The 133157-nt window shown below is 49.1% G+C and overlaps 10 protein-coding genes and 1 long non-coding RNA gene across 27 annotated transcripts in view; 5 read left to right on the forward strand and 6 right to left on the reverse strand.

Moving 5' to 3' along the window:
* CTSW (cathepsin W) overlaps nt 1–1903 on the reverse strand; it is a 3495-nt gene extending 1592 nt beyond the window's left edge. Inside the window, exons 1-3 of the mRNA XM_079104179.1 lie at nt 1777–1903; nt 1219–1303; nt 327–440 (exon numbers count right to left, since the gene is read on the reverse strand). Coding sequence (XP_078960305.1) covers nt 327–440; nt 1219–1303; nt 1777–1863 — 286 coding nt within the window. The 5' untranslated portion in view covers nt 1864–1903. The remainder of the gene's footprint in view (nt 1–326; nt 441–1218; nt 1304–1776) is intronic.
* A 2026-nt stretch (nt 1904–3929) lies between these two features.
* EFEMP2 (EGF containing fibulin extracellular matrix protein 2) lies at nt 3930–10551 on the forward strand. Of its 4 annotated transcripts, none has more exons than XM_079104174.1 (12): nt 3930–4071; nt 4508–4550; nt 4860–4977; nt 5206–5254; nt 5868–6074; nt 6586–6708; nt 6960–7076; nt 7214–7333; nt 8691–8810; nt 8899–9025; nt 9250–9445; nt 10239–10551. In XM_079104174.1, exons 3-12 carry the CDS (start codon nt 4867–4869, stop codon nt 10398–10400), a joined length of 1332 nt encoding a protein of 443 aa, XP_078960300.1. In that variant the 5' UTR covers nt 3930–4071; nt 4508–4550; nt 4860–4866; the 3' UTR covers nt 10401–10551. The 4 variants fall into 4 exon arrangements, with proteins under 4 accessions (XP_078960300.1, XP_078960301.1, XP_078960303.1 ...); XM_079104175.1 differs by lacking the exon at nt 3930–4071 and adding an exon at nt 4173–4190; XM_079104177.1 differs by lacking the exon at nt 3930–4071 and having other exon boundaries at nt 4380–4550.
* Nucleotides 10552–10912: 361 nt separating this feature from the next.
* On the reverse strand, nt 10913–17417 carry MUS81 (MUS81 structure-specific endonuclease subunit). Of its 4 annotated transcripts, none has more exons than XM_079104171.1 (16): nt 16876–17417; nt 16661–16787; nt 16379–16464; nt 15751–15849; nt 15527–15595; nt 15321–15406; nt 14020–14160; nt 13767–13862; nt 13549–13670; nt 13364–13461; nt 12695–12811; nt 12508–12603; nt 12226–12354; nt 12048–12151; nt 11523–11606; nt 10913–11440 (listed from the first exon to the last, which is right to left on the reverse strand). In XM_079104171.1, the coding sequence occupies exons 1-16, from the start codon at nt 17008–17010 to the stop codon at nt 11374–11376; spliced, it is 1656 nt and encodes a 551-aa protein (XP_078960297.1). In that variant the 5' UTR covers nt 17011–17417; the 3' UTR covers nt 10913–11373. The 4 variants fall into 4 exon arrangements, with proteins under 4 accessions (XP_078960297.1, XP_078960296.1, XP_078960298.1 ...); XM_079104170.1 differs by having other exon boundaries at nt 12226–12369; XM_079104172.1 differs by lacking the exon at nt 13767–13862 and having other exon boundaries at nt 12226–12369.
* A 147-nt stretch (nt 17418–17564) lies between these two features.
* Nucleotides 17565–22892, forward strand: CFL1 (cofilin 1). Its single transcript, XM_079104180.1, has 5 exons — nt 17565–17593; nt 19228–19510; nt 21399–21706; nt 21952–22028; nt 22230–22892. Exons 1-5 carry the CDS (start codon nt 17580–17582, stop codon nt 22340–22342), a joined length of 795 nt encoding a protein of 264 aa, XP_078960306.1. The 5' UTR covers nt 17565–17579; the 3' UTR covers nt 22343–22892.
* LOC306640174 lies at nt 22624–23962 on the reverse strand. The gene is made up of 2 exons (XR_013757766.1): nt 23906–23962; nt 22624–23817 (listed from the first exon to the last, which is right to left on the reverse strand). It is a non-coding gene; the product is annotated as an uncharacterized lncRNA (long non-coding RNA).
* Nucleotides 23963–23966: 4 nt separating this feature from the next.
* Nucleotides 23967–30599, reverse strand: SNX32 (sorting nexin 32). The gene is given in 8 exon segments (XM_079103436.1): nt 23967–26011; nt 26013–26034; nt 26533–26745; nt 26748–26771; nt 26774–26814; nt 26816–27094; nt 27096–27508; nt 27618–30599. Coding segments are annotated over 8 exon segments (1377 nt in total). The 5' UTR covers nt 27696–30599; the 3' UTR covers nt 23967–25704.
* A 7793-nt stretch (nt 30600–38392) lies between these two features.
* Nucleotides 38393–77000, forward strand: LOC306639422 (uncharacterized protein). Of its 3 annotated transcripts, XM_079102934.1 has the most exons (4): nt 38393–40098; nt 44031–44307; nt 71863–71988; nt 76477–77000. In XM_079102934.1, the coding sequence occupies exon 1, from the start codon at nt 38458–38460 to the stop codon at nt 39568–39570; it is 1113 nt and encodes a 370-aa protein (XP_078959060.1). In that variant the 5' UTR covers nt 38393–38457; the 3' UTR covers nt 39571–40098; nt 44031–44307; nt 71863–71988; nt 76477–77000. The 3 variants fall into 3 exon arrangements, with proteins under 3 accessions (XP_078959060.1, XP_078959059.1, XP_078959058.1); XM_079102933.1 differs by lacking the exons at nt 71863–71988; nt 76477–77000 and adding an exon at nt 69106–69951; XM_079102932.1 differs by lacking the exons at nt 71863–71988; nt 76477–77000 and adding an exon at nt 53540–54330.
* Nucleotides 65435–77143, reverse strand: OVOL1 (ovo like transcriptional repressor 1). Its single transcript, XM_079102935.1, has 4 exons — nt 77013–77143; nt 69965–70182; nt 68282–68471; nt 65435–68022 (listed from the first exon to the last, which is right to left on the reverse strand). Exons 1-4 carry the CDS (start codon nt 77110–77112, stop codon nt 67727–67729), a joined length of 804 nt encoding a protein of 267 aa, XP_078959061.1. The 5' UTR covers nt 77113–77143; the 3' UTR covers nt 65435–67726.
* An 86-nt stretch (nt 77144–77229) lies between these two features.
* AP5B1 (adaptor related protein complex 5 subunit beta 1) lies at nt 77230–105091 on the forward strand. 6 transcript variants are annotated; one of them, XR_013757646.1, is made up of 4 exons: nt 84901–85070; nt 85172–88379; nt 88962–89062; nt 104018–105091. XR_013757646.1 is itself a non-coding variant. In XM_079102926.1 (3 exons), exons 2-3 carry the CDS (start codon nt 84921–84923, stop codon nt 87653–87655), a joined length of 2634 nt encoding a protein of 877 aa, XP_078959052.1. In that variant the 5' UTR covers nt 77230–77360; nt 84901–84920; the 3' UTR covers nt 87656–87830. The 6 variants fall into 6 exon arrangements, 3 of the variants coding, with proteins under 3 accessions (XP_078959052.1, XP_078959051.1, XP_078959053.1); XM_079102926.1 differs by lacking the exons at nt 88962–89062; nt 104018–105091 and adding an exon at nt 77230–77360 and having other exon boundaries at nt 85172–87830; XM_079102925.1 differs by lacking the exons at nt 88962–89062; nt 104018–105091 and adding an exon at nt 77884–77995 and having other exon boundaries at nt 85172–87830.
* Nucleotides 105092–105792: 701 nt separating this feature from the next.
* On the forward strand, nt 105793–107339 carry RNASEH2C (ribonuclease H2 subunit C). Its single transcript, XM_079102936.1, has 4 exons — nt 105793–106423; nt 106544–106746; nt 106823–106942; nt 107205–107339. The coding sequence occupies exons 1-4, from the start codon at nt 106159–106161 to the stop codon at nt 107229–107231; spliced, it is 615 nt and encodes a 204-aa protein (XP_078959062.1). The 5' UTR covers nt 105793–106158; the 3' UTR covers nt 107232–107339.
* A 78-nt stretch (nt 107340–107417) lies between these two features.
* KAT5 (lysine acetyltransferase 5) lies at nt 107418–116587 on the reverse strand. 4 transcript variants are annotated; one of them, XM_079102930.1, is made up of 14 exons: nt 114212–115921; nt 114046–114112; nt 113660–113728; nt 113432–113568; nt 112990–113172; nt 112826–112900; nt 112650–112724; nt 111929–112177; nt 111761–111850; nt 110385–110525; nt 110213–110306; nt 108216–108375; nt 108037–108118; nt 107418–107941 (listed from the first exon to the last, which is right to left on the reverse strand). In XM_079102930.1, the coding sequence occupies exons 1-14, from the start codon at nt 114221–114223 to the stop codon at nt 107807–107809; spliced, it is 1569 nt and encodes a 522-aa protein (XP_078959056.1). In that variant the 5' UTR covers nt 114224–115921; the 3' UTR covers nt 107418–107806. The 4 variants fall into 4 exon arrangements, with proteins under 4 accessions (XP_078959056.1, XP_078959054.1, XP_078959055.1 ...); XM_079102928.1 differs by having other exon boundaries at nt 114046–116587; XM_079102929.1 differs by having other exon boundaries at nt 112990–113145; nt 114046–116583.
* Nucleotides 116588–133157: the final 16570 nt, after the last annotated feature.

Raw genomic sequence — 133157 nt, forward strand, 5'->3', positions numbered from 1 at the left:
CACATTCTGCCCCTCCCACCCTAGCCATCCACATCCTTGGCCATTTGGATCCCTCAGAGGTGGCAAGATAGGGATACCAAGGCCTAGAGAGCCAAACTCTTCTCTGGTACATTCCCCTGCACCTGCTGCCTCTAGCCCCTGAGCTGGGTTGGACAGGTGGCAGAGTTACTGCCCTTGCACTCTGAGATTTGGGGCAGGCACCTTTTCAGGACCAGGTCTCTGGTCCTGAAAGTGGAAAGTCTGCTGTCTCTCTGCTCTACCAGTATACCCTATAAGAGATTCAGCTTTCCTATCCTCCATGTGTGTGCCCAGGAGGGTCCAGGTACCTGTGAGATCACTGAATGGAGTCACCCCAAACTCAGCTGTGCCCAAGTCCTCCTCCTGCAGTTGCTGAGCTATGGCCAGGTTGTGGGCAAAGATGTCCAGGCGGTGAGCATACTCTAGACAAAAGGGAGTTATCACAGCTGACTCCCAAGCCCCCTCGGAGGCAGGAAGTGGCCACTGGCTGGGCATGCTCTCACCCAGGTGGTCACTGACTCCTTTCCTGTAGCCCCACAGGCCCTACTGCAGACAATGGGCAAGGAAGTGGTTACCCAACCCACCTAGGGTTAGGACTTTCCCAAAGACAGTGAGGCGCATCTTCCTACCCTAGGGGACGCCTGGTGAGGGGCAGAGTGACTCAGAAGGGAAAGTAAGTGGCTGGAGACCGGCTTCCTGCCAGGCCACATCCGCCACCTCCTCTTCTCACCTCCAACCACAGGTCAAGAGCTGGAATAGGGTAGGGTGGGAGGATGGGGTCCAGGTACTCACCCCCTATGGTATCAGCCCCCTATGGAAGAGGAGACCCAGGAGAGAGAGTGCCAGAGCTTGGCTGTCAGCTTATGGGGGGAGAGAGGGAGCCCCTACCTTGGGGGCAAAATGGGTGTCCTTGGGTGTTTAATGAACACATGCCTAGATGGTGGTCCCTCCCCACTGCCTGGAATCACAGCAGAGCAGCTGCAAGGACTGGGGCAGATGCCCAACAGCTGCCATCTCCCCTCCAGGTTCATGGCAAAGGACGATCCTTCCTGTACGCGTACATGCATTTGGGAAACCAGGCAGTATAACCCCAGCCCTGCTGAAGTGAGTAGCCTGGGCCAAGCTTATCGGCCACAGTGAGCCTAAAGTTCTTCATCTATCTGGGGAGGCTGAACTGGAGATTTATCTGACCCAAAATACCTGCTGGGTTCGAGTAACTCCGGTTGAACTGAATCTGGAACAACTTGAAGACCTGTTTCAGCTCCAGAGGCCAGGGACCTAGGTCCTGGCAAGGAACCAAGCACAGGTGGAGAAGTCATTGCTGGGACCTCTCCAGGATTGGGTAGGGTGTCAGTGAATTAGACTTCTTTGTCTTCCTTTGTGAGCTCAGACACAAAAACCACCTTTCCAGTCTCTGTCACTCCCTCTGAGAAATGGGAATGACAAGCCTGGTCCATGTACCATTCCTTCCTTCTTCCCTTCCCTTCCCATTCTTTTGATTAAAGCAGGTGAGCTTTACCACTGAGCCACATCCCCAGTTCTTTTTATTTTATTTTGAGACAGGGTCTCCCTAAGTTGTTGAGGGTCTCACTAAGTTGCTGAGATTGGCCTCAAACTTTTGATCCTCCTGCTTCAACTTTCCAAATTGCTGGAATTACACCATCTTGCCTGGCAACATGTCAGTTGTTTCTGAAGGGGTGACCCTGGACATGGTACTGGTAGCGAGGAGGGAATGGGAAACAAGTTGGAAGCACTTACCTGGGCTCCATGGGAGCCTGTGGTGCTTTGGGTTAGGCCTGCCATCAACAGGGCCAGGATGCCGGAGAGCCAGGCAGTCAAAGCCATGGTGGTGCAGCCCCAAGTGTGAGCACCGGCAGGAAGCTGTGCAGACCAAGCTGAGGGGGCGGAGCTGGAGAAACCACCCGGACAGCCTGGCGCGGGGTGGGGTAGAGGTAGACCCCTAGAGCACACAGCTGCCTCAGGCCTTCATGCTTTTGTCCCTCTATCTGCCTGGCTGTTCCCCACACCAACCCTTTTTCTTTATTCAACAGTGCTCTCGGCCACTGTTCTGGGCAAATCTAGGGATGCAGAGATGGATCTGAAGGAGACAGGGATAGATACTGAGTGGACAGTGACAACATACAGACACCAGTGTCAGGATGGGAGACCCAGGGGACTACAGGCCTTAGACGCCTGGCAACCAGGTGAGCATAGAGGATGGTCAGTGCTCCCTGCGGAATCACTCTTGCTTCTGGGCAGCTCAGTCAGCAAAATGGCCACCTCCTTCGAGAAGGCTTTCCTGCTCCCTCCTCCTGTGGTATAACCTTCTGCAGCCCCATGAGTCCCTGCTGCTCCTGTGCCCACTTGGCATCTGCCTCCCAGTCATATCAGAGATGGTCAATTTACCTGTGTCTTCAGTGTTCAGAACAGGCCTACATACAGTAGGCTCAATGGTTTTTGTTTGTTTGTTTTTGGTACCAGGGATTGAACCCAGGGATGCTTAACCACTGAGCCACATCCCCAGTCCATATATATATATATATGTGCTGTATACACACACACACACACACACACACACACACACACACATTTTAAATCTAGAGACAGTCTCGCTGAGTTGCTTAATATATTAACATAGCTGGGCAACCAATCACTACTAGTTTCAGAACAGTTTCATCACTTCAAAAGAAATTCTATACCCATTAGCAGTCACTCCATGTCCCCCACTTCTCTGGAAAACCATTAGTTTCTCTTTTTCTATTCTGAATATTTCATACAAATGGAATATGTGGATTTTTGTGTCTGGCTCCTTTCACTTAGTGTATTATTTTCAAGATTCATCCATACTGTAACATGTTTCAGTATTCCATTCTTTTTTATGACTGAATAATATTCCATGATATGGATGTTACATTTTGTTTATTCATCAGTTGATGGACATTGGATTGTTTCTACACTTTGGCTTTCATATACAGTGCTGCTATGAACGGTGTGTTCAGATTGTTTCTTTTTTTTTCTTTCCGTGTGTGTGTGTACATGTTTTCAGTTCTCCTGGACATATACCTAGCACCAATTCTCCATACCTTTGTCAACAATTGTTGCTGTCTTTTTGGTTTTAAGGAGCTATGTCGCTTTTGTTGTTGTTGTTCTTTTTTTTTTTTTTGGTGGTACTGGGGATTGAACCGAGGGGCACTCTACCACTGAGCCACATCCTCAGCCCTTTTTATTTTTAATTTGAAGACAGGGGCTCTCAGTTGCTGAGGCTGTCCTCGAACTTGCCATCTCCTGCCTCAGCCTCTGAATCACTGGAATTCCAGGCATGCTCCACTGATGTGATTTTTAAAGTTCTCATCCCAATGGCTGGGAAGAGAGGTGGCGGGAGCGCTAAGTAAACTCTCAGCATTTCCGCCTGAACCTCACAGGGCTCACCTCAGGACCCACCTGGTGGTTCCCTTCTCGGTACATCCCCTCTTCGGGGCCACTTTGGGTGCGACTGTGGAGATAAACAGGGATGGAAAAGGAAGGGAGGGGCTACTATTCCCGCTCGCAGCCTGGCCCCAGGCGGGGGATCTCTGGACACGCGGCCCTTTCCCGTCTGGTCCCGCCTTGAGACGTGGGCGAGCGAGACCCCGCCCCTTCCTGGGAGCCCGACCGCCCAGACTCCGCCCCCAAGGCATGCTCTCTGTTGGGGGCTTGGTCTGGAAGGGTGGGGAAGGGGCTGGCTCTGGACCCGGTCACCTTGTGTTCCCGAGTTCAGGCTTGCCCGCCTTCTTGGGGGGTTCCCTTCATTTTGGGCCAAAAGGAAACTGCCGCCCCAGCCCCCAAACTGTTGTAGATTTGCGGAAGGAGGGCGCGGGAGAGGCTGTGTGGAGTGCAGGGACCACCTGGCTGAAGGCGGCCCTGGGGTGGAGGGCAGATGAAGACATGGACGGTTTTGCGCCTGGGAGCGTCTCGCGCCTGGATGAAGTTTTGGGACCGCATAGAGTGATGATCTGGGGGCACAGAATAAAATTCGGGGGCGGGTAGAGTGAGGATGTGGCGGACCAGGATCAGGTGGGGGACCAGGTGCCCAGGGTCCTCTGAGAGGCACAGAACCAGCCTGGGTGCTTCGCAGGACTAAAGTTTGGGAGCACAGGATGGAATTCCGGGGACCCGGATTAGGTAGAGTCTAGGTGCGCAGAATAACATTTTTGGTGGGGGCCTGGCATCAAAGCCAATGGCCCCAGGGCCGAGCGCTGGGGGGCCCTGGCCGGGCGCCGGTAGGCGGCCGCGAGTGGCGCCGCGGGGGATCGGGTGGGGGCCTGTGGCCGGCCGGGGGCGGAGAAGCTGGGGGTCGGGGTCCCTCCCCCTGGCGCGGGCTCAGGAATCCGCCGAAGGGCGGGCGGAGGCGCCGGGGTGGGCCGCGCCGCGGCGGGCGGGCGGGCGGGGGGCGCTTCCTGGGGCCGCGCGTCCAGGGAGCTGCGCCGTCCGCCCGTCCGTCTGCCCGCAGGCATTGCCGGAGTCAGCCGAGTCGCGGGTCGCCGCGGGCCCAAGTAAGTGGCAGTCCGTGGAAGGAGGGAGCAGGCCGGAGTGTCCGCGGAGTCGCGCAGTGCAGAGCCCAGAGGCCTGTGCTCCTCGGCCCACGCCACCAGGCACCCGGCGGGGGCGGGGCGGCCCGGGGCGGTGGGCCTGGGACCCTGGCCTGTGAGAGGAGTCGGCCCCCTTCCCCAGGAGGCTCCCAAGGCCCCAAGCACGGCCCTGAGCTGGAGAAGGCTGGGACCCGGGTTCCGAGTCCTAAGACAGAATATGGGGGGGGGGGGTGCCATGGCCGAAGCCCCTGACCCCTGCCCACCACCTCCCAGCCCCAGGATGCTCCCCTTCGCCTCCTGCCTCCCCGGTTCACTACTGCTCTGTTCGCTGCTGCTGTTGCTCTTGGGGGCAGCCTCTCCCCAGGATTCCGAGGAGCCGGACAGCTACACGGTGGGGACCGTGGGGCCACTGGCCTGGGACGGGATGGGTAGGGATAGAGAGACTAAGATCCTGGGGTGGCTGCTGCTGGGGAAGATTCTTCCCTCCCCTGGTTGGTGGAACAGCTGGGGACCATTGTTTGGAGCAGGCCAGAGGGTAGTGGAGATCCGGCCCAGGTCTTGGCCTGGCCAGTTGGAGGAAACCTTGGGTGCTCAGTGGCTACCTCTGGTTCCTTCCCAGGAATGCACAGATGGCTACGAGTGGGACCCAGACAGTCAGCACTGCCGGGGTGAGTGTGCCTGGGGGACAGACCATCCCCAGCACGGGAAGGTAATTTCTGCTCTCCAAGGACACCCGCACCTCTAGAAGCTGCAGCGCGGGAGCCCAGTTCTGTTGGACCCAGGCAGACTCTGGTTCCCTGGGAGGCAGCTCACCTAGGGTTGGCCCTTCCCTCTCCAAGGAACTCAGGAAATGCTTCCTCTACCCCCCAGTAAGGCAAATGAGCAGTAGGGCCCTGCCAGAGGGGCCAGGGTGTGTACATCCTTTCCAAACAACTCTCCTGTCCCAACTCTTTGTCCCATCAAAATCTGGGAGGGCAGTGTCCATATGGGTGGGTCAGAAGGCCTGCAAATCACTTGGGCCAAGCTAGGGCCAGAGCTTTGAGGAAGGATGAGAGTCACTTGGAGGTGGGAGCAGGTGGGCAACAGTAGGAACAGCTGCCCTATCTCCAGCCCTGGCAGACCCGGGGGAGGGGGTGTCCTGAGCTGGCAGCTTGGCTGGTCAAGTAGAGGAAGGCCTTACCCAGTCACAGTGCCAAGGTGGCCAGGCTGGACTGTGTGCCTCCCACTCCCTCCAGAGCCGGCTCAGGAGACTGGCTGTGTCTAACAGGTCCCTCTCTGCAGATGTCAATGAGTGCCTGACCATCCCTGAGGCCTGCAAGGGAGAAATGAAATGCATCAACCACTATGGAGGCTACTTGTGCCTGCCTCGCTCAGCTGCTGTCATCAATGACCTGCATGGTGAGGGACCCCCACCGCCTGTGCCCCCCGCTCAACACCCCAACTCCTGCCCACCAGGCTATGAGCCCGACGAACAGGAGAGCTGCGTGGGTGAGTAGGGGCCGCTCTGCATCCAGGCTGTCATGATTCTTGCCAAGCGACTTCAAAACTCAGGCCTCATGTTCCTCCCTTGCTCAGAGGCTCCTCAGGAGCCATCCACATCCTCACCTATGCGCATGTCCCACTGCCCTGCCAGCCCCTGAATCCTGCCTTGCTTTCTACAAGACACATGCAAACACTCTGCCTCCCAGTCTCTGCCCCTGCCTCCTTTCTGCTCTGGATGCCCCCCTGGGAGCTACAGGCTTGGAGGAGGGAAGAGTTGCTGGGAGGAGGGGAGGGTGTGGCCAAGGTCTTGTTTCCTGTGCTTCCCTGATGGATGTCACAGGTTGGGGGTACCCCCAGGTGAACTCTTATTTTTGCTGCCTGGATAGTCTAATTCATATATTCCTCTTTTTGGGGGTGCCCATCATCCACGTGCCCATACGCGTGGTATCTGGCCTGTGTCAGCCTTCCATGTTGATGTTGAGGTGTCATGTTTGATGGCATGTGGGATCTCCTGCAGATGTGGATGAGTGTGCCCAGGCTCTGCATGACTGTCGGCCCAGCCAGGATTGCCATAACCTGCCTGGCACCTACCAGTGCACCTGCCCTGACGGCTACCGCAAGATTGGGCCTGAGTGTGTGGGTGAGTCCGGGAAGCAAGCAGCCTTTCCCTGCGCCCTGCCTAGCTCTCGTCCTAGCACCTGACCCCTATTCCAGTCCATCCCCAGGCTGTACCCCAGTCCCCTGCCACCTGTGTCCTCCTATCATCAGACACAGAAGATTGTATGTGGTTGTGTCCTGGCTGCCACAATCCCCCTAGACACAAACAGGACTAATGGGTGCTGAGACTGAGCCCCAGCCTGCTCTGCCCTCTTTCCCCTGCCTCCTTCCCAGACATAGACGAGTGCCGCTACCGCTATTGTCAGCACCGCTGCGTGAACCTACCTGGCTCCTTTCGCTGCCAGTGCGAGCCGGGCTTCCAGCTGGGGCCCAACAACCGCTCCTGTGTGGGTGAGGCTGGGCCAGGCCAGGCTCCAGGGCAGGGAGGTGTGAGGTGGGGGAGCTTCCTTCCTGACAGCCTAGGTAGAACGGGGGCCCTGGACCATTCCTCAGCCTTCAACCCTCCCGTTTTTTCCTGGCACCCCTAGATGTGAATGAGTGTGACATGGGGGCCCCGTGCGAGCAGCGCTGCTTCAATTCCTATGGGACTTTCCTGTGTCGCTGCCACCAGGGCTATGAACTGCACCGGGATGGCTTCTCTTGCAGCGGTGAGTCCCACCCCTGCCACAGGCTCTTGCATTGGTCCCCCCAGACCCTGCATCATACGGCCACACTGTCCTTTCTTCAATGTCCCATCCTCTGTAGTCACATACCTCCCCTGGACTCTGGGCTAGGCTGGTGTGGGAAAGGCGACTAGGTCCCTACTGAAGTTCAGTGGGGAGACAGAGCAGGATGTGGGCACTACTCTTCCTGGGAGTCAGGCCACTGGATTTGCATTTGAACTAGGGCAAATAACTCTTTTCTCCACGCCTGTTCTGTAAAATGGGTTGTGTGGAGGATGAAGTGGGACAATAATAGGCTTCATCAAACCTTAAAAAGTGAACCATTTAGGGAGAAGTAGGCTGTGCTGGGTGCTTCCCTCACATACTTGGCCTCATTTCATCCTGTCAGCAATCCTAGGAGTTGGGTATGATTTTATCCTTTCTCCAAAATTAGGACATTGATATTTCTCTCCAGGTTTGTGGGAGGATTGCAGAAAATAAGCATAAGGTCTGGGTAAATGGTGACTTTCATTCTTCCACTAAGAAGTTAAGTAACTTGCCGAAGTTCACACAACAAGGATGAGATGGTGCCAGGGTTCTCTCCTGGACTTCTCACTCCAGGTCACCTGGCATGTGCTCTGTTTATGTTATGCTTCACTGTGGAATAGAGCCTTGTTGGTGTCTGGCAGCACAAGGGGAACAAGAGCAGAAAAACGGTGCCCTGCCTAGGTAGTTCAGTGTGCAGAGGTGACTGGGTGCTTGGCCTGATTGTGGATTGCAGGAATTGAGCAAATTATTGAAAACTAGTGCAGGCGCAGGACTTTTTTTAATATTTGTAGTTGTAGATGGACACAATACCTTTATTTTTATGTGGTGCCAAGGATTGAACTCAGTGCCTTAAACATGCTAGGCAAACACTCTGCCACTGAGCTTCAACCCCAGCCCCCCTCAGGACTTGTTGAACCACTCATTTTATTGACAGGAAAACAGGCCCCCAAATCAGTAGGATTCACACCCAAGCCTCTGGATTCCCAGGGCTTACCCCACTTATTGTGTCTTTTTGCAGTCCTGGAGTAAAGAGAGGTCTGTGAGCCAGGAGGCAGGAAGATCTTTTTTTTCTTTTCTTCCTCTTTTTGGTGGTGCAGGGGATTGAACCCAGGATCTCACACATGCTGGATTCTTACCACAGATCTACACCCAGATTTTTCTTTGAACCCTCTACCCTCCTCTTGAGATCCGCAGAGCTTCTTGCCCCCTCCTCTCTGCCCACACTTAGCCTAACTTGGGATGGACTCTCTCAGTACACCTTTGTGGGACTCAGCTATGAGGATGGTGCAGGGTCCTCATCCCCACCCTCCCTCAGATATTGATGAGTGCAGCTACTCCAGTTACCTCTGCCAGTACCGCTGTGTCAATGAACCAGGCCGCTTCTCCTGCCACTGCCCGCAGGGCTACCAGCTGCTGGCCACACGCCTCTGTCAAGGTACAGGTTCCCCCGAGGGGGGTGGGCCATTGTAGTGTCAGGCTAGTGGCCTAAAGCCCCTGATTCTAGCCCCTCTCTCCTGGCACAGACATTGACGAGTGTGAGTCTGGAGCACATCAGTGCTCTGAGGCCCAAACCTGTGTCAACTTCCATGGGGGCTACCGTTGTGTGGACACCAACCGCTGTTTGGAGCCCTACGTCCAGGTTTCTGACAAGTAAGTAAATCCAATGTGCTGCCTTCACAAAAACTACAATTCCCAGAGGGCTGTGGGGCAGACTGGCATCTAATTGGACTGGTGAGTGCCCCTGAGGGCTGATAGAAGTTGTAGTCTTGTATCAGGAGTAGGTAGAGCCTAAGGAGTCCCTCCTTTTGGGGTTGGGCAATATTTGGGGGATGGGCCAGGAGCTCATTCATATTCCCCACCTGGGGGGTCTCTAGCCGCTGCCTCTGTCCTGCCTCCAACCCCTTGTGTCGGGAGCAGCCTTCATCCATTGTGCACCGCTACATGAGCATCACCTCAGAGCGGAGCGTGCCAGCAGATGTGTTCCAGATTCAGGCAACCTCTGTCTATCCTGGCGCCTACAATGCCTTTCAGATTCGTGCTGGAAACTCACAGGGGGACTTCTACATTAGGGTAAGGCTCTCCTCTGCTCCCACCCCTCAGCTGACGTTCATACTCCAAAATGTAATTCCAGGATGCCCTAAGCAGAGACTGGACTGTACTTATGCCCAGGCTCTCCTCTCAAAGCCCCCACCCCCAAGAGGTAGGACTTTTGGGAAGCCAGGGGGCATTCTACATTCCCAGGGTACAAATTACAGATGTTAAAGGCAATTCTAACAAGCACTTGGTCACTGGGGCTTGAGTCCTTGGGACTGGTTTCCCTATCTGGCCACAACTTCTGCACCCATAAAAATGGGACGGTGGGAGAGGTTTGTGCAGAGGCCCGGGTTAGAGAATCCAACTCTGCTGATGAGCTGTAGGGGCAGGAGTCCATATTTGGCTCACAGTGAACAGAGAGGGCCTCAGCCCCACGATCCTTGTGCCGCATCCAGCATGAGGTGCCGGCGTCAGAGCGTTTCTTTTTCAAACGGAGTGCTTCGAAGCGGAGTCTGCCTGCTCTGGGTCACCCAAGGCCCCCACCACTTTCAAGTCACACCTGGTCTTGAATCATCAGTGCAAATCCTTGTTAAATAATTTTATCTGGAAGGGTGGGGAGAGTGCCAGTGGGAGAATATGAGGGCAGGATGTGGGTACAGGAGAGGTACACCCAGGGGTCAGAGAGCCAGATGAGAACCGGGGTCACAGCCTGATGGCCAGGGCTATCTCCCCACCTCTCAGCCACAGGGCAGGGAGGTGATGCTGGGGTAGGGTCCTGGCATGTAGGCTGACACAGTCTACATCTCCTGCCACCCACTGTGCCCTGCAGCAAATCAACAACGTCAGCGCCATGCTGGTCCTCGCCCGGCCAGTGACGGGCCCCCGGGAGTACGTGCTGGACCTGGAGATGGTCACCATGAACTCCCTCATGAGCTACCGGGCCAGCTCTGTACTGAGACTCACCATCTTCGTGGGGGCCTACACCTTCTGAGGGGAGGGACCTGCAGCAAGGGAGAGGGAGGAGCCACCCTCCCTACAGCTCCCTGTAGCCAAGGAGCTTGGGGCTCAGGAATGACTGTTCCGCTAAAAGGGGGATGTTGTGAAGGGCAGAAAGAGAAAGGCAATAAAGGGAGAAAGAAGGAGTCCTGGTGGCTGAGGTGGGTGGGTAACCTCAGCCTGGAGGAGGGGCTGGGTTTGTGGGAGACAGGCCAAGCCTACCTAAAGCGGGGGCTCTGCGTTCAGGCTGAGGGGCCCCACTGGTGGGAGCTGGGAGCTGCGTCACAGGCTTCAGAGTCACCTTGAGTGAGAAGGTAATAAGGCACGCAGACCCCAGGCTCCAGCCCAGAGTTTTAGATCTGGCTAAGAAACCCTGCTCCAGACATTACCAGATGCCCGCCCAGGGTTCCAGTCTTAGCTCTGCCTCAGACTACATAGGGAACAAGCCCTAGGTAGCTTCCTGGGCCTGTTTTCCATCTATAAAATCAGGCAACCAGACTGTGGGTGGTTTTTCAGCTTTTCTTTTCCAACTTACAGAACTTCTTACCTAAGGAATTTTTACATGGTCAAGGACCATATGATTACATAAAGTAGCTTCAAAATTGCAGTGCCCCGCTGATGCCATCTCCCCGACCAGGAAACCCCAGGTCCCGAGAAGTTTGCTTTAAGATACACTAGACAGGCTGGTGTAGTTCAGTGGTGAAGTGCTTGCTTAGCACATGGGAGGCCCTGGGTTCCACCCTCAGCACTGCCTAAAACAAAACCATGGGACCATATGGTTTCATCTACTTGCTACATATTTCACAAGTGCTCTGGAGCCTGGTGTCGCCTCCATAATACATAAGTCTGCAAACACGTAAAGATTTTTATTGTAGCCCAAGAGGTCCTGGTTAAAAGCCTGGCTAGCTTGCAGGGAGGGAGAGATGGAGACTGGGGACTGGGGATTGGGTTCTGGTGCTGGGTGCAGTTCAAGTCAAGGGGCTGTAGGTGCAGTAGAGCTGAGATAAGGTCCTGCTCAGAACAGGTCCCAGATTCCTACAGGAAGAGAATGGCAGGGTTGGCCAGGATCTAGTATGGCCCAGGCCCCGACTCCCTCCAGACTGTCTCTCACCCTTACCTCTGCAGACGCCCACACTTGATGGTGCTCAGCAGCATCTCCTGCTCCTTGGGGGTGGCACAGGCATCATAGGCAGCCAGGAGGCTGGGGGTGGGGTACATGACGGCTGACTATGTGAGCCAGCACAAGGACAGCTGAGGCAGGAAGGGGATCAGCCTAGGGTGGAGAGGTCAGGACACAGCACACTTCCTGTGCCTGGCATTTTGGTCCTGTTCTATCCTGCCCTACCCTCTTTCTGGGAACACTGGGACAGAATCAGCAAAGGCTCCAAAAGCTCCCCCAGTCTTTGTGGCCCAGCCTCCTCCTCCAGGAAGCACTCTCTGCTGCACCCAATGTACCCTCCTCCATGCCTGAGAAACCATCCAGTCCTGGCATGACCGACCCTGGGTTCAGCTGAATCTGTCCAACTGTGGCTCTGTGCAGACCACATGGAGCCAGGCCCACTCCCCCAAAGTGCTGGTGAAGCTGCATTCCATGCAAGGAGGACAGGGCTGAGGACCCCTACAGGGCCATCCAGAGGTGTACCTGGCAGGGGTGCTGTATTGGTCCACCAGGGCCGCTGCCTTCTCCCCACTCACTCCGCGAACCTGCATCAGCTGCCGGACAAACACCTCGCGCACAGACTGGGCCTTAGGTTGGGGAAGACATGTGTCAGGTGGTCAGGGGCCAGGCCGCCTAAAGGGAAATTGGGCAGAGGCCATACCTTGTTCTTGATGGCTCCTGTGTTGAAGTCACTGAAGGTGAGGAGTGAGCAGAGTGGGTTTGGGGAGGGCCTGGCCCCTGATTCAGGGTCCCCTGGGGTTCCCCAGGGACGGCTGCGTAGGGTGTGGCCCTGAGGAAGAGGGGACTGAGGCCAGGCTGGAGCTCTAAAGGGTCAACCCCCAGCCGTCTTTGCCCAGTCCTAGGCCTCAGTGGGCCAGCCCTTCCTCCTTGGAGAAGCCATGACCCAGGTAAGGGACCAGTTGAGACAGGTGCCTCTGTTTACCTGGTAGAGTCTTTCCAGGCCCCGTGTCAAAAGGGCAAGGTAGGCAGCTGACTCCTTGATGTCTACCGTGCACTTCACAAAGAATCCATCAATGACCTGGTGAGAAAACCCACAGGTGGTGGCAGCTGCTGGCCTGAACCACCATACACTACAGCCCCTGACAGCCTGGCCCTGCCTCCTGGCTTACCTGAGTGTTGGTGACAGCCTGCAGCAGTGTGCTCTCAGGAAGGCTGAGGTTGTGGACCGAGCTGTGCTCCTCCACCAGGTACACCCGGTGCCCCAGACCGCAGCGCTTCAGCCGGAACTGGGGAGGAAGACAGATAAGCAGGAGGGTCAGGCCCATAAGCCTATGTCCTTGGGCCATCCATCACATGACAATTGTGAGGTGACCCTGTCCACCCGGTAGCCTCCTCATGCTTGCTGTCTCAGAGGGGCCTACACACCCAAGCTTCTGCTGTGACCTGTGGGAGAGCCCTTCACCGTCTGAACGCTGCCCACCCTTCAAGCCTCCCTTGGCCTGTGTGTGGCCTCTGATTTAGGGTCAGTTTAGCAGCAGGGACCAAGGCACAGCCTCTGTATTTCTACCTGCAGACATTTGGCCCTATTTAACCAGGACTGAAGGGGCAGGTACACGAGGAGTCTAACATGCTCCTTGGCCCAGCCAAGAACCCTGCATTCCTGGTGGCCTGAGGGGTTCTGAACCTGGGGCTGTCTACAGCAGCTTTAATGGGGCGTGGCTGCAGGCCACTGGGAGCTCTGCCTTGAGGACACCCAGGCAGCTCCGCAGCTGCCTCTGGGCTGAGGCAGTGGCCCTGGGGCAGGCAGGAAACGAGGTGAGGAGGGCCAGCAAAGGAACCTTCTGCTCCCGGAAGCGGCCGTCGATGATGCTGCTGCACAGGTCGTCTAGGCGCTTGCGCTCCACAATGTGGTCCAGGACCAACTCTCCAGGTCTGGCTGCCAGGAAGCCCAAGAATCTCCTTGGTTTGTGGCCACCTCTCCCCGCAAGTCTCCCTCAATGCCTGCTCATCCATGGCCACTTACCTGGGTCTCTGGGCCTGGTCTCCTGTGCCACCCACACGAAGTCCCCAACATGCAGCTTGCGAACCGTGTGGGCCACATGCATCCGCTGTAGCTCTCGCAGCAGCTCTTGCCTATACCCTGCCCTGAGATTACAGGGAGGGAGACCAAGGTCAGGAAACGCCCATACACTCTTACCTTCCGGCATCCTCTGCTCATCCTCAGGAGTTCCCCCGGCTTACCCCCTGGTCTCGCCGATGTCCACACACAACAGCACCCTGTACTCTCCAGGCCCCAGCTCCAGCAGTGGCTGCTGGTCCCCTCCTTCACTGGCACTCCTGAGCAGGGGGGTTGCTGTGTGTGAGGCCAGAACTCCCAGTGCCAGGGCATTCCCCCTACAACCCACAGGAGGCGTGGCAGCAGTGTAGGTCGTGGAGATAAGGGATTGGTGTTGTTTCGATTTCTGCCAACCCCACTCCTCCCCTTCCTCCTCACAGCTCAGCTGAGGCTGCTCCTGGCACTGCTGACTCCTCCCCAGATGGCTTCTCAGGTCCGGTGCCCACATTCAGCAAGTTTAGGCTTTCTGACTCAGCCAACTTCTGGGCCAGCTCCAAGCCCTCTGGGGTCAGTGAGTACCTGGGAGGTGGAGACAAATATAGCTTTCCCTTCTTCACTCACACCTGGCAGGCTGTCCTGCCGCTCTCAGCTAGACAGGCCTCTCGCCCCTTGGCAGCCCTGTGCAAAAACAAGTCCACTGGCTCCCTTGTCTTGCCCCTCAGATCAGTTTCCCAGGACCTGCCTAGAGTCGTTTCTCCTGTGTAGTCTCACAGGCAAACAAACTCCATTCTCCATGTTTGCTCCTTCTGTTCCCTCCCCCTGCCTACTCTTCCCTCCCAGGTTTTGTGTTTTGTTTGCATTTGGGAATTGAACCCAGGGGCACTACCACTGAGCCACCTTCCCAGCTCTTTTTAATTTTTGAGTCTGTCTCTTGGTAAGTTCTAGAGACTTGCTTCAACCTCCCATGTAGCGGGGATCTTAGACCTCTACCACCAAGTCTCACTTTCCATCACCCAGATTTTAAGACATGTCCTGCCTGTAATCTTAGCAACTCCGGAGGCTGCAGTAGGAGGATCAGAAGTTCAAGGTCAGCCCCAGCAACTTATAGAGGTCCTGAGCAATTGAGTAAGACCCCATCTCAAAAACAAAAACAAAAACAAAAACAATAAAATAAAAATGCTGGGGGATGTAGATCACTGGTAAAGACTCTCTGGGTTCAATTTTTCACTGCCAAAACCAAACAGAAAAACAAATTTTAAGACATGCTAGATGTCCTCTCCTTGGCAAAGGCTTTCGGCTCCTTTAATAATGTCAGCATACGTCCTCCATCCCCAGTTGTCCCCAATTGCTCACATGCTCCCGATACTCCAATAGCATCGGCTCCTCTGTTTTTTTATATATTTGTGTTTTTTTTTGTACTGGGGATTGAATCCAGGGGCACTTTACCACTGAACTATATCGCTAGCCCTTTTTAAAATTTTTTATTTTGAGTCAGGGTCTCGATCAATTGCTGGGGCTGGCCTCAAACTTGTAATCCTATTTTCTCAGCCTCCCGAGCTGCTGGGATTTTACAGGTGTGCACCATTGTACCCCACTTAGTGTGGGCTCCTTGTGGGAAAGGTCAGTCTTCCCTCACCTCAACAGCATCAGGAATGGGAACTGTTGCAGCTACAGGGACTCACCAAGAATATCACATGTATCCTGTCCCTACCTCCTGTATCCCTTGCACCTGGCCTCACCTGGCTGGCTGGTGTGTCCTGAGGACCAGGTTCCTGTGCAGGAGGGAACGGAGGGCTGGCCAGGTTCGAGCACTCCCAGGGACTACCTGTTGATAGGGAAGGAGACCCTCAGAGAGCCTCTAGTGCTACAAATCCAAACTGGCTCCAGGTGCTGGCCAGGCCCCAGACCACTGCTCACCGCCATGAAAGGCAGTCTGATGGCTCACCTTGAGGGCCTTCTGGGCACACCTCTGCAGCAGCTCCTCCTTGGTTAGGAAGCTGTGACCTGCAGGATTCTGAAACAAACAACAGGGTAGGCTCAGTGCTGAGGTGCCTCCTCACTCTGCCAGAGTGATGGTGATGATTTCTGCCCACCTTGCCCAGCAAGGCACTTCCAGGAGTCTCCCCCCACCCACTGCCTCTACTATTACCGGTGGGGCCAGGCACTAACCAGGTGTTCCTGGTAGAGCTCCAGCAGGACTGCCCGGGCTCCTGAGTGCCGAGCTGGCCAGTAGCCACCAGAGCCTCCTGCTTGGGGCTGGGCAAGAACCTGAAAGGAACACAGGGGCTCTGAATACAAATGCTGGCAAGTCACTGTTGGCTCAGTTCCTGGCAAGGCTGTTTCAGCTGAGTGCATAGTCCTGGGCAAGTTCCTCAGTTGCCTCCAGTTTTCTTATCTGTGTAATGAACCAGATGATAGAATGACCACCTGCAAATCTGGATGCAACAGTGAGGAGTTGCAGAGCAGTGGGTAGCTGCCTGGCCCAGCCTAAGTTCTGCCACTGCAGGACAGGAACACTGAGTAACAGCAGCCCCATTAGTTCCTGGGCTGGCCCCCCTTAAATAGCTTAGTTAAGGAACTCCCTCTACAGCTGTTATCAATATTCTCATTACAAATAAAACACAGCCAAACCAAACAGGAAAAAAAAAAAAATTATCCTCAGGGAGTATAAGTCCTTTGCCCCAGGCCAGGCATCACCCATGCGTAGTGGCATCCAGGCCTGTTAAGACCCTCAAGTCAAGAAATCCTAGTCGAAGTACTCCCATTTCGTTTCCCATTCCCCTTGCCGCTTCCTCACTGGCATAGAGGAGTCCTGGACCTGGGCAGACGGCCCTTTCTGGGCTGGACGCATCTCTCCAGGTGGTGAGCTACGAGCAGGTTTATCTGTGGAAGCAAAAGAGAGTCCCGCATCACACGGGATCCCGCAGTCTGCTCGTGTATGAGAGCGCCAACTACTAGCCCCAAGTCGAATAGCAAATAAGACAGGAGTGGGGAACTTTGAAACTGAAATATTCAAGACCGGAGAGTGCACCTGGGGGAGGAAGAGGGTTTTCCCTTCCCCGCCGGAGGCGCTCACTACCTGACGTCAGGTGCTGCTGCAGCCGCTCGTCTAGCATACGGCAGAGCCCATCTCCGAAGTGCTGGAGTATCTTAGCTTCCCTCCCGCTTTGCAGGGGCAGCGGGTACCGCCGGAGGGAGCGCAGCGCCTGGCAGCGGAAGGGGTAGGGAACTAGGTCAGGATTAGCCAGATCGTCTGGCTTGGCCAGCACCTGTTCCCAGTTCACTAGGACCCACCTTCTGAAACACGAAACGCGTGCGGCGCCCCCTGCTGGCCGCCTCATCCCGCCACTCGGTCAGCCAGCGTACGAAGAGCGGGTTGGGGCAAACCGGCAGCGGGCGTTTCCGGCCCAGGCGGACCGGCGCCGCCATGAGTCCCAGGGCGGATCCTCTGGCGCCTCGAGCTCGCGAGGCTGGGACACCGATCGTTCTGGGGTCGGGACTGAACACCTGGCTGGGGACGGTGGTGAGGACGGGACCTCACCACCTCATCACGTGGCCCCAACGGGACACTAACTGGAAGAAAGCCTGCTGCAGCCCTCCCCGCCCCGGCACTACTCGAAGTGGCTAATAGGAGCGCGGTCTCCACCACGTTTCGCCTACGCTGCCTGACCTCCCCCGGGTCCGGGACCAGGCTTTTGGACCCACCGCTTTCAGGCCCTGGAGCCTTGACACGCCCCTTCCTGCCACCCCAGATTCGAGAGCGAGGGGCATCTTTGTGCAGGCGATAGGAAGACGGACAGCGCCCCCTGCGACTGGGAGGGCCGGCTGAGCCGGCGCTTAACCGAGCAACCTGAACTTGGCTGCTCGGGTCTGAGTTTCAGCCTCAGCCTTGCACAGGAGGTTGGAGAGGCTGGACTTGAGAAGAGTTGTAGGGGGTGTGGACGACAAGTGAGTGTAATTATATTTGTGGAAGGGACATCTAGGAAGGTGTGCAGGGGATGAAAACACAAAGGTAAGGCAGGAGGAGTGAAGGATCTGAGGAAATAGTGATTCAGTGTTGGGACCCAGGGCATCATGCGTACGCGGTGGGCGAGTGTGATTGGGGCTGCGAAGTCAGGGATGTGCACAGAAGGCCCAAGCTAGTTGGACTGAGGAAGAGGACAAGTAGGAAAAAGACTGTAAGAAAGAGATGCCTCCTGTCCCTGGCAGGTGGGGAGGCCTCAGATGGGGACGTGGTCGGACCTCGCGTAGCAGGCTGTAGACAAAGGTAGAAGAGGACACTCGTCACTTTTGTGGGGGATCCTCGAGTAGCTTGAGGATGAAAACCCCTCAAAGAGGTCCCGGGTTGACGGACACGGGTTGAAGCAACCCCCTACCCCTCCCCGCCCCGGCCTCTAGCTATCCTGCCGGAAGTCGGGAGGTGTAAGCCTGCAAGGAGAGGGGCGGGCGCCAGAGCTTCAGGCCCGCCCTTCTAACTCCGCCTAGCCAGCGGTCCTGCATCCCCAGCCGGCCCTGGGCTCCCGCCTCCCTCCCCAAGAGGCCTTATAAGGAGCCTGAAGCCAGCGTTCGGGCTGGCCCCACCCCCTCTGGTCTCTTGTCCTAATAAGGACATCTAGGGCATCCCGCGGTCGGGGGCGGGCGGAGAGCTCTCCAGGGTAACTGCGAACCCCCCTCCCCCCTTCGTTGCTCTGGGAAACTGCTAGTTTCTAAAAAGGTGGTGCCAGTAGCCTCCTGAAGTTCCCCCGCTTGGGGGGAGGCGGGGTCCAGCTACCGCCTCTACCTGCAGCTCCTGGAGTTTGGTCCGTCGGCTGTGCGGCTGGGTGTCCTGGACTACAACCCCCGGCATGCTCTGCGAGGTACCCCACTCCCTGGCACCGTTCTCCATTTACACTCTTTATTCTGCTAATGGGATTGAGGTCCCCAATTCCCCTTGCCTCTGACTTGTTCCCGACCTTTCTTTCTTTTCCTGAAGAGTATGAAGCCATGGCCATTGTTGTAGGCTAACGAAATCTTCACAGAGCTTCCCACTGCAGTTTACTCTTAAGGTCCTACTCCTCTTTGCGAGTATCAGAATAGCCATAAACCTATGAGTTAGGTTAAAATCTAGCTTGGTATCTTTTCCTTCTTCTTGTCGGGTGAAAGGCACAAGAATTCTTGAATGCACAAATCCTCGCCTCCCCCCTTTATTGCCTAGTGGATTTTACAAATATCTTTAAGCAAGAACAAAGCTTCCCTTTCACATATTTCCTAATAGCCTTTCTCCCTCCTATTCTCATTTTGTTGAAGTTGCATATGACCTTTCCTCAGGAAACCATAGTGGCTTTGCCTACGAAGGGTACTCAAATGTTTATTTAGGACACCTTTATACTTGTGATTCTCCTTGCTTTAGTACGGGCTTCCAGGCCAATGTATAGTTGCTTCGATTCAGAGAAACAAAATCCTATTCCGGATAAAAATTTCAGACTAAGGGATCCAGAAAGTGACAGATGGGTCATAGAAAAACCGTTTCACTCGAGGAATGGTTTAGCCGGGGAAGGTTTTCGGGTCATTTTACGCAGCTCCGGGACTATACAGCTCAGATCAGAACGTTTCCTGGGAATTTCCACCAATGGGCTCACTTTCCGCGCCATATCTCCGCCCCTTCAGTTGCCTCGGCCTACATTTCCACGCATGCACTGCGGAGCTGAGTGGTGTGCGATGCGACAGACTATTACCCAGAGAGCCCCACGACGGCGCAGGACTCTTGGACTCCATTTCCCGTCGGCCCGCTCGGGGAGCGCCGGAAGCCCGCCCCGCCCCTCATTGTGCGGCTCCTACTAAACGGAAGGGGCCGGGAGAGGCCGCGTTCAGTCGGATCCCGGCAGCAGCTGCGGCGGCTCTTGTCTTCGCTGGCTCTTCTTGCCGTCTTCCTTTCGCTTCCGGAAACATGGTGAGCGGCAGGTCACGGTGCCCGAGGGGAGGCGGCTGCGGATCGGTCGCTTGCGCGCGGGGATCACCGGAGAGTGATGTCGATGCCCCCTCCCCCAGCGCCCCGGGCGGGATGAGGGTCTCGCACTGAGGGGCGGGCAGCGCTGGGCCGCGCGTGCGCGCCCGTGGGCTCGAGGAAGGACCGGCTGGGACGTCGCTTGCGCGCCCCCTGGACTCCTTTCCCCTCCCCCACCCGCTGGTGCGCCCGCGCGGACACCGGGCGTGGGGGAGGGGGCGCGCGGGCACGCGCCCCTCGCGGAGCAGCCGGCCTAGCGCTTTTCCCTAGGGCGCGCGCTCGGCAGAGCATGCGGCGTTCAAACCTGGCCCGGGGGCGGCGAGAGAAAAGCGCGCGAGAGGTCTCGGCGCGCGCGTGCCCCACCCAAGGGCTGTTCCTTTCTCCTCGTTACCCTCCCTCGGCGGGCGGGTCTGTCTCGGGAGCAGGTGGCAGGGATGCCGGCTCTCGGGAGAGGCGGGGGCGCGGCGCCTAGGGGGATGCTGTATCGACGGCGTCCTGTTTGGGGCGCCGGGCCTACGGTTAGGGGCTTGCACCGCAAGGCTTTGAGTGAACCTTAGAGGCCATGGCCCTGCTCGGGAGCGAACGAGCGCGCACAGCGACCGGGTTTTTGCCTGTAGCGTTCGGGTTGGAACAGCGTTGTCAGCCGGCGCGTGCGCACACATTCAAGCCTGTCCACCGGGGCTGAAGCTCGGGACAAGCGGGCCTTTGGCTTTGCCGGATGGAGCCTGAGGGTGGAGCCGAGTTTAGGGAAGTGACCCAGGCGGGCACCGCCCGGAAACCGCCCCGCCCCCTATATTTAGCCTGAAGGCTTCGAGAACTAAGGCTTGTGTAACCTGCCCTGGCTACTGCCTGTAGCTGACAGGCCAATACTCCCGTGCTTAAAGGCGATTCCTGCACGTTGAGGCCCTGGAGGTGCCACTGTCTCTTCAGTACGGGTTTTTCTCTTGGGGAGGGGGCCGGGCCTAGCCCATCTCTTCTCCGCCCACTCCGGAAGCGGCCGAGTCACGTGGCCAGCTTCCGCTGCAGTTCCGTGGGGGGGGGGGGGTGCAGATTTCGCCAGGGACTGTTGATCCCTCTCCTGAGAGCTTCCTCTAGCACTGTCGAGCGTTGTTTCTTGAGGGCTCGAGGATACTGGGAATTAGAGTTATACCTGGTATCGACTTCTGGGACCCTGAACCACTCCTGGGAGATAGGGAATTGTCCAGCAGGATCCTAATTGGCAGTTCGAATTCTTTTCTTGTTTGGGGATGATCCAGTATGGAAAATGGTCGTTTTGTAATAACTGCATCGAACTGTTCTGATGGTCTTGCTAGAGCTATTGTACACCTGTTGGTGACTCATCTAGAGAGTGTTGTTAAGAGTCTTGGTTTCCTCTTTGAAGAGGAGACTATGGCCCAGGTGTTTGGTCCTTCTGTCTGTGAAGTTCAAAGTCATCCCTTTATCCAAAGATAGATGGAGTACCAAGAGCAGGAACCAAATTAGCCCATGAATTCCTTTAATTCTGGGTCCACAGCGCAGCCAAAGCTTTGCTCTTCATGAATTTCCCATTGCTATCCTGTGAGGCACGGTGGTGGGGGGCATGTTGAACTAGGTAATGGAAGGTCTTTTCTATGGTCACCATTGCAGGGGTTGTGTGCCATTTGGTCCTTCACAGTAACTTGAGTGGGGAAATAGTGACTTGCCTTGGAAAGGGAATTAGTGAGCCCTTAGGACCAACGCAAGAGGCTTTACTCAGCATCCAGACTGAGATCTCCTGAGCACAGAAAAGAGAGACTTTAAGGAGCAGTTTCCCAGAATTATTTTCCTTATGAGATATATCTGGCTTGTCTCTCAGGCTTCTGGTGTGGCTGTCTCTGATGGCGTCATCAAGGTGTTTAATGATATGAAGGTGCGCAAGTCTTCAACGCCAGAGGAAGTGAAGAAGCGCAAGAAGGCGGTGCTCTTCTGCCTGAGTGAGGACAAGAAGAACATCATCCTGGAGGAGGGCAAGGAGATCCTGGTAGGTGATGTGGGCCAGACAGTGGATGACCCCTACGCCACCTTTGTCAAGATGCTGCCAGACAAGGACTGCCGCTATGCCCTCTATGATGCAACCTACGAGACCAAGGAGAGCAAGAAGGAGGACCTGGTGTTTATTTTCTGGTGAGCTCCTCATTCAGGCAATTCTGCCTGTCTCCTGTCCCCTTTCTTAGGGGAGGGGAGCTTGGCAGAAGTCCTGCTGGTTAGCCCACAGGTGGGGATTTGGAGGAGGGTTTATAACAAAATTCTTGTTAGTGGGGAATTTGACAAACTTCCCCAGTGCTGGAGGTTAGCTCGAGTGTTTCTCTGGGTTGTGCAGAGTCAGAGGGCAGTTGTGGTAAGTTCCCTGACTCTTTGTCTGTCTCTAGGGCCCCTGAGTCTGCACCCCTTAAGAGCAAAATGATCTATGCCAGTTCTAAGGACGCCATCAAGAAGAAACTGACAGGTAAGGGCCAGAAACGTGTACTTCTCTGTATTGGCTGCAGGTGGGGTGAATGACATGGCAGAGGGGGTTTTCCCTCCCATCTTCACTGCCTCTTGGGTGGTTCCTTATCTCTTCCATCTGCTCAGATGGCTCCTTCCCAGCCACAGAAACTCCCTCCCCCGGTGCTTCCTGCTCACAGATGCTCCTTTTTCTTCCCCACAGGGATCAAGCATGAATTACAAGCAAACTGCTACGAGGAGGTCAAGGACCGCTGCACCCTGGCTGAAAAACTGGGGGGCAGTGCTGTCATCTCTCTGGAGGGCAAGCCTTTGTGAGCCCCCTCCAGCCCCCTGCCTGGAGCATCTGGCAGCCCCAGACCTGCCCTAGGGGGTTGCAGGCTGCCCCCTTCCTGCCAGACCGGAGGGGCTGGGGGGATCCCAGCAGGGGGAGGGCATTCCCTTCACCCCAGTTGCCAAACAGCCCCCCCACCCCCGGACCTTCCTTCTCCCTTCATCCCTGACGGTTCTGGCCTTCCCAAACTGCTTTTGATCTTCTGATTCCTCTTGGGTTGAAACAGACCAAGTCTTCCCCCAGGCACCCAGTTTGGGGGGGGGGCCTGTATTTTTTTTAACGACACCCCTACTCCCCACCTGTTCCTCCCCTATCCCATGCTGCCAACTTCTAACCGCAATAGTGACTCTGTGCTTGTCTGTTTAGTTCTGTGTATAAATGGAATATTGTGGAGATGATCCCTCCCTGTGCCGGCTGGTTCCCCTCCCTTTTCTCTTGGTCTTGACCATTCATGGAAGCAGGACCAGTAAGGGACCTTCGATTAAAAAAACAAAAAACAAAAAAAGACAACAATAAAAAGGCTTGTTAATGGGGTGTTTGTTTTAGTTGAGGCCTGGTGGAACTTGGCAGGGAGGTGTGCTTAGAGGAACAACCTCTCTTCCTCTGCACCCCACCCCTTTATCTGCTTGGTGACTTTCTGAGACTCCTTTCTGATAGTTGCTGCTCTTCTGTTGATGTGGTAGATATCAGGTGGGTGGCAGAGCCCATGGTGTTTGCTCTTGGTGTAGGGACCCTCACACAGATGGCTTCACACCTGAATTAGTTGCCCCTAGAGCCTTATTGAGGTGGGGTCCCTTGGTCTGGTGTGGGTTGCAGTACAGGTTACAGGTGCTCTGTTGAACTGCTTTGTCCATCCTTAAGGTCTCTTGGGTCACCTTCTCCCCCTCATCTTCAGGATGACTGATTAACATTTATGAGTGCTGTTTGGTGGCTGCTGTGAGTCAGAAGGCCAAGTTAAGCCTTTGGCCTTCTGTAGATGTGACTGGAGTCCATTCAGGGTGGGGCCAGCCAGGTGGAGCCTAGGACTTCAGACTCCAGTGTCTGGAGCCCCACCTCCCTGTGTGTAACCAAGAGGGTGTTGTCAGGGTCCTGAGCCTCTTGCCAGCATTGCTGTGGGCTCTCCAGCCTGTACTTTGGGCCTTCACTGCCTAATAGGCACAAAGAACCAAGAAGCTTGGCCCAGGTCAGAGTGAATTGGGGAAATGATGTGTGAAGTGTAAGCTAATGAAGCTGGGGGCAATGGTACATGCCTATAATATCAACTTGGGAGACCCAGCCTCCATAAAAAAAAGGGCTGGGAATGTAGCTCAGTGTACAGCACTGTTAAATCCCCAGTATCAAAAAAACAGTAATAACACCACCCTAGTTGGCTGGGCTGGGAGAAGGAAAGCTCTGGAGTTAACAGCAGGTTGCCTAGCTTCACAAACTCCGGGCGGGAGGCAGAAGTAGTTTCAGTTTCCTGGTAAAGAAAATGTGATTGAAGTATTTGGTCTTTGCTAGGATTTGTAAGGGGGGTGGGGGCGAACCTTGGCTGTTCTGGGTCTTACAGGTTCCTTTGCAGAGCCAGATGCCATCGTGTCCTGCTGTAGGGTGTGCATGGTAGGTAGGCCTTGAGCTATGAGAAGCAAAGGCAGGTCCCCTTTTACAAAGTCAGGCTTTTTGTTAAGAATGGGGGTGGGGGAGTCTGTCCAGTGAGCTCAAAGGGTGGGGTGAAGGTTGGCCCTCAGCTGGCTGGAGGGAGTTGGGGTCCCTGGGGCTTGGCTTATCTGTAGCCAGGCAGGGCTGGCTTCAGGATGAGGCTAGGGCTAGGGAAGAAGGGATTGGGGCCCTTATTAAGGTCCCAGGGCAGGATCTGGCTGCAGAATCTCCTCTTTTATGGGAACAAAGGCTTTCTGAAGGAGTAGGGTGCTGACCTGCAAAGAAGTTCCCTCCTCCTCAGGGAGCTTTCCACACTTAGCCTTTGGGCCCCTTTCACAGCACTGCACTTGCCATCACTGATGATGGGTCCTGGCTCAACATGGGCTGCTCCAATACGTGCACACTTGGGGGAGGGTGGGGGCTCTCACCTTGGCATATCAGAGCTCTGGCTCCGCAGACTCAACAAAGTTTTTGTAAAAAGGAGACCCAGTGGAACCTGGCATCTATGAGCTGTGGTGAGGAGGAAGATGGGAATAGGCAGTGTGGCTGGGCAGGCCAGTGTGGGGACTGTCGCCTGTGGGGCTCACCTGCTTGACAGGCAATCAAGTCACTGGCAGCACAGCTGCTGGTGGCTCTCAGCTGTCCACAAATCCCTCTACCTGGTGCATGTTTTATCCAGGGCCTTGCTGGCATTCTTGTGGTTGCCTGTAACCACTGGTACAGGATAACCCCTACCCACCCTCCTCCCATTGACCTCTAGCTCTGAGGGTGTCGTGGGGCCACCCCTGACCTTGGCTGCCCATGAGTCTCATATAGTCTTGCTGTCTGACAGCTTCAGGTCCTTAGTGAAGGCAACCTGGCCCTCCAGCTTCTCCATCAGGCAGGTGGAAACTGGGAAGCAAGCTCTCCAAAAGGGTACCTAAGGTGTGGGAGGCCCTCTCTCAAAATACCCAGTAGAGAATTCCTTGGTAACCAATAAGGTCAGGAGACCCTGATCCTCAAGGGTGCTGGCTAGGGGAGACTTAAGAGAGGAAGTGGTCCCCAGACTGGGCCTTGGAGATTTGAGTTAGCCAAAGGCAAAGGGTTTGCAGATGCACAAGTTGGTATGTGATGGGACTACAGGTTCAGTGGGGGCATGTCGGGCAAAGCTGGGAAAGGCAGCAGTGGCCTGATCACAAAAGGCCTGAAAGTTAAGTTTTAAGGGCTTTGGGCTCTGTGTCTTGGGTAGGTACTAGAAGCGGAAGGGCCCCTGTACAGGGGCTCAGGCAGGGAAGAAAGATTGACATATTCCAGTGACTTCCTTGGAGAAGAGTTCGGAAAGTGTGTCTGGGCAGGACGTTGGTGGCTCAAGGTAGCCTGCCAGAGGCACGTGCCACATCCTTGTGCCTTACCAAGTCCACTTCCTACTCTTCCCTTATCTGCTTGGACCCTTGCTTTCATTCCACTTTTTTATTTTTTATTTATTTTTTTGGTGCTGGGGATTGAACCCAGCAGGGCCTTGTGCATGCAAGGCAAGCACTCTACCAACTGAGCTATATCCCAGCCCTCATTCCACTTATTACAGTAGTCTGTGGTGGGAGTCCAGAGTGCCACCAGGCCCATCTACCATTTAACATTCCAAATTGGCTCTGCAGTTTTGCTCTCAGGACTCATCTTCCTGACGTAGGCTCATCGTGGAAGCTTTGAGGATACAAGGCAGTACTTACCTTCAGTTCAAAGAGCTCTGCCAATTTAGCAAGCTTCTAGGTGATGGTGAGGGCTTAGGGCAGGGGCCTGATGCAGTACAAGGCCTCCATGCCCTCAGCCCCTCCTTGGGAATCCCCCTCTCCCCTTTCTCTCCCAACCCCCTGTGGGAACTTCTGTACCTCTCACCTAGAGCTGACAGCAGCCTTCTACAGAGTGTTTTCTCATGGGCACACAGTTTACAAGCATAGGGAGAGGGCAAGGGAGGTGAAATTCCTCTCATCTTTAGCTGGTTGACTCCCTGTGTTCCCAGGCTGCTCAGTGCAGCAGAAAGGGATGTAATCATCCACCAGGCCTGTTGGGATACAACCCCCATCAGAGCTTCTACGTTGGAACATCAAGTCCCACCCTTGGTATTCTCACCATGGACAGATGCCAGGGCATCCCCTGCTCTTCTTTCTCCCCCAGGGAGTGAAACCACTAGGCCCCCTGACCCTGTGTACTCTGCGTATGGCACAACAGTCTGCCCAGCGGTAGGCGTCTCAGATGCAGGTGGGGTATTCCAGTAGGAAGGTCCTCCCATGTTCAAAGAAGTCATCCACCTTGTGAGTGAGTCAGACAGGATCCTCACCTAGGTTATCAGAAACAGCAACCAGGTCCCAGGGAGGCACCCTCTCCTTGCAACCCAGCCCAGTCCATCCATGGCTTCCCTCCCAGAGCCAGCCTGGGCCTCAACCTTGCCACAGGCTTGAGGACTTGGGTTGAATCCAGAGAGGGGCCCCAGGGTCACCTTGAGCCCTAACATACCAGTGCTGAGGCTTCATCTGCAGGCCTCATGATGTACTTCAGAAGCAAGCTCCTTCCTGTTCTTCCCTCTTGACGCTCAGCTGGGGCACACGAAGGGAAGATGAGATGCTGGGGGGTGCTTGAATCCCCCATCCTGTCATGATGGGCATGAGCCCAGTGGGCATCTTCTTTGGCTTGACACCCCCAACGGGAAGTGACCCTGGTGCTCTGGCCCAGTTCACATCCTGGCTGTATTCCAAGACCACAAAGTTGTGGTCTTACTGCAGGTTGGGTGAGTTGCCAGTGCTGCAGAAAGAATTCATGCAATACAACTGTCTTAAAGATGGCAAGGGACTTCCTGCAGGAGTGCAGGCAGCTCGAGGGCCCTGTTGGGCTCCATCATCCTGCCCATCTTCCCCTCAGCAGTTCCAGGGCCAGAGGAACATCTATAGGGGCATAGGTGAGAAGAAGTCATGGAGTTCTGAGGAGGCCTGGGGCTGGGGCTTGGCCACTGGAGACAGCAGGTGCTGGTACTCATGCTGCTAGCTCCTGCTCCATTTTGGCAGATTCCTCCTGAGCTGTCCTGCTCACCGAGCTTCTGCAGCTTTTCCCTTGAAGCCTCAACGTCGCCTGGGAGAAGCTGGGGGAATCTGCTCACAGGAGGGGTAGGTTGCTGAGGCCACTTGCTCATGCGTGGTCCTCATTCTCCACGTGGGTGTCACATAGCCGGGCAAAATCCTCATGTGGCCGCACAATCGAGAACGCCATGTGGGTAAAATGAGGAAGGCAGCTCTGGAAGCCAGGAAGCCTTTCGGCAGCCCCCTAGACTGTTCCCTCACCCAGGCCCCCTTCCTTGCTTGAACAGTGAATTTCACCTTGTCCTGCTTGCTCACGGCATCAGAGATCTCCACCTGTAAGGAGCTGTCTCCCTGCAGATCCACTGACATGGAGGTAGGCTGTGGGGCAGGGCAGGCCCCTTTGCCCACACTTGCTGCAAGTCTCTTGTCCTCCTGCAGAACCCTCCTCACAGCAGCACTGTGCTTCTGCAACACCCAGGGTCACCAGCAAGGGACCCTGATAAGTTGCTACTCAAAGAGTTTTACAGTCTTACCAAAACAAATTCCCATGCTCAGAGACAGGAAGAATTCCTGCCTCCCATTTAAAGATGAGTCCACCAGAGAGCTGAAGTAATTTGTCGAAGGGCACACAGCTGCAAAGTGACAAGGCCATATTTGAACCCAGTTTCTTAATTCCCAGGCCCACCCCTCCTCCTGCTGGTACTCCAGGCACCCTTCACCTGGGCATAAGAAAGAAGTTCCCTGTTGAGGGCTGCCAAAACCATCCCATCCACTACTCTTGGGATCAAGAGGCAAGAGCCTGCAGGCATATGCATTTCTCCAAGTGAAAAAGCCCAGGAAGCACCAAGCTACCAGTTTATTCTTGCATTGAACTATTTGATATGCGTTTGTTTATTCACTCGTGTGTGTGTGTGTGCGTGTGTTTCTTTCTTCTCCACATGACTTAACTGAATGTGCCCACACCACTGTGCCAAATGATGCCAAGGAGAAGGGAGGAGGCTCTGGCATTGGAGCTGCCCTACCGTTAAGCCCTGCTCACCCACAAATGAACACGTGCCCTGGAGGCCACCTCACTCTCCTCATTGGTTTTGGCACACTTTGGAGATGCCTACGATGGGGATCAACAACCCGTGGGTCCCAAAACAGGCCAGGCCCTGACTAACAATGGCACGTCCGTGGCTGGTCTAGTGATGTCTCCTCCACACACAGAGACAACCGCACCTGTCCCCTCCTTCTGGCTTTAGTCTATGGAGGAACGGACCCTGAGGTTACCACTCATGGGGTTATCAGTCATCTTTTATTATTTAATTTTTTTCAGCACTGGGAATTGACTCCAGGGGTGCTCCACCACTGAGCTACATGCCCAGCCGTTTTTATTTTGTAACAGGATCTAAGTTGCTGGCCTTGAACTTGTGATGTTTCTGCCTTAGCCTCCTGAGTGGCTGGTATTACAGGTATGTACCACTGCACTTGGCTTCTTTTTATTTTTTAAACTGAGATATAAAGTGCACACATCTTAAGTGTAAAAGCACAATTTTTACATATGTATACACTTGTGAAACCACCACTCAAATCAAGATAATCAGCTATTTCTATATTCCCAAATGCTACCTCTTGCCCACAACCCAATTATTCCCCAACCCAGAGCTAACAACTATTCTAACTTCTACCATGATACATTAATTTTCCTTAATCTTTGAATTTCACATAAATGCCATTATTTCATGCCTTCTTATGGCCTTGTTCTCAAGTGCGATCCGCCTGTTGCCGAGTAGAACGGTGGCTGATTTCATTGCTATGTCATATTCCATTATGTGATTACATAATAATGTCTGTATCCATTCTACTGGGAATGGGCATCTGGATTATTTCAAGTTTTTGACTATTATGAATAAAATTGCCATGAATACTTTTGTGTATTTCTTTTGAGAGACCTAAGGCCTCATTTCTGCTGAGTGGGAGAATCACTTTGTCACAGGGCAGGCATGTTTAAACTGCTTTTGCAGATACTGCCAGTTTTCCAGGACCCTGAACCGACTTACACTTTAACCAGTGTTGTCTGAACATTCCAGCTGCACCACATTTTACTTTGGTCACATTAGTACAGGTGTGTGTGGTGATAGTGCATTGGAAGCGCAACTTGCCATACCTGTTAAGGAATGATGTGGGCCAGCACTTTATGTTATCAGCCATTTGCATGGCTTTTGTGAAGTGCCTGTCTCGGGCTTCTGTTCCTCTCCTGCCCTTCTCTTTTAAAAAATTAGAAGACCTTTATTTCTTTTCTTTTCTTTTTTTTTTTGAGACAGGATCTCACTAAGGTGCCAAGGCTAGCCTTGAACTTTCCTTGAACTTGTGATTCTCCTGCCTCAATGTCCCGAGTTGCTGGAATTACAGACTGCACCATGATGCCTGGTTCTAGCTTGTCTTTTATGATTAAGTCTTTTTGTGCCCTGTTTTCTTTTTCCTTTGTGGTGATGGGGGCCAAATCCTGGGCCTTGAGTACACTAGGTACCCATTCTTACCAGAGCTACCACCCCCCAGCCCCTAGGTTCTACTGAAGGAATGTTTGCCTATCCCAAGGTCCTGAAGATATTCTTCTATTTATTTTTACTCTAGAAGTTTTACAGTTTTAATTTTTGCTTTTATATTTTGATCTATGTTTATTTATTTACTTTTTTTCAGAACTGGGATGAAATCCAGGGCCTTGTGCATTCTAGGTGAGCACTCCACTACTCAGTTATATCCAAAGCCCACTAGCGTCTATTTTCAATTCATTCTGTATAGAGTGTGAGGTATAGGCTGTGATTCATTTTTGCTGGATAAATAGTCAAGTATTTTAGCACTATCTGTTAAAAAGACTTTCTTTTCCCTATTGAATTGCTTTGGTGCATGTGCCGGTAGAAACGCAAATGACCTTGTAAGTGTAATCACTTCTGGAATCTCAATTCTGTTAAATTGACCTGTAAGTTTAATCTTTTTTTTTTTTTTTAAGTTGTTGATGGACCTTTGTTTTGTTTATTTATATGTGGTGCTGGGTCTCAAACCCAGTGCCTCACGTATGCTAGGCAGGTGCTCTGCCACTGGACCACAACCCCAGCCCCTAAGTCTATTCTTTTTAAAATATTTTTTAGTCACAGATGGACACAATACCTTTATTTTATTTATTTGTTTTTACGTGGTGCTGAGGATAGAACTCAGTGCCTCACATATGCCAGGCAAGCGTTCCACCACTGAGCTACGATCCCAGGCCCCTATAAGTCTATTCTTATGACATTATCTCTCATAGACTTGCTTATACTAATTTGATGTGCAAGTTTTAGAATCAGATAATATAAGGTCAACAACTTTGTTGTTCCTTTTCAAAATCATTTTGGCTATTGTAAGTCCTTTTGCATTTCCACATAAATTCAGCTTATTAATTTCTACCCCAAAAAACTTACTGGGATTTTTGTTTTTCTTCTTTTTATCTCTACTTGTCTGTTTTTTAATTTATTCTTTTTAGATATACATGACACTAGCGTGTATTTAAAAATTTTTTTATTGTAGTTGGACACAATATCTTTATTTTCTTTCTTCTTTTTTTTTTTTTTCCGGTGCTGGGGATTAGAACCCAGGGCCTTGTGCTGGCAAGGCAAGCGCTCTACCAACTGAGCTAGATCCCCAGCCCTATTTTCTTTCTTTCTTTATATGTGGTGCTGAGGATTGAACCCAGTGCCTCACACGTGCTAGTCAAATGCTCTACCACTGAGCTACACTGCCAGCCCCAGTAGAGTATATTTTGACATATTATACACATACATGGAGTATAACTTCCCATACTGTGGTTGGATATTATGTGGAGTTACACTGGTCCTGTATTCAAATAGGAACATAGGAAAGTGATATCCGATTCATTCTACTGTCTTTCCTATTCTCATTCCCGCTCATCTCCCTTCATTCCCTTTTGTCTAATTCAATGAACTTCTATTCCCCACCCCCCTTATTGTGTGTTAGCATCCACATATCAGAGAGAACATCTGGTCTTTGGTTTTTGGGGATTGGCTTATTTCACTTAGCATGATAGTCTCTGGTTCCATCCATTTACCAGCAAATGCCATAATTTCATTCTTCTTTATGGCTGAGTAATATTCCATTGTGTATATATACCATATTATCTTTATCCATTCATCCACTGAAGGACACCTAGGTTGTTTCCATAGCTTAGATATTGTGAAATGAGTTGGCATAAACATTGATGTAGCTGCACCACTATAGTATGCTGATTTTAAAATGGGACTTGTTTTTTGTGTGTGGATGAACCTTTACTGTTATTTATTTTTATGTGGTGCCGAGAATTGAACCCAGTGCCTCACACATGCTAGGTAAGTGCTGTACCATTGAGCTACAACTCCAGCCCTAAATTGGAATTTTGATTGAGATTATATTAAAAGTATAATTTGTAAAGAACAAATATCTTTGCAATAGCAAATCTTATAATCTATGAACATGGAATATCTTCTAAATATTAAGATATTCAATTTTTCTCTCAGTAATAGCTTTTGTTATATTTATTCTAGGTATTTGATGACTTTTTTGCTATTTTAAGTGGTATTTAGACAATTCTTTTACTTTTAAATTTTTCTTTAAATGGTATATTAAAAATTTTACAATTATAGCTGGTAAACAGAAACAATATATTTCTATATATTTACCTTGTGTCCAGGTTTGTTTGTCTGTTTGTTTATTTATTTATTATTTTTGCAATGCTGGGGACTGAACCTAGGGTCCTGTGTATGCTAGTCAAGTGTTCTACCACTGAGCTACAACAGAGGAGATACTTTTTTCCTGGAGGTGGGTAGGGGTACTGAAGATTGAACCCAGGGGCATTTAAACACTGAGCCATATCCCCAGCCATTTTTAAATATTTAATTTAGAGACAGGGTCTCGCAAAGCTGCTGAGGCTAGCTTTGAACTCTTGATTGTCCTGCCTCAGCCTCCCAAGCCATTGGGATTACATGCATGTGACATTGCACCCGACTGAGGGGATGCTTTTAAAATTCAACCCTGAGATGTTCCTGGATACACTTTCTCAGATTAATGAAGCTCCCTGCTGTGTCTACTTTGGCCAGAGTGTTGATTTTTATGCTCTACCTTTTTGAGATAATTCTATGGATTTTCCTGTTACTCTGTTTCTGTGCTTAATTTCATTGACTGATTTTCTTTTTCTTTTATTTTTTTGGTACTGGGGATTGAGCCAGGGGCACTTACCACACTGAGCTACAATCCCAGCCCTTTTAAAACTTTTATTTTGAGACTTGCTGAGGCTGGCCTTGAACTTGCAATCTTCCTGCCTCAGTCTTTGGAGTTGCTGGGATCACAGGTATGAGCCTTCGTGCCAGCCTCTGTGACTGATCTAATGTTAAACCTCTGCATTTTGGAAGAAGGTCTTGCTTATTAAAATTATCTTTTTATATTACAAGGCTTATCAATTTGACAATATTTGGTTTATAATTTGCATCTCTGTTCATGAGAGATAATGTGTATATTTCCTTTCTTACAATGTTCTTGACATTTTTTTGGTGGCAAAAAATACATAAATTTAAAATTTACCCTTTCAACAATTCTTTTTTTCTCTCTCTCTCTCTCTTTTTTTTTTTTTTTTTTTTTTTTTTTGGTACTGAGGATTGAACCCAGGCATGCTTAATCACTGAGCCACATCCCAGCTCTTTTTTTATATTTTATTTAGAGACAGGGTCTTGCTGAGTTGCTCAGGGCCTCCCTAAGTTGCTGAGTCTGGCTTTGAACTCTTGATCCTCCTGCCTCAGCCTCCCAAGCTGCTGGGATTACAGGTGTGCACCTCTGGGCCCAGCCCAACAATTCTTAAGTGTACAATTCAGTAGCACAAAGTACATTCAAACTGTTATGTAGTTCTTGCCACCATTCATCTCTCTCTCTCTCTCTCTCTCTCTCTCTCTTTTTTTCTTTCAGTACTGAGGATCAAATCCAAGGCCTCACAAATACCAGGCAAGGGCTCTACCCCTGAGCCACATCCCAGTTCTCGCTTGTATCTCTTGAAAGATTTTTGAATTCAAGGTTATGCTGTCCTCCTAAACTAGGATGGGAACTGTGCCTTCTATTTCTGTTTTTTTGGAATGATTTGTATAAGAATGGTACTATTGTGCTCACTTCAGCACCACAAAGGCGAAAATTGGAACGATACAGAGGAGATTAGCAAGGCCTCTGTGCCACGCTAATTCATGACGAATTCCATGTTTTTCAAAATAACTAGAAGTGGGCTGGGGATATAGCTCAGTTGGTATAGTGCTTGGCTTGCAAGCACAAGGCCCTGGGTTCAATCCCCAGCACCACAAAAAAATAAATAAATAAATAAATAAAAATAACTAGAAGAGTTTGAAGGTTTCCAACCACAGAAATGACAAATGTCTGAGAAGATGGAAATACTAATTGCCCTGATTTGATTATTATATATTATATACATGTATCAAATTATACTATACCCCATAAATATGTAAAAATATGTGTTAATTTAAAAAACTAAAAAAAAAAAGGCATTATTTTTCCTTTAAGACTTTCAAGAATCTACCTATGAATTTATCTGTACTTAGACAGTTTTGGAAAAGTTCAAATTATGGAATCAATTCATATAATAATGGTAAAACTACACAGAATTTTCTATTTCTTGTTTTGGGTTTAATAAGTCCCATTTTTCAAGGATTTTATCTAATTCATGTAAATGATCTAAGTTCTTTGGCACATATATGATTATTACATTTTTTATGTATGAATCATTTTCGGCAATGTACTCCACCATTCCTGATACTGATAATTAGTATTTCCCCCCTTCTTCCTGTTCTTTCTCTTTCCCATGTGTACTCTCTCTTGGTCTTGCTAGGAATTACCAATTTTATTGACATTTTCAAAAATCTACATTGTTTTCTCTTTGTATGTTTATTTTCTCTGTATTGATTTCTGCTATCACTTTCTTCTCTTATCCTTCTAATTTCCTGGGGTTTAACTTGCTCTTCTTTTAGCTTCTTTTTTGTTTTTTTTTTTTGGTGGTGCTGGGGATTGAACCCAGGGTTTTGTGCTTGCAAGGCAAGCACTCTACCAACAGAGCTAGATCCCCAGCCCTTCTTTCAGCTTCTTAAGATTGAAACTTAGATCAGTGACTTCTCAGCCTTTCTTCTTTTCCAAAATGTGCATGTGGATATGGATGTATAAATTTCCCTCTGGACACTGCTTTAGCAACATTCTGTAAGTTTTGATGTGTCATATTTTTACAATCATTTATTTAAAAATATTTTCTAATCTCCACTATAATTTCTTCTTCTACCTATGAGTTATTTAGAAGCAATGCTTTCAAACAGTCTAGAATCCAGTTTTGTTGTTGTTGTTTTAATTCTTATGTTAATCCTGGGTCAGAGAATGTATTATATATTTTTTCAGTCTTTTAAAATTTGTTGATAACAATCTTTGTAGCCTAACATATAACATGTACACTTGAAAAAATGTTTTCTGCAGTTGTTACATATAGACTCCTACACAGGTCAATTAGATCAAGTTGATTAATCATGTTGTTCAAATCTTCTAAATCCTACTGATATTTTATGTCTGTTAGTTCCAGAGGTTATTGAGATAGCTGTGTTAAAATTAACTAACCCTAAAGCACAAGAAATTAAATCAAGAATCAATAAATGGGATGGACTCAAACTAAAAATTTTCTTCTCAGCAAAAGAAACAATATGTGAAGAGAGATCCTTCAGATTGGGAGAAAATCTTTACCACATGCACCTCAGATAAAGCATTAATCTCTACAATATATAAAGAATTCAAAAAACACCAAAAAAACCACAAATAACCCAATCAATAAATGGGCTACGGAACCGAACAGGCACTTCACAGAAGATATACAATCAATCAATAAGTATATGAAAAGATGTTCAACATCTCTAGTAATTAGAGAAACACAAATCAAAACTACTCTAAGATTTCATCTCACTCCAGTCAGAATGGCAATTATCAAGAATACAAGCAATAATAAATGTTGGTGAGGATGTGAGAAAAAAGGCACACTCAGACATTGCTAGTGGGATTGCAAATTGGTGCAACAATTATGGAAAACAGTATGGGATTCCTAAGAACCACCATTTGACCCAGCTATCCCACTCCTCAGTTTATACCCAAAGGATTTGAAATCAACATACTACAGTGACACAGCCATATCAAGTTTATAGCAGCTCAATTCACAATCGTTGAACTATGGAACCAATCTAGATGCCCTTCAACAGATGAATGGATAAAGAAAATGTGGTATATATACACAATGGAATATTATTGAGCCTTAAAGAATAATGAAATTCTGGTATTTGCTGGTAAATGGATGGAGTTAGAGACTATCATGCTAAGTGAAATAGGCCAAACCCAAAAACCAAAGGCCCAATGTTTTCTCTGATATGTGGAAGCTAATTCAGAATAAGGGGCAGGGGGTGACAGGGAAGAATAGAGTTACTTTATTTAGGTAGAGGGGAGTGAAGGGAGGGGAAGGGGTATGAGGGAAGGAATGACAATAGAGTGAAACACACATTATTACCTCATGTACACGTATGACTGCATGACCAACGTGATCCTGCAATATGTATAATCAGAAAAATGAGAGATTACACTCTAATTATATATGATCTATCAAAGTGTATAAATGCATTCTACTGTCATGTACAACTAATTAGAATAAATAAAAAATTAAAAAATAAACGAAATCTCTTACTAAAATTGTGGGTTTGCCCATGTCTTTTTTTCAGTTCCATCACCTTTACTTTGCATATTTTGAAGCTATGTTACAAATGTGTACATATTTGCATATATAAATTTATGCATATAAATTTAGGGCTGTTTTATCTTTCTGTTGAATTGACGTATATTATTAAAATGTCCTTTGTATTTCCAGTAGTATTTCAAGATTTACAGTCTACTTTCTTGGAAATTAATAGCAACATCAGCTTTCTTTTGGTTAGTGTGTGCATGGTGTATATTTTCCTATCCTTTTATCCTTTATTTCAACCTTTTTGTGTCCTTACGTGTACAGTATGTATCTTTTAACAGAATGTAATTGTTTTTTCAAAATCCAATCTGAAGATGCTGTATTTTTTTGTTTGTTTTTTAAAGTACTGGGGATTGAATCCAGGGCCTTCCACATGGTAGGCAAGTGCTCTAACACTAAGCTACATCCCCAGCCCTTTTTTATGTGATGGGAGGGGTACCAGGGATTAAACTCAGTGGTACTTGACCACTGAGCCACATCCCCAGTCCTATTTTGTATTTTATTTAGAGACAGGATCTCACTGAGATGCTTAGTGCCTCACTTTTGCTGAGGCTGGCTTTGAACTTGTCTTTCTCCTGCCTCAGCCTCTCAAATTGCTGGGATTACAGGCCCCCATGGGGCGCCCAGCTCCCCAGACCTTTTCTAAATTTTTATTTTGAGACAGAGCTTTGTTAAATTGCCTAGGCTGGCCTTGAACTTGCTATTCTCTTGTAGCCGCTCTCAAGTAGCTGGGATTACAGGTGTGTACTACCATGCCTGAATTATTTTTCTTCTGATGTCTCTGCATTTAAAGGAGCTTAGAGAGGCAAAGTTTAACCTAGAGGATAAGTACTATGAGTGGACTTTCAGAGTGTGCAGCTCAGTACATCCTCATAACACACAGCATCTCACATGATATCACTAACAACAGGAACAACCACAGTATTAATATAATAGCTAATACTTGTATTTGCCTTTATAGTATGCTAGGTACTGCACATGTACATGTATATTGTACATATACATATACACATACCAAGCACTGGGATATATTTATAATCTATTTTAACCACCAATACGAACATAAATAAGCACTAAAACAGTCACTTGCTTTTCTAGGCTTTGTGTCTATAAGTCCCTCCAAATTCCACTTGAATCCTCTCCTCACTTCCTGGCTTCTGTAACACTCCCAAGTGTAATACTCCCAAGACAGGCTCTCCCAACTCCTCTCACCATGACCAGGTTCCAAACACAAGCTGTCTGGCTCACTGGACAGCAGGCCTCCTAGTCCCTTGGCCTGCTTCCTGATATCTTAGTATCTCTGCTTCCAACTACACTGCTGGGTAGACAGCTGGGTAGCTGCTTGAGGGAGATGGGACCTCCAGGATACACCGTAGCTGTTCCATCCTCACACTCAGCCACAGCCCACTATGCACGTGACTCCAATCCCCCAAAGTGTGCACCTCTGCGTGCCCTAACTATCTTTGGTACAACGTAGATGCTCGATGACTATTTGTTGAATGCAGTTGCAAGGCAAAATGAATGGTCTTATGATTATATGAACACAGATACACAGGTGAAGCCATGTGTGCCGTCAGGATTCCCCACCGCCAGAAAGAAGAGTATGCCAGCCCCTTCGTAATCTCTAAAATCCCTTCTTCCTCTTCATCCCCATCAAGCAAGTGTGAGTCAGTCCTGGGGAGGAGAGGAGTGACAGTGACGAGTCCCTGTCCATTTGCGCAGGCAAAGGTAAAACCCTGAGTCTCTTGGCATCCTCACTAGTCGCTACGCAGCTGTGCAGGTGCCACAAAGGTGCCCCGTCCCCTGTCCAGCGCATGGTCGCGCTCTCACTCTATCCTTGGACATCAATGGGTACCACGGAGTGAGGTGGTGGTTGGAAGAGGGTTTTACATCCTTTCTTTACCTTACTCTCCTTCCCAGCCTCCTGATGCAGCTCCATCGCTACTTGGCTGCAGCACACAAGCATTCTGCGGATGGACACTGCCTGCGCGCTTCCGCAGCTTCGTCACCGTAACTCGCCGGATGTAGGGTGGGTATCCCATCAATTGCGGGAGACACCTCCCCGTCCGGGCCAGGGAGTCACCTGGGTGATTCTCATCCCGTCCCGGGCAGGCGGGCCCGTTCCGACCGGGCAGCAGGTAAATCTTGCGGGACTCCACAGGCTACGACGCCGGTGGTTTTTTGGGCCCAGGCCGGGCTTTTAAGGGGTAGCGTGGAACCGAGAGAGGGCGGGGGCTACACGAGCACTTGGGTGCCGGGGGCCGAGCTCTCGGGTCAAGGAGGTCACGTGCCACGTCGTCCCCCCCCCCCCCCCCCCCCCCCCCCCGGCTGACCGACTCCGGAACTCTGCGGTTCCGGGCTTCGCCTTCCAACGGCCACGCGCGTCCTGCGCGTGCGCACTAGCCCGGTCCGGCGCCTTCCAGGCGGTGGGCCGGGCGGCGGGGCGGGGCGGGGCGGGGCGGGGAGGCGGAGAGGCGAGGCGGGGCGAGGCGGGGCGGGGCGGGGCGGGGCGGGGCGGGGCGGGGCGGGGCGGGAGAGGTTTGGGGAATGAGTCCCCGGAGTTGGGCTGGCGGGCCCGCGGCCCCGGCAGGCGGCGATGTCTGAGCAGAAGGGGATTCCGTTAATAATTTCGCTCAGGAGCGCGAGGGAGCGGCTGAACCAGCAGTTGAGGCGGCTGAGCAAGGCCCTCAGCCATGGATCCTCCGGCCTGGCCCACATCCGCGGGCATTCGCCGCCGGAGCTGGGCTACAAGAGGGCGCAGGTGCAGCGAGAGAAAGTGAAAATGTGGGTGCCCTGGAACGGGCTCATCGTGATTGGAAAGAGGGTGGAGCTCCTGGGCAGAAACACGCAGAAGCCTAGAATGTGGGACCCGAAGGCTGATTCTGAGTACTGGCGGCCGGAAAGTGTGGGGAAGACCGTCTTGAAAGAGAAGGCAGGGAGTCAGGGAAGGACGGGCAGTGCCGCGACTGCGTTACAGGATTCTGCGGGTTTGGGGCCAGACAGCTCAAGGGAGAGTTGGGGAAAGCAAGACGTCAAAGGCAAAATCGGGGCCGAATCTAAGCCTGCAGGGATGACCGAAGAGTCTAAGAAAGGATCTGCGCCTGAAGAGAGGTCCAAGTCTACTGGGGATAGAGTGGGGACCAGTGGAGAGGACTTGAGATCCAGAGAAAATCAGTTGCAGCAGGACAAGGGGCACAGGTTGAGTGGGGAGGAGCTGGTGTACAGGGGAGAGAAGCGGGGGTCCGGTGGAGAGAAGCCGGTGTACAGGGGAGAGAAGCGGGGGTCCGGTGGAGAGAACCCAGTGTACAGGAGGGAGAAGCGGGGGTCCAGTGGAGAGAAGCCCAGATCCAGTAGAGAGAAACTGAAGTCCAGCGGAGAGAAACTGAGGACTGATGGAGAGGATTCGAGATCCATTAGCGATAAACTGGGGTCAAGTGAAGAGAAACTGGAATCTACTGGAGAAAAACTGAGAAGTGAAGAGAACATTGAAAGAGTGATAGAAATTCCTGGTGATGAAAGAGGGCTAGGATTTACAGATGAGGAGATGGAAATTCCTTCTGAAAGTATAAAAGGGACAGATAAAGAACTAGAAGGGATTGAGGAAGGGGTGGAAGCTGAGGGGGATAACTTACGTGAAGTAAAAGATATTACTGGTGAATTCATTTCCATGGAAGAGATAAACGTTACAGGTGAAGGTCCCAGTGGATGAGGCAGATGCAGGATTGCAGTGAAGGAAGGAGACATGCAGGTAGGGGAACTACTGAAAGTCAAAGAGGAGAAGGTAGACCCATGCACAACATTATTCATCTTGAAGGGGTAAAGATGAGTGAGGAAAGAAGAGTCTAGAAGAAGGGTGTGGGAATGGAGCAGAGCTGTTGGGCCAGTACCAGTGGATGGAAAAAAAAAATTGTAAAGAGGGAAATGAGAACATTCTGAGGAGAAAGGAGATTTGGTAATGGTAGAAGAAAGTTGGAGTTGGGGTTCTTAAATCGCTCTTTGAGAAGTGACCTTAGGATGGGCTGGAAGGATTTCATCTGACACACAATTAGGGAGATAACATGCAGGGGTGGCCTGATGGGAATTGCAGCAGGGAAAAGGGTAGATATTGGGGGCCGTGGAAGAAGAAGCAGGCCTGGAGTAAGCAAAGTGAACTCGGATCCTGAAGAAGGAGAGGCTCCAAAGTGACAAAAGCAAGGGAAGAGGAGATGAGCAAATTAAGTGGAAAAAAGCCCAAAAAGTAAGAAGCCATATCCCATAATGGTGGTTTTGTTTGTTGGTTTCAAATTTACTTCCTTCACTACTCCTGTACTGACCACTCCCATGAAGCCAGTTTTACCATCTAATGTGACAGGCCTCTTGCAGTGTGCTGCACATCTGAATCAAACTCATCCACGTGGATGTTGCATTCAGAATAATGGCTGGGCTACACTGTTGCACCTTCATTAGCAGGGTCACCATGTCCACAGGTCACCATGTCCACAGGTTGCCCCCGCCTCCAGGCTCAACCTATATCCTCATCCCATTTTCTGTGATTCTACTAAAAGGTGTTGGAACTTGAATTATAGCTCTTATCTTTTTACCTTTCTTTTTGTTCTACTCTTTGGTCAAGTTCATTAACCTTATCCTTTCTATTGAATTTTTGAATTTTAATGTTTAAAATTTTAATTGTTGTCACCGCTTCTATTATGTGTGTGTGCATGTAGCATTCTGCTTTTGTTTTTTTAAAAACACTTTTTTAATTGTTGAAGGTCTTCTATTTTATTGACTTACATGTGGTGCTGAATAGTTAGCATATTTTATTCCTGTGTGAGAATAGTTAGCGTATTTTATTGACTTACGTGTAGTGTCTCACACGTGCTAGGCAAGCACTCTACCCCTGAGCCCCAGCTCGGCCCCTCTGCTCTTGTTTTGTGTATGTATTCTCTTAGCTTTCTTAGGGAGGAAGGGAGAAGAAAATGAGCTGATAGAGCCTGTTAGGTCTGACTGCAGGAACTACATTTTTCCTGTTTTTGTTTTTCTTCTGCTTTTCACACCGTTTCCCCTGATTTTGCCTCCCCCTGTGTTCTTTTTTGAGTGTGTGTATGTTGTTGGAGATTTTCTTCAACAGCTTATCATTCTTTTAACAGCTTTTCTTTTCATGTCTGATACTGAGACACTAAGCAGAGGAAATGGAAGCTGTTTGCACAGAGGGGGTGCGTTGATTGGTGGGCTTCGCTCTATTGTGGGTGACTGGGGCAAGCAGAAGTTTTTTTCTGGGTACCCCCAATGTCAGAATGTGTAGATCATATGTTGTAGGGACTGCGTGGTTTCTCCAGAGAACCTCCAGTCGCCTGCATGGGGGACACTCACGGGCCCACGATGTTGAGCCTGTAGTGACAGGAGAGGTGGTGCTGGGCTGTGAGCCAGCATTCGATTTTCATATTTTCTCCCAGTCTTTATGTTCTCAGCTTAATGCTATAAAAAGCTGGGGAGGGGATTTGTGAATTTAACTTTTTTTTTTTTTTTTTGGTACTGGGAGTTGAATCCAGTGTCACTTAATCACTGAGCCAAAGCCCATCCCGTTTTATTTTTTTGAGACAGGGTCTCACTTACTTGCTGAGGCTGGCCTCAAACTTGCAATCCTCATGCCTCAGCCTCCTGAGTCACTGGGATTACAGGCATGCACCACCATGTCTGAATTTAACTGCTTTATATACAGACTTCTAAACAGTTTTCCTGCTTCCAGTTCCATGTCCTTCTTCCATCAGAGGTGTCTGATCTCTCCAGTTCCTGAACATTGGGGATGACTGTTACATTTTTTTTATACATTCTCCTCTTCAGGTATTTGAGTTCCAGCCTCTTCTACTGGGCTAAGTTAGTTCCAATCTCATTTTCGAAAGCTTGTTGACATCTTTAATCCACCTCATCGCTGTATGGGTTTATATCATTTTTATTCTTTTATTTTCATCTAAGTGGGGTTTGGAGATAAATGCATATTTGTATTCAGTCTGTCATACAGTATCCCTAATATTCTTCTTGAGGCACCTTTATTCCTCCTTATGAATTTTCCTGTGTGAGAATAGTTAGCATAGTAAACAAGTCACTGTACTACTGCGATAGGGTCTCACTAGGTTACCTAGGGCCTCCCTAAATTGCTGAGGCTGGCTTTGAACTTTCAGTCCTCCTGCCTCAGCCTCCTGAGCCACTGGGATTACACGCATGGGGAACCATGCTTGGTTGTTGGTAGCACAACCTAGGGACACCCTCTGCTGGCCTCCAGTGTCTGCCCTTGAGATATCTTCAACCTCATTCTCCCCAGTAGCTGGAACTATAGGCATGCCAGCATAGTAAGCTTTTGAAAGTTTTAATTTATATAGAAAAATAGAAAGATTAAAACAGTAAAGCCAGAAGCAGTGACACATACCTGTAATCCCAGCAGCTTGAGAGGCTGAGGCAGGAGAATCACAAGTTTGAGGCCAGCCTCAGCAACTGAGTGAGACCATGTCTCAAAATAAAAAATAAAGAGAGTTGGTGATATAACTAGGTGGTAAAGTGCCCCTGGGTTCAATTCCCACTACCAAAACCAAAAAAAAAACTTCTTTTTCTTGGCTCAGTATATACTCAGGGTTTACTAGTTGGATGAGATTGTTAAGATAGATTTATTTATTTACTTATTTTTTATTTATTTATGTGCTGGGGTGCAACCCAGGGCCTTGCTTGCCTGCTAAACACACTGCACCACAGAGGTACCCCAGCTGCTGTTAACTCATTTAATCTTTACAAGTCTCCCTCTAGTCTTGTTTTTCACAGCTTTGACTTTTTTTTAGGAATTCAAGCAATTTTTTTTCTCTCTTGGTGCCAGGGATTGAGTATGTCCAGGGCTTGCACATAACTAGGTAAATGCTCTACCACTGAGCTACACCACCACATCCTCTTTCCTTTAAAAAAAAAAAAAAAAAATTGTATAGGGTCTCCCTAGGTTGCCCAGGCTGACCTTGAACTTGTGATCGTCCTACCTCAGCCTCCTGAGAAGCTGGGATTACAGGCATGCAACCCCATGCCCAGCCCAGGCCAGCTTTCTTACAGATGTTTCACCTTCTGGATGTATCTGATTGGGTTCTGAGGATACCTGTGGTCCTGTCTTCTGCCTGCTGTCATTCCTGTAGTTTTGCAACTGAAAGTTGGAGCTCAGGATCCTGGTTTCTCTTTCTCTGTCACTCTCTTCCTGCTTTGACTCAGTTTCCTCCTGGAGTTGTTTGTTCCTAGAATGCAGACTCCGTGGGGGCCGCAGCAAGTGTCTATGGGAACCTGCGCTGACCTGCTGAATAAGCAGCACATAGTAGGCACTCAGCATGGATTTGTGGAATGAATGAGTCCATCACATTCAGTGGCTTTACCAGTCTCGGTACCATTTAACGTCTATTGAAAAAAAATCACAGTAGCAATTTACCCTGTTTCTTAGAATACCTCTTGTTTCTGGAGGCCTCAAAGCCTGAAAACATCTTTATTCCACACTTGAACTCGAGGTTTGTCCAGGCGCAGGGTTTGCCCTCTGCAGTCTGAAGGCGCTCTTTGTCTCCTTCCTTCCAGCACAGCCATTGGGAGTCCAGATCTATTTTTATGCCCGAACCCGTTGCAGGGCCAGCCTTTCTGTGGATGTGGCCTCTTATTTTCTCTCCATCTGCACTCTTTCTGCTTCTTCCTTGGTCAGAAGCTGAATGCTTTCTCCTTCAGTTCCCATAGGCGGACAATAGGGATGTTCGGAGTGGGCGGAGTTGTAAAGATAAGCTCCAGACAGCTCAAGCCTAGTAGCGGGATCTTTTTGATAAATGATAATGAAAGCTAATATTTCCTAAATTCTTGTCATAATCAGAGTAATGTAATAGGTACCTTGCTAAAACATTTGACCTGTTCTTTATCCTTTAATCCTTCCTACATCTCTTTCCACCAACTAGAAACTGCAGGAGCCAGGCCATCCCAGCCTTACTGTAGTGCCACACTGAAAAGCTCTCTGTTGAACTGCTGCCCCCATTCCTTCTAGACCAGCCCCAGAACCCAGTTTCCCAGGCTCCTACAGCAAGCTCTGCTGTGCCGCCTGGAGTCACAAACTTCCATTCATTTGGTGAATGGTTTGTGGCAAGTTTTTGAGAACACAAATGCTAAAAAATAAATGTTTATTTCCTTCCCCAGATCTGTGCCTCCCTGAGATCATTGCTTGCAGCCTCCTTTCTTGACTCGTCAGGAATTGTCCTCTCGCCTGAGTCCTGCACGGACACAAGGTCAAGGTTCAGGCAGTTCACCGTGTGTGAAAACCTCTCAGACTGGCACGTTGTACAAATTATGATCCAAATGATCAGATGTCTGTTCTTTGTCTGGATGACATTTTCACCTGGGAAATCATGCGTTCCACCGAAGCCACAGAAATACAAGTGAAGGTCAAGGCTCTGTGACAAACGCCAGCCACCTTGTGAGTGCATATTTTCAACTATCTAGGTAGCTAGAGTTTTAAGTGTAACATCTTTTTTATGCTAAAATTAGCCAAAATGCACACATTCCAGGGAGTTGAGGGCTTTTGAGTGACTTTTTTTTTTGGGGGGGGGGTATCCAGGGGCATTTTACCACTGAGATACATCCCCAGCCCTTTTTTATTTTTATATTGAGACAGGGCCTCACTAAATGGCCCAGCCTGGCCTTAAACTTGTGATCCCCTGCCTTAGCCGCCCGAGTTCTTGCTGGGATTACAGGCGAGCACGGGGCACCTGGCTCTTTTGAATGGTTTTTAGGGGCTTTTGTTATCCTGTTTTTTATTTGTATATTCCCAAAGATCCCTATTTCTTGTAACAGGATATATTAAAAGTGAGTTATTTTTTTGGCTTTGTTACACTGCTTTTATTAATTCATTCAGCAAACACCAAGAATTCACTGTGTGCCAGCTAGAAATTTTTAAAAAAACGTGTAAGGCTGCTGGGTGTGGTGGCGCACGCCTGTAATCTCAGTGGCTTGGAGGGCTGAGGCAAGAGGATCGAGAGTTCAAAGCCAGCCTCAGCAATTTAGTGAGGCCCTAAGCAACTCAGTGAGACCCTGTGTCTAAATAAAATATAAAAAAGGGCTGGGAATGTGGCTCAGTGGTTTAGCAACCCTGGGTTCAATCCCTCGTACAAAACAAAAAAAAGTAAGGCCAGGTGCTTGCCCTTGGCCTCCTGTCTCTTGTGTGGCAGATGTCTTAGCAAGTTGACTCCAGGGCGTCCTGCAATGGCAGAAAGGCACTGTGCACTGGGTACGGAGAGGTGCAGGGCTGGTTAGGGGACCATCAGAGAAGGCTTCATGGCGGAGATCATTATTTTGGTCTGGATTTAGAAAGGTGAGATGTGGTCAAAGAGTGACATAGAGGACAAACAAGGTAAGCAGAAGGAACAGTGTTGTGAGGTTTGGTGACAGTAAACGGCATGGCTTTCAGGAAGGCAGGGACAGGGTGGGGTGTGACTGGGGCATACAAATGTTATAGAGACTGGTAGGATGAGAGCCTGGGCAGAGCCTTGATTAGAGAATTAGACTTTGCTCTGCAGGCGACAGGGAGAATGCACTGTAAGCCAAGAGATGGACTCACCTGGGAGCAGCTGGTTTCCCCAGGTCGCTCAGGAAAGCAGGAGGTACGATCACTGGGACGATTGTGATTGCTCAGGGTGGAGAGGGTGAGGTCATGCACGGATAGATGTGAGACTTCTGGAAGTCTTATTGAGCTGGACTGGCCGGCCGGTAATGGACAGATGGGGAAGGGGACGCCACACTCACTGACAGCCGTGGCTGCTGTGACCACTGAGTGCTTCCTCCACAGAAAGCATGTGTGCAGCATCTCGTTTGATCCCACATCACCCTGTGCATTTTATAGGGGAGGAAGTTGGAGCCCAGAGTGGTCCACCCTGTGACATAGCCAGGATGTGGTGGTAGTAAGTGGAGTGAGGATTTGGACAGAGGGAATGGGCATCCTAGGTTCTCCATCTTCCTGGATTACCAGTGCCAAGTGTTGGGGAGGTGAAGTTCCCACCAGGAATCAGTTAATAAAAGGTGGATTCCCGCCTGAAACCTGCTAGAGCCACTTACTGTTCCAAAGAGTGCGGTCAGATTCCTGTGTGCCATATCAGGCCCTAGGTGTATTGTATTTGGCTCATAGAGTATTTTTAAAAATATTTATTTACTTATTTTTGGTCCTAGGGACTGAACCCAGGGTTACTTTACCACTGAGTTACATCCCTATTCCTTTTTTCTTTCTTTTAATTTGAAGACAGGGCCTCACTAATTTGCTGAGGCTGGCATTGAACTTGTGATCCTCCTGCCTCAGCCTCCTGAGTAGGATTATAGGCCATTGCACCCAGCTCATACAGTATTTTAATGCTGCTTTTAGAACGAATTTCTAACTTTTAAAAATGTGGCGATTCATGTTAAAAAGTCAGCTTCTGGGGCTGGGATCATCATGGCTCAGTGATAGAGCATTTGCCTAGCATGCATGAGGCACTGGGTTCAAGTCTCAGCACCGCATACAAATAAATAAAGATCCATTGACAACTGGATTAAACAAACAAACAAACTCAGTTTCTGACTTTCTGGAGAATGAGGAGCTTCAGTTATACTGGCACCGCACGGCAGCCAGCTTGTGTCCTTCCATTGGGACCTGTGCTCCCCCATCTGCCCAAACCCCACCAGCTGCCTGGGACTTCCGCCCACCTCACAGGCCCAGAGCTGGGCTCCACCATGATCCGTGCCACTCAGCTGGGGTTAGACGCCAGGCTGTCCTTTAACCCGTCAAGCCCAGGACTCCATAGACGGCCAGACACCCGAGTTTTAGGGAATATAAGGTAAAAGCAGCTATGTGTTTTTCTTTGTTTGCTTTTTGCCTTCGTGCTGTGGGAACTGAGAAAAGCTCAGTACCCACCCGTGCTTGAGTGCCCAGGGCAGCAGGAGAGTAGTTATATGTGGTTCCTGCAGGACAGAGGTGAGTAGCTGAAGTTCTTGAAACCAGCACAGGTTAAAATGCCCACAAACAGCACCGCAGAAAATAGCAAAAGCCATGGCCTATCACTAGTAGGCAAAGTGTGTTGCGATGTTTTTTGTTTAATTTGTTTTGAATGAACCATTCTCTTGGATTTTGAGCCATTACTTTAGATGTGTTATAAAGAAGTGTTTGGGGACTGTGTGTGTGTGTGTGTGTGTGTGTGTGTGTGTGCGCGTGGGACAGTGCTTGAATACGTGGGGTGTCGGGAGGCACGATTTATATAGCTTGGAATTTTCTGTAGATGCTCAGTTCCATAAAAACAGTGCCAACAGTTCTTCCTCTTTTACATACACAGCACACAGGCTCTGAAATAAATATTTCAAACCAAGAACAATGTAACAGGGTTTAATACCAGATGGCATTAGAAGAGAGAGAGGGGAAGGAGGAAGAAAGTCCAGGAAATATTTCCTTTAGAGAGTTTTGTGATTTATCAACGATGGAAAATGTGTTTCTGTGCCATTAAGTTAAATTGTAAGGCTTAGACTGACAGTTGGGCATTTGTCAAAAATATTTTGTTAATAATTATTTTAAGATGTAACAGTAATGTCCCATGGCCGTGGTCAATTTAGCGGGTTCGTCTGCAGTCTGTAATCTGCCATCAGAGGCAAGAAGTCCCCTGACACCAGAGTGCCTGAGATTGACTCCTGTCTGTTCTCTGCCCTCCGCTGACAGCTTCCCATCCTGCCCGGCTTCCTGCCGCAGGCACTGGAGGAAGGGGGCCACTATTGCTGGCCATGAAGTTTTCCAGAGTCACTGGGCATGATTCTGGGGTGGCCGCTGAGTCTCAGAGCCTCATTGTCTATTTTGCAAGGGTCACTGCTCCCGTCAGACCACACTGCCCCAACTCGTGAGAGTCCAGCCCTGCAAGCTTTCCCCTGGGAATGAGAATTAATCACACAAAGTTCCTGTTGCACATCAATTTGGTCCTGGGTGTCATTTCCACTCAGATTACGTGGATCTTGTGAGGCCACGCTCTGCTGCTCCCTGGACTCTGACCACTGTCTGGCACCTTCTCCTTCCTCCTCAGAGACACCCTTCCCTGCCAAGAGCAGGCCTAGGGTGGGACCTGGACATAGGCTGGGCCCATTTCCTCTGTTCTCAGCTTGTTTCTCAGCAGGTGCTGACTCAAGAAGCTGGGGGTGAGAGCACAGGCAAGGTCCGATCCTGAACTCTGTTACAGTCCCCTAACAGCTGGCCTTTTGTCTCAGTCATATTATAATTTCATTTTTGTACTGTTGCTGAAAAACCTGCATTCCCCATAAGATCTGGCCAAGTTCATGGCAAAGTTCTACTACTTATTCATTCATTTAACAAATATTTATTAAGCACCTATTATTTGTCAGGTACCATTCCAGGTGTCAGTATTATTATAACAGAGAGCAAAACTGATGAATGGCCCTGTTCTCTTGGAGCTTACATTGTTACAGAAAGAGAAAAGCTCAATGAGTAGTATGTTCTAAGAAATTTGAAGAAAAATCTGTAATCCTAGTGACTCAGGAGGCTGAGGCAGGAGGATCATATTTGAGGCCAGCCTCAGCAACTTAGTGAGGCCCAGGCAACTTAGGAAGATCCCATCTCAAAAACAAAAAAAGGGGTCAGGGCTGGGGATGTGGCTCAGTGGTTAAGCACCCCTGGGTTCAATCCTAGTACCAAAAGAAAAGAGAGAAATTTGAAGAAAAATCAAGCAGGGTAAAGGAGAGAGAACAATTGTGGAGAGCTGGGCGGCTCTTCGGAAAGCTTTTCTGATGGGGAGACTTGAAGCTGAGGGAGAAGGAGGTGAGGGGAGCTGTCTGGGTGAGTCCCTTCCAGGCAGGGCAGGGGGAGGGCGGAGCCTCCAGTGGGTGTGGTCACGGCCTAGTGAGTGGCAGCTGAGGACTGGCCTGCGGTACCCAGTGGTCCTCGTCTGCACATGGTGGGCTTATGGGGACGAACCAGTGAAATCATTCATGTGAAAACATCTGTGTAGACACCACGCCCAGCAGGGAGGGCATTCTCTTTATGTTGACTTGGCCAAGGGTTTGTAAAGTGGTTAAATTATTGATTATTAGTAACTGGAATTATTATATTACAGTTCTGCCCCTTCGTTTCTTGCTGTTGATGCGAGTTTCACCTAACATAATTAACCATTATCATATGCTACACTTCAGTGGCATTTGTTGCATTCACTGTGTTGTCCAGACACTGCCTCATCACCGCTGCTCTTTTATTTATTTCTTGTTATTTATTTACCTCCTATTGCTGGGTTGGCACTCAGGGCCCAGTGCATCTAAGCAGGCATTCTGCCACTGCCCCCCTATTTTTCAGTATTAATTTATTTTTCACTCCTGAAACCGGATGTCCCCCGTATCTGCTTTGTTCTTTCCATTTCTGTCTGGCCTGCACCAGCTCCTGTGATTCCTCCTTGTCCTTATTCAACAGGTATTTATCAAGGGCTGGGGTGTGCTGGCGGTAGTGTGCTTGCCAAGGCCCTAGGTTTGATCCCCCCCCACACCACCACCACAAAAAGGTATTTATCAAGCATCGACTATGCAGTAGGCATGATGCTAGATAGGTCCTGGGACTGCAGCAGTGACAATGAAAAATGGGTCCCTGTGTTCAGGGGGTTTAGAACCGAACGGACAGGAAATTAAATTATGATGCATGCTTGTAAGAAAAAGATGTCGTGAATATTGTGTTGAAAACATTCGTGTGCGCTGGGAATGGGGGTACGCTTGCCCAGCATGTGCGAGGCCCTGAGTTGGGTCCTCAGCACTGCAAAAAGAAAAAAATATAGCGAAGTTATTAGAGCTGCCAGAACGGAGCTGCCACACAATTGTGCTCCCATGGCAAGAGAGTGGGGACGCGAGTCGGATCTGCTGGGGCAGAAGCGGGCGTAGCGAGGTGGAAAGAGCAGCGTCTCACTCTAGCGCCCCTGAGCACGACGCGAGCAAGCACGGGTAGTGTTACCGTCGTGCCGGTTTTACAGACGTGGAAACGGAGGTTCAGCCGCCCGGCCTTTCTAAGGCCACCTAGCGGGTTGTATCTAACGCGCCGCTTTAACCAGCTGTCTGGTGGAGCGGAAGGGCCTCTTGTCCAACAGAGGGCAGTGGCGCACCGGCCGCGACAGGAGGCCGGCGGCGCTCCAGCAGAGGGCGCCGCGCCGCCGCCCCGACGGCCGGCTCGGGCTCCCGGGTCGGCGCCCAGCGCCGCGGGCTCCTTTGCGCTGCTGCGTGCTTGTTTTCTTAAATGCTTGTTCCTTAATCAAGCTGTGGGGTAACAAGTCAGAGCAGCCACCCGAGTGACCCGCAGCTGTGAGCCAGTGACCACCGACACGCGGTCTGCCCCTCCCCGGCCAGCGGCGTGCCAAGCTCCCTGCCCGCGGTCCTGGCGGCCGCACGTCGCTCATGTAGGCGCAGCCTGGAGTTTCTTCAGGCGGGATGACCTGGCAGCAGCGCACCCCACCCACAGCTGGTTTCGCTTTCCTAATGCTGTTAAAAGTGCCCTCTAACTGGAGTGGGGTGGCGGAACAGGTTCAGCATCTTACTTTTTTATGTGCTCATTTAAGATTTCTTCGGTTAGTCTCCTTCCCTCTCCCTCAGGAGAATGCCCAGAATGCCCTCCTTGGCCTTTGCCCAAAGTCCAGGTTCTAACAGCTTTCCACTGTGGTTTCATTTTAACCGTAAACCCTACTTTTGGAATAATTACTTTATAATTTTCTGAAAAGGTCCAATTTGATACAGGGCCATCGTGGGTGAAGTGGAGTTCATTCACTGCTAACCTGCCTCTTTTTGAAAGGAGAAGGCTGCTTTGGGGAAAATAGAAATGGAAATTGTGACTGGAGAGATCAGTTTGGACATTTGTTTGAAGCGCTGCTTTAATCAATTTAATGAACTCAGGTGTCTGGGGAGTCCAGCCAGAGGAGAGAATGGGGGACATGGAGGCCCCGGTGAAATTGCTGAGCTGCACATGGCAGAGAATGGCCTCTTCTCAGAGCTGTCCTGTGGGCAACCACATAGCTTCTGTTTTCCAGGACAGCATGCATTTTTGGGACAGAAAACACAGCCCTTTGTCAGATCACGCCACCAATTCTCAGTTCTGAAAATGTGATCACAAAAGAGTCTGTCAGCAGCCATAGGCATTATTTCCTTAAGAATGGCCTGACCCAGGCAGCAGGGAAGAGCTGGGTCCAGAGATCCCTATGCTGCCCGAAAGAATCCCACTTCTCCTCTTCCCTTGTAATGCAAATCCTTTGATAATAATTACTTGTATTTGTAAAACCTCAAAGGATTTTTGATGCATCAAGGGCAGAAATTGGTTGTCTCCCATTTTGTGGTTTAGGTGGCAAACTTCTTATTTGGCTATTAAAAGAAATCAAAGATGAGAAGAAAATGGGATGTATGGTGGAGATCATTCTAGAATAAAAATACCAGTCTTCACTGAGGCAAACACATTGGAGACTTACTTATAAAAATGGTCTCTGGGGGCTGGGGCTGGGGCTCAGAGGCCGAGCGCTTGCCTAGCATGTGTGAGGCACTGGGTTCGATCCTTAGCAGCACATAAAAAATAAACAAATAAAGGCATGCTGTCCATCTACAACTACAAGAAAAAAAATTTTTTTTTTAAATGGTCTCTGGGTGGGCACTCTAGTGCATGCCTATAATCCTAGCAGCTCAGGAGGTGGAGGCAGGAAAATGGAGAGTTTAAAGCCAGCCTCAGCAAAAGCAAGATGCTAAGCAACTTGATGAGACCCTTTCTCTAAATAAACATACAAAAAGGGGGATGTGGCTAAGTGGTTAAGTGCCCCTGAGTTCAATCCCCAGTACCAAAAAAAAAAAAAAGTCTCAGCTTTACTGTAGATTCATGCTTGGGCTCACTTAAATACAGAGCTCTTCCAGAACATTTAGTAGGAGGAAGGACAGAAAAACTGGAGGTACCAGTGGAAAATCAGTCTTATGTGAAAATCAAGGGTCTGATTACCCAGTAAGAAAGATGAGTCTTCGGGGATTGGGGTGTAGATCAGTGGTAGAGCGTGTGGTCAGTCAATGCAAGGCTTAGCAGGCATGAGATGAACCTTCCATTTAGAAAAATCTGACCTCGTGCAGACCTTGATAAAGGCAGATGCAAAAAGCCAGATATATCCATGCTGGTCTGTTAATCCCACAGAAGCTCAGAGAGGCAGGCCTGTGTCTTTCACAGCTTGTCACTGTTGTGCTTCCTTGTCAATAAGAAAACACACCCTCAACGTCCCATCAACAAGTCTGTTGGTCGTATTTGGTGTGTATAAGGAGAACAATGTGTCCATTCATGACCCGAGCTGGCACCGAGTCAGAACCCTGTGCTCCTTGCTTCTCTCACCTCAGAAGATGGAAGAAGAGAGAAAGCGAAAGTTTCACGTGCCCAGAGGAAAACAGATGCTGCAGAGATGAGTTTTAAAAGAAGAAAGAGGGCTGAGGACATAGCTCAGCTGGCAGAGTGCTTGCCTCCCATACACAAGGCCCTGGGTTCAATCCCCAGCACCATAAAAGACAGAAAGGAAAGGAAGATGGCCACACTGCTCTGGGAGACTCCATCTGCTGTCATCCAGTTTCTAGCTCCTTCGTTCCTCAGCCCCTCTCCCCGCCCAGCTCTGGAGGCCATTCTTCCCATTTGGATATGGGCTCTCACATTGCAGGGACACCTTCTTCCTATGTACCTGCCAAAGGTGGGAAATGGAGGTGATACTCTCTGGGTGATGATAGGCTCTGTGAAGGAAACTGCCACCCCTAGGCTCTACTTAGTGATGTCTCAAGGAGCCCTGGTCGGTGCCACTTGGGCCCTGATTCAGCTGGGAGGAGATAGCACAGATTCTAGATGCCTATCTAGTGAAGCTAAGTTACCCTGGCCAAGGACTTGTCTGTGTCTCAGCTGGTGTGGGGATAGGAGAGCAAGACTGGGAACTTTTTTTTTTTTTTTTGTACTATGGATTGAACCCAGGGGTGCTTCACCACTAACCACTGAGCCACATCCCTGGCCCTTTTTATTTTTTTATTTTGAGACAGGTTCTCACTAAGTTGCTCAGGTCCTTGAAAAGTTGCTAAGACTGGCTTTGAATTTGCGATCCTGCCTCAGTCTCCACAGTTGCTGGGATTACAGGTGTATGTCATAATACCTGGTTAAGGGACTGGGAACTTTTGCACCATGAATCCTTGGCATCTTATGATGTTTTTCCCAAGCCACATAACCAGCATAAATAGGATTGGAGCTTCTCTTTGTCCAGATTCTATCCTCAAAAGCACAGGAAAATCAGTGAGAACAATAGAGACAGAAAACAGAAGCTCACATGGGAGGCTCAGGTTATTGGGGCAGGTGCCAGAAGTCCTGGGATGTTCAGTGGGTGGATGTTGACTAAGGAGTCTGCTGGGGGCATGAGGAGGGACATTGTGCATGTTGGTCATTGAGAAGTTCCCTCTGAATACTCTAATCCTGGAGAGAAAGGAATCCAGGGCTTAAGTCAGAGGATATGGAGTTGGCCTAATTGTAAGGTTGTCTGTCTGTTTAATTAACAGATAGTTCTGTGGTGAGGGACAACAAGGTTACACATAGCCCTGAATATTAGCAACATTGTCCTGGGGCTCTGGAAAAACTGGTGGCCAAGTGTTCACCTGAAGACTCGTTCTGTCTTGGTCTCCAGGCTGGCACGGATCGGGGATAAGGAAACTATGGAAGTGACATCCAAATATTGGTTCTGAAAAACCAACGGACTGGAGCAGGTGTGCACCACGAGATCCAGCCATGGCCTAAGGAAGTCACAGATGTGCCACCTCGCCCTGCCCTTCGGTGCCTTGTGGGGCCCTGGAGGCGATGGGGGACTCGCAGCCACATGTGGGACAGCGCTGCTTACTGGGTGTTCCTGCACCAGACTTACCCTGTCAGCAAGACACTGCATGTAGCATTCGTTTGCCAAATTGTGGCACATTATGCAAATCTCTTTTAAGCTCAATTAAATTGTTTAGAAATATTGTAGACAGGAAAAGCTAGAAATGCCTATAACAAACCATGATTACTGAGATTAGAGTGCTTTGAACTTGAGCATTAGAGAACCTTGTGAACTTGTAGGATTAACCAGGACAAGTGCCCATCTCTTCCAAGAAGTATAGAAGTTTGTAAAGGGTAACAGCACTTGCGAGAGGTTTTTGGGGAATCTGGGAGCAGTTGAAGAAGGGAAGGAAGGAAAGAGCTCAGAAGTCAGAACACATCTCCCAGTACCGAGAGTTGTTTTCCCTGCACTGAACACTGGAGGTAGAACTGTCTGGGTCAGTTACCTGGGTAGAAGAACAAGCTGCCAGGAAGAAGCCACCGGGTGAATGCCCCTGGCGGCCTCTTTGATTTCAAAGGCGAAATAGTTGAACCCCAGACCTCACTGTAAGATGTGAAGCGTCACTCCAAATTTATAAGCTCATTAAACTAGTATTTTTGACTGTCTACATGTTTGACTTTACAGAAAATACACAGAATGCTTCCAGCCACACCTAAGCCTTCTTAAACCACTTAGCTGACAGTTTTTTCTTCTAATTACTCAAGTGAGCGTCTCTGTTATTTATGAAGTTTGTGGAAGGCAGGGCAGGAGGAATTTGTGGTTTGGTAACCCTTGGCAGTGTAGAGGGATCAAGTGCAGTCCATCTTTTGAAATCAATTTAACTGTCAGACAATCAGAGACTGCCAGGGTTGAAGACCATTCCCTTAAAAAAAAAAAAATCAGGTGACTGATTTGCTCTAGCTGAGGGGCCAGAGAAAGGGCTTTTGAGTTCATTTGCATTTCTTCACTGATATTTTGGGTGGCTGGTTCACCCAAGAGCTCCCCCTCCCCATTTTTCCTTTTTTTTTTTCTTTCCTTCCTCCGATGCTGGTCAGTCAATGAGATAATAGTCATCGGATCTGACCACATCCAGGAGCATGCAGCCCGCATCATCACACAGGTCCACTCACAGGTCCCCACTGACCCGAGTTTCCATCCACTGGCCTGGGTCGGGGCCCAAGAAAAGGGATGCTGCTGACGCAGTGGATTGTGGTCCTATTGGTGGGAGTTGTGCTCCTGACCCTGACATCAACAATCTTATCTCCAGAAATAGGTTAGGTGGTGGCTCCGCCACTGTGCTTGCTCATCACCTCCAGGGTGACTGTGTATCTCCAACCTCTGTTCCGGGAACTAATAATAGATGGAATAAAAAGTCTGTTTCCTCTGATGTGCTTTTATGAGATGTTTTCAAAGATGAGGTGGCAGGGAAATGGTTAAACTGCTCACTTGTGCAGGAAGGCGTCAGGGTGACAGGGCAGGGAAGCCCCACCTTCTGGGAGAGGACAGCCAGGTACTAGGGACATCAAGGCAGCCTCAAGCCTTGTAACCTAGATGCCATATGCTTTTCAGGTGACGATGCCGTGGCCGCTGCAGGCAGGAGTGTGGTCACAGGGCAACTGTGGCTTGGGCAGGCAGCCCTCTCCACAAGGGCTCTCCTGGGCGATGGCTCGTCACTGAACCCGTGATAGTCAGGGACTGTTAGAGGGCTCCTTTGCCCTGAACCACTCTGCTCACATGGGTGGTAAAGGAGTTGGATTTCTTATGAGAAGGAGAGGATGGCTGTGTGCCCCAGAGGGGAACCACTGTCCCTATACAGGTTACTCTGTCATAGCAGAGCCTCAGGGACAGAGGCTTGTAAGATGATGTCAGGAGGGAGAAGGGTGCAGAAGGAGACTCTGGGCTATCCCAGAAGCCCACTGGGAGTTTATTAAGCCTGCTGAGAGGATTCTGGTGGTAACCGAAGTGAGGACAGGAGGTAGTAGAAGCAGGGAGATTTTAAGGATGGCACTGTGGCTCTTGAGCCTAGAGAAGGAGACATTTAATCATACTAATGAATTCAACCAGTGGAAAGCCAACAGAACATTCATTTGGTAGCCAGAAGATGTTCTTAGAAAAAACTGTGAACTGCCACACTGGGACCAACGGAGGCCTGGTAGTCAGCACATTAAGGAGGTGGCACATTCCTGTAAGCCCAGTGACTCAAGAGGCTGAGGGAGGAAGACCTCAAGTTCAAGGCCAGATTCCACAACTTAGCAGGACCCTGTCTCAAACTAGGGGTATCTCATTGGCAAAGCACCCTCTGGGTTCAATCTCCAGTACAAAGAAAAAAAATGAAAAACTTTCATTGGCTCCACACGGGGGGCAGAGGAGCAAACTGGACCAATACCTCATTTTTTTTTTTTTTTTTAAGGGGATGGTCCTTGGCTCTGGAGGTCTCTGATAGCCTGACAGTTTAGACTGATTCCAAAAGATGGGCCAAACTCGGCCCCTCTGCACTGGCAAGAGCACAGCAAGCTTTGTAGCTACAAACACATCCTTGCCCTTGAGGTCAAGCGACTCTTATTGTGCATGTGTGTACCATTAGATCGTCTTCTGAGCATTTTGGGACTTAAGAATATGTTGGCCAAGTCAATAGCCAACACCTTCAGGAGACTTGGTTCCACCCAGGCCCTCATCTGGGAGGATGAGGACCCCTGCTCCCACCCCTGCTTTTCCAAGTGACCCTTCCTCCCTACCATGGCCCAGCTAGCACACCTGGGAGGCGCATGTGTACATGTGTGTGTGCATGCAAAGGCACCTGTGTGCTTGCACGTGTGTGGAGGGGTGGGAGACGGGAGAATTCTCTGCAGCGATCGCCACCAATCTCTGCATTGGGCTGAGACAAAGTGAAGCAAGAGTGACACCATGTGCCAAGAATAAGAGCTAGTGTGGTATCAGGTGTTTTCGCTCCTTGGTTCAGAGGACCAGAGAGAAAGGGTTAGTTCGGCCTGTAGCGCTCACCTCCTTAAGGGAGCCGGGAGCCTCTGTCATGATCCCACTCTGCTCCTTCCCATGAAGGGATCTGCTGTCTGGGATCTGGATGCAGAAGTGAGGCTTTGCATAGATTTTTTTTTTTTTTTTTTTTAAACTAAAAATCAAGGTGAGGGGCCGGGGTTGTGGCTCAGTGGTAGAGCGCTTGCCTAGCATGTGTAAGGCACTGGGTTTGATTCTCAGCACTGTATATAAATACATAAATAAAGGTCCATCAACGATTAAAATATGTATTAAAAATAAAAATAAATAAAAATCAAGGTGAAAAGTTAGAACATGTCGTAGGACCCAGGTTGCCACTCTTTCCCTATCGCTGCCCTTCAGCTTCCTCTAGAGAACGGTCGTGCCCCATGGCTTCCGTGAAGCCTGTGGAAGACTGACCAGCTCTCTGTGGGTCTGCCTAGGGCAGGGTTCCTGCTGCCGCAAGTTCAGCCAATAAAGCCCAAGGTGGGAACTACAGGCGTGTTCCTGTGGGGCAGAGGATTCCCTGGGCTGTCTGGACAGAATCCACCGATGTGGCCAGATGTGCACCTGCTGCCCCTGGGGAACAATAGGGCCGGGCTGCCATCTGCCCTCCACCAGTCTTTGTTCTGAGTTTGGACCCTGCGAGGTCTTTCCCTTCCTGGAGGACAAGGTAGGGAATTGGTTTGTTTGCCCAGATGCCACCAGTTGGAGGACTGCTGCAGGCACAGGGGTGTCTTCAGGGCACAATACCATGCCGGGTCCCACCTAACATCTCCATTCCTCATCCGGGAGTGCTGTAATCAGCAGGTTGACTCAAAACTGGGAAGGTTGGGAAACCCCTTGGGCAGGAGATTTCGAAACGATTTCGGATTTGAAAACACAGTGGGTGGGGCTCTAAGGATGGAGGGAGGCAGGAAAACTGTCTGGACACCCCGCTGGGTAGCGGGGAGACAGAAGAGCCCAGTGGAGGGGCAGCAGTGCAGCCAACAGGACCCAAGTGCCAGGCGTTCCTTGACTGCCTGTCCCACCCGATCAACTCGAACACCCGTGCCTTTCCACTCCCCAGGCGAAACCACGCGCCATGGTGCGCAGGCTAGGGCATGTCAGCGCCAGCAGGCGGGAGAACCATTCCAAGCTCCCACAGGAGAGCGGGGAGGGAGGAGCGGGGGTTGACAGGAGTATTAGGAGAAAAACTTGGTTATGTTGGATAATTCAGAGGTGGGGTCATCGAAGGAGAGGGGGACAAAGACGCCCCGGAGCCCACAGCCTTGGTGGCCCTGATGGGAAAGGGCAGCTCCTCCTTAGCACTCGATCCTCCCTGTGTTTGAGCTGACCTGGCATCCAGGAGCTCCTGGTGGGAGGGTCCAGTGACATGAAGGGCATAGAGGTACATGCTGGCTGGATCCAGAGCCAGAGCCGTGGACCCAAGAAGGAGCGGGAGGCGGAGGAAGGAGGAGAGAGAGAGGATTACAAGGATCCTGAAAATGGAAGGATGGGAGTAAGACAGCAGGAAAGGTGGGGAGGGGCGTCCTGGAAGGAGCAAAGGGAAGAAGAGCGAAGATTCTTCTCTCATTGAAGGCTGTGAGTGGCGCAGTGGAGAAGGAGCCTCCAAACGTGGCCAGGACCTGGACAGCTCGTCCTGATACATGCAGCGGCTCATCCAGGTGGATGGAGAAGGTGATTCTCCTTGAGAATGTTTGGGACCATACAGTGTGAAAGCCCAGAGTGGACTGTAGGAACCAGCTGGCTGGCGGTGGACAGGAGGGGGCTTATGAGTCATGTGCAGGTGTACCTGCCTCGTGCAGGGTGGGGACCCATCTAACTGGAATCACCGCCCAGCCTCTCCCAGTCTCCTTAGATGACAAGCTTTGGCATCCTTGGTCCACCCAACTCAGCCCCTGGGCATTTTGCCAAAACATCAGTAAACAAGTGCAGGTGAGGGAGGTCACAGGTCTCTGCATTTTGTAGTGTTTTCTCCTTCCAGTGACCAGCACGTGACTAACCAGGAATTTCTCCACACGGGCTTTATTTGTTTATGTTTTTGTTTCTTTGTTTTGGTATTGGGGATTGAACCTAGGGACACTCTACCACTGAGTTACTACACTCTCAGCCCTTTTAATTTTTTTTTTATTTTGAGACAGAATCTCACTAAATTGCTGAGGGTGGCCTCTAATTTGTGATCCTCCTGCCTTAGTCTCCCAAGTTGCTGGGATTTGCTACTGTGCCCAGCTTAACAGGGGCTTTATATTCTTTCCTCAGAGAACAGACAGAAGGTGGCCCAAAGCCTTCTCTGAGCTCAGAGTAGGTTTATTTTTATATTCTATTACTACAGATCAGGAAACCAAAGTTTGTCTGAACCATGTGAGAAAACTGTCTCCTGCCTTCAGCATGACCAGTGCCCTCAACAGCCAATGTAAACTCACTGGCAGAAGCTGGTCCCCTTTCTTGCCCAAGTTAAATCAGAAATGAATGTTATTAACTACTATATCCAATATTTTAAAGGGATTTATACTTTCCAAAGCAACTCATTGTCTTGTATAATCCGCACAGTAATCCCGTGTCACTGTTATTCCTCTTTAAAGGCATTAACTTCCAGGAAGGTATTTTCCTTAGGGCCAACTGGTTGACCTCAGATTCAAACTCACAGGCCCTGACTCCAGGTCTTTTGTGCTTTCCATACAATGTCATGTCCCTCCCCAAGGTTTTAAAGTAACATCAAGGTCCCATCTCCCCTCACTTCTTTTTTCCTTTTTTTATTTTGTGGTGCTGGGGATTGAACCTGGGGCCTGGTGCATGCTAGGCCAACACTCTGCCCCTGAGCCTCATACCCAGCCACCCACATCTCACCTCACTTTGGTGACGATCCAATCCAGAAGAATCCTTTACACCTCAAAAGCAATATGAGAACATTATAGAAAAGTTTAAAATATAGAAAAATGCAGCATAAAATAAAATCCCACCATTGACAATAACAGCATTGTAAAGCCGGTGGCATGTAGACTTCCATAACTTGTACGACACACACATGGACTTACTTTGATTACAAAAATGGTGCATGCACCTACCCCATGATACTCCTTGGAACTTGCCTCTTAATGTATTACAAGCATTTTCCTGAAATGTTTTTATAACATCATCTTCAGTGAGTATATATATTTTATTATAAGTTTTAATGTACTTTAAAGTCAAATATTTAGGTCGCTCCCTACTTTTCCAAAATCATAGCAACCAGCTTCATTGCAGATTTTTGTTTATAGGTAAATTGTCTCTAATCTTCATTTCTTTGATTGTTAAGGAAGTTGAGTATTTTTCAGGTGATTTTCGTCCCTTGAAGCTCTTTCATGAACAGCTAGCCCTCACTGGTCAGTTGTCGGTGGGGTGTGCCTTTTTCTTAGGGATATGTGAGAACTCTATTCCCCTCCCTACCACGGGAGGGTCTTACTCAACTGCCGTCTTGCTCAGCTCAAAAGCTCTTCGCTTGGCAAACACACACGTCAGTGTCCCCTCTTGGTGACCCACTTTGCGCCAGTGCTCATGTCGATCGCCATCACTCTTCCAGCCTAGACCCTGGCTGTTTGCCTTTTCTCTCTCCTCCTCCTCTTCCCGATCCAGCAGCCTTTTCTTTTCGTTCTGTGGTCCTGGTGATTGAACCCAGGGGCGCTCTACCACTGCACTACACCCTCAGCCCACTTTATTTTTTATTTTGAGACAGGATCTCGGTAAATTGCCCAGGGTCTTCTTATACTTGAGAGCCTTCTGCCTCAATCCGTTGGGATTACAGGCTAGCTGCTACCATGCCCAGCTCTTTTCTGTTTAGAAACAGGGGCTCACTCGATTGCCCAGGCTGGCTTCCAAATTCCTCTGGTATATGCCTGTGTATATAGTGGTATATGCCTGTAGTCTCAATGACTCAGGAGGCTGAAGCAGGAGGATTGCAAGTTCAAGGCCAGCTTCAGAAACTTAGTGAGGTCCTGAGCAACTTAGAAAGACTGTCTCAAAATAAAAAAGCACTGGGGATGTTGCTCAGTGGTTAAGTGCCCCCGCTCTTGGGTTCAATCTCTAATAAAAAGAAAAAAAAAAAAAAGATGAAAGAAGGAAAGAAATTCCAGACCCCACAAGTGCAGTCTCGACCTTTCTGTCCTGATTTCCAGAACCTTCATCTCCTCCTGCTCCCTCTGACAGGGCCTGCTGCCTGAAGAGTTATGGCATACCCCCAGAGCCCCTGCTTCAGGAAACCCTGACATGAAACCCGTAGGACTCTGGGAGAACAATGGAAGAGAAGAGATGCGGGGAGTTTTAGCATGGGCCTGCCATGGCAAGAACAGAGACCCTCCTCGAGTTTCTGAGCAAGGACCTTAGCAGCAGGACATACTGGCACCGGCTGCTGGCCGCCCGCCTGCCCTCCTTCTCCCGAGTCCCAGGCAGGTCCACTCCTTTGCCCTGTTATTACCGCTGGCAGGTCATTTGTGCAGCTGGCAGGAGGAACTCAAGTCCTTCCAGTTCTCCTGGTCTCCTTCAGCAACTCATCCGCTGCTGCGCGTGGGGAGGGGGAGGCGCCCGGGCCTGTTACCTGGAGTCCCCAGAGGCAGAGGAGACAGGGAGGGGGCCGGGCGGGAGCCGGCTGGACTGGCCGAGCAGTGGAGGTGAGGACAGGATGACTGTAGGGTGGAGGTCAGGGTATGTTCTGGGTGGGTACTGGGAGTCCATGTCAGAGCTCTGGTGGCTTTGGAATGTCCCACCCCACTCTGGATCCCCTTCCGCTCTGCTCTCTTGCCCCTTCTCCAGGTTTGGAGTATTTAAAAGACAGCATAGTTGCAACTTTAGCCGGAACAAACATACCTGGCATTCTGTGGAGGAGCCAGACACTAGCACCCTGGTCCCCGTGAGGCCTTGGCTTGGCCCTGTAGTTGGGTCTTGGGGTGTCCACTCTCCTTTCTCCTGTTTCCACACTTTGGGGAAGACAGTGTGACGTCCAAGAGAGCACCCACATTCTGCTCGGTGACCTTGGTTGTTTCCTAACCTCTTCAGGTCTGACTGTCCCTGTCTATAAAGTGACAGTAACATACCAACCCCTCAGGGTTGTTGGAAGTTTCAAGGAGAGTCCATCGAACACACCAGATGGACAGGAGGTAGCACTCAGCCCTGCTCATGTTCTTCCTTCTTTTTTCCTCCTCTCTGTCAACATGGGGTGACCTTTGGGGCCTTAAGAGATATCTGGTCTTGGCTGGAGTATGTGGCAGGTCAGTCCTGGGCCCCAGGTCGAGCCAGTCCCTCTTCTCAACGTTGGTGAGTCCTGCATTGGCTGGAGCCATGTTTGCTCCCCTACCAGAGTGAACTTCTGGAACGAGGTCATCTTATTCAGCCTGGCACCCCCAAAACCTCCGCACGATGCCTGGCACATCATAGGCGCTCATTGTCCAGAGAACAAATGCAGATCTCCCATTCCACAGTCACTGGGGATGTGAGAGGCAGGAGCCCAGACCCTGGAGTCCTGCAGACCTCAGATCACTCTGGCTTCATCATTCACTAGTGCTGCGTGACCTTGAACAGGATGATCAATCTTCCTGAGCCTCAATTTCTTTGTCTAAAAATAGACAAGATAATAACTACCTCCTTGGGTGTTTGTGGGGAAAAGCGATGACATCATAGAGAAGCCAGCACGCGGCTGCTGGCGCGTAGTAGGAGCTCAAAGGATGCAAGCCATGATTAGCTGTGGCGACAGGAATGTTTACATGTGTGCCTAAGGCAAAGCCTGACTCCAGGGACTCTTGGGTTTTTATAAGAGACACGTGGTCTCTCCCATTGTCCCGGGAGCCTCTCTGTGTGGACCTACAGCCCACATGCTGTTCCATGAGATACAATATGCTGCCGTGACACTGACAGTAGTGTCACCTAGCAGCCCAGATGTGAAGTGGCACTCACCTGCCGTTCGAGACTTCGGTGCAATGACGGTGACCTGGCTCCCACCCCACCCCCACCTCAGTACACTCTGAGATTCCTGATTTGTGTTTTATTCTACTTTAAAGGACTGGGGAGGAGTATATGCACCATTTTACAGCAGTCCCCCTTATCCGAGGTCTCAGTTGCCCAAGGTTAGCCACGGTCTGAAAATGCTACATGGAAACTTCCATATTTGGGGAGGGGGTGCACATTCACACGCTCTCACAGTACGCTGTTGCAGTTGTTGTATTTGATTGTCGATGCTGTTAATCTCTAACTGTCCTCACTTACAAACTTCATCATAGGTCTCTGTGATAGAAGAGCATAGTACTGCATAGGGTTCAGTACTCTCCGCGGTTCAGGGGTCCACTGGGTTTGGGACGTAGCCCCTGAGGACAAGAGGGGGGACAACTGTGTATAGTGTGAAATCAAGAACACGCGAACAGCTGCTGGCCTCCCAGCTCTTATGCTCAGGGAATGGCCGGAAGACCTAATTCAACGTTGCGCCCTCACCCAGCCCGAATCTCCACACCTGACTCAGCCCACCCTCCTGCTGGCCACCACTTGCCCACATGCCAGGATCCTGTAGCCCACAGACACCACCCCCGGGGAGCTTCAGGCTGGGAGGACACAGGCAGGCAGAGCTAGAGCACCAGGATGGGTCAGAGGAGCCGAAGGAGCCCTGCTGGGGAAGGAGGGTGGGTGTCAGACAGACTCCAGGACGTGCGAAGGGGCTGGCGGGGTGCACAAAGGAAGCGGGTTGGTTTTGGTCGTGAGAGTGGGACATCCTGGGTAGGTGACTGCTATTGCCTCAGGCTGGACCCAGAGGACAGGAAAAGGAGCCCTTCCCACAACAAGCCAGGTCATCACCCCAAACCCAGAGTTGGCACCGCCTGCACTGGATCTCAGGCTTTCCCGAGCTTTCTCTCTGACGCGTTCTGTTCGCCAGCATTGCCACCAGCATCTGCCTTCTTGGGAATGGCCATCAGACCTGAAAGTCATGGCCACAGCACTGCGGCCTGACCTTATTCAATTCCGTAGGTGGGACAGCCTCGGGGGTCATCTTTTCCAGCCTGAGTCCTAGACTTGAGAACCCTGGGCTCTGCAGATAGCCAGCTCCTCCCTCCCAGGGTCAAGCTGTAGGGGGCTCAGTAGGGTCCTACGCCCTCTAAGATCCAGTCAGTATCCCTCTAACTCTCTTGCTTGCCAAAGTTCTGCCAGGTGGGAAGCCAAACAAAGAAACTTTTCCTGCCTCCTGGGCTGGCGGCCTTGTTGGTGGCCTTATTGGTGGACTTCCTCTCCTCAGGGTACCTCCCCAGCTTCTGTGGTCCACATCTCTGCTGCTGTTTCTGTCAGGGGTCTTCTTCTTGTGCTTTACCAAGATGGGCCTAGAGACTTCAGAGCAGAGAGGGTCTTCTGAACTTAGGGTCCACCTAATTTATAGATGAGGAAACCAAGAGGTTGTCACTTGTCCAAGATCACAGATAATGGGAAGGCTGGGCCCAGGCCCTGTCTTCTGATTGAAGGCCAAAGCCCTTTCCCTGATACCTGCTGACTCTGGGGACCAGCTCTAAGCAGACGGACGTGAAGTGTGGTTGAAGCCACACTTCTAAAATCATCCAAGATCCTGTTTGCTCTTTTTTTGGCCAGGGAAGTCAGCCCCATCTCCCTGTTGATGTGTTGAACTTCAGATCAACTAAACCCCCAAAGTGTGTGTGGTTTTTTTTTTTTTTTTTGGTACTGGAGATTGAACCCAGGGGTGCTTAACCACTGAGCAACATCCCCAGCCCCCTTTTGTATTTTATTTAGAGATAGGGTCTCACTGAGTTGCTTAGAGCCTTGCTAAATTGCTGAGACTGGCTTTGAACTTGTGATCCTCCTGCCTCAGCCTCCTGAGCCCCTGGGATTACAGATGTGAGGCACTGATCTCGGGAAACCCCTAAGTTTTTTGTTCCAATAGTAAAATAGTAAAAATAACGTACTCATTGTAAAAGTGAGAAGACATCCAGTAGCACTTGCGGCCCTAAAGTTCTCTGCCCTACCCCACACCTGATGCTTTGTTCTGAGGACAACAGGACTCTGCCTCCCTCCTGATAAGGCCCCGCCCAGCTCCCCGGCCCTCAGATGCCTGTTTTGTTCTGTTACTGGCACCCAGGCAGGTCTCCCAAAACCCCTGTAGTGAGACTGACTGAATGCAGGCTTGGAATGGGGGGTGGGCCTGGCCCCTTCCTCCAGTTCTCCCATCCCACCCGCATCCTCCTCTATTGGTTGGTCCTCCTGTCTTCCCCACGTGGTGTCCCCCTCCTCTTCCAAGATGCAAAAGACACATTTCGGGTTGCCTGGCCTTGTGTTTGGCACCACTTGGGTGCACTAGTCTCTTCTCCCTCCCGGGCTGAGAGGCTCTTGCGCGGGCCTTCCCTGAAAAACCTTAAGAACCTTAAAGCCTGCAAAATGTAACCATCTGGGCCAAGTCTGCTGAGGAAGATGGCATGGCAGTTAATCACCTGGAGCCCCCACAACGGGCTCTGCTCCACTCGAGTGTGTGAAATGGGGTTTGGTTGGCCCTTTGGGCTTCTCCTCACCCATCCGGGCACCAGCCTCCAAATGCCTGCCAGGACATAAGCCAGTGGCCCCAGCCTGGTAACTCTCCTCCCCATTCATCTGGCCAGGGCATGATGGAGGGGCCCTGGGACTCAGGGACCAGAGTTCCCAGAGTGATCCTGGGTGGGTGATGGGCAAGGACAGGTCATCTCCAAATTTCCCTCCAATTGCTGAGAGGTTCCAGTTGTCTTCTCCCAGTTCTCTCCCACGGCACGCTTGGTTCTTCCAGGCACTGCCAGGCTGGCTGTTCTAGCCCAGCCCACTGCTGAGGAGCCTGAGGCCTTGGGCCTTGCTCCCCAACTTCTCTCAGTGAGTGTGGCTGTCCCCAGGGTCTGCAAAGTCCAGATGTCCCTAGTGTCTGACTGGAAGTGATGTGCACTTTGGCAGGACTGCACCTCTCCTGTACTCCACCCTGGTGGGATGTTGAGAGAGGCTGGGACTGACTCGGAGCGGAGCCCCTGCGCAAAGCTTCGCTCTGTGTGGTGGAGGCCTTGGTTGGGATTCGGGAGTGGTGAGAGAGGAAAGGGCCCAGGAAGAGGCCTCTGCTCAAACAGCCTGAGAGCAGAGCTGGCTGGACGGGGCGAGAGGACCAGTGGGATGAAGCCCGGCAGGCTCTTAATCTAGGGGGGTCAGAGTCTTGTCTTGCTTCCAGCCCACAGTAACCACAAAGGGACAGGGTCTGGATAAAGTGCAGCAATTGTTTTGATGAATTTCTCAGCCCAAAAGAAAAAGACTCATAAGATAAAAAAATCAGAAACAAGAAAACATTATTTCTCTGATTTTACTAGTCGAAGGGAAGGTCATAAAATAAGACAGAAAACACAGAAACTCATGATGGCCTCAGCTTGGTAATGAACCCAGGGAGGCAAAAATGTAAACACAAACCACTCCCAGATAATGTCATTTTATACTCTAGAACTTTCCGAATACAATAGCTCCCACACAGGACAGTAGAATGAAAACAGGTCTGCAGAGTCTGTGTCCAGCTTTATGTCCAGCTCGGTTCAAGAAGGCTCTTTCCTCTCAGCTCAGCCTGAGAGTCCATATGGGCACTGCACCTTCCCAGCAGGGAGGCCATGACTGGTTCTGATGGGGTCTGCTGTGCCAGGCTGCCCAGGCTGCATTCCATGGCCTTCTGGTGAGTCTCCCTCCCTTGCTCTCCAGCAGGCTGGCTGTGGCCTGTACCCATCTCCTCTGACCCACAAGAAAAACACCCTTTTGACCCACAGCACTTTGCTGTTATTAGCAGGATACCCGGCCATGCCAAGGGGGTCTGACCCCCTCGTCAGAGGAACCAACCAGCTGAGGCACTCAAAACCCAGTCTTGCCATTTAGAAAACAGTCAAGAAAAAGGCAACAAAGAGAATTTATTAGCCATCTCATACTCTCTTCCCTCTGGAACTTTCGGGCGTGTTGATTTTTTTTGCCGGAACCGTCAGCTGCTGTGCTAGGGTTTTTGACTCACCCAGGAAAAGGGCCGGCTTTCCAGCCCTGCCTGTGCTTGCCATGGCACTGCCGGTGGCAGACTGCCCATCACAGTCTCACTGTCCCAACTGGCTGACCTCTGCCCTCAGCCTGGAACCAACAGTACAAGGAACCTGGGATTGCCAGGAGAGGAGGAGGGAGGCAGAGTCTGGAAGGAGGAGCAGAAGTGAGCGCTGTCCAGCAGACGGGGAAGGACAGGAGGAGGGTCTTCGGGTGGATAACTCAGAGGAAGGGGCGCTTGGGGTAGGCGCCCCCAGAGTTAAGGCACAGAGAAGTTTGAAATGTCCAGGATAAATAGAACCACGCAGGGAGGAGAAAAGCCAGCTCCCCCCTCTGTGAAAAACAGTCGCCACAGGCACCAAACATATATTAATATCTGTACATTTGTCATATTTTAAAAGAGGAAATAAAACCTCCTTGGCACCGTGATTTAAAAAAATGAGGTGATACATGAAAAGGCCTCCTGCACGCACCTCTGTGCACACACGGAGCAGTCTGCGTGCACACGTGCGCACACGGCTGTACACACACGTGTGGCCTGCAGTTGTGCAAGCCTCCGCCAGGCCCCACGTGGGTCTTTGCAGGCTGTTCCTTGCCAGGGCTCTTGACTCTGCTGTCCAAGGGGACCTGCAGCCCCTGACCTGTGCTCAGGGCCCAGGGCAACAGGATCCCTCTCACCGCACGCCCCTGGGAAGGAAGTCCTGCTGCCGGGGAAGCAGTGCCTGTCTCTGTAGATGGCAGCTGCTAATCACTTGGCCTCACCCCTGCCCGACATCTGCATGTCCTCCAGGCTCAGAGCAGCCTCTGCCCATAAGACAAACAGAAATGAGCAGAGGTCAGCATCAGCCGAGTGAGCACATGTGCCGGTGGGGAAGGCGCAGGCTCCAGTCCTGATGTCAGCGTCCTGAGGAGAGGCCACAGGAGGGTGGACTGGCCGGGAAGCAGGGAGGCAACCCTGAACCCTCTGGGGTCCTCGGGTAGCACCCCTGGGGCTGGAGCTGCTCAGAGGTGGGGACTGCCCTGCAGCAGGGAAGTGACAGTGTTCTGCAGGGCCACAGCCACCTTCTTGGAGGTCTTGCGCAGCAGCGGGCTGTCAGGGTGGTGCTCCTTGAGGTGCAGGATGTGGCCCTCCTGGCTCTCGGACGTGCAGCCACACTCCTCGCACACGTAGAGCTTGGCTCTGCGCTCCTTGTACGCGTACTTCTGCTGCACGCCGTGGATCTTCTTGAGGTGAGACTCCAGAGAGCAGCGCTGCGTGAAGGCCTTGTCGCACAGGCTGCACTTGTAGGGTCTCACACCTAAAGAGGACAGGGGCCAGCATCAGGGACCTGGCAGGGACCTTGGAGCCGGTCAGCAGCATCCAGACACGGAAAGGTCAGGACACCTGACTCAGGCAGAGGATGGATGAGGCCTGTCCAACGCCACTTTCCCGAGAGACTCTCAAATCAAGTCCGCCTCGCTGAACTCAGGAGGACTTCTGCCTTGAGCTCCAGGATGCCCCTCCCCCTGGGCCAGGCAGGTCTGGGGTGCTCCCTCCTGGCCTGGGCCTGTGCTTACCAGTGTGGGTTCGGACGTGCCTCTTGAGGTCAAAGGTATCGTTGAAGCCCTTCCCACAGTACGTGCACAGGTGCCTCTTAACGTCATTGTGACATTTCATGTGGCGATTCAGCATGCGCTGGTAGGTGAAGGCCTTCTGGCAGATGTGGCAGGTGAAGAGGTCTCCACTAGGATTATCCCCCAGGGTCACCTATGGGCAAGGACAGCATTGACATGGACGTCCAGAATTCATGACTGCCCACCCCCAGCACCTGAGGAAAGCAGCGTCCACCTCCAGAGGCCACAGCCTGGGCTGTCTGCTCAGAGATGGGCAGTCTGGGGGCTCAAAGGAACCTCTGGGTCATGGGCCCAGCCTCCTGCTTGGTTCCTGAGTTCCCTTTGAGGCCATGGTCCAGGGCCTCCTTAACCATCGGAGACAGGCAGCTTACTGCCAAGAAGCAGCTGCTGCGCCCAAGGGCAGCTTCACCCTTCTTGGAAGTGAAATCTGCGTCTCTCTAGTGCCTGCTAATTCGCTCTTGTTCTGCCTCGGGATAGAGGAGAGGTCTAGCCTGGGGACATGGTCTCAGTGGCAGCCTCCAGGCTGAGGCATGCTGCTGCAAGGCTGGGGTCCCACCCAGACCAGCCAGCTCCCGGGTTCATGTGGGCCAGCTGGCACCATGTGGCTCGAACCCCTCTGTCATCCTCTTGCCTGTGAATCTTTTTGATGTCTCTCTAATTACGGAAAATTTCAAATTTATACAAAAGTACAAAGACAAGTATCATAAGCCTGTGCCTGTCACTTGGGGACACTCCCGTTTCATCTCTTCCACCCTCTTTCCCCCTAGCCTTGTTCATTTGAAGTGAGACCTGGATGCACTTGACACCTTGGAAAGTGTGCTGCTCAGAGTGGCTGCAGTAGCTCTCCAGGTGAGACCAGCACGGGGTGGCTGAATGGCCAGGGTGATGGGGTCTCCACCCTCACCTCTGTCACCATCCAGAGACTACTTGTGCTCTATAGGTAGCCTGTCTCTCACCACTCCTCCTGAGATCCTGGGCCTCTGTCACCACACCTCCCATTTGGCACCTTGGAAATGTCAGGACACAGTCCTCTGGCTCCTCTGCTGTCCTGTCCCCTGTTCTGCTCTCCCTACCCATAGGGGTCCAAGAGTCAGGGGCCCTGTGCAGATGCTTCCCCCACCCTGGAACTTCCGGGCCTGCGGCTGGTGCTCCCCTTGGGAGCAGGGTCGCCTGTCCTGCCTCGTGTCTGTGCTGCAGAGGGTGCTGGGGCTGCTCACCCAGCCTTGCCCAAGTCTTGTCCTTAGACACTGCCCAGGATGGAGACACAGACCTGGCGAGCTGGCTGCTGCCTCAGAGAAGGGCTAACTGCCAGGCCACCCAGACTTCATGCTCAACGCCACCCAGACAGGAGACTCAGCCAGGCCAGACTCCCGCCTCGCTGCTCTGGGGGCTCTTTCTACAGCTCTCCTTGCCTCTCGTGGCCAGCAACACCCTGTGGACAGTGGGCATTCTCACTGCAGACCTATTTCTCTTTCCCCACCTGTGCTGCAGTTAAGGTCTTCTCTGCAGAAGACTCTGCCCAGGACCCAGGTCAGCCTCTGCCTGCATTCATTGGTGCCACGTCTTTTGGGCTAGACATAGGTCTCCACATGTGCCCCTGCTCCCTGAGACAGTGCCGGTCATTACCTTCATCTTGGTGCGCAGGAAGCCCTGGTCTCTGCTCTGGAGGTCAGTCAGGCGGCCCACATCCTCAGAGGGCAGCTGGGCCACCACGCAGGGTCCTGGGGCAGCACTATAGCTGGAGTCCCGAAGGCTCATGTCCAAAGCCAGGGGGCAGGAAGGGGGTTCAGCCACTGATGGCTCTGGCTCCCGGTAGGGCTGTGGTGGGCAGAAGCCCAGGCTGACTGTGGAGAGAACAACAGCCAGGTGAGGATTTCAAGAAGCAAGGAGCTGGCTTGAGCTTCTGTCCCGACTCTTGCAGGCATGTGGTAGAGTGGGGCTTCCCCCAGCCCCGGCGTGCTGCGCCTCCCTCCTTCCCCATTAAGGTAATTACAGGTGACGCCAGCCAAGCGCCACTGCCCGCTGAGTAATTTGTGTCTTAGCGGAACTGGGAGGACCAACTGCCCTGCCAATTATGGCTGCAGAGCTGTCGACTGCCCCACCTGGGCCAGTCCCTCTGGATTCCAAGCCTGTTTGTGCTCCTGCTGGGACAAAGGGCACCACTGGAGGCCCTGGCCAGGGACAGCTCCTTGAGAGGCATCCTGGCCCCAGAGGGTGATGGTTTGGGTCCCTGCAGGCCTCTCCACCAGGCAGATTGAGCTATTGGCCTTGGGGTTTCAGGTGGTCCCAGGCCCTTCCTCCCCTGGTCTGCTGGTCCCTGACGTCACCGCCCATCAGGGCTCCAGGTTCCAGACTCTGGCTAGGCCCAGCTCTGCAGGCAAACAGGCCAGTGGGTGGAGAGAGGAGGTCAGGGAGCAGCAGGTGGATGCTTAACAGTCTCAGGGCAGCCTGCCAGGCGCTTTTGCAACCCTCCCCCACAGCGGACCGCTTGCTAGGGCAGCCGGGCTGGGCGCCCTCGGGCGGTGGCAGCACCGATACCTGGCAGCCGCTCCCCAGAGCAGACACCTCACACTAAACGGGCCAGGGAGTCTTGGCGCAGACCCTCAGCCCTAGTCCGGAGAAGAAGTGACCCAGAGGAGTCAAGTCTCCAAGCCAGCGGAGCTGGGCAAATGGTCTAACTTTCCAATTAAAATCTCAGGGGCGGGGTCGTGGCTCAGTGGCAGAGCGCTTGCCTAGTACGTGCGAGGCACTGGGTTCCATTCTCAGCACCACATAAAAATAGAGAAAGGTCATCAACAACTTAAAAAATACATATATATATATTTTTTTTAAATCTCAGTCAGTACATCCTGAGCTCTGAACTTAAAACCTATAAATTTCAGAAGGACAAATTGAGAGGGACATTCCTGGGACAGAAAGGAAGAGTAAGCATCAGAGAGAGGTGGATATGGGATCTCAGTCCACCAGCACGGTCCTCAGCCCACTCCTCTCCACACTGGAAAGACAGGGGTGAGGACCAAGGCTGGGCCACTGCCCTCACCTCTTCTACAGGACAGATGGGGACATAGCAGAGGGAAGAGGACCAGGATAATGGAGGATGGGTAAGTATGAGAGCAACCAAGTTTCGGGAGAGGCCCCAGCTCTCGCCCCCTCAAAACACAACAAAGGTCTGACGGGGGAAGAATGTGCCTGCCCGCGCCCAGAACCCGTTCTGCGGGCGCTGGCGTCCGTCTGTCCGGGGGACTTTAATGAGCCACCTCATTCCAGGGGTTGATTCACCAGTGCCTGGCCCTGGCCTGGCCCCTGAGCTGGCGTCCCACCTCTCTCTGAGCCACACACGCTGGTGTCAGGCCCGAGCTCTGTGGGTCCAGCTGTTAGTGGCCTGTCTGCTCTCCTAGGTCTGTGCACAGGGGACCAGGTGAGCTGGGGCACAGCACTGGCAACTACTGGTGCCAGTTCACCAGCCACTGAAGACCTTGGCCGGGTATTCAAAACTGAACAGCAATTTCCATTTCTCAACCCAGGTGGACACAAACAGGGACTCTCCTGTCTGTCAGTTTGGGATGTTGTGAATGAGGACCCTGAAAGCCCAAATCCAGAGCCCAGCGCTGCTCCCTGCCTTGGAGCAGCGGAGGGAGGAGGGACAGCAGGTGAGATGAGCTGGTTTGAGCACAGAATGAACTGTCATAGGTTGGGGGTCAGTAGAGTGCTTGCCTAGCATGAGGCGGGCCCTGAGTTTGATTCCCAGCACCCCACTCTCACACACAAAAAAGTTTTAGCCTGGCAAGGGGGCACACACCTATAATCCCAGAGATTTAAGAGGCTGAGGTAGGAGGATCAGAAGTTTAAGGCCAGCCTGGGCAACTTAGCAAGAACCTGTCTCAAAATAAAAAATAAAAAGGACTGGGGGAATACCCCTAAGTTCAATCCCTCCCCCAAAAAAGAAAAGAAGTAGAAAAAGAAAAAGAATAAGCTGCCATACTTTACTCTCTGGCTTCACTAGAGGGGAGGCCCATGATAGGGGTCCTGGGGACCAACCTGTTGGGAGGCAACCCTGTGTCCTTTGCCTGCTGCTGCCTTTCCACAACACCTGACATGGCAGGTTCTGAGCACTGACAGCGTGAAGCCTCCCTGAGTTGGCTCTCCGCACCACCTCTACCCTGAGCGAGGGGCAGGTGAGGCAACATCCCCACCCACCCGCCAAACCTGTCTCCTTGCCACCCCCGTGTGTCCCTGCTGGGCTGCATACACAAGAAGTGTGCATTAGCATACCACCCATCCCGAGTGTCACTGTGACAGGAGGCAGGAAGCAGAACTGGTCGGGCCCAGCTGGTGCTGCTCTCTGTCTCCTAATTAGATGTTTCCGGCAAGGCGGCAGCTGCTGTGGCCACTCATTGCCTGCCCACAGCGGTGGAGTGTGGTAAGGCCAAACTAGCCCTCCTTCCTCCTCCTCCCTCAGGGGTTCATGTGGCCCAATGTGTCTCCAGGCTGGCCCAGAGCAATGGGATGGACACAGAGGGACTTGGGTCCAGGGCAGCGGCCTATCCAAGGGTCATATTCTGCTTTACCATCCCAAAGTCCCCCCTCCTAAAGCAGGGCACGATGGCACATGCCTGTAGTCCCAGTGACTCTGGAGGTTGAGGCAGGAGGATCGCAAGTTCAAAGCCAGCCTCACCAACTCAGTGAGTCCCTAAGCAACTTACTGAGGCCCTGTCTCAAAATTTAAAAAAGAATTAGAAAGGGCTGGGGATGTGGCTCAGTGGTTAAGTGCCCCTGTGTTTAATCCACTGTACAAAAAAAAAAAAGTCTCCCAGCTCTTGGATTGAAAGCCACTGGCCCAAATAGTGGACAGGATGCCAGGTCCTGCCCCATCCAAAGCTCAGACAAGGCTGGGCAGGAGGCCTCTCTCTGGAGAGAGAACAGAGAGAGCAAGTGAGGCTGATGTGAGCATGCTCCCCCTCCTGGGTGCTGACCACGTGGGTGCTGGTGGGGTCAACTGTCTTCTGGGTGTATGCACCGCCCAGGTTGGTCTTAGGCAGCCTTGCATCTTTATCAGCAAGGGCTGGGTCCCCTGGGCCCAGTTCTGCAGGTCAGCCGGCAATCCTCTGGAAGGAAGGCAGCTCTGGGAACACAGTGGGCCCATCTCTGGGCTTTCTGCTGTTGCTCTGTTCAGGGCCCGAGTTCCTCTGCTGGGCCATATCTGCCCCCTTTCCTGATCGCTTTTCACGCATTGTCTGTGGTGGAGTTAGAACGGTGCCTTCGGTCCTCACACCTGTGTGCATGGCTTGGACAGCCAGGCACTTCCGGTGGCATCCTTCATCCTCCTGCGCAGCACAGGCCTGTGGGGCCCTGGGGGATGCCACATGATGAACAACGGTACAAAGGAACCCGACACCAACATGGCAGGTGCGCTCCTCATCCTCTGTGCATGGGGCGCTTGCCCTCACCTGCTCTTTCTGGGACAGTGTGGCAGCTTCTGCCACAGGACACCTAAGCTTGGGACAAACAGCCTAGCAGCTTGGGTGACAGTGCCCCATGGGACTGGTAGGAGTCCCTACCTGTTAGAGCACAAGCTGCTCTTCTGACCCAGGCACTGAGTGGCTGTCCCCTCCAAGCTCTCTCCTGAGAGGACAGAGCAAACCCACTTCACGGCCCAGCCTCCTGGGAGTCACCAGAACACTCGTCAGAGGCCTTGCTTCTCCCACCAGCTCCTTCCTGCCTGTGTTCTGGGGTCCAAAGCTGCCTTTCTCCACCTTTCTGACTCAGCCCTGGAAAAAGAATGGTCAAGTTCCCACACTGCCTAACAGCAGAGCCGGGCTGGGCGGCATCACCTGAGGGAAACCCCAGGCTCCTGCAGCTCAGCCTCAGTAGGTGACCGGCCTACCAGGTGCAGAACCAGCACTACAGGAGCCCTGGGAGCCAGAGGGGAGGCCCAGAAGTGGGATTCTGGGGTGTTGGAAGAGCCCCTGGGAAGCTCTGGAGTGCAGCTTCCAGGCTGTGTCCGTCCCCAGGTGCCTTCCTGGCATCTAGACTTCACTCAGCAAGGGCCAGGCTCGGAGGGACGCGTCACCCCTCTAAGTGGAATCATAGGTACAGGTACCCAGTTCATTCTCCGGAAAACAGCATCCCTCCTGTTACTCCACAGTCAGTACTGGAACAATGGAGGGGGAAGCCCGCACCAGGAGAGGTGGGGGGAGAGGGTGGGGCGGGCCAAGCCCCCAAGAGGGAGCATCCTAACCGCCAACCTCCCGGTGTTCCCAGAGTGGATGGGGCTGTAAGACAGGGGGAAGCCCCCTTGCCTGCCTTCCAGCCCCAGCTGCCCAGCCCAGGGCTTCCCCTCAGCTTTGGCGGGAGAGTGGGAGCTTAGGGGAAGATTCTGCCATGGGAGAGGAACCTGCAGAATTTTTCCTGGGGGAGGAAGGCCAATGCACTTGTGAGACTGGGACCCTGAAGTCATGGCTGCCAAGCTGGACCCAGTACCTTCTCCTTCCAGGTGGCCTCTGATGCTCTGAGAGTCTCAAAAACCCTGGCAGAAAGGGCAGAACTCAGATACCTCCTTGTTCCCCAGCCCTCCCTGTGGTCACAACAACATGCCCAGAGTCTGTGAGGTGGGGTGATGGAAACGTGCCCAGTTGGCTCCTGTGGTCATGGTTGGTTAGTGATGGAATGGCCCAGTCAGAAGACAGGCCACCACAACACTGCCACCTCCAGCCATCTGAAGCACCCAAGCATGGCCCAAGGACATCTCCTTTCTCATTTCCAAAAATGGTGGGAAAACTCTCACCATTTTTGGGTGGGCCAAACGGCCTTTAGAAATAAACTGAAGCTCTGTGCCTGTGCCCTTTACTTGGCCCACAGAACTTTCACCCACCTGCCAGAGCCACGAGGGCAAGTTTTACCATCTCCCTTGAGGTTAGCCTGCCCCCATTCCAGGACCACCTTGCAGAGAGCGCACCTGTGCACCACCTCCCTCACCTGGACGCTAACAGCCGATGAACTGTCCACCTAGGAGTCCTCCCTTGACCCTGATGGGACAATCCTGGGGCACAGGTCTACCATTCTTACCTTGGCCACCAGAACTGTGATGGGGAAAATCGTCAGGACAAAGGAAGTCCATGATTTGAACAAGCGGAATTTCTTTTTCCTTTGTGAAAGTCAATATGTGATCTGTTACTAAATGGGATGTGAAATAAAACTAAAAATAACAGCACACTGAGCCCGGCCCAAGGCCCAGCTCACCTTTAGCACAGTCCAGTTCAGTTTATCAGATCCCAAGGAGCAGCTAAGCAGCAAGTCAAACACAGGTTGGGGAGGAGGCAGGAGCAAGGAAGGGGCTGGCCTCCCCGGGGTCCTTCCGGAGGTGGAGCACTGACCAGCTGGTCAGGGACATGGCCAGCTAAAACTCCAATCCTAGCCCACACCCACCTCAGGTAGGGAGACACTCATTTCCCTTTTTGCCTCAGTTTCCCCACTGGGGTCATTCCGATGTTTAAGGAGGCTACAGAACCGTGTCCCCTGAGATAAGCTTAAACGGTGGCACATCCCACCCCAGCCTCAGGCCACACGATCCTCCCAGGTCAGGCCACAAAGCCCTTACCTTCCAGACCCCTGCCCCCAACAGCTTAATTCAAGAGGGAGACTGAGGCAAGGGCCCTCACTGGGCCCCTCACCTGATGCCCTCATTTCCTGACTTTCCCACAAGGCCTGGCTGGTGCCAGGGAATCTGCAGATCAAGGGTCAAAGTCGGTTGGTTAATTACCACCTCTCCCTCCTTGGAGGCACTGGGCAGGGTGTTGAGTGCAGCCCCCACCCCACCCCACCCCCACGGCCGGGAAAGGGGAGTTGCCAAGGCCTCCTGACCAAAGATTTTGTTGGGGGAAGGGGAGGACAGAAGGAGCAGAAGCGTCCCCAGGGCCCCCAGGAAGATGCCCTAAAGGAAGACAACTCCGGTTACTCATTCAAAGTTGACGCCACGCTGTCAAGGCGTCTTCCCAAAATAAACCGGGTGCGCTAGCTTCCCCAGGCTTGTCTCTGGCTGTGGGGTGGGCTCCTTAAGACTCCTTTCCGCTGTGTCCTCTGCAAGGTTGGAGGATCGCGTTTCGAACAGAGGTGAGACCCGATCCCATCTTTGTCTCAAGGGCAGGCTGGGTGCAGCGGACACCTTCCTACCCGCCAGCCACTGCGCGGACCGCGGGGCTAGAACCGCAGGGCAACTTGGGGAACCTCGTCCCATGTCCCCACCTGGCACCAGATTTGTGGGGGAGGAAGAAAGACCTATGGAAGCGGCTAAGGCTCAGAATCTTCTCCCACAAGGAGCAAGCCTCAGCTGAAACTCCATCTCGTTCCCTGCCCCCCAAAGTGGCATCGCTCCAGTGCCCTCCTCCAGCCTCATCAAAGTCTCCGCTTTCTGGATTTACGACGCGAGAGCCGGGGGTCGCCTGAGCGGTGACACACCCCGCTGCCTCCCCTGCGCGGCGGCTCGGGCGTTAGAGGGGAGGTGGCCCCCGCCCCCTCCCGACGTTCCTTCCGCTCGCGAGCCCTCCCTTCCCGCGCCCGGGGTCCGCCAGCCGCGGGCTAACGGGGCCGCGGCCGCCGAAAGCTGCATCCTCGGAGCCGCTGGTCCCTGCGCCCCGCCCTCCCGCCGCCGCGGGCGCCGTGGGCAGCAGGCGCTCACCTGGCACGTAGATCTCGCCGCGCTCCTCATCGGGCAGCTCGCTCCAGTTCCTCTTGCACGTGGAGACGCACGGCTTCTTCACCAGGAACGCGCGGGGCATTTTCGAACGCTCCTGGCCCGGCGCGGTCCGTTTCCGTAACTAGAGCGGGGGCCGTGCCACCTTTCCCGGGCTGGGTTGGAGGCGCAGGAAGGGGCAGTTCAGGGGAGGAATCGTCGAGGCGACCCCACGTTCCGCGGGAAGACAGTGCCCGGACGGCGCGCGCCCGTTCCAACTTCGCGGAGTGTCGCGGTCCTCGCTCGGAAGGAGAGCCCTTGCAGCCAGGTGCACCGGCGGAGGGGAAGCGGCAGGTAGGCGTCTCCCGACTCGACTGGCGTCCCCTCGGCCGATCGGGAAGTCTTAAAGTGCGAGCCGGACAGACAGGTTCACGCTTTATTGGCTCGCGGCGGTGTGTGTTGGTGGCTGGGGCGGGACGAGGGGGGGTGATCCGATCTAATTAGCTTGGAGTGGCCCGGGGAGCGATGGCGCATGCGTTGGGAAATAACGGTGACAACCCACCTATTTGTTACCTGTCGAACCGGTTTCCATTCCGCTGCCGGTGAGCTGGCCTCGCGGCCCGGGCGGGGCGGGCGGGGGCGGGCGCCGGCACCCAGTGCCCAGCAGCACCGGCCGCCCAGCCCGCCCGGCCCCCGCCTGGGACCTCCCAGCCGGGCGTGCTAGCGTTTGCAAACGGGAGTTTCGGAGGGAGCAGGGAAGAGGAGGGAGGGGAGGGCAACGTTATTTGCACCGGCGCTCGCACGCCCAGCGGGTGATGAAATGAAACTCGCCCAACTGGGCCCGGCCTGACGCGCCCGAGGCGCCTGGGGAGGCGCGAAGCCGCCGGGCGGGAACCCGCGGCCCGGCCCTCACTTGTTGAACCGGGCCTGCGCCCAAGCGACCCGAGATCCCAAAGGCCGGGCTGAGCAATTCGTGGTTCAATCCAGAGGTATTTGCTGGGTGCTGGCCTCGTGCGGAAAGGCACGCGGGACCGCAGGAGCACGCAGGCGGGTGCGCGGGGAGGCGAGACGCACACGCGAATACAGAGCCCAGCTAGAGCCGAGGGCTCGCCTTCTGCCCCGGGAAGGCTTCGGGAGGAAGGAGCATTTAGACGGCGCTGACAAGGTACACAACCCCAGAGCCTTGGCCATTGGGCTTACAGAATCGCCCAACTCTCCTCCCTGTGTCAGTGACAGGATTTCAGGCGCCGTGAGACTGGGGGAGAGCTGAGCTGAGGTGGAAGAACCCAGACAGGCTCAGGCCCAGCCTTTGCTTTCTGCAGCCACCACCCGCACTGGGCAGAAGTTCCACCTGGGACTTCCTCCCCCACCCGTACTCCATCTGCCACACTAATGGTCATCAGCCTCAGTTGGAGGGATGCCCCACATCCACCACTTTGCCCAGGAGTGCTTGGTGGCCTCTGTGGGCTGGGTTTCTTTTACTAGCTGAACTACTAAGTGCAGGATAGGAGCCCTACAGCACCTACACCTTTCTCACGTAGTATTAAGCTTTTGCTGAAAGAGTTTGTAGGGAAAGGAGTCTGATAAATGAGTACACACAGGAACCAGAAGAGGAGAATCAGCTGATCCGGTCCCAGGTGAGGAGAGAGTGGCCTTGCAGACAGCCGAGCCTCCTCCTCCCTGACTCCCAGAGTCTGAGTTTGGCCAAGGAGCTTTCCTCAGGTGTCCCTCCAGGGTTACTGTGAGGAAGACATATGCTCTTGCCAGGGGCTGTTAATGTCTGTCCCTTTTTCTTCCTCTCCCAGGGCTCTGTCTTCAGGAAGCCTACACTTTCCTTGTCACACTCCCCTCTGATCCTGAACCCATTCCTGCAACCGACATTGATTGAGCACCTACTATGCACTGACCTTTGACAGTAAATCCTGTAGAATCAGCACTGACAAGCACAGCCTAGGAGAGAGGTGGAATTAACTAACCCATTCCACAAACGTTTCTTGAGCATTCCTGATGTGCCAGCCCCTGATGGGCAGTGGGTACCCAGTAGAGTCTACAAAATCGTCACAGATGCATAAATGCAGGCTTTCACACCAGGGGAGAAACTGAACAGTCCAGGCCAGGTGGGGAGGTCAGATGGGTGGAGCCAGTCAGTCCCACAGCTCCACGGGTGCAAAGAGAGCAACAGTGGCCCCGGAGAAAAAGCACTTCATCCATCCTGGTCCCTGCCGTGGCTCCAGCAGCCACGTCAAGCCTGGCATGAAGGCAGTTACCAATTAATACTTGTGGGACACATAAGTATCCTATTTTCTTGACTCATGTGACCCATTTGCCTTACATGTTCCAACTTTTGGTAGGGACCAACAGAGCTGATTTCCTAATTGTAAGGAAAAGAGTGTTGCCAAACTGTGATAAAAGGTCATGGATGCTGGCTGTCAGGGAAACTAGAGAGTGTGAGGACTGTGGAGAACATGCCTATTATCTAACAGGCAACCACAACATGTCATTTGGGTATGGGAACACAACGTGGCCACACCTTCTCAATTTCCAAAGAAGTCAGAAATTCAGATTTATGTGTGAAGTCTACTGGTTTTCAAAGGCTACCTCATGTTTTTAAAAAACATTGATTGGGTCAAACAAAATACTTCTGCCAGTGTGTGGGCTGCAGTTCATGGGCAGCTCCAGAGCCAGACAAGGTATGTGAATTTGGACAAACCACAGCTGAAGTGTGAAGTGCCATGGGGTCGGCCATCAGCTGTCACTACTGCCAGCACTCAGCATGGAGTCAGGTGGATGTCATTCATTCATGCCTTATTTCTGTTGACAGATATGGCTTTCCTTTCTTTTTCTTATGATACTGTAGATTGAACCCAGGGGCACTCTACCACTGAGTCATATCCCCAGCCCCCTTTCAAATTTTGAGACAAGATCTTGCTAAGTTGCCCAGGCTGGCCTCAAACTTGCAATTCTCTGCATCAGCCTTCCGAGTTGCTGGGATTACAGGTGTGCACCACTAAGCCCAGCAATTTCTTGAGTGCCCACTATGTGCTAGGCACTTGGCTTTTGCAATGCAAGGTAAACAAAGAGGTAAGGAACCAGTGCAAACCAGAACCTTTAGGGTAGCCGGGCATGGTGCCACATGCCTATAATCCCAGCCATTCAGGAGGCTGAGGCAGGAGGATCATGAGTTCAAAGCCAGCCCCAGCAACTTAGTGAGGCACTAAGGAATTTAGCAAGACCCTGTCTCAAAATAAATATAAAGGGCTGGGGATGTAGCTCACTGGTTAAGCACCCCTGGGTTCAACACCCAATAGCAAACACCAAAAACAGAACCTTTAGGGTGATGTGCTGCTGGCAGATGGCGGTGCTGATATCTGAATGGGAGGCAGGAGTCAGCTATGGGAGGGGGGAGAGCATGATCAGAGGAAGGAACAGTGGAGGCCAAGGCCTCAGCAAGAGTGAGCCTTGTCTGAGGCACGCCACAGCTGTAGTGGCTGGATGGTGAGGGGAAGGGATGGTGTAGACTCAAGGGAGAGATAGGCGAGCCATGGCATGTAGGGTTCATTGTGGTGGGAAGCCGTGAGCTCCCAAAGTCATCAGACCTGCTAGGGGCAGAATGGATGTCAGCGGGGACAGCGGAGCTGGTGGTAAGGAGACCAGAGTAGGAGCTACTGCAGTAGTCCAAGCAGGAAATGATGGTTGCAGTCCAAGGCATTAGGATCCATTCCAGCTGTGTCTCGAGTGGACATCTCTTGTTGGTACAGTGGATTGAGATGTGAAGGAAAGACTGGCCACAGCAGGTAAGTGAGAACCATGATCCTCAAAGAATGCCATCTGAATTCAGTACTCAGGTCCCATCCCAGGGAATACGGGGAGAGCTAGGGTGGGAGCTGGGTGGTGGGAAGAGAGGGTTTGAAACCACCGAGTTCCTGTTTTCAGGAAAGGTCTCTGGAAGAACCAGGATGGGATGGCGGATGGGACAGGCTAGGGATCCTGGAGGCTTAAGGCAGACATGCACTTGGGAGAGATGTGCTGGAAGGACACCCCTAGTGTCTGGGGATGTGGGCCAAGCTCCTGCACTCTCAGACCTATTTCTCCATGGAGCCTCCGGCTCTGCCCTCAGCCATCAGGAGGTGCTTTGGGTTTGCTTTTGCCCAGATCCCTTGCAAACAGTGTAAAGCAGCTAGGGGCCTCCAGATCAGGCTGTTTGGGTCGACCAGCAGCCTTTCCTCTGTGTGGCCATAGGCAAAGCCCCTGACACACTGTGCAGTGCTGATGGGACTGACTCTCCCATCTCTTAATGAGCTCCTGGGTGGGGACCTGCTGGAGCGGGTGTTGCCATGTGGCAGAAGGCCGGGGCGGCTGGGCAGATGAGGCAGCTTTGGGGCCATCCACAGCCCCTGTGGCTTCCTGCTTTCCTCCCCCAACACTCACCCACTGGCAAGTCCCATTAGCTTCTAAATCATCAGGACTCTGCCTCCGTGTCCACAGTCACTGGCCTGGTGCTCCACACCAGCCTCCTGAGCAGCCCCCAGCTCCCTGTCCATGCTCTGAAAACCCAAGTCCTACCATATCACCCCTCACCCCAAACAGCATCCTGAGGCCTGGTGTGTCCTGGCCCTGCTGACCTCTGGCTCCATCCAGCCACTTCTGTGTGCCTGCCACATTCCCTCCTCTCAGTCCGCTGAACAGGCTGCAGTCTTTTTTCAGTACAACCGCTCCTGTGGCTCCTCCTGAGACACTTGTCCCTGTGGTGACTGGCAGGCTACCTTTCCTCATTCAGGTTTGGATCCCCCCAGCTAAATCCCTGCCCCCTCAGTCACTTCTGTCCCATTACCTGATTTTGCTTTCTTTGCAGCACATTCAGTGATATTTGGGTTTGTTCGTTATCTTTTTCTACCAGTGTTCTATTTGAGAGGGACCCTCTAACATTTTTAAAGATTTATATGATTCACATACCACAAAATACACCTCTCTCTCTCTCTCTCTCTACTGGGGATTGAACCCAGGGATGCTTAACCACTGAACCACATCCCCAGACCTGTTTTTTTTTTTTTTTTTTTCATATTTTAGTTAGAGACAGGGTCTCACTGAGTTGCTAAGTGCTTCACTAATCTGCTGAGGCTGGCTTTGAACTCATGATCATCCTGCCTCAGCCTCCTGAGTTTCTGGGATTATAGGTGTGAGCCACCACACCGGCAAAATACACCCTCTTATAAGGTGTAAAGTTCAGTAGTTGTCAGTCTTCTCAGAACATCTTCATGACCCCCAAAGAAAACCTGTAATCATGGCAGTCACCCTTCATTCCCCAGCCCCCTGCCTCTGGTACCCATCGCTCCTTTTTGTTTCTGGACAGGCCAATGCACTCCTTTGTTTGAGGCATCCCTGTATCCCTAACACCATTTTACAAATTAGAAAACTGAGGTTCAGGACCCCTCAGGAAAACTGACTTCCCCTTTTCTGAGGATTGTGCCTAGGGTCTCCCCAGAACTGGGCAGCATGGAGGAGGATGAAACTCAGCAGGAAGGGAGGGAAACGTAGAGGGCACTGAGTGGGGAGCTCACAGCTCAGCCATCTGGCTGTGGTCCCCACCTGCGTCCTTGCTGCAGAATGCCACTTTTTCAGGCAGGCCTGATGATGAGGCGGAGCTCAGCTCTATTGCTGGTCTATGCCAGGGACAGAGCCATCGCCACCCTCCTATATGGGAGCAGTTACCAGGCAGGCAGGTAGAAGCAGGGTTCATCCAGGGACCTGGACACCCAAGAGAGTCAAGGGTAGCTGGTCTGTGGGTGGAAGTCAGATGCAGAGAGGGGCTGTTTGCTGAAGTCCAGATCTCCCTGGGAGGGCTCTGGTCTTCATACAAATGACTGTACCTCTCTGGACTGCAGAGCCTCATCTGTGAGGTATCTCATCTGTGAGGTACCCCATCAGGGTTGTCATGAGCCTCCGTGTCAATGTGGCACATCTCAGTCCTGGAACACACTTGGGGCTTCTCCTTCCAAATCCCAGACCAAGGGGCCAAGGCGCAGCTAGGCTGAAGTTTGGCAGAGGCATGCTGTTAAGAGGATGGGGCCAGAAAGAGCCTGTGTCTCAGAAGTGAGGGCCCAGGACATGCAGTTATCAGTGCCCTCTGGAACGCAGACGGAAACCAGACAGGCTCCTACTCCAAGCTGTCTTCCCTATCCAGGGCTGCTCTCATCCTGGCCTCTTTCATCTTAGGTTTAATTAGCCTAGTGCCCCACCCCACATCCCCTTGGGCAGGAGTCACCACTCCCATTTTATAGATGGGGAAACTGAGGCACCTAGAGGGAAATGGATTGCGGCTGTCGCCTGTGAGTCAGCTGTGGAGCCGGGCCCAGAGGAGCCAAGACCAGGCCTTCTGGCTGGACCTGTCCCTCTCCTTGTCTCTATCTCCTCACCCCCACCCCTCGGCCTCCCGTGCCAGACAGCCTCCTTTCCAGCTCTCTCCCCACCTCTCCCATTTGGAGCGGAGGCAGGATGGGCAGGGAGGGGCTTGGGCAGCCTGGAGGAAGAGGAGAGGCTAGTTGGCATGGGGGCTCCTGTTTCATCTTCAAAGCGGCTCATTAGAGCCAGAGGCCTTAGTCAGGCGGTGGGCGGCGGATTTTGGACGCCCGAGGTTCTGTGCCCTGAAAACCAGCGGTCAGTGGGGCAGCCACAGTCTGGGCCTCTGGTGTAGGAGACGCTGCTCGGAGAACCCGAAGCCCACCCGCCAGACGCCCCCAAATCGCTGAGGGCCCACCCTCTTGGGCGTTAGGAATGCTGGTTCTTGACTGTCCTGGGCCTTGGTTTCTGCGTCCACGTTCGCGAGCCCTGTGACCCGCCAGACCCCGCCAACCCGCACGTCCCGAGTCTAGATTCCGTTGTTTCCCGGCTTCACTTGGACTTATGGGTCCTACCGCGCCCGCTGTACCCGGCCGGCCGCCCGGACCCCGCCGGCTCTCTGTGCGGCCTCCGGCAAAGGTCAGCGGCTTCCGCCAGGCCGCGACCCCGGCGCCGGCTCTGTGCCCCCAAGCTGAGCGGGTGACGGGCCCGGGGCCGGCGTCGGGGACGCGAAGCCAAGAAGCCCTGCGGCGCTCGTCGGACCGGTTGGGCCGCGGCCGCGGCCGCGGCGCGCTCTTCCGCCGGCGCCCGGGTCCGCGCTTTGCGCACTCCAGCGGCCGCCCGGGGACCCGCGCGCGTGCGACCCCGAGTGCGGTGCGCCCGGGCGCCTGCCGGGGGCGCGCGGCCGCCTTCTGACTGGCCCGGCGGGCGCCCAGGGGCCTGCGATCGCCGCCTCCGGGACGGGAGCCCGGCCCACCCAACTCCACGCCCCTGCTCGGGCCTGCGGCGGTTTCGGGGCAGGGGGGCCGCCACGGCGGGACAGTTACTCAGCCCCAGCGAAACCGGCGAGTCGGCACCTGCCGGCCGGGCGGGGCAGGCGGCGGCCCCGTTACGCCCCGCCCCCGCGGGCCCGCCCGGTCTCGGCCGCCCACGCGCCGCCCGCCCGCCCTCCCGGAAGGAGCCGCGGCCCGAGCGCCCGCGGCGGCTGAGTCAGGCGGTGAGAGCGGCTGGCCCGTTAGTGCGGGCGCCGGTGGCCCGGGAGGCGCTGTGGTTTCGGTGCGGCCGCCGGTAGCGGGCGGGAGGGCGGCCTAATGAGCGCTCGGCACGCACCCTGCCCGCGCCCCCGCCCGGGTCTTGGCTGACCGCCCCGGCGTCGCCCCCGAAACCTTTTGGTTTCAGCTTGCGACCGGACGTGGGGTCTCTGCTGGGATCCGCGAGCCGGCGCTGGGGTGACAGCAGCCCTCTTGATGGAAGGGGGCCCGCGCGCCCTCTGGCGGCCGTGGAGCCCCGCGCGTCCCCGCTGCCGCGTCCGGCCTGAAGCTCCCTCTCTCCTGCGCAGAGGACCCTGCGTGCCTGGCCATGGGGCCCCTGAGCCGGGAAGCTTGGGCCCAGCGCCTGGGGGCCTTCCGGGCCAGCCCGTCCGCCTTCATGGCAGGTGCCGACGGTGAGGATCTGGGTCGCGACCTGCTGAGTGACCTGAGGAGCGAGAAGCTGAGCGAGCAGACCAAGGTAGGCCTGCGTGTGTCCCCTGCCGTGGCCCACGTGGTCACCCCAGCTTTCTGCGCCCCGAACGTCATCTTCATGATTCCCTTCTGAACCTCCCATCCCAGGTTTCCTTGCTGGCCCTGAGCTTGGAGTATCCAGCCCAACTATGGCCCGACGTCCCTGCTGCGGAGGCGGCCGCCACCTCCCTGTTGGACACGATGGTCCTCCTACCCCCACGGCCCTCAGCTCTCCGGCGGCCCCTGCTGCTGGCAGCCACCACAGTCCTGGCCTCAGGAGGCGTGCTAGGCCCTACCTCGGGAGCCTCCTGCCGACTCCTGCCCTTACTCCTTGGCTTGGCTTCAGGTCGTGATGTGGGACGAGGCTTTGGCCCCATCTCAGAACAGCGCCCCCTGCAGGCCACCGCGTGTGAGTGCCTGCGAGAGCTAGAGAGCTGCAAGCCTGGGTTGTTGGGGGGCATCCTGGGGCTGCTGCGGAGCCTGCTGGGGCAGAAGGGCCCCATCCAGCCACTCAGCCTGCTGTTGGCACTTGCTTTGCGTAACACCCTGGTGGTACAGCCCAGGTCTGGGGCTAGCCTGCAGGGCCTGCTTATGGCTGGGGTCTCCTCCACTGGGAGTGGTCCCTGGGACTGGACACTAGCTGAAGAGGGCCATTCTCACCTTCAGCCCCAGGCACCCTGCTGGCCGGCAGCTGAGGAGGGGGCGTGTGCCCTTGCAGTGCTAGAGCCCAGCCCTGAGGAGGTCCGGGAGCTGCGGGCTGCTGTGGCCCAGCTTCTGGATACCTCCTACCTGCTCACCCCTATGGCCCAGGCCCAGCTTCTGTGGCTGCTGGGTTGGGCCCTCCGGGGTCTGCGGGGACAGACACCAGCACTCTTCAAGCCACAATTGGTACGGCTGCTGGGCACAGCACAGCTGACGCTGCTGCATGCAGTTCTTGCTCTGAAGGCGGCCTTCGGAGAGGCACTGTTCACGGCCCAGGATGAGGCACTGCTGCTCCGCCGCCTTACCTTGGCTGCCCAGCACCCAGCTCTGCCCCTGCCCACCCACCTCTTTTACCTGCACTGCCTTCTGAGCTTCCCTGAGAATTGTCCCCTGGGTCCTGAAGGTGAGGAGGCTGCCCCATTGCTGTTGGGGCCCCAGCTGTGCCGTGGTCTCATGCCCAGTCTCCTGCATGACCCAATGGTCCTCCTGTCCCGCCTGCATTTGCTGTGCCTGCTTTGTGCTGAAGATGAGGAAGAGGAGAAAGGTCAGGTTCAGAACCCACAGTGGTACCTGGAGGAGCTGCTGGCTGGCTTGCAGCAGAGGGCAGCCCTGGATGGTGGCCCACGGGTATTGGCCACTCTCTGCTTCCAGGCCTCATATTTGGTTGCCAGCTGCCTGGCCAGGCAACCTATGATGCTGACACCCTTGATCCAGGGACTGACCCAGTTGTACCGAGCTCGCCCTGTGCTGGCTCCCCACTTTGTGGACCTTTTGGATAGGGTGGGCCCTGAGCTGGAGGAGCCCCTCAGGGTGGTTCTGCAGCAGGAAGTGGTGTCCCGGCCAGGAAGGGATGAAGCTCTTTGCTGGCACCTGCAAATGCTGGCAAAGGTGGCAGAGAGGGATGCTCAGAGTGCCACCCTCAGCTTTCTGCAGGCTGCAGCTGCCCACTGTGCCAACTGGGGCCTACAGCAGACCCTGCTGAGGGTTTGCAGGGTCCTGCTGCGTGGGGGCGGGGGGCCTGGCCTGGCGGACTTGCTGCAGGTACTGGCCAGGCAGCTAGAGGACCCTGATGGGCGTGACCACGCCCGCCTCTACTACATCCTCCTGGCTCATCTGGCAGGGCCCAAGCTAGGGGTGGCCCTGGGCCCCTCACTTGCTGCCCCAGCACTGACCTCTTCATTAGTGGCGGAGAACCAGAGCTTTGCAGCAGCGCTGATAGTGCAGGAGGCCCCGGCCCCTATTCGGCTGAGTGTGGGGCCCCAGAGAGCCACAGGCCCTCTTCTGGTGCTGCAGCTCCAGGTGGAGGCCCTGGAGCCTGTCTATTCTCTGGAGCTGCGCTTCCGCGTGGAAGGACAACTCTATGCACCCTTGGAAGCTGTCCACGTGCCCTGCCTGTTTCCTGGCCGCCCTGCGCACCCTCTGTTCCTGCCCCTGCAGCCCAGACGCCCAGCCCCGGCTCAGCTGGAAGTCCGGGCCCTTTACACCACACCCACCGGCATCACGTGCCACGCCCACCTGCCGCCCTTGCCTGTGAACTTTGCAGACCTCTTTCTGCCTTTTCCCCGGCCCCCTGAGGGGGCCCAGCCAGGCTTCTTTGAGGGACTCTGGGACTCCTGCCTGCCCAAGGGTGCTGAGAGTCGTGTGTGGTGCCCACTAGGACCACAAGGTCTGGAAGCCTTGGTGTCCCGCCATCTGGAGCCCTTCGTCATGGTGGCCCAGCCCCCTACCAGCTACCACATAGCCATCCGCCTGCCCCCAAACTCCATGCTGCTGCTGCGGCTGCAGTCCGCGCAGGTGGACGACGGAGTGCCTGTGGCCCTGCGAACCAATGACTGGGCCGTGCTGCCTCTGGCTGGAGACTATCTCCGTGGGCTTTCAGTCACTGAGTGACCCTGGGACGCAGGCGGAGAGCAAGTTGCCTAAGAGGGGCTTTTAAAGGCTAGGACATGCTCCTGGAGTGCCCTTTCCATAAAAGTCTGCCTTCACCAATGACCCTCACCGGCTTGGTTTTTGGTTTTTGGACCTTGGTAGGACGGACTCAACAGGATAGTATCATAGGCCCCAACGAAGTCCCAGGCTGAAGCCCAGAAGGCTAGGACTCCAGAGTTCTTGCTCGGATAAGCTAAGAGTCTCCAGAATTTCCTCTCAGGAGGCAGGAGATAAAACATTCTGCTTTCCAGAAAGGGTCTGGCCTTGACCAAGGTCACTTAGCAATTTGGTACTGAGGCTGGAGTTAGAACTTGGGCCTCCTGACCTGGGGACTCTTGCTCTCCAACTCCCAAGGTTCTCAGGGTCCCTGTCCCAGCTCAGAGTAGCAAAAGGAGGCTGCAGTGACACCTCCCCATGATGGGAGCCAGCTCTGGGGAGAACCTGCCATGGAGGCCTGGGACACAAAGGGGCCATGTGATCTGAGCTAAAGGTAACCCAGCTCCTAAGCCTGGCCCCTAGAAACACAGACTGTACTTGGGAATCTCTTTCCCTTAGATCTTTTTCAAAATATGCAGTATGCTCAAGATTCAGATGCATTGAGATCAGTTCTGCTGCAGGCATCTACCCAGCATTTCCAACTTACGTGGCCTCATGTCATCCTTGCAACAGCTTTGCAGGCCCACAGGTGAGGAAATCTGTAGGCCAAAGGGGTTAAGTGATTTCTCTAAGGTCACCCAGCTGGTTGGGAATAGTATTTTGTCATCCTGTAGCATTTTCCATTACCACACTGTTGGAGCAGAGCTCTGCAGTGGCCTTACAGTACCCGCTCTGCCCTGGTGCAGAAGCCGCCATCAGCAGCACTGAGTATAAGAAATACCTTGGGCTTGAGCTCTTCTGGGCAAAGGAACTCTTCTGCTGTCCCTGTCTCTGGGCTTTTCCCGGTCAGTCTTATTTCTCCTGAATGGGGTGGAGACTAGGAAAGGAAAGAAGGACCTGGGCCAGTGCAGGCTGCCACAGTTTCAAGGTCAAGCTGTGAGATGTGAGGGCAATCTGGCTGCAACATGTCACCCTATTGATCACGAGGGTTTACTCAGCTGATCTGGCTGGGTAGATCACTGTCCCCTTCCTCACCACTCCATGTGTACCCCTCCCAAAGTTGTGCACTCAGATGTAGAAGAGAACCGTTCTTCAGTGAAGGGTATACAAGTAGCTGTGCTCCCCAGTCAGGCAGAAATTTGCTGTCATCTTGCAACAAAAAGGTCTCCAGCTGTTATCAGCAGAGAAAGGATGTAAGACAGAATCTCCACACTTAAAAAGTCCCAGGGAAGGCTGGAGACTGGACCTCCAGGAAGCCAACCACTAGAGCTGGTAAGTTCCAGAACGTACTGCTTTGTCTGCAGTCTAGCCCCCTGAGCACCAAGAAGTTGGTCCAGGACCTTGGGATCGGGGAGGGACTGCTGCCTCTCATACCCACAAAGTGCAGAGACTGAACTTCTCCAAGGCTGGGCCTCTGCCACTGAGGGCAGCAGCTTTGGCCTGGTCTCCATCCACATCACTCAGCAGACAGCTAATTAGTGGGATCAATTTCTCATATAGGCTGGGCATGATGGTACACCTGTGATCCCATTGATTCAGGAGGTTAAAGCAGGAGGGTCACAAGTTCAAGGCCAGCATGGGAAACTTAGTGAGACTATGTCTCAAAATTTTAAAAAAGGGCTGCTATGACACACGTAAATATACGTGGTTGAGCTGGTAGAGCACACATAAATATATGTGTGTGTGCAGTGTGTGTGGGTGCGGATGTGTATGTGTGAAGGCTATGAGAATTCTGATTTCTGCAGTATAATTTGCTATATATTGAAAATTTGTTCTACCCAATAGGTAACTTCCAGGAAAAACAGATACCACAACATGTGAATTTGGGGGGAACACAAAACGTAGAGGCCACAACAATCAATAATCTGCCAAGCCAGAAAGTACCAGATCTGATGGGTTCACTGGTGAATTCAACCAAACATTCAGAGAATAAATTATGCCAATTCTCTGAAATTTCTTCCAAATATAAAAGCAGAGGAGATAGTTCCTAATTCATTCTTTGAGGCCAGCATTACCCTAACAAAAAACAGATAAAGACACTACAAAAAAAGGAAATCACAAACCAGTACCTCTCATGAATACAGATGCAAAACAACTTTATTTATATATTTTGGTACCAGGGATTGAACCCAGGGGAGCTTAACCACTGAGCCACATAACCATCCATTTTTGTATTTAATTTAGAGACAGGGGTCTTGCTAAGTTGCTTAGAGCTGCACTAAGTTGCTGAGGCTGGCTTTGGACTCAAGATCCTCCTGCCTCAGCCTTCCAAGCTGCTGAGAATACAGGCATGCACCACTGTACCCAGCACAAAACTACTTTATGAAATAGTAACAAATTATGGGTCGGGGATATAGCTCAGTGACAGAGCACTTGCCAAGCATGCACAGGACCCTGGGTTTAATTTCCAGTACCACAAAAAATTTAGCAAATTGAACAATGTATAAAAAGAATCATGTATCATGACCAAGGGAGATTTATCCCAGATATGCAAGACCTATTCAACATTCAAAAATCAGCTCATGTAATCCATCACCTCAATAGACTAAAGAAGAAATACCACAGAATAAATGCCAATAAATACAGAAAGAGCATGTGACAGAAACCAACCCCCATTCAAGATTTTTAAAAATTCAGAAAACTAGGAATAGAGGGGAACCTCCTCAACTTGATAAAGAACAACTATTTAAACACTTGCAAATAGGTTGGGGTTGTGGCTCAGCAGTAGAGCACTTGCCTAGCACATATGAGGTACCGGGTTTGATGCTCATCACCACATACAAAAATAAAATAATTATGTCCATCTACAACTGAAAATATTTTTAAAAACTTTACAAATAATATCATACCTAAAGATGAGAAAATGGATTTCCTACTAAGATTAGGAACAAGGTAAGGATGCTCCCTCTAACCACTCTTTCTCAACATCATACTATAAGTCCAAGTTAGTGCAAGAAGACAAGAAAATGAAATAAGTATACTGATTGAGAAGAAATAAAACTGTTCACAGATGGTGTGACCATTTTTTGTAAAATACTTGGAAGACTCAACAACAGAAACTCCTGGAACTAATAAGTAATTATAGCAAGGTTGCAGGATCCAAGGTTGATAAAAGAAAAAAAAACAAACAAGGAAATTGTTTTCCTATATCAGCAATGAACAAGTGGAATTTGAAATTGAAACATAATGTAATTTATATTATCTCCCCCCAAAATGAAACACCTGAGTATAAACCTGATGAAATATGTGCAAGATCTATATGAAGAAAACTACAAAACTCTGGTGAAAGAAAGAAAAACTTAAGTGGATTGATATTCCATGTTCATGGTTAGAAAGACTCAATATTATCAAGATGTCAGCTATTCCCAGCTTGGTTTATAGCTTCAATTCAATCCCAATCAAAATTTCCAGAAAGTTATTATTTTTGTATTGACAAACTAACTCTAAATTTTATACAGAGATGTAAAAGACCAAAGTAGACAACACAATATTGAAGAAGTTGGAGGACTGGCATTACCCAACTTCAAGACTTACTGAATAACAAGACAGTGTGCTATTGGTAAAATAATAGACAGCTCAATGGACCAGAAGACGGGGCCTAGCAATAGACCTATGTAAATAGAGCCCAATGATCATTAACAAAGTGGGTAAAGGTAATACAAATGGAGCAAAAATGGTCTTTTCAACAAAAGGTCCTGAGACAGGTGGACAAAATGCAAAAAATGTATCTAGACACAGACCTTACACCCCACAAAAATCAACTAAAAATAAATCATAAACTTAAACATAAGAGTGCAAAACTATAAAACTAGAAGACATTAGATACAACACCAAAGGCATGATAATATGAAGGAAACAACTGAGAAGCTGGACTTCACTAAAACTAAAAACTTGGGAGGATCCAAGATGGTGGACTAGGGAAGGCTGCATTCCTCGTCGCTCCATAACTCGGGTTTCAAGCAGAGGAAATCTGTTTCTCTGTGAGGCAGTCTTTGCTGCTTATCAATCCCCTGCTGTTTACCCCATTTGTCCACCTCGATCACCTGCAGTCTGCCAACATATCAATACTTTTTGAGTGCAGATTGCTCAATTGACTGCCGCCTATCATCCACCATTTGCCTGCTTCTTGCCTGCCCATCACCTGCCTTTCACCTACCCATCACCACCTGAAGACCAATTGCAGACCACCAGAGGATTGCCAGCTGCCTGCTGTTGCCTGGAAGTCTACTGTCACAATACCCACAGGTTTGGTTACACATCACTGCCGCCATTTTGAGACAACAGCCAGGACCTGCAGGACCCCCACCCAACTGACTGAGCACCACCTTCAGGACCCCTCAGCCCGACCAACAACACCCCACCTCCAGGACCCCTGCCCAACCAACCGCACCCCACTTCCAGGACCCCTGGTCTGACCATGCCCACGCCCTGAGCTGCAGTTCCCTGTTTGCCAACACATTTGGAAGCCAGTGCTGCCATCTTGGAGTATCCTGGAAGTGGAAGCTGTCATCTTTAGGTGGGGTAACTCCCATCCTGAGAAGCCTGCTGGAAACTGGAAGCTCACTGTCAGGTACTTCTCATGCATCAGACTACTGAAGACTAGGAGGATTGAATAGTATATGACTGTTATAGTGTATTTTTTTCCTCCTTTTTGAAAAATTTTAAGTTTTTATTTATTTTTCTTGCTCTATTTTCCTTCGGTTTACCTGTTTCCTCAGTCTCTTTCTCCCTTTTCTCCTGCTAACAACCAACTTCTTTTGATTACACTTTCACTCTTTCTACAGCTAGAACTTCTATATACTCTTTTCTTATCCCATTAACAGTTACATCCTATACCCCTACACATCCTCTCTGTCCTCCGTTGGAAACTGCAGATCTTATTGCAAATCTATTATGCTGTAGATAATAATTGAACTCATTCTCTTTGTTTATTATGACAATATTGTTAACATTTTCATAGGGGCTATTTGGTTTAGGGCTGCATATTGTCTGTACTGGGTGCTGCTAAAATTGATCTCCTCCTTAAGAGGTTTTGGAAACCTGTAGGGTCACTATAAGCCTATTGCAGGGGAACTGCAATAGCCCAGATCTGACTGCTAGAGGGGAAGATATGTGAACAACATGAAAAAACAAAGGAAGAAAATGTTCCAAACAAATCTAGATTTTATATTAATATAACCCAGTGACAGTATGGTAGAAAGAATGTCAGGAGTTCAGAATATACATAATTAAAATGATTCATGAAGCAAAGAATGAGGTAAGAGAGCAAATGCATGCAATGAATGATTACTCCAATAAGCAGTTGAAAGAGCAACTGCAGGAAGCAAAAGATCATTTCAACAAAGAGAGATTCTCAAAAAAAGAAAAAAATAGAAATCCTTGAAATGAAGGAAACAGTAAACTAAATAAAAAATTCAATGGAAAGCATCACCAACAGTCTGACCACTTGGAAGACAGAACTTCAGACAATGAAGACAAAATATTTAATCTTGAAAATAAAGTTGCCTAAACAGAGAAGATGGTAAGAAATCATGAACAGAATCTCCAAGAACTATGGACATCATGAAAAGACCAAATTTCAGGATTATTAGGATTGAGGAAGGCACAGAGGTACAAACCAAAGAAATGAATAACCTATTCGATAAAATAATATCAGAAAATTTCCCAAGCCTGAAGAATGAAATGGAAAATCAATTACAAGAGGCTTATAGAACACCAAGTGCACAAACTCACAACAGATCCACACCAAGGCACATTATAATAAAAATGCCTAACATACAAAATAAAGATAGGATTTTGAAGGCTGTGAGAGAAAAGCATCAGATTACATGTAGGGGAAAACCAATATGGATACCAGCAGATTTCTCAGCCCAGACTCTTAAGAAAGCTAGAAGGGCTTGGAACAACATATTTCAAACTCTGAAAGAACATGGCTGCCAACCAAGAATCCTATACCCAGCAAAACTAACTTTCAGATTTGAAGATGAAATAAAGTCCTTCCATGATAAACAAAAGTTAAAAAAATTTACAAATAGAAAGCCTGTGCTACAGCATATTCCCAACAAAATATTCCATGAGGAGGAAATGAAAAACAACAATTTAGGTCAGCAAAGGGAGGAACTACCTTAAAGGAAAAACCAATCAAAGGAGAAGCCAAGTCAATTAAAAACCAAAAATAAGCCCAAATGACTGGGAATACAAATCATATCTCAATAATAACCCTGAATGTTAATGGCCTAAACTCATCAATCAAAAGACATAGACTGACAGAATGGTAAAAAGAAAGACCCAACAATCTGCTGCCTTCAAGAGACTCATCTCATAGAAAAGGACATCCACAGACTAAAGGTGAAAGGATGGGAAAAAATCTACCACGCACATGGACTCAGTAAAAAAGTGGGGATTTCCATCCTTCTATCAGATAAAGTGGACTTCAAGCCAAAGTTAGTCAGAAGGGATAAAAAAGGACTTTTCATACTGTGTAAGGGAACCATAAATCAGGAAGACAGAATGATCATAAATATTTATGCCCCAAACAATGGTGCATCCATGTACATCAAACAAATCGTTCTCAATGCCAGGAATCAAACAGACCACAACACAATAATTCTGGGTGACTTTAACACACTGCTGTCACCACTGGATAGATCTTCCAAATAAAAACTAAACAAAGAAACCATAGAACTCAATAACACAATCAATAACTTAGATTTAACAGACATACATAGAATATTCCACCCATCAACGAGTGAATTTCTTCTCAGCACTACATGAATCCTCCTCTAAAATAGAATATATGTTATGCCACAAAGCAGCCCTTAGTAAATGCAAGAAAATTGTGTTCTATCACATTATAATGAAATGAAATTAGAAATCAATGACAAAATAAAAACCAGAAACTTTCCAGCACCTGGAGACTAAATAATATGCTACTGAATGAAATATGGATAACAGAAAACATCAGGGAGGAGATAAAAAATATTCTTAGAGGTAAATTAGAACAATGATACAATATATCAAAATCTCTGGGACACTATGAAAGCAGTACTAAGAGGAAATTCATTGCATGGAGCGCATTCAAGAAAAGAATAAAAGTCAACAACTAAATGACCTAACATTACATCTCAAAGCCCTAGAAAAAGAGGAACAGAACAACACTAAAAGTAGTAGAAGATAGGAAATAATTAAAATCAGAGCTGAAATCAATGAAATTGAAACAAAAGAAACAATTAAAAAATTGACAAAAAGTTCTTTGAAAAAGTAAACAAAATAGATAAACCCTTAGCCACACTAACAAAGAGGAGAGAAAAAAATTAAAGTGACTAAAACTTGTGAGGAAAAAGGAAAGACACAGCTGAAATGCATAACATAATTATAACCTACTTTGAAAATCTGTACGCCAACAAAATAGAAAATATCAAAGATATCGACAAATTTCTAGACATATGGTTCTTCCAAACTGAACCAGGAGGACATACACAATTTAAACAGATCAATTTCAAGCAATGAAATAGAAGAAGCCATCAAAAGCCTACAACCAAGAAAAGCCCGGGACCAGATGGATTCTCAGTTGAGTTCTACAAGACCTTCCAAGAAGAACTTATACCAATACTCCTCAAAGAATTTCATGAAATAAAAAAGGAGAGAACCCTTCCAAATTCATTCTATGAAGCTAGTATCACCCTGACACTAAAACTAGACAAAGACACATCAAGAAAAGAAAACTTTAGATCAACACCTCTGATGAATACAGACACAAAAATCCTTAACAAAATTTTGGCAAATTGCGTACAAAAACATATTAAGAAGATAGTGCACCATGATCAAGTGTAGGTCATCCCAGGAATGCAAGGTTGGTTCAACATCAGGAAATCAATAAGTGTAATTCATCACATCAATAGACTTAAGGTTAAGAATCATATGATTATTTCAATAGATGCAGAGAAAGTGTCAGGCAAAATACAACACCACTTCATGCTCAAAACACTAGAAAAAATAAGGATAGTAGGAACATACCTCAACATTGTAAAGGCTATTTATGCTAAGTCCAAGGTCAATATCATTCTTAATGGAGAAAAACTGAAAGCATTCCCTTTAAAAACGGGAACAAGACAGGGATGCCCTCTTTCACCACTTCTATTCAACATTGTCCTTGAAATACTAGCCAGAGCAGTTAGACAGACCAAAGAAATTAAACGGATACGAATAGGAAAAAAGAACTCAAGCTGTCACTCTTTGCCAATGACATGATTCTATATTTAGAGGATCCAAAAAACTCCACCAGAAGACTTCTAAACCTAATAAATGAATTCATCAAAATAGAAGGATATAAAATCAACATGCATAAATCTAAAGCATTTTTATTCATAAGGGATGAATCATCTGAAAGGAAAATGAGGAAAAGAACTCTGTTCATAATAGACTCAAAAAAAGTACTTGGGAATCAACCTAACCAAAGAGGTGAAAGAGCTCTACAAAGAAAACTACAGAACATTAAAGAAAGAAATGGAAGAAGATCTTAGAAGATGAAAAGATCTCTCATGTTCTTGGATAGGCATAATTAATATCAAAATGGCCATACTTCCAAAGGCACTATACAGATTTAATGCAATTCCAATTAAAATCCCTATGACATTTCTCATAGAAACAGAAAAAAGTAATCATGAAATTCATCTGGAAGAACAAAAGACCCAGAATAGCCAAAGCAATCCTGGGCAGGAAGAGTGATGCAGGAGGTATCACAATACCAGACCTTAAACTATAGAGCAATAGTAACAAAAATGGCATGGTATTGGCACCAAAATAGACATGTAGACCAATGGCACAGGACAGAAGACACAGAGACATACCCACATAAGTACAGTTATCTCATACTAGACAAAGGTGCCAAAAACATGCAATGGAGAAAAGATAGCTTGTTCAACAAATGGTGCTGGTAAAACTGGAAATCCATATGCAGTAAAATGAAATTAAACCCCTATCTCTCACCCTGCACAAATCTCAACTCAAAATGGATCAAGGATCTAGGAATTAGACCTGAGACCTTTCACCAAATAGGAGAAAAAGTAGGCCCAAATCTCCATCACATTGACTTAGGACCAGACTTCCTTAACAAGACCCCCGTAGCACAAGAAATAAGAGCAAGAATCAATAAATGGGATAGATTCAAACTAAAAAGCTTTTTCTCAGCAAAGGATACAATCAATAATGTGAAAAGAGAGCCTACAGAGTGGGAGAAAATCTTTTCCACACACACTTCAGACAGAGCAGTAATCTCCAAAATTTATAAAGAACTTAAAAAATTTACACCCAAAATACAAAGAACCCAATCAATAAAATGGGCTAAGGAAATGGGCAGACACTTCACAGAAGATATACAGGTGATCAACAAATATATGAAAAAGTGCTCATCATCTCTAGTAATTAGAGAAATGCAAATTAAAAGCACCCTAAGATTTCCTCTAACTCCAATTAGAATGGCTATTATCAAGAACACAAACAATAATAAGTGTTGGTGTGGATGTGGGGGGAAAGGCATGCTCATACGTTGCTGGTGGAGTTGCAAACCAGTGCAGCCACTCTGGAAAGCAGTATGGAGATTCCTCAGAAAACTTGGAATGGACCCATCATTTGACCCAGCTATCCCACTCCTCAGTTTATACCCAAAGGACTTAAAATCAGCAGACTACAGTGACGCAGGCACATCAGTGTTCATAGCAGCTCAATTCACAATAGCTAGATTGTGGAACAAACCAAGATGCCCTTCAACTGACGAATGGATAAAGAAACTGTGGTATATATACACAATGGAATATTACTCAGTCATAAAGAATAGTAAAATTATGGCATTTGCTGGTAAATGGATGAAGCTGGAAAATATCATGCTAAGTGAAACAGGCCAAGCCCAAAAAACCAAAGGCCAAATGTTTCTTTGTAAGTGGATGATGATACATAACCAGGGGGGCAGGCAGGGGGTGGGGAAGAGAAGAATGAAGGAACTTTGGATGGTGTAGAGGAAAATGGGGTGGGAGGGATGGGGGAAGGAAAGATAGTAGACTGAGACAGACAGTATTACCCTATGTATACGTATGATTACATGAATGGTGTGAATCTACACTGTGTACAACCATAGACATGAAAATGTTACACGCTCCCCCTAAAAAATAAAAAATAAATAAATAAATAAAAACTTGGGCAGAGGATACAACTCAGTGGTTGGGTGCTTGCCTAGCATGCATGACACCCTGGGTTCACTCATATATATAGCTTTGCAAAAGAACAGTGTCAAGAGGATAGTAGTATCCTAACAGTGTAGTTTCACTTCCCTAAAAATTCTGTTTACTCCCCCTATTCACCCCTCCTTTCCCCTTATACTGGCAGTTAGTGAGCCTTCTATTGTCTCCACTGTTTGGCCTTTTCCAAAACATCACATACATGGAATCACACAGCATGCAGCCTTTTCAGATGGGCTTCTTCCGCTTACACTATGCATTTAGGCATATGAGGCCGTGCCTTTTCATGGCTGGATCGCTTATTTCTTTTCAGCTCTGAATAATATCCCAATATCGGATGTACCAGTTTAACCATTCACTCACAGAAGGGCATCTGGTTGCTACCAAGTTTGGGCGATTATGAACAGAAGTGCTATAAACATCCACATCCAAGTTTTTACGTAGACATGCTTGCATCTCATTTCAGTAAATACCAAGGAGCCCAACTAGTGGGTCATAGGACAAGAGTGTTTCATTTTTTGAAAAGTCACTGAACTATCTTCCAAAGTGGCTGTGTATTTTGCATCCTACCACAAAGAATGAGAGTTCCTCTTGCTTCACATTCTTGCCAGCATTTGACGTTGTCAGTGTTTTGGATTTTAAACATTCTAATAGGTGCATGCTGCTATCTGATTGCTTTTGTTTACAAGTCCCTAAATGCTACATCATTTGCTTACTTGTCATCTACTGTAGACCTTCTTTGGTGAGGGTCCATCCAGCCCTTTCGCCCATTTTTATAAGTGGGTTCTTTGTCTTTTTATTGCTAAGTTTTATGAGTTCTTGTATATTTTGGACAACAGTCTTCTATCAGCTTCATCTTTTTTTTAAACCTTTATTTTATTTATTTTCATGGGGTGCTGAGGATCAAACCCAGGGCCTCACATGTGCCAGGCAAGTGCTCTACCACCAAGCCCCAGTCCCAGCAATCAGCTTCAAGTTTTGAAAATGTTTTTCACACAGTGTCCTGGCTGTGAGGCGAGCAGATCTGCTCTGCCAGGTGCTTTTACCATGATGTGCTGCCTTGCCACAGGCACACAGAAAAAGGGCTGAAAGCTGCCAAGATGTGAGCCACAATACATATGCTCAGAAATTGATCATTCTAGGCAACTGCTGGAGAGACGTAAAGCTACCTGCATGCACAAGTCACATATTTGTCGAAACTCACAGAAGACGAGTTCACCAAGAGTGAACTCCAGCATTAGCTGTGGACACGGGCGGTGATGATGAGCCAGTGTACACTTGTAATAAATGTGTCTGCAGACACCGCGGTTTTTCTCTCCTGTTCTGTTCTGATCAAGAACAGTGCCAGTCGCAGAATTTCACCAGCAGGCTTGAGCCTAAGCCAGGCCTGGACATTCCCAGGTAGTGAGAAAAATGTCTAGGCCACTGCCCAAAACACAGCCCTGCGCCCAATTCCTTAAGCCCCCCTGCACTCCACACCCTGCTGACTGCTCGCACAGGCCTTGATGTAAAACCAGGTTCCTTCGTCATCACACGGATACACTACAGCTCACGAGGTCCCCTGATCAGTGCTGTGAACTGGTCACGCTGGCATGTGGTGCTCCTTCCTCTCGAGTCCCACCAGCCTCTTCTTGGGATGGTTTGAGCGCATCCTCAGTGGGAACTCCCCTGCTCCCAAGTTTGGGTTGAATACAGCCCTGGCTGAGTCAGGGGATGACAGTGGGAAAGGATGTATCTGTGTGAGGACAGAGGGTCTATGGGAAATCTGTGTACCTGCTGTTCAACTTTGCTTTCAAACTAAAGCTGCTCTAAAATATGCAATCTCTAAAAATAACGAAGAACTCACACTTCCTGATTTCAAAACTTAACTACAAAGCCACAGTCATCAAAATACTGCTGCTGGTGGAGGACTGGCATATAAACCAATGGAATAAAATTGAAAACTCAGAAAGAAACATTCATTTGTAGCCAGCTGACTTTTGACAAGGACATCAAGGTCATTCATGGTAGAAGAACAGTCTCATTAGTAGGACTAGACAATTGGATATTCACGTTCAAAAGAAGGCAGCTGGACCCCTATTTCACACCACATACAAAAATTAATTCACAGGGAATCAAAGAGCTAAGTGTTAGAGCAAAAGCTGTAACATTCTTAGAAGAAAAAATGGGGTAGATTTTCATGACCTAGGATGTGGCAATAGTTTCTTAGACCTGACATGAAAAGCATAAGGCATAAAAGAAAACGAGGTGAATTAGACTTCTTCACATTTTTTAAAATTATGCATCAAAGGACACTATTAATAGAGTAAAAAAGCAACCTCAGAATGGAAAAAAAATTTTTGGTAATCTATATAGTAGAGTCTGGTATCCAGAAAGTATAGAAAACGTTTACTATTCAACAATAAAAAGACAAATTACTCAATAAAACATGAACAAATTATTTGAATAGACATTTCTTCAAAGAAGATGTACAGATGTCCAATTAGCACATTAAAAGATGTGCAAAATAATTAGCCATGCTGGGCACAGTGGTGCACCCCCTTATTCCCAGCTACTCAGGAGGCTGAGGTAGGAGGATCACAAATTCAAGACCACACCTCAAAATAAAAAATAAAAAGAACTGGGGATGCAGTTCAGTGGCAATGTGCCCCTGGAATTAATCCCAGTACTGGATAAAAAAATTGTTAGTCATTAGGGGAACAGAAAATAAAATCACCATGGTATACCACCTCACAATTGCTAGAATGGCTATAATTCAAAAGACAAGGGAGCAAGGAAGGATCTGGACCCCTACTCATTGCTGTTGGCAATGTTAAAATAATGCACTACTTTGAGAAAAAAACATTTGGTGGTTCTTTAAAAATGTAAATACAGAGTTATCATATAACAGGTATTCCACTCTATTATAGACTGAATTATGTCCCTCTAACCCCAAATCATGTTAAAACCAAAGTCCTGAACTGCAATGTGACAATATTTGGAGGTCAACAAGGGTGGGACCCAAATCATGTAAGATGGTGTCCTTAGAATAAGAGGAAGAGGCACCTGAGAACTCTCTCTCACCATACACTCACTGACCGTGTGAGTGTACAGCAAGAAGGTGACCCTCTACCAGCCAGGAAGAGGGGCCTCACCAGAAACCAATCCTGATGGCAGCTGCATCCTGGCTGTCTAGCCTCCAGAATTGTGAAAAAATAAGTTTGTGTGTTTAACCACCAAGCCTGTGGTATTTTGCTTTGGCAGTATTGACTAATACACACTCCTAGGTATGTACCTCAAATTATTGGAAACACATGTTCACATAAACACTTGTACGTGTATGCTGATGATAGTATCTTTCATAATAGCCCAAAGTGCTAAAGCAAGTCTCAGTTCATTTGTGCTGCTATTACAAAATACAATACAGTGGGTAATTTATAAACAATTAAAATTTGTTTTCGTTTTTGCTTTTTAGGTAGTAGGGATTGAACCCACTCTACCACTGAGCTACATACACAGCTCTTTTAATTTTTAATTTTTTTTTCTTTCAAGAAGTTGCCCAGGCTGGTCTCAAACTTGTGATCCTCCTGCCTCAGCCTCCCAAGTCACTGGATAAAAGGCACATGCCACCACACCCACTAAAATTTATTTCTTGCAGTGTGGAGGCTGGAAGTCCAAGATCAAGATGCCAGCATGTTCAGGGTTGGTGGGGCCTGGTTTCTACTTCCAAGTTGGTGCCTTGCTGCTCTTTCACATGGCATAAGACAGAAGGGCAGAGTGGGGTCTAACTAGTTACCTCCAGCTCTTCTGTAAAGTTACGAATTGCATTCCTGAGAGCAGATCCCTCAAGGCCTGATCATTTTTAAAGGCCCCACCTGTTAATACTACTGCACTGGGGGTTATATTTTAACATGAATTTTGGAGAGTCACATTTAAACCATAGCACAACTCAAAGTACATCAGTGGATTAATGGACAAACAAAATGTGGTATAGCCATACGATATAACATTATTATATATAATATAATATATTATATTATATTTTCTGTGGTTACATTATAACCACAGAAAAGAATAAAAGAGCCAGGCGTGGTAGCACATGCTTTTAATCCCAGCTACTCTGGAAGCTGAGGTGGGAGGATCACAAGTTCAAGGCGAGCCTGGGCAACTCAGTGAGACCCTGTTTCAAATAAATAAATAAAAAGGGCTGGGATATAGCTCAGGAATAGAGCACTCCTGGGTTAAATCTTCAGTACTTGGGCTAGGAATGTAGCTCAGATGGTAGAGTGCTTGCCTCACATGCATAAGACTCTGGGTTCAACCCCCAGCACTACCAAAAAAAAAAAAAAAAAAAAAAAAAAAAGTTACCTGAAATCCCCAGTACTGAAAAGTAAACTACTGATAGATCCGAGGTGCATTCTTAAAATCATGACCAAAGAAGCCAGGCACAAAAGGTCACATACTACGATTCCATTTATATGAAATGTCCAGGACAGGCAAATCCATAAAGACAGAAAGTAAATTAATGGTTCAGAGGCCAGGGGAAGTGAACAGTAATGAACATGACATTTCCCTTTGGAGCAATGAAAATATTTTGGAATCAGATAGTTGTGATGATTTCACAGTCTTGTGAATATACTAAAATGACTACATTTTATACTTTAATATACATAATTTTATGGTATATGAATTATATATCTACACGAATTTTTTAAATTGGGGAGCATGTTGAATATACAAGGGCAGCAACATTGAAGGACCTCTCAATGGTCACACTGGGCAACAAAAAAAGTGACAATAATAAATTAAAAGCAAGAGTGTAAATATCCACATACCCATGCTGATGTAAATAAGTAACTCCTTTTTTTTTTTTTTTTTTTTTTTTTTTTTTCTTTTTTGGGGCAGTAGTAGGAATCAAACCCAGGGCTTCACACGTGCTAGGCAAGTGCTCTACCATTGAGCTATATCCTCAGTCCCATAAATAGGTAGTTGAACAAATAAATGAAGGAGAAGGGACAGCTCTCAAACATCAGCTAATAAATGTAGAAGGAATGATGGAAACGGAAAATCGCCATTGGCCAGATATCAGCAATAACTGTTTCAGGCAAGAGTCATCAAGGAGTGCTCAGATAAATAGGTAAAAGTACCATGAGAAACAGGCTATTTCCATAGTCTCAAAATCGCTCCCTATAAGATGCTTATTTATTTTCTGTGGCACTGGGGCTCACACCTAGGGCTCATGCTAAGCATGTGCTCTTTGATATTGGACTTCACAGACTTTAGAAAATTAACAGCAAAATCCACAAAACTAAAAACTGATTCTATGAACAAATCACTAAAATAAAAAATCCTCTAGTCAAGTTAATCAAAAAAGGGGGGGAAGATATGAATTACTAATATTGGAAATGAAAGAGGGGTCACTGTTACGGATCTCATGGACATATTTTTTAAAATTACCTTTGTATATATTTTTAGTTGTTGACAGACCTTTATTTTATATGCGGTGCTGAGAATCAAACCCAGTGCCTCACACATGCTAGGCAAGTGCTGTACCACTGAGCGGCAACCCCAGTCCTCATGGACATTTAAAAGGACATTAGGGCTGGGGCTATAGCTCAGTGGCAGAGCACTTGCTCTGGGTACGGTCCTTAGCACTGCATAAAAATAAACAAATAATAATAAAAGCATGCTGCCCATATACAACTATAGAAAAATTAAGAAAAAAAGGACATTAAACAAACATTTCCATGCTTGTGAATTTGATAAATGTGGATCAATTCCTTAAACAACATTAAGTACCAAAACTTACATAAGAGAAACAGATAATCTGAATAGGCTTTTATCTATTAAAGAAACTGAATCAATAATTAATAATTAATTAACTTCCCAAAAAGGCACCAGGCCCAGTGGTAGGGTTAGGAAGTATTTCCTCTGCTTCTAGGTCCTGGTAAACAAACAAACAAAAAATAAAAAAAATTTTAAGAAAGAAATGACAACTTTCTGCAATCTCTTCTAGGATCTAAAAGCAGAGGAAATACTTCTAACCCATTCGATGAGGCCAGCAAGCCCTTAATCCCCAAAAAAGATTAAGACATTACAAGAAAGGAAAACTACATACAGATTGACTTCTCTTGTGAATGCAAGTGCAAAAGTCTTCAATGGCATATTAAGAAGTTGAATGCAATATACATAGAGTTATGTTAACCCTTTAAAAGAGTGAATAATGGGAAGATAAACTAAATATTTTAAAAGGTTACTTATGGCAGGAAAGAATAAGGTGGAAGAAACAAGGAAAGCCACTAATTTCCTATAAATATATCTTACTTTGAAGATTTGACTTCAAAAGCATGTAAATAATCATGTATTTAGAAAACAAAAGTGAAATTTTAAACAACTATCTTTCAAAGTCAAAAGCAAAATAAAACGAGTGATCCTAACTAAGGATCCAGCCAATGGCATAATCACAGAGAATCATTTCAAGTGACTTAAAAACAGTAATTTGGAGGCTGGAGAAGTGTAGCTGAATGGTAGAATCTTGCTCAGTATTCATGAGGCCCTGGGTTCCATCCCCAGCACCAAAAATACATGTAAAAAATTTTTTAATGTCTTTTAGTTGTCAATGGATCTTTTGTTTTATTTATTCATTCATATGTGGTGCTGAGGATAGAACCCAGGACCTCACATGCGCCAGGCAAGTGCTCTACCACTGAGCCACAGCCCCAGCCCCATGTAGACATTTTAAAAGCACAAAATGATGATTTTATAGTACATTCCTAGCACAATATACCTTAAGGTATATGCCTTAGGATGATAGGAAGGACATATGGGATATGTTTGTGTTCAGTGATTTGGAGAAGGGCTGAAGGAAGCAGGAGCTTTTTTTCAGATTGGATACTGTCACTAGTGGGGCTATCTCAAGCCAGGCACGTGGCTCCTGCCAATAATCCCAGCAGTTGAGGATGTTGAGGCAGGAAGATGAAAGTCCAAAGCCAACCTCAGCAATTTAGTGAGACCCTGTCTCAAAATAAAATATAAAAAGGGCTGGGGATATGGCCCCTGTGTTCAATCCCAGTACAAAAAACAAACAAACTCAACCAAGCAAGTGGGCCTACCCCATATGATGGGATATCCTCACATTTTAAGTAAGAAAGACTAGCTGGAGTCTAGTATTGTACTTTAAAAAGAAATTACAGTCATCTGGGCATCATTATCACACACCTGTAATACCAGCTACTCAGGAGCTGAGGCAGGAGGATCACAAGTTCAAGACTAGCCAGACCCTGTCTCAAAATAAATTAAAAGGGCTGGGGAAGTAGCTCTGTAGTAGAGTGCCCCTTGGTTGCTCCCCAGTATCCCAGTACCATATTATGAGAGAAAGAGGGAATTTCATTATGTTTTCAATTTGGACAATGCTCATATTTGCCAGTGTTCAGACATGATTATGGGGTGGTTTTACTTGTGTCTTGACCCCGCGGGTCACAGCGATCTTGTCCCATCTTGATGTTCTGTGAAATTGTTTATGTTCAACAAAATACCAAGGCTATTAGAAAAGAAAACGACTTACAAGCTGCAATGAAGGGGCAAAATTATTACTATTTGAAAGAGAACGTTTCTGGGTAAAATAAAAACTATTAGAAAAAAACAAAAAATTATGTTCCTGGTAATAAAACTAGAATATATAAACCAACATCAGCACAACACCTCGATGTCTGGGTATGCTTTTTTTTTTTTCAAATCTATAAATTGATGCAATTTTAATCAAAGTTTCCAGTTTTGCACGTGTTTGTTTTATGGGAGAACGTGATAAAATATATCTAAGTTGGGTAGCTGAACAAACTTTTAGAAAAGAGTTAAGTCAAAGAAAGGTATTGTGATAAATAAAATACACAATGAGAAAAATGTCAGTAAGTCTAACTACAAAAACTCTCTTCTGAGGATTAAGAATCACCTATACACAGGTTTGCAAGCCAAACCACAAACTCGGAAAAAGTATCTTCAATGCATTTAAGAAAAGAGTTAACGTCCCCAGTTAAAAATAAAAAAACCTGTCAACTTACATAAAAGAGCACTTTGGGGGATCATCACGTTTCTGCACCGCGCGCAGGCAGAATTTGCCGTGGGAGGCGGGGCTTGCAGAGGGGAAGGACTACGCTTCCCATGAGGCCCCGCGCCGACCGCGCCCCGCCTCCCGACAGGCCCCGCGCGCTTCCCGCGCCAGCTTTGCCCTCGGCCCCCCAGCGGCGCCGGAGGATGGAGAGCCGCAGCGAGGTGGCGGTGGAGAAGCAACGCGTCCACCTGCGCCCCGTCACGCTGCGCGACGCCGCCCCAGCCACGCTGCACCTCCTGCCCTGCGAGGTCCTGGTGAACGGGCCCGCCCCCGTGGGGCGCTTCTTCACGCCCGCCGTCCGCCAGGGCCCGGACGGTGAGCTTGGCAGCTGCACCGCGTTCCCGGCAACCCCCGCGCCCGCCAGGGCTCCTGGGGAGCGGAGTCCTCGGAGGTGGCCCGAGGTCCTGACCCAAGTGCCGCGCTTTCCTCCCGCAGGACTCCAGGTGTCGTTTCGCGGCCGCAGCCTACGGGGCGAGGAGGTGGCTGTGCCGCCCGGCTTCACGGGATACGTGATGGTGACGGAGGAGACGGGAGAGAGGCAGAAAGGGAAGCAGGACTTCTCCGGGAGCTCAGAAAGCGACGGCCAGAAAGATGAGCAGGAGCTGGTGGAAGCCCCGGAGTCGCTGGAACGGGACTTCGTAAGCACAGGGATAGGGTTGCAGGGGGTGCGGGCAGGAGCGGCGCCCCGAATGCTGAATGTGGCCCCTTTCCCAGGACCGCTTTATCGGAGCCACTGGCAGCTTCAGCAGCTTCACCTTGTGGGGCCTGGAGACCGCCCCCGGCCCGGATGCCAAAACGCGTGGGGCCCTCGCTTGGCCCAGCATCGCTGAAGCGGTGAGTGAACTGTCTTCCTATCGTTTCTCCCAACCCCATTCTTGCCCTTAGGGGATTTGGAGCTTTAGGGCTGGGGAGCATCGTAGAGCCAATGGAACCTTGATCTGGAGAATTCGTTTGGGAAGTATGGGAAGCATGGCTTCCCCACCACTGGCCTTTCTAGAAGCGGGTATCATTCGGAAGAGCTAGATCCTTCCCCACATACGGAGGACATTCGACTACTGTATTAGAAACTCTATAGTAGAGGTGACTCCTGTTGCAGATTCACGCACAGGTGCCTGAGGACTGAGAACCAGAGCCTGAAATTGAAAGCCACTGATCCCTTCACACCAGTAAACCGGCTCTTCACTTTGGAGCCAACGATTCCATCATCCCAATAAATGAGCTCTTCACAGTACCTGTGAGTCTCTGGGTACCTTGGTGCCCCTACTGCAGCATTGGTCCCACTCCCACGAGAACCTCTGGTGGCTCTGGCTTACAGAAACAATTTATTGCTGGGGGGAAGAAAGATCAGAATTTTTGCAGCCAGTACCCACCACACCCCCAGCTCCTACTTTACAAAAGGAATTTTTACAACCAGCCCTCTGTACAGTGCCCCCACCCTCATCTCACTGTACACAACTGCCTGGCTCTGGTCCCTGGTTCAGAGTAGGCCTGGGCCTATAGTCAGCTGACCTTGGAGTTGACCTGAGCCTGGAGCTCACCTTGGTGCTGTCAGCTGACCCCTCCCAGGCCTATGCCCTTTTGGAGCTGTCCTCAGTCTTGTCTCCCTTGGCATGCCTCTTCAGAGCCCCAGTCGGGATAGAATGGGTTGTCAGCCCCAGTTCTGCCAGTTCTGTTGGCACTGATATGGGTAATGCCTGGTCACCACTTTCCTCTCTTGCTCCAGTCCTTTGGAGTGAAGTGCAGACACTTGGAGTCAATTCGAAGGAGTCGCTTGAGCATAGCCCGTTCGTGCCCATCCACGATGTCCTCTGACAAAGTGAGGATGTACTGACCCTGGGCAGGAGATGGGTCCAGCAGGTGGTCAGCCCATGCAAGGCCTGCTGCCCTCAGCACCCTACTCACCTGTCTGCCCCTGGCACACCCCCTACCTTGTAGTAGTTGATGAGGTTGAGATACTGTAGGGTGGAGATGACATCCTCTTTCTTGATGCTGGTGATTTCACTGATCTCACTGTGGGAGGGTAAAAGGTCAGATCTCCTGAAGGCTTTCATCTCTCCCCAAGAACAGATAAGCCATACCATGCACCCCAGGGCAGAGCCCAGCTCACTTGATGGTGATCTGTGGCCTCTCCCCGCTTTCTGACTTCAGCCCCATCAGGATTTCCAGTATAGTCTGGGACCAATAACTTCGATAGGACAGGAGGCCAAGATCTGAGAGGGGCTTCTCAGGGGTGCCTGTCTTCCCTTCCACTTTGGAGAGTTCATAGCCTAAAGCAATGGAGCAGGAGAGGGTGGTAAATGGTCACAAATCCACACAAACAATATGTCGGAACAGAGACTGCAGAGTCAAGCTACCTAGGTCCCATCCTTTCCCTAACACTTGGTAGTTGTCTCTGCTCTATCCCTCAATTCCCTCTGAAAGGTCTAAGAATTTGCTCTTCACTTGTGGCTAAGGGCACTGAGAACAGTACAGCAGAGGTGCTCAGGAGCCAGTGAAGGCTTATAGGTGGGAGAACACAGAGAAAATGGCTTAGGGGAGAAAGAGCCATTAGTTTTCCTTTGTCATTCAAGCCTGTTTCTTGGTATGCAAGGAGCTAAGAGAGACCCTCATCTCTGACCCAAGACTAAGCATGCCTGAACTCCATGCACTCAGTCCCCTAGCTGTGACCCTGGGAGTGTGAGCTACTCTAAGACCAGTTTGGCTTGTCTGGATGACATTAGGATGCAAGAACTTCTCAAGACCAAGGGAGGTCATTCCTCAGAGCAAGGTGGCTGACCTCCGAATTGACCCTTTCCCTCCTACTGCTGGGTACAGCCAATCAGTTCCTGGCAAGACCCTCAGTCCCTACAGAGCAGTGTGACCTCACAGTGCTTCAGCTGAGCTTTCACTCTCCTGCCAAGGCCCTGGAGTGTCTGTTACTTTATAGAAGCCCTCCCTCACCTTTAGCTATACTCAGCCTCAAAACAAATCTTAGCTTTTCTTGCCCTTGCTACATCTTTACTGGCCAGTCTTATCATCTTGCCCAATCTCCTGTGATTTTAGCCAAGCACCCTATGGTGAGAGGGACAAAAGCTGGTGTCCAGAGAGAAAGCAATAAGGGAAAGAGGGCACACTTGGATTCCTACTCAACTCTGCTGGGTCCACACTGCATGCAGAGTCCTGACGGAGTCCCTGTAGTCTATACTCGCCCGTGCAACTACAGGGAACATCCTCCCCAGTGAACATCCACCCACCCTTTGAGCTGCCTGGAATGGTGCTTCTACTGCCCTGCTGGGCAGAAGTAAACACCTTGGTGACCCTGTCCACATCCCATCTTCACAGAAGTATTTACTAGTAAGGATCTACCTGCTCTACTAGTCTGGGATTTTTGAGGATGTGACCCCATCTTGGTACCATTTGACCAAGAAAATTTTTTAGATAGACCATGACCTTGGTTGGGTAAAGCCCCTGTCTTCACCAGGCAAAGACCCTAAGGCTTCCTCCCTGTCTTCCAGGTCAGAGCTTGGTTATCCCAAGAGTTCTGAGAATGGTGAGGTGAATGGAATGGGGGTGGGGGAAGAGGTCAAAAAGCAGGTGATCTCAGGGTTGTGGGGTACTGAAGAGCCTATGAAGGGCAGAGTTCCTTCTGGGCTTTAAGGGACTGACCTAGGAATAAAACAGCAGGGCTCAAGCCCATGCTTACACCAGTTTGGTGAGTTAACCACTTAAACACCTACTGCCTTTAAGGCTCAGTGGACACCTGGGGACATTACTGGTTCTTACCCAAGAACCTGTATGGTGGCACAGGCCCAGACAGATAAGCAACAGAAGCTCACCAAGTTTTCCAGGGCCCTGGGCAGGAGCAGATGAAACAGATTTGGGAAGGAGGGGTGGTAATTAGAATCTTAGCCAAGGAACAGTGGGGCAGTTATCCTGAGAAGGAAGAGGACCTTGGCAGGGTTCTACCTTATTTCTGGCTGGCCTCCTTGGTGACTGCTTGCATAGCCTAGGTTGAGAATGGTAGTGGTCTGGCACATCTGCAGGAGAGGCACCACTGAGGTGCACTGACAACAGGCCCGGGCCTGCCTGCAGCCCCAGCCCTGGCCGGGCAGCACACATACTCACTGAACTCAATCAGCAGCTTGCCGTAGCCCCGGCGCTGGTAGGGAGGCAGGGTGAGGATGCAGGCCACGTTGTAGTCCTCTGTGGATTCTTTTTCCTGTTACAGAGAAGCAGGAGTGAGGAGAGGGAACTGGCTCAGGGCACAGCTGTGAGACAAGCGTGGGTGAGAGCTGACCTTGGAGAAGTAGCCCACAATGTGGAAGCCCTTGCAGTCGTACTCTGTCATGACATAGAAGAGGAAAGGGTCCGTGTCATAGTACAATGTCTTGTGGTCGAGGAAACACTTGGCCAAAAGACACAGATTCTGGGAGTAACTCTGCAAAGGAAAAGACCTGTCACCCCGCTGGAGAGCTTCTCTACTATGTTCCACACAGATAGATGATGGACATCACTGCCTGGGGCCTGACCCACTCACCAGTCAGGCCCTCTGTGCTGCTTAGGCGGGGCCACTTGGTGTCCAGGAGCCTGTGTACTGGCTCCATCCCAGCATCTGACCACCAGCCTCCCTGGCAAGCTGGACAGGTTCCCCCAGCTCCCTGTACCTCCTCCACCTAAGCGTGGCCTGGGGGCCTCCACTGCACCTTGCTCTACTTAACTATCAACAGTGACGTGTCTCTGTGAAGTCAAGATGTGAACCAAGGCTCATGAGGGAAACTATGCCTGTGTTGCAAGTCTTGAGAATCTGGCTGTCAAAACCTTAACATTCTAACCTGCAGTCACACCTGTTGGGAACTGAACTACTACTGTTCGTGGCAGAAATAAGGAATGCTGACATGTAACAAAAAAGCAGTCTTAGGAGTTCCCCCAACAGAATAAAAATCTTGCTGCTTCAACTGCACACTTTCAGCAGGAGATTCACCCAAGCTTTTTGACCACCTGTTTCTTGGACACCCAGGTCTATTACTTAACAATGAAGAATGGTGCTTAATGCAGCACCTTCCTCTCAAGCTGCCCACACCCCAGTCAGAGCTCCCCCATCAGCTGAGTCTCGGCAGTCTCCAGGTTTCTCCTCTTTCCCCATTGGCACAGACACAAATCTGCTGTGCCCCCATACTACCCCCACTGACCTTGTTCCTGTCACCTGAGCTCTGTCCCTTCTAATAGCCTTGCCTCATCCTCTCTCCTCTGCCTTTTAACCAGAGTGGCCTCTGCCTATCACACATGCTACCCTTGTAGGCCTATGCCTGCCCCTCAGATCCTCACTACTTGGAATTCTCTTACCCATTTTCCCCTTCATGTCACGGCTCAAGGGTCATCTCTGTGAAGCTTGATGGCCACTTCCTTTGGACCCTACTAACCCACCTGGTGTTTCATGACACTTAACACATTTGGACTGAATAGCTATGGGCAAATCTATCTCTGCCATGGACCATGGGCTCTCAGAGAACAGAGATTTTTTTCTAATTCCTGGTCATCCATGTTTCCCCAGCACCTGCCCTATAGTAGGAATTCAATAAAAATGGCTGAACTGATGTGTTGGCCAGACTGGTCAGTGTTTTCCTGAGCAGGAAAAGTGAGAGGAAGCTGCTTCCACTGCCCCCAGCCACTGACCTTGTTCTTCCGTCCATCAATCTCAAAAAAGGAGATGGTACCCTTGCGGTAAATCTCATTGCCTGGAGGGTGTCGCAGGTCACACTTGGTCTGAGGAAGAGAGGAGGATCAGGGGCAAGGGCAAGGTGTGGAGGTATTGGGAGGACAGCTTCCTGGGACCCTCCTTACCAAGTGACGCTGCAGACACTTGAGGCTACGTCCATACTTGAGGCAGAACTCACACAGGTAGAGGACAGGAAGCGTGGTGAGCTCCTGTGGGTATGGGGAGAAGTACCACGGCTTGAGGCGGTGCCGGCCCAGTTCGATGCACTCAATGTTCTTCATCCGGGTGACAATGTCGTCGTGGCTTCGGTCAGACACCAGGCTGCCAGTCATGCGTGGTGCCGATGGTATTCCATCTGAGCTGTCCTGGGAGTCCTGTCCAGGACAAGTAGAAGATGCCAGGTTATAGGAGATAGCTCAACAGGCTACTACAGCTCACAGTCCTGCCATGGTTTCCTCTTTCAAGTCTAATAACACTACGAGGAAAGTACCGTAATCCCCACTTTCCAGAATAGTAAAACCTAAACTAAGAAACTGACAAGTTGGAAAAGATCACTCAATGACTAATCTGAGCCATGCTTCTAAGGCCTGGCTCCTAATCCCACCACCACTCTCACTGTGCATCACCCCTCATTTCCTCTTTTAAATTAAGTTGTCAATATATATTTATTTATATGATGTGCTGAGAATTGAACCCAGGGCCTCACACGCATTAGGCAAGTGCTCTACCACTGAGCCACAACCCCAGCCCCCTCGTTTACTTTTAAACTAGTCCCTGACTAACCTCTCCACTCCATCTCCCCTTCTTTCCCCCTTGCTTCCCTTTTGTGCTGCTCCATAGACCCACCTCATCAGTGCCCAAGCAATTCGATTTTCGCTTCCGGCCTGGCTGAGCTGCCACTGCCCTACGGGCTGATCCATTCTGCAGATGAGATGGTAGGAATAGAAGGGGTGATTGTGAGATAAGCCCAAAGGAGGCTGCCAGAGAACAGAAAAGAGGAGAAGATATGGTGTGGGACTCACCTGGGGAAAAACTGAAGCTGGGGCTGTCTCGCTGGGCACTGGAGTTGCTGGGGAAACCACCTCCACCTTCCGTTTCTGCAGAGAGAAACCAAGAAAGGTGGGTCAGAAGGTAGAGAAGGTGGGACCTGAGAAGAAAGCAAGGTCCCTGGAATTGCTGAGGGTACCGTTGAGCGGTGGTTGGGTTGCAGGCAGGAGCTGGAGGAGAGCGGCTGGTCGGGCTCGCCACCGGGTATGGCCTCCCGCTCCTTGGGCAGGTTGAAGCGGAGTGTGATCTGGACCGGGATTGGCAAGGTCTTCCCGCTGGCCTGGGCGGAGGCCGGCTGTAGAAATAGGTCCAGGGTCTTCCTCTGGGGTGGGTATGGTGGTGGGATGGCAAAGGGGAAGGGCCCCTCAGCATGGAGTGATCAAACCCCACCCTCTGCCTTCTCAAGGACACAAGAATAGTCCCTGGACTCTGGAAGCTATATCTGCAATTTGGACCCCATTCTTTGCAAGTTGAAGCCAAGGGGGAAGGGTGCTGCCTCCTGCCCATCCAGGAGCCCCTAAGGCCAAGAGATGAGAGAAGGAGGAGGCAGGAGAGAAAAGGTGAAGCAGGGACCTACTCACCACCTCTCTCTCCGGAGAGCCGGGGCGGGACCCAGGAAGTCCGTTCTTGGTGGGGGTCTTGGCCTCTTTCTTGGGGAACTGGATCTTCTTTAGGTCCAGACGCTCGTGGGTCACCCATTCATCCAGACGTTTGTTGACTGCAGCAGTGGGAATGGCTCAGGAAGGAATGCCAGAGGTTGCCCCCCCACACTACCCTGCAGCCCCACCTCACCCAGGCCCAGAACTCACAGTCAATATAATGGACGTAGAAAAGCTTCCGGCCACTGATGTCCTTCACGCTCAGGATCTCGGCCAGGGCTATGAGAACAACACAGGCAGGGGTCTCAGACCATGAGGCTTCACCCTTCTACGACCTGAACCCCACCCCCAGGCCGGATCCCTATGCCTCACCGTTTACAAGCTCTCACCCAAATCCCCTTCAGTCACCAAGTGTCACCCCCTCTCCAAGCCACGCCCTGTCCATCTCCGAGCGGCTAGAAGCCACGCCCCTCCCTCTGAGTATCTGCCCCGCCCGCCCCAGGATTCCGAGGCCCCTCCCCATCCCGGGGGTTCGGTTGACTCCCTCCCGCCCCTCGCCCTCAGGTTCCTTGGCCCCGCCCCCCGACGTCACTCACGCCACTCATCTTCGTTGTCCTGGTTCCGCCGCAGCACGGGTAGGCGGCAGCCCTCGATTATCTCCCCCTGGGGAGACAGCGCGGCGCCAGGGTCGGCTACTGGGGGGCCTCGGGCTCTACCCACCTCCCCTGACTCCCTCCGCCCCGCCCCGGGCACCGGACTCACCACCTCCGCCATCTTCCCTCCCTCCACTGCCACTTCCGGCCCCTCTGGGAGAGGTCACTTCCGGGAGTGACTGCGGCGCAGGCCTGGGCTCTCCAAAGCCAACTTAAGAGCGGGCCCTGGAGAGACTCCGCCGCCCAAGTGGAAGCGGGCAGCCGGCCCGTTTGCCTGGCGGGAGAAAGGGGTGATCTACGCCGCGGGCCAGGTCCTAAGTAGAGTCCCCACAACTTGCCCAGCCATTGGAGGAAAATTGAGTCCGTCACGTGACGCTCACCGGGTGCGACGCAGGTCACGTGGAACATGTGTTTGGGCTTGGACGCTGTGTTGGGGCGTCGCCTAGTGGCGGCGGGAGCGAGCGGCGCGTGCTCGGTGCGGGCGCGGGCGCGGGCGCGGACCTGGAGGGCGGGAAGTGTCTGTTTTGGAAACTGGGGGAGTGGCTGGAACTAAGGGGACTACCCCGCCAAATTTGTTAACTTCTTTCCAGGGGCGTGGAGACTCACGGAAGTATTTTGTTGTTGCATTGGAGTTTAGGTTTCCGGTATTAACAACAGTACGTACTGAAACAGGAGGATGCAGGTTCGAGGCCAGCCTGACCGACTCAGCGAGACCCTGCCTGAAAATGTTCAAAAGGCTTGGAACGTAGTTTAGTGGCAGAGGGCCCCTGGCTTTCATCCTCAGTACCGTGCCAAAAAATAATAGTACACAACGTTATTCATTCATGCATTCAGCGAATATTTAATGAACTGCCACCGTGTTCCAGGCACTATTCTGGGTGGAGGGAATTCATCAGTGAACAAAATTAATCTGCCCTCATGGAGATTTTGTTGAGGGAGTTAGGCAGGAGGAGACGGTTGATAATAAATAACAATGAACATTAAAGAGTAAATTAGTTTATTAATGGGTGATAAATTTGGGAGAAACCAAAAATTTGAAGATAAAGGAGATGTACAGGGCAGGCCTGGCGGAAAACAATATAGGAGTATTTGAACAGTCAAAGAGGCGGGCACCTGTAATCCTAGTCCGAAGCAGGAAGATTGCAAGTTCAAAGCCAACCCCTAAACAACTCAGCGAGACACTGAGCCTTGTCTCTAAATAAAACAGAAACAAAAAAACGCATCAGAGGGCCCAGGCATGCACCAACACACCTGGCTGCTAAATTCTCTTTTTGTTTGTTTTTAAAATATTTTTTAGTCATCATTTATTTATTTTTTTATGTGGTGCTGGGGATGAAACCCAGTGCCGCATACATGGTAGGCAGCAAGTGTTCTACTTCTGAGCTACAACCCCAGCCCAGTAAATTGATTCTTTTTTTGGGGGGTGAGTGGGGGTACCAGGGATTGAACTCAGGGGTACTCCATCACTGAGCCACATCCCCAGCCCTATTTTGTATTTTATTTAGAGACAGGGTCTCACTGAGTTGCTTAGCATCTGACTTTTGCTGAGGCTGGCTTTGAACTCACAATCCTTCTGTCTAGGCCTCCCAAGCCACAGGGATTACAGGCCTGCACCACCACACCTGTCGGTAAATTTTTTTTTTTAATTTTTTTATATGTTGAGAGACATTTATTGTATTAACTTATTTATATGTGGTGTTGAGAATTGAATCCAGTGCCTCACACATGCCAGGTAAGTGCTCTACCACTGAGCCACGACCCCAGCCTGGTAAATTGGTTCTTAATGTATGTACTGCTCAGCTTGTTCATTTAGCAATATAAATTAAAATACTTACGTAAAAACAGTTATTTCCTCAGTATTCTCTACCACTATTTTAATGGCTACATGGTGTTTTCTTTAGATGCATTTTAACTGCCGCATTCAGTTTTCTGTTGTCAAATATTCAATTTTTTTTCCCATTTTTCCCTATTAGTATCAATGCCATGAAGAGCTCTTTATACATGCAACTTTCCATATACTCATCCCAGCATGATTTGCATTGAAGATGTAAGTGAGGAGGCTTTATCTGCATTTTAGAATAATCACCTGGTGAGAGTGTTCTTGGATTGGAGGAAGTAGAACCGGGTCAATTGGCAGGGATTGACATCAGCCATCCGCTGATGACAGTCAGTAAATGTTCATTCATGGTCTGCTAAATATTGCACTAAGCACAGCTTTGGCCCCTCTCCCATTGTCAGAGACACCAGTGACACCCTTCTTAGACACACTGTTAATCCATTGTTGACTTCCCAGTCCTCCCTCCATTGGTAGAGTTGGTCATGCCCTCTTCCTAACGCTCTGTTCTTGGTCTCCCTGACACCAGACCCTGTGTCCCAGCTTCCTTTCTCCTTCCTGGGTTGCTCATTATCTATCTCCTTTGCTGGTTCCTCTTTTTGTCCCTGACCTCTAGGCCCCAGGATCAGTCCTGGATTTCATTTTATCTACACTCATTCCCTTCATGATCCCCTTGAGTTCATGGCTTTAAATATCATTCATGTGCTAAGGTATCTCAAATTTGTGTCTTCAACCGTACTCCCTCGAACTCCACTCCATTTGTGAAATCATACATTTACATAGGGTAATGGTGTTTGATTCATTCTGTTATTTTTCCCTCCTCCCACCCCTCCCACCCCTCTTTTCCCTCTATACAGTCCCTCCTTCCTCCATTCTTGCCCCCCTCCTACACCCCATTATGAAAAATATGGAACGCTTCACAAATTTGCGTGTCATCCTTGCACAGGGGCCGTGCTAATCTTCTCTGTATCATTTCAATAGTATATGTGCTGCCAAAGCAAGCACTAGAATGCTGTCTTTAGGCAGGAGGTATCTCAGTGGAAGAGTGCTTGCCCTGCATGCATGAGGCCCTGAATTCATTTCCCAGCACCTCAAATAACAACAGTTAGGACACTAATAATGCCATAAAGTTTCCTCCATGTTGTAGCATGTGTCAAAATTTCATTCCTTTTCAAGACTGAATAATATTCAACTGTATGTATATACCACATAAATATGTCCTTCCTGCAACTAAAATATTAATAAGTTTTTATGCAGTGTATCCTTCATAAAAATCCTAAAAATGTTCCAAGAAATAACACCTTCTAGAAGCAAAGTATGTGCTTAAATTGATAATTTCAACACAGGATTCTGTGTAGTACTACTAATCTTGCTAGATGTTACACTATTTGAATAGTACCAAATAATGGTCACTGGAGTATACTAGTATATAAATATTTTATGTAGGCTCCAGTTCTTTGTGAATTATAGAAGAAACACAAAGAGAAAATGTGAATGTTATGAAATAATCTGTCAGGAAATCAGAAACTGATCTGAAATCTGCATTAACAACATTGATTTCATCAGACAAAAAAAAAGGAAGTGAGCTTATATGAAGCAACACATACACCCAAGTTGAAGGTGCTGATGGACATCTTAACAATTTGACCAAGGATAATGGAAAAGGAAATTTTTTCACATTTGAATTATTTGTTATGAAAAATTATCAAGACTCTCAGGGCAAATAATGCTTTGTATGTTTTAATTTTTCATTTTTAAAAATGGTAACTCCTTGGGGCTGGGGTTTTGGCTTAGTGGAAGAGTGTTTGCCTAGAATACATGAGGCACTGGGTTGGATCCTCAACACCACATAAAAAATAAATAAAAAATAAAATGGTAACTTCTAAATGGTAAATATTTGTGGTATTGTTTCTCCATTTGGTAACTGACATCTAATTGGTTTCATTTTTCCTCTAATCTTTATCATCAAATGTCTGAGATAGCTAAAGATCATTTTTATATTACTGACATATATTGTGATATTTTGGGTCATAATATATCTTGTCTGTTATTTATTTATTTCTGTATTGGGGATTGAACCCAGGGCCTCCAACATCCTGGGCTCTACCACTGAGCTCCACCACCAGCCCTTTTTCTGTTTTTTTTTTTTTTTTTTTGGTTTTTGTTTTGTTTTGTTTTGTTTTGTTTAATTTTGAGACAGAGTCTGGCTGATTTGCCAGGGCTGGGCTGGAGTTTGCCCTTCTCCTGCCTCCCCAGTAGCTAAGCTTAGAAGTGTGCACCACTGCACTATGTTATTTATTCTTTGTAAAAGAATAAATATTCTTTGTAAAAGAAAAACCTCTGAAACTTTTACAACAAGCCTATTAAGAAAAATGATCCAGTATTTATGTTGTTTTTAGAAAATATATGAAGTATTGTGAAAATACAAAATAACTTGTGTTTGGGGAGGATCATCACAGGAGAAGGTGGTGGACGAGGATAAGTAGGGACAGAATGAATGCATGAATGAATGAATGAATGTCTCCTGGAGGCTGAAGACAGGAAAAGGCCAAGCCATCATGCACTTGTCCCCACATGTCCTTCCGTAATGTGACTGCTCTTCCTGCCCTGGGCGTTGTCCCCTGGCCAACACTTTGTCAGCCAAGATGCTCCTTCCTCCAGGATCTCACGTCCCCAGCAGTTTGTCACATGTGAGGTGAGTATCCAGCAACCCGTCCCCTGCAAGACAGCCTGGGGGCTGCAGTGTTTCAGCACCTGAATTCCACAAGCACTGTCTCAACACAAGTACAAGGGGGTTCTCGGTGAACCTTTGTTTGAGGAATGGATGGAACTCACAGCCACACCACCCCCTGAATAGGTTAGGTGCTCTGTCTACCTGACGGTGAACCACGGGGCACAAAGTTCAGGTGACTGAACCAAACCATGGAGCAGAGTACCTGATGCTCCTAAACTTACAGTGGGGCTGCGTCCCTGTGTCTTCAGTCCAAAATGCATTAAACACACCTAACCACCAAACATTATAGCTTAGCACAGTACACTGTAGTCTGCTGGTGGTTTACCCTTGCGATCTGTGGCTTGCTGCCACTGCACAGAATCAGAAGTGTCATATCTCATGACATTAGCCCAGGAAGAATCAAAATTCAGAGTTTAGTCTCTGCTGAAGCTTATCATCTTTTACAGTCGGGGACCATCTGTATCAGCAGAAGTGCCAGTCCAGCCCAGATGCTGCCTTCCCATCCGCTCTTCAGCCCATTGCCTGCTGCAGGTGACCTAGAACCAGCAGACTCTTGGAAGCCCAGATCCCACCTCACCAGAGAGGCTGGGGAGCTGTCTCAGTGTTCACAGCAGTAACTGCCAAGTAAGAATTTCCTTTTTTAAAATTCATTCATTTACTACTCTCTGATTATCCACGACTGTAATAAAGTCCTGCCCAATGCCAGCTGTGTCACCATCCTGTCAACCAAATGCAAAGTGCCTAGCAGAGAAAAAAGCTAGGGCCCATCCTTCTGCAATAGCTCTAGTAATTTTGGCTTGAGCCAAGCATGATGGTACAGACCTGTAATACCGGTTACTTGGGAGACTGAGGCAGGAGGATCTCAAAATTGAGGCCAGCCTCAGCAATTTAGCTAGGTCTTAAACTACTTAGCCAGATCCTGTCTCAAAATAAAAATTAAAAAGGGATGAGGATGTAGCTCAAAGATAAAGAGTCCTGGGGTTCAATCTCCAGTACCAAAAAAAAAAAAAAAGAAGAATAATTTTGGCCTGAAGGGTATTATAGACCTTTTGCTTGAAGAAACTAACTCCTGATCAGACTGACCACACCCTTTGAGGTAGCACTTATCTTCCGGGTTAAATGTCATCAGCAGGACTGGGGATAAAGCTCAGTGGCAGAACACTTACCTGGCATGAATAAGACCCTAGGTTGGATTCCCAGTACACCAGGAAAAAAAAAAAAAATTAAACGTAGCCAGCACAGATGACCCCAACTCCGCTTCTGCCACTTCCCGAAGAGTCTATGCAGAAGTGAAGGAGAGATACTGGTTGCCGTGTCACAAGGACAGTGATGGTGACAGAGATCATGCCTGTGCAGCTCAGGCTGGGTGTTCATTTCAACATATGGTGGTGACTCAAAAATCAAGAGCTCTTCTTAACTACCAATAGTGTGGATAGATATTTTCAACATCTTGCTGGATGCGGTGGCTCATACCTGTTGGGGGCTGTGCCATGTTGGCAGTGCCGGGATGGCACCTGATCACATCGGCAGCGAGGAGGTTAATTGACATAAGCACACTCAGGTGATTTTCTCGTCCACGCACACAATGTATGCGCATGTGTTCTCGAGCACTAATTGCCTGCTTGGAGCGTCTTGCCTAATCTTTGCGTAAGAGGCGTGGCCTTGCTCTCCGCCTCCTGGAGGTGATATAAACGTAGGCGGAGTGAGAGACAGCAGCCATTAGAAGCAGTCAGAGAGAAGAAGACACGCCACAGCAGCCATTAGCAAAAAAGCCAGAAGAAAGAACACAGCAGCGAGTAGGGGCAGCGGCGGAAGGCAGATCGCGGAACGGAGAACTGAGACGCATCACTAGGGCACCTTGGGTGGACGTACCCTTAGTTCACAGGATGCAGGACTTTAAGGTGTAGCAACTCTCTTCCTCTAAGCTCTAAGCAAAGCCTGTCCTTCTCTCCAGGTCTCTCTTAAGCAAAGTTTCTTTCTCTCTGATAAGCAAAGTCTCTCTCTCTCTCTTCTCTCAAAGCAAGTAAACCTCATTTCCTCTATCCTCTATAAATAAGCAAGAAAGCAGTGCACTAAAGAGAAAGATAGAAGTGCCTCAGTTTCCACTCCACCACCCATAAGACCCGTGCAAGTTGTTGCTGCAGGCGGTGACAAATATCCATGGATTTTGGAACCGCAAAGAGCCAGCGACGAGTGGTGGCCCGTCCAGGGAATGGTGGCCCGTCTGGGGAATGGGGAGCATGTGGGAAAGGAAAATTAGCAACAAGCTTACAGGAAAAAAAGAAAAAGGGAAATCTGCACGGTGGGGAAACTGAGGAACCTTACAGGAATAGGGCAAGGGAAAATTCAAGATCAGCCTCCGGGAATAGATACAGCAGGGAAAGTAGGAACCTCGCAGAAGTCTCTGGCCAGAGCAGTTTAAGGGCGAGAGATAGTAAAAAGAAATAGTGTTGGTCAAAAACTAAAGGTCACAAAGGACATGACAGTGAAGTGCAAAAATGTGTATATTTGTGTTGTTTGTGTTTAAAACTATAAGTCAAGTAAAATAAGTCAAGAAAAGTTAAAGTAGTATACAGGAAGCTGGGTCGAAGAGGGCCCAGGTACAGGGAACTGGGTAAAGCAATCCCCAGTGGAGAGGGCCCAAATACAGGGAGCTGGGTAAAGTTAACCCCCAGTGGACTGGCCAGGTATTATTAAAATAAGATTTTGTGTGTTTGTTGTTTGTCAAGAGTTCATGTCTTTGATCAGAATGGATGAAGGAGCTCCGGAATGTGTGTATTTTGTATTGTGTGTTTGTACTACTGTTAGTGTGGCCTTTGTACAGTGAAGGATAAATTCAGAAATACCATGAAGTCAGTTTGAAGGGATAATTCAAAAGGAGGCATGAAACAAGAAAAAGAAGTGCTGGGAGAGATTAAAAGGAAGTTAGCTGGGGTAACCAAAAACAGGAAAGTTCTGGGGAGAAAGGAAACACTGGGGAAGAATTAGAAAATAAGGAAACCACTGTACAATCATATGTTCAAATTCTGGCAAAATAAGCCCAGGGTTTATAGAGGAAAAGTTGCTCAGTGTGCCACAAGGGGATCTTCATATCTAATAGCAACAGAAAAGAACTGTTAAAGAAAACAAAGTGAGGAATAATTGCATGGTAATGACTTAGAAAACAATTACTCAGAAAGTTTAAGAACAAGGGGAAAATGTAGGAGAAAGCTAAACCTAATACAAAGAACCCCAAAAAGGAATAACTAAGTGGTAGTGAAAACTTAAGAACAAGGGGAAAAGGAGAGAGCTGAATCTAATACAAAGAACTTAAAGAGGCAGTTACAACTGATTGGAAAAAGCTATGCAGAGCAGTGTTATCTGGAGGACGATGTCTGGTTGGAGAGCTCAGTAGCAAGAAATAGCTGTTGAAACTGCTTGCAGAGGGCTGGGGAGATAGCTCAGTTGGTAGAGTGCTCGCTCTCGCAAGCACAAGGCCCTGGGTTCGATCCCCAGCACCGCAAAAAAAAAAAAAAAAAAAAAAAAAAAAAAAAAAAAAAAAAAACTGCTTGCAGAAATGTAGTAGCAAGGTTTCCTGGTGGAAATGTTGGAATGCTAGTAGGAGAAGGCTAATATGCTTCAGTAGATACTCAAAATCAATGTGATCCTGGAGTGCATGCACATATATACAGCAGCAAAGAGACAATGCCTAACAAAAGAAAAGCCAAGAGATGACTATAGTAAAATCTGTTACATCTTGTGCCCCAGGCTTCTGCCCAAAGTGCAAAGGGAAAACATTGGGTTAATGAGGGCAAATTAGTTACTGATGTTGAGGGAAAGATGTTACCAAATCATTTAAGAAACAAGGCACAGAACTCTTCAACTCAAGGCTCACAAAATGGAAGCAGTTGTCATAGCCCTTGTAGAGTTTGGGGAGTAGCAGATCTTTTTGCTGATAGTGATTGCATCACTCGGGCAATTCCTAAATTGGAATTGGTTGGACCCGTAGCCCCTCATAAGCTGATTTAGCCACACAGATGATTTTCATCTTTTTCTCAGTAAAGCAAGCTGCTTATTTTCATCCTGTGTAACTCACTTTCTAATCACTCATGTTGATACCTCACCTTTGAGGAGGGTTTATAAGTAAAGGGAAGTGCACTGACTAGAAGGTTAATGGAGTTAATATTGAAGAATGTAGAGAGGGTGAAACAATTGTTTTTTCAGCACAGTTTGGCACCAGATTTTGGGGATTTTTAGGTTTTACACTAATAGGTTTGGGTGTGCTTGTGTTAATTCTACCTTACATCTACAAATGCCTCAAAGCCAGTCAACAGACTTGTGTCATCATGAAATAGGCCATGGCCGCCCTTAAAGCAGAACAATCTCCCAGTATATGGCTTGGTGTGCTGGATCGGTAGTCAAAGACGGGTAAGATTCATGGGGAGCTCATACCAACCTAAGACAGGGTTCTGACGCCTGGAGGTCAGAATTCCGATGACGGGTAAGGATGTTGCTCTGCCGTGGACAACCTAAGACAGACACGATCCCTGCCAGCTTTCTTTTCATTGTATATAAAGAAGGGGGAATTGTTGGGGGCTGTGCCATGTTGATCACATCGGCAGCGAGGAGGTTAATTGACATAAGCACACTCAGGTGATTTTCTCGTCCACGCACACAATGTATGCGCATGTGTTCTCGAGCACTATAATTGCCTGCTTGGAGTGTCTCGCCTAATCTTTGCGTAAGAGGCGTGGCCTTGCTTTCCGCCTCCTGGAGGTGATATAAGCGTAGGTGGAGTGAGAGACAGCAGCCATTAGAAGCAGTCAGAGAGGAGAAGACACGCCACAGCAGCCATTAGCAAAAAAGCCAGAAGAAAGAACACAGCAGCGAGTAGGGGCAGCGGCGGAAAGCAGATCGCGGAACGGAGAACTAAGACGCATCACTAGGGCACCTTGGGTGGACGTACCCTTAGTTCACAGGATGCAGGACTTTAAGGTGTAGCAACTCTCTTCCTCTAAGCTCTAAGCAAAGCCTGTCCTTCTCTCCAGGTCTCTCTTAAGCAAAGTTTCTTTCTCTCTGATAAGCAAAGTCTCTCTCTCTCTCTCCTCTCAAAGCAAGTAAACCTCATTTCCTCTATCCTCTATAAATAAGCAAGAAAGCAGTGCACTAAAGAGAAAGATAGAAGTGCCTCAGTTTCCACTCCACCACCCATAAGACCCGTGCAAGTTGTTGCTGCAGGCGGTGACAAATATCCATGGATTTTGGAACCGCAAAGAGCCAATGATACCTGTAATCCCAGTGGCTCAGGAGGCTGAGGCAGGAGGATCACAAGTTCAAGGCCAGCCTCAGCAACTTAATGAGACCCTGTCTCAAAACAAAAAATAAAAAAGGACTGGGGAGTAAGCAACCTTGGGTTCAATCCCTGGTGCCAAAAAAAATGATTTTTTTCAATATTTCTTTCATGCCTGTGGTTGGAAAGCCCAGCATATCTGCAGCAGATGCCCTGCCCCCAAGCCTCCCACATTCATTTGCATGTGATGACATCTCCATACACATACCTGCAACTCTTTTTAGGGCTTCCTATGACAAGAGTGTCCAGCTTATGCACAGGCAAGACTGGAAATGTGACTAACTCCTTCCGAAGCAGCTCTCAGCCAACCAGATGGGAGACGAGAAGCTCTAAGCCCACGGGTAGACCACTCTGAAGAAGAACAAGCGTCTAAATTTACAGTGTTTTTAGAACACAGCTCACATACAACTTTATATTCATGCATATATATACTGTGGTGCTTTTTGATTATTATTAACTTGACTGGGTTATGAGGTGTCCAGATGTTTGGTTCAACCTGATTTCTGGGTGTATCTCTGTAGTGTTTCCAGATGAGAAACAAATTTGAATTGTAGGTTGAATAAAGGGATGACCTCCCCCAGTATGGGTGAGCATCACACAGTCCCACAAGGACTTGAATGGAACAAAAAGGTGAAGGAAGAGAGAATTTCCTTTCCCTGCCTGGTGTAGCTGGGACGTCAGTTTTCTGCTGTTCCCAAGAAGGAAACAAAGGAAACATAGCACCAGCTTTCCTGGGTCTCCACCTTGCAGATGATGGATCGTGGGCCATTCTCCAAACTGTGTAAATCTGTTTCTTTATCAATATGTTTGTGTGTGTGCGCGCGCATGCACTTACACACATACGTATGAATCCTATTGGTTTTGTTTTTCTGAACTTTGATAAATAAGTAGTCATATGTGTGTAAGTGTGTTTGTGTTTGCTTTTTTTGCTTTATTCTACCCCTTTCTACACATATTTCCCACCCCAACCCCAGGTGATTCCAGTTAACTCCCTGATATATATCTTCTCATATTTTATCCCTTGTGCATGCTCGCGCGCATGCACGCACACGTGTGTATGTGCGTGTGTGTTACTAGGACTAGAATCCAGGACTTTGCACATGCTAGGCAGCCTCTACCACTGAGTTACAGCACAGTCCTTTTCATTTTATTTTATTTATTTTGGCTATAGGCATTGAACCCACAGTTGTTTTTGCCTCTAAGCCATATCCCCATCCTTTTTATTTATTTATTTATTTTTTATTTTGAGACAGGGTCTCCTTAAATTGCTGAGGCTGGCCTTGAACTTGTGATCCTCCTTCCTTAGCCTCCTGAATTCCTGGGATTACAGGCATATGTCATCATGCATATTTCCTACTTATATAATTAAGAATAGACTTACATGGGGCTGGAGTTGTGGCTTAGTAGTAGAGCACTTGCCTAGCATGCATGAGGCATTAGGTTCAATTCTCAGCAACATATATAAATTAATAAAATAAAGGTCTATTGACAACTACAAAAATATTTAAAAAAAAAATAGACTTACATGAGGCTGAGAATATTGCTCAGTATACAGAGCTTGCCTGGAGTGGGCAAGGCACTGAGTTCAATCCCAGTAGCACACAGACACAAAAAGAATGAACTTTTAAAAAAATACCTTTATTTAATTAATTTATTTATTTTCATGTGGTACTGAGGATCGAACTCAGTGCCTCACATGTGCTAGGCAAGCCCACTGCCACTGAGCCACAACCCCAGCCCCCCAAAAAATAAACTTACTCGTAGTGGTAGATATGTGTCAGTGCAAAAGCAGAGGACGTGGGGCTGAGGTTGTGACTCAGTGGTAGAGCACTCGCCTGACACATGTGGGGCCCTGGGTTTGATCCTCAGCATCACGTAAAAATAAAAAATAAAGGTATTGTGTCCACCTACAGCTAAGGAAAAAATATAGGTGTGTATATATTAACAGAATGTAATTATTGTTTGGTTTTTAATTAGTATTATTTTACCAAGTACACTTTTCTTTTTATTGGTCAACAACTGCTCTGTGGAACTCTCAATGGTTATAGTCTGTTTTTAATTTTTTTAAGTTGTCAATGGACTTTTACTTTTTATTTATCTATATATGGTGCTGAGAATTGAACCCAGTGCCTCACACGTGCCAGGCAAGCACTCTACCACTGCAGCCCCAGCCCATCAACTGTCACAGTCTTGATTCACTCTTTCTAATGACTGTAATGCTCCACAGTGTCGAATTTGGTTATCTGTGAGCCTTTGCTTTGTTCCCAGTTAAATGGCAACACAAACATTGCTACAATAAATCCCTCATATTCCAAGTTCAAGACCAGTCTGGGCAACTTAACAAGAGCCTATCTCAAAATAAAAACCTAAAAAGGCTCTGGGATGTGTCTCAGTGGTAAAGCATCCATGGGTTGAATCTCCAGTACAAAAACAGTTTCTCTTTTACATTTTCTTACAAGATTCTTACGTTATTTTTTTTTTTAATTTGAGTCATATTTCTTTGGCATTTGGGGGCTAATATAAGAGACCAGCCCAACCATATTTTCTTATGGATGGATAATGAGCTGTGTGCTGCTGCCATTCATGGAGCAATCCAGAGCTTTCCTGCTGGATTGAAATACTACACGTGTCATATAGTAGATCCTTAAATAGACTGAGACCCAGTTCTCTATCTCTAATTTGGTACCACAGATCTGTTTGTCTATTTCTTTGCCAATACCATATTGATTTGATTATAGTGTTTCTTTCTGGTAAGGCAAGGTCCCTTCACGATTATTTTACACATAATTTGACTCTTCCTGGGCTTGTGTTCTTTAAGATAAGAATTAGGATCATTTAGGAGCTGGGAGTGTAGCTCAGTGGGTAGAGCATGTGCCTAGCATGTGTGAGGCCCTGAGTTCAATACCCAACACTGAAAAAGCAAAGTAAAAAAATGATAATGATAATAAAGAAGAAATCAATTAAAAGAGAAATCAACTAAAAGAAAATTTATTGGAATTTCAACTAATTGCTTTTAATACAAATGGCCATTTTGTACTACTATGTCCAGCCTAGAATATCTTTCCATTTGTTCCATTTTTAAAATGTCTTTCTTTTTTAATGTCTTTCAACATGATATTATAGTTTTCTTTATATTAGTCTATGCTTTTCTTGATTAATTTAGATTTATTTTTTATCCATTTTTTATATTTTTAATTTCTTTTTATACTGCGGATGGAACACTCAGCTACATCCTAAGCTGTTTTTAGGTTTAAATTTTAAGACAGGGTCTCAGTAAGTTGCTGAGACTGGTCTCAGTCTTGTGATCCTGCCTTGACTTCCCAAGTGGCTGAAATTACAGTTGTTTGCCACTATGTCTGGAATATTTGGGCTTAATTTTTATATGGTGTGAAGTAAGGGTCCCACTTCATTCTTCTGTGTATGGATTTCCAGTTTTCTCTGCACCATTTGTTGAAAAGACTGTTCTTTCCTCCTTGAATGATCTTGGCACCCATGTTGAAAATCATTTGACCACATGTGCAAAGGCTTATTTCTTGGGACTTCATTCTTTTTTTTTAATTTATTTTTATTGTAAACAAATGGAATACATGTTGTTTCTGTTTGTACATGGAGTGACAGCATACTATTTGCATATTCATACATTTACATAGAGTAATGATGTTTGATTCATTCCGTTATTTTTTTCCTCCCCCCCACCCCTACCACCCCTCTTTTCCCTCTATACAGTCCCTCCTTCCTCCATTCTTGTCCCCCTCCCACCTCCCATTACGTGTCATCATCCGCTTATCAGTGAGATTATTCATCTTTTGGATTTTTGAGATTGGCTTATCTCACTTAACATGATATTCTCCACTTTCATCCATTTGCCTGCAAATGCCACAATTTTATTATTCTTTATACCTGAGTAATATTCCATTGTATATATATACCACAGTTTCTTTATCCATTCAACAATTGAAGGGCATCTAGGTTGGTTCCATAGTCTGGCTATTGTGAATTGAGCAGCTATGAACATTGATGTGGCTGTATCTCTGTAGTATGCTGATTTTAAGTCCTTTGGGTATAGGCCGGGGACTGGAATAGCTGGGTCAAATGGTAGGGTACGGCCATTCCAAGTTTTCTAAGGAATCTCCACACTGCTTTCCAGAGTGGCTGCACTAATTTGCAGCCCCACCAATAATGTATGAGTGTACCTTTTTCCCCACATCCTCTTCAACACCTATTGTTGCTTGTATTCTTGATAATCGCCATTCTAATTGGGTTGAGATGGAATCTTAGTGTAGTTTTGATTTGCATTTCTCTTATTACTAAAGATGGTGAACATTTTTTCATATGTTTGTTGATTGCTTGTAGATCTTCTTCTGTGAAGTGTCTGTTCATATCCTTAGCCCATTTGTTGATTGGGTTATTTGTATTCTTAGTGTAGAGTTTTTTGAGTTCTTTATATCTTCTGGAAATTAGTGCTCTATCTGAAGTATGAGTGGCAAAGATATTCTCCCACTCTGTAGGCTCTCTCTTCACATTGCTGATAGTTTCCTTTGCTGAGAGAAATCTATTTAGTTTGACTCTATCCCAGTTATTGATTCTTGCTTTTATTTCTTGTGCTATGGGAGTCCTGTTAAGGAAGTCTGATCCTAAGCCAACAAGGTGAAGATTTGGACCTACTTTTTCTTCTATAAGATGCAGGGTCTCTGGTCTGATTTCAAGGTCCTTAATCCATTGTGAGCTGAGTTTTGTGCAGGGTGAGAGATAGGGGTTTAGTTTCATTCTGTTGCATATGGATTTCCAGTTTTCCCAGCACCATTTGTTGAAGAGGCTATCTTTTCTCCATTGCATATTTTTGGCACCTTTGTCTAGTATGAGAAAATTGTATTTATTTGGGTTTGTGTCCATGTCCTCTATTCTGTACCATTGATCTACCTGTCTATTTTGGTGCCGATACCATGCTGTTTTTGTTACTATTGCTTTGTAGTATAATTGAAGTTCTGGTATTGCAATACCCCCTGTTTCATTCTTCCTGCTAAGGATTGCTTTAGCTATTCTGGGTTTCTTATTATTCCAGATCAATTTCATGATTGCTTGCTCTATTTCTGTGAGGTACGTCATTGGGATTTTAATTGGAATTGAATTGAATCTGTATAGCACTTTTGGTAGTATGGCCATTTTGACAATATTAATTCTGCCTATCCAAGAACATGGGAGATCTTTATATCTTCTAAGGTCTTCCTTAATTTCTTTCTTCAATGTTTTGTAGTTTTCATTGTAGAGATCTTTTACCTCTTTGGTTAGATTGATGCCCAAGTATTTTATTTTATTTTTTTGAGGCTATTGCAAATGGAGTTGTTTTCCTCATTTCCCTTTCAGCTGTTTCGTCACTTGCTTATAAAAATGCTGTAGATTTATGCGTGTTGATTTTATAGTCTGCTATTTTGCTGAATTCATTGATGAGGTCTAGAAGTTTTCTGGAGGAGGTTTTTGGATCCTCTAAATATAGAATCATGTCATCCGCAAATAGTGACAGCTTAAGTTCCTCTTTTCCTATTCGTATCCCTTTAATTTCTTTAGTCTGCCTAATTGCTCTGGCTAGAGTTTCGAGGACAATGTTGAATAGAAGTGGTGAAAGAGGACATCCCTGTCTCGTTCCCGTTTTTAAAGGGAATGGTTTCAGTTTTTCTCCATTAAGAATGATGTTGGCCATGGGCTTAGCATAAATAGCCTTTACAATGTTCAGGTATGTTCCTACTATCCCTATTTTTTGTAGTGTTTTCAGCATGAAGGGGTGTTGTATATTGTCAAATGCTTTTTCTGCGTCAATTGAAATAACCATATGATTCTTATCCTTAAGTCTATTGACATGATGGATTACGTTTATTGATTTACGGATGTTAAACCATCCTTGCATTCCAGGAATGAACCCCACTTGATTGTGGTGCACAATTTTCTTAATATGTTTTTGGATACGGTTTGCCAATATTTTGTCAAGGATCTTAGCATCTATATTCATTAAGGATATTGGTCTAAAATTTTCTTTCCTTGATGTGTCTTTTCCTGGTTTGGGTATGAGGGTGATATAGCTTCATAGAATGAGTTCGGTAGGGTACCCTCCTTTTCTATTTCCTGGAATACTTTGAGAAGTATTGGAATGAGTTTTTTTTTTCAAGGTCTTATAGAACTCAGCTGAGAATCCATCTGGTCCTGGGCTTTTCTTGGATGGTAGATTTTTAATGGCTTCTTTCTATTTCATTGCTTGATATTGATCTGTTTAAATTGTGTATGTCCTCCTGGTTCAGTTTCGGAGGAGCATGTCTCTAGAAATTTGGAAATGTCTTTGGTAGTTTCTATTTTGTTGGAATAGAGATTTTCAAAGTAGCTTCTCATTATGTTTTGTATCTCAGTGGTGTCTGTCGTGATATTTCCTTTTGCATAATGTATTTTAGTAATTTGAGTCTTCTCTCTCCTCTTTGTTAGTGTGGCTAAGGGTTTATCTATTTTGTTTACTTTCTCAAAGAACCAACTTTTTGTTTTGTCAATTTTTTGAATAGTTTCTTTTGTTTCAATTTCATTGATTTCAGCTCTGATTTTAATTATTTCCTGTCTACTACTCTTTTTGCTGTTATTCTGTTCTTCTTTTTCTAGGGCTTTGAGCTGTAATGTTAGGTCATTTAATTGTTGACTTTTCATTCTTTTCTGGAATGCGCTCCATGCAATGAATTTTCCTCTTAGTACCGCTTTCATAGTGTCCCAGAGATTTTGATATGTTGTATCATCATTCTCATTGACCTCTAAGAATTTTTTAATCTCCTCCCTGATGTTTTTTGTTATCCATGTTTAATTCAATAGCATATTATTTAGTCTCCAAATGTTGGAGTAATTTCCCTTTTTTATTTTGTCATTGATTTCTACTCTCAGTCCATTATGATCTGATAGAACACAAGGCAGTATCTCTATTTTTTTGCATTTCCTAAGGGCTGCTTTGTAGCATAACACATGGTCTATTTTCAAGAAGGTTCCATGTGCTGCTGAGAAGAAAGTGTATCTGCTCGTTGATGGATGGAATATTCTATATATGTCTATTAAGTCTAGGTTATTGATTGTGTTATTGAGTTCTATGGTTTCTTTGGTTGGATTTTGTTTGGATGATCTATCTAGTGGTAACGGTGTGTTAAAGTCACCCAGAATTATTGTGTTGTGGTCTATGTGATTCTTAAAGTTGAGAAGGATTTGTTTGATGTACAGGGATGCACCATTGTTTGGGGCAAATATTTACTATCGTTATGTCTTCCTGATTTATGGTTCCCTTAAGCAGTATGAAATGTCCTTCTTTATCCCTTCTGACTAACTTTGGCTTGAAGTCCACTTTATCTGATATAAGGATGGAAACCCCCCCTTTTTTACTGAGTCCATGTTCGTGGTAGGTTTTTTCCCATCCTTTCACCTTTAGTCTGTGGATGTCTTTTTCTATGAGATGAGTCTCTTACAGGCAGCGTATTGTTGAGTCTTTCTTTTTAATCCATTCTGCCAGTCTATGTCTTTTGACTGATGAGTTTAGGCCATTTATGTTCAGGGTTATTATTGAGACATGATTTGTATTCCCAGTCATTTGGCTTATTTTTGGTTTTTAAGTTGGCTTGGTTTCTCCTTTGAGTGGTTTTTCTCTAAGGTAGTTTCTCCCTTTGCTGACCTAAATTGTTGTTTTTCATTTCCTCCTCATGGAATTTTTTGTTGAGAATATTCTGTAGTGCAGGCTTTCTATTTGTAAATTCTTTTAACTTTTGTCTATCATGGAAGGATTTTATTTCATCTTCAAATCTGAAGGCTAGTTTTGCTGGGTATAGGATTCTTGGTTGGCAGCCATGTTCTTTCAGAGCTTGAAATATGTTGTTCCAGGCCCTTCTAGCTTTTAGAGTCTGGGTTGAGAAGTCGGCTGCTATCCGTATTGGTCTTCCCCTATATGTAATCTGATGCTTTTCTCTCGCAGCCTTCAAAATCATATCTTTATTTTGAATGTTAGGCATTTTCATTATAATGTGCCTTGGTGTGGATCTGTTGTGATTTTGTGCATTTGGTGTTCTGTAAGCCTCTTGTAATTGATTTTCCATTTCATTCTTCAGGTTTGGGAAATTTTCTGATATTATTTCATTGAATAGGTTGTTCATTCCTTTGGTTTGTATCTCTGTGCCTTCCTCAATCCCAATAATTCTTAAATTTGGTCTTTTCATGATGTCCCATAGTTCTTGGAGATTCTGTTCATGATTTCTTACCATCTTCTCTGTTTGGGCAACTTTATTTTCAAGATTAAACATTTTGTCTTCATTGTCTGAGGTTCTGTCTTCCAAGTGGTCTAGTCTGTTGATGATGCTTTCCATTGAGTTTTTTATTTGGTTTATTGTCTCCTTCATTTCAAGGATTTCCATTTTTTTTTTTTTTTGAGAATCTCTCTTTGTTGAAATGATCTTTTGCTTCCTGCAGTTGCTCTTTCAGCTTATTGGTATTATCATTCATTGCCTGCATTTGCTCTCTTATCTCATCCTTTGCTTCGTGAATCATCTTAATCATGTATAATCTGAAGTCCTTTTCTGACATTTCTTCTAACATACTGTCATTGGATTCTATTAATATAGAATCTAGATTTGTTTGGATCATTTTCTTCCCTTGTTTTTTCATGTTGTTCATGTATCTTCCCCTCTAGCAGTGCAGATCTGGGGTATTGCAGATTTCCCCCTATACTCTTATAGTGGCCCTATAGGTTTCCAAAACCCATTCTTTAAGGGGAGATCAATATTAGCAGTGCCCAAATCAGACAATATGCAATCCTAGACCAAATAGCCCCTATGGGGACAATAATAAAATTGTCATAATAAACAAAATGAGTCCAAATATTATCTTTGGTAAAACAAACAGGCTTGCAATAAGGTCTGCACTTTCTAATGGAGGACAAAGAGGATGCAGAGGGATGTAGGATGTGGCTGTTAATGGGATAAGAAAAGAATATACAGAAGTTCTAGAAAATAGAAAGGGTGAGAGTGTAATCAAAAGAAATCGGATGTTGGCATGCAAAAAAGGGAGAAAGAGACTGAGGGAACAGGTAAACAAAAGGAAAAGAAAGCAAGAAAAGTAAAGAAATAAAAACTTAAATTTTTTTTAAAAAGGAGAAAAAA

The sequence above is a fragment of the Sciurus vulgaris genome (assembly GCF_902686455.1).
Source record: "Sciurus vulgaris genome assembly, chromosome: 11".
NCBI classification, from domain to species: Eukaryota; Metazoa; Chordata; class Mammalia; order Rodentia; family Sciuridae; genus Sciurus; species Sciurus vulgaris.

Bases quoted from the DNA above. Each gene is read 5' to 3' on its own strand.
- EFEMP2 (XM_079104174.1), top strand. From the start codon at position 4,867: ATGCTCCCCTTCGCCTCCTGCCTCCCCGGTTCACTACTGCTCTGTTCG. The intron at 6,075-6,585 runs GTGAGTAGGGGC...GATCTCCTGCAG, and splicing joins CGAACAGGAGAGCTGCGTGG to ATGTGGATGAGTGTGCCCAG. The intron at 7,077-7,213 runs GTGAGGCTGGGC...TGGCACCCCTAG, and splicing joins CAACAACCGCTCCTGTGTGG to ATGTGAATGAGTGTGACATG.
- MUS81 (XM_079104170.1), bottom strand. From the start codon at position 17,010: ATGGCGGCGCCGGTCCGCCTGGGCCGGAAACGCCCGCTGCCGGTTTGC. The intron at 15,407-15,526 runs GTGAGCCATCAG...CCCTATCAACAG, and splicing joins GTGCCCAGAAGGCCCTCAAG to GTAGTCCCTGGGAGTGCTCG. The intron at 13,462-13,548 runs GTAAGTGGCCAT...GCTTCCTGGCAG, and splicing joins GACCAGGCCCAGAGACCCAG to CCAGACCTGGAGAGTTGGTC.
- CFL1 (XM_079104180.1), top strand. The intron at 21,707-21,951 runs GTGAGCTCCTCA...GTCTGTCTCTAG, and splicing joins GACCTGGTGTTTATTTTCTG to GGCCCCTGAGTCTGCACCCC. The intron at 22,029-22,229 runs GTAAGGGCCAGA...TCTTCCCCACAG, and splicing joins CATCAAGAAGAAACTGACAG to GGATCAAGCATGAATTACAA.
- LOC306639422 (XM_079102934.1), top strand. From the start codon at position 38,458: ATGTCTGAGCAGAAGGGGATTCCGTTAATAATTTCGCTCAGGAGCGCG.
- OVOL1 (XM_079102935.1), bottom strand. From the start codon at position 77,112: ATGCCCCGCGCGTTCCTGGTGAAGAAGCCGTGCGTCTCCACGTGCAAG. The intron at 70,183-77,012 runs GTGAGCGCCTGC...TTCTCTCCACAG, and splicing joins CGGCGAGATCTACGTGCCAG to TCAGCCTGGGCTTCTGCCCA. The intron at 68,472-69,964 runs GTAATGACCGGC...CCTTGCCCATAG, and splicing joins TCCTGCGCACCAAGATGAAG to GTGACCCTGGGGGATAATCC.
- AP5B1 (XM_079102926.1), top strand. From the start codon at position 84,921: ATGGGGCCCCTGAGCCGGGAAGCTTGGGCCCAGCGCCTGGGGGCCTTC. The intron at 85,071-85,171 runs GTAGGCCTGCGT...CTCCCATCCCAG, and splicing joins AGCTGAGCGAGCAGACCAAG to GTTTCCTTGCTGGCCCTGAG.
- RNASEH2C (XM_079102936.1), top strand. From the start codon at position 106,159: ATGAGGCCCCGCGCCGACCGCGCCCCGCCTCCCGACAGGCCCCGCGCG. The intron at 106,747-106,822 runs GTAAGCACAGGG...CCCCTTTCCCAG, and splicing joins AGTCGCTGGAACGGGACTTC to GACCGCTTTATCGGAGCCAC. The intron at 106,943-107,204 runs GTGAGTGAACTG...CTCCTGTTGCAG, and splicing joins GGCCCAGCATCGCTGAAGCG to ATTCACGCACAGGTGCCTGA.
- KAT5 (XM_079102928.1), bottom strand. From the start codon at position 114,223: ATGGCGGAGGTGGTGAGTCCGGTGCCCGGGGCGGGGCGGAGGGAGTCA. The intron at 113,729-114,045 runs GTGAGTGACGTC...TTGTTCTCATAG, and splicing joins GGACAACGAAGATGAGTGGC to CCCTGGCCGAGATCCTGAGC. The intron at 112,901-112,989 runs GTACCCTCAGCA...TTCTCTCTGCAG, and splicing joins AACCCAACCACCGCTCAACG to AAACGGAAGGTGGAGGTGGT.